Below are 111,949 nucleotides of genomic sequence, written 5' to 3' on the forward strand. Positions count from 1 at the left end.
AGAATTGTGAAGCCTCAACAATGCTTGAAGTTTGTGGGGGAGTACAGGGCAGTCATCACTACTGCGTAAGATATGGATTGTAGAGGGCTCCCCCACTCATAGCATTGTGAGAGTGAAAGGGGGAGGCATAGTGGTTGAGCCAGCTGGCTGCAAGCCTTTTAGCTATACAGTGGTAAGACTGGTTTGATTACGTCTCTGCTGATAGAAATAAGGGGATTTTGAAGTTGGGGGGTCCTTTTAAAAAGGATCCCTGTCTAGATGAGGTGCACAGAAGAAGTGAGAAGTGGCAATTTCAAAGTGCTGTGACTGGTGGCATGCTAATGAGGTGCTGAATATGCATTTCAGCATCTCATTAGTATTCCTCAAAACGTCCATTAGCACAGCTATTTCAATGATGTCTCTTAGCGTAGACACAGCCTGGGTGTGGTATTTCCCAAGCTTATGCCATGCGACTTTTCTGCTTTTTCATTCAAAGTTTCTTTTCTACACGCAGACTCTGCATGCGAGTGGGGAAGCATTGCCTCTTCGAGGTGCCTGGGGTGTGTGCATTTCCCAGGCTGCTGGGTGGGGGCTCGAGCTGATTGTGTGTGAGATGGATAAAAAGGAACCCTAGATGTTGAACCCGGCCCCGGTTGCTGCCAACCCCTTCTGGCAGAAGGGTTATACTTATAGTGGAGGACCCCCCAGTCTGGGGCTGTAAGTGGCCCTGTTTTAATCAATTGGCCCTGCCGTAGCCCTCCCAGCTGTGCTCAGAAAAACCTCCAGGATTACCGCCAGGCCCCCCACTTCCCGCCCTCTCTCTCCCCAGGGCACCCTGCTCCTGAGGGGCTGCCTGCAGAGACTAGTAGTGGTGCTGATACTGGGCTGCAGTGGCCAGGCCCCCCTGCACACCTCACAGCAGCAGGAGCCAACAGGGAGTCAGCCCGAGTGTACCCACCCAGTGGGCGCTGTGTGCCATGGGGAGGGTGACCCCATTGCCTGGCGGCAAAGACAGGACACCAGCCTCGGGGGATGGGGGGCTGCTGACCCATGTCGGCTCCTCAGCGATGGGGGCAGTTGCCCCATAGTGAGGCACCAGGGATGGGGTCCTGCAGCCTCCTGCTGAGGGGGAGTGGAGGATGGGAGCTCCACAACCTCCCAGCAGGGGGCACCAGGGAATGAAGAGGCCGCTCCGTGGCAGAGCTCACCGGCAATGGGGGCTGCATCTGTGGGGTGCCAGGGAATGGGGCAGCTGCCAGTGGAGGCACTCCCTGGCAGTGGGAGCTGCTGCCTCAAGACACTGGGTGCCCGGGACCAGGAGCCCACAAAATACGGGACAATTTGCCCATTTGCTTAAAAAAACATGGGACTGTCCTGGGAAAAACAGGATGGACGGTCAGCCTAGCCCTGGGGCGTGCAGGGGGCCACCCCACACCAGGCCCCACCCCGGTGCCTCGGGGGACGGAGTGCAATGGGGGGGGAGCGGCGCAGTGGCAGGAAGGGGCAGGGTTTTGTTGATGGGTTCGGACACACGCCCCCTGGGCTGCTAAATCTCCTGGGCTGGAGCATTGCTGCCAGTTACTATGGCAACATGGATGGGGACAGCATTGCCTTCCCCAAACTGCCTACACTCCCGGACTGCCTGGGGGAGGTGGGGGCTGTGGCAGGGCTCCCTGATGAAGGCTGGGGCCAAGGGCCACAGAGGGGCTGCCCAGGAAGAGCTAGGACCGGGGCCCACAGCGGGGCAACCAGGATGCCTGGGGAGGCCTGGAACTCTGGCCACAGCTCTCCGGATGTCCAGGAAGGGTGTGGGGCCAGGTCCACGGCTGCAGCTGTCCAGTGATCCAGGAGGAGCTGGGTCTGCAGCGGCCTGGGAAGGACCAGCACTACAGCCCTGGCTGTCCAGACTCCCAGGAGGGCCTGGGCCAGGATCACAGCTGTCTGGCTGCCCAAGGAGGGATGCGGGGAGGGTCTGTCAGCCACGCAGGTGTCGCGGTGTTTGGAGTCCAGTGGTCCCTGTAAGCTGTGTGTGTGGGAAGCCACCAGGAGAGAGTCAAATGCCACCCAGCTGATTAACAGAGTGCCGCGGTGTGCAGCGTGTGTTTCTACTGGCGGTGTACATCCGCACGTCTTGGTGCGCATAAAATTTATTCTGCCCATGATCAGAAAGAATGAGAGAGAGAGAGAGAGAGACCACCCTCTGGGACCCTGAGCGCCTTGGAAACAACAGCAGATGTCTTCAACATGTTCCATCAAACGTCAGCTCCGCAGCCCGCGCCAGCAGCGACCAGCACACTGCAGCCCGCAGCCCAGACGATTAAAGTGGGGTTCAGCGTGAACTATAAAACGAGATGGGCACAGAATGGACGCGGCAAAGCAGGAGGCTGAGGCTGCAAAGGCAGAAAGTGAATCCAGAGGAAGCTTTCCCACGCTTTCGAGTGGTGAACTGTTGACACGACATCGGCAGGCGGCCTTGGGAGGGGAAGGTCGGGCAGTTTAACAAAGTTCCTGCCTATTGAGCCCTGGCTGTTTACCAGTGTACTGGAGCACAACTGGCCTGTACAAGGGACCGGAAAGGAGCCAAGCAAACAGTTCACGTGGTTCTCTGCTTCTGCATTCTGGGACCTACGGCACGCCCAGCCCGAGTGCTCAGGGGCTCAGCTGGCGTGAGCGATGCCTCTGACAGCCAGGCTCAACGGGGCCCTTCTTTCCTGAAACATGAACAGAAGGCCCGTGTGAATTGCAGTCTGACCCAGCCTGCCTAGCCACCTCATTCGGAACCTCCCTGGGTGAGGTCACCCCAGAACAGCAGCTTCCCCGGCCCATGTGCTGGGTTGTATTTGGAGTAAAATGGCCAGGCCCACCAACGAGCGGGGGTAAAGGGAGCAAATACCCCGGTCCCTTTAAGTCACCGGCACCCAGCTCTGCCCCAGGCCACGCCCCTTCTCACAGTGTGGACCCGCCTGCCCCTGCACTTTGCCCAGAGGCTGGGCAAGTCTGTCGGCCCCCTTGAAAATGGGGACTGAAGTTCACATGGAAGGTGAGAGCTAGAACACACTGGACGCTGGAGAGCGATGCACCGAAGCGACTGGGAGCAGCCACGTCTCTGCAGGGGCCTGAGAGTGGGAGTCATCATCTCTGCCCTGATTAGCAACCCACAGTCCCCCCCAGCCCCATGCATCGGGCTGCATCCCAGGGTGCTGCCCTATGGCGCTGACTGCTGGGAAGGAAGGCATGGGAGGAGGCAGGGGGTTGCTAGGGCAGTGTGCGAGAGGATAACGGCCCTGCAGAGGGGCTCTCGGCGAGTGTGCCTGGGGGAGCCGAGCGCCTGGGGGGGGCGACTGCCCAGGAGAGATTCAGGTGCCGCCCAGCTGATTAGCAGAAAGCCCACAGCACCCAGAGTGGGCACCGGGCCTGCCCATGATGGTAGCAAAGGGGGCAGTTGTCCTGGGGCCCAGCGTTTCAGAGAGGCCTGGAGCACTAGTGGTGGCAGCTAGAGCTCTGGCCCTCTTTGCAGTGCCACAGCAGGAAGGAATGAGGCAGGGACCCAGCACCGCAATCTGGGCAGTGCTAAAGGCTGACTGCCCTTGGCCCCGCCCCTTCCTCCTGTGGCCCCACCCCTTTTGGCAACACAGAGCCAGGCCCCCATTCCTGCTTTGCCCCAGAGCTGGCAGTGGCTGTCGGCCCTACTGGCAGGCAACACGTATTTCTACTGGTGGTGCACATCCGTGCATGCCTCGGTGCACATAACAAAATTTATTCCACCCAGAGGGCAGCAAAAGTTAGAGGGATCCCCGCTCTCAGCTAACCCCCATCAGAGAGATGTCAGCATGTGCTGCAGCACCCTCACATGCCAACCGCCCAGTGGTGGCATAGATACCGTCTGGGCCAGCCCATTTCGGCCACAAGCAGAGGAGTGAGAGCGAGGGTTTGTGGCTAAGCCCATGGTTGAGTGGTCAGGAGATGTAAACGCAGTCCCTGATTCTGCACCGGATTGCCTGTGAGCTTGGAGGTAGGTTGCTTCAGCTAGCCTGTGCCTCAGTTTCCCAGTTGTAAAATAGGAGCAAAGCTCCTTCCTTTCTACCACCTGCAAGCGCTTCTGGGCAGGGATGTGTGTTGGTACAGCACCGAGCTCATCCAGGCCCTGATCTCAGCTGGGACCCCTGTGCACTACTAGACAACAGATAATATATTTTTCCTTCTTGCCCATTCAGTAACAAGTCTCTCCCCAGCCTGGCTCCTGGAACTAGAAAGGTTCCTTCCTGAATTGGCCAGTCAATTCTAAAATACTTCCAGCCTCTCTTCCAACCCATCATCTCTCTAATTTTTTTCATTGGGGCAGAATAAATTTTGTTCTGTGCACTGAGGCATGTGCAGAGGTGCACCACCAATAGAAACACAGGCTGTTAGTGGTAGGAGGCTGTGGGTGCTCTGCTAATCAGCTGACAGGGAACACTGCTCCCAGCCGCAGAACAAAGGGAGCTAGCCAAGCAGAACGGGAGGCAGCACAGGGAGGGTTTGGCGGGGGTGGGACATTGAGAAAGTGGTAAGGTTTTCTTTGCCCTGCCTCCTCCCTGCTCTCAGAAACCCCACCCTTCTAGCAGATGTGGGGTCCGAGCAGTTGACACAGGAGTCTCTTATGCTGCCTTTATACCAGCAAGAGAAGTTCTTTGCGGTCACTGCTCCAGCCAGGACCCGGCCCTTTTCTACTACATCAGATTGTCCCGTAACGACCTAACTCCAGGAGCAGGGGTTTTTAAGGTACCCCAAACAGTGATGAAAAGAGCCCAGGGGACAGTACCACTTGCATGACAACCCAATCAGACCCAAAGTCTCCCACTGACCTTCTATGTAGGCACAGTTGTAACAGCTGAAGGTGCAGTTTGAGCTGTGAAGGACAAACTTGTTGCCGGTCTTGTTCGAGGAGAAATTGGACACCCTAAACATCTCATAGGCTGGAATCAGCACTTCTTCCTCATCTGACTTTTTGTTATAAGAGAAGTCTGCAATGGGGACCCCAAAGCACGTCCGGATGGTGAAGAATGTGTCTGTGCCAAAACTCTCAGCTACTTCCTGCTCTAAAGATGAAGAGGCAAATGTTCCAAACCTGACCAGACCACCTCGCTTAACGGGCTTATAGCGGAAAGGACGGATTCCCCTGTACACCTGCGTCTGGTACATCTCGGCACAGTCTCTCTTCAGGAGCTGCAGTGCTCTGGTCAGATAGAAATGAAGGGCTTTGAAGGGGAAATGTTTGAGATAATAGTCCAGGGATTGACCAGCCTCTCTCACCTTTTTGTTGAACTCCTTGTGCAAATTCTCTGGACCTCCGCTGGTGTAGACCAGGAGCGCAATTCCATTTTCATCCTTGAACCCATCAGGCAGGGGGAGTTGTTTCTTCCTATCATTCCATTTTTTGCTTGCAGTTTTCCATTTTCTCTGAAAGCCCTTGTGCGCTGACTTTTCTTCCTCCAGTATATCCCTGCTTTCTCTTTCCATGACTTCCGTGCAGCCTATATACTGGTCATCAAATGCATCGTATGCCATGTCCAGCACCCGCTCTGGCTGGAGACTCACCTGGAAACACCACAGCCTATAAAACACCAGGCACGGGTGGCTGCCAGGTTTCCAATGTGCAAGTGGAAGCGCACTGGGGCCAGCCTTCATGGGACATTTTTCCTGAATTTCTAAGACCACTGGCCAGGGAGAGTGAAGTCTCTGCTCTACAGCCTAGGCTGAACACTAGCTGGCCTCTAGCTCACGTGGTAAAACATGTGGCTTTAGCTCCTAAGCTCCTTTCATTCCCTCCTGCTGATGAGCAAGGTATAGGGGCTTTAGATCTGGTTGTCATGTGACTGGATTTTTAAGCCAATTATGAAAGCTAGATAGGAGCTCTACAGCTGTATTAGCAATATTTGAGTGCTAAGATTCACAATAGGACGTGTGATCGCCTCCCCAGCCAGGATGATGAATAATCAAAGGCTCAGACATCGAATATACATCTCAGGAATTTGGGACTTGTCAATGGACTGCAGCCCAGTGGGTCAGGTGACCTGGGCTGAGCAAAGGAATTGAAACCAGATGGCCAGACACCCATCCCACCTGCCATGTAAATGACTGGGGCAGGCTGGTAAAACCAGTGACCAATGGCATTTTGCCGCAGCAGTTCACCTGGGTCAGATGACCTTGACCCTCAAGGGTCTATGGGAAGAAGAAAGGCCTTTTTCCCTCCAGTGGAAAAACTATAAGAGGGGCCCTGGCAGGGTCCATCTTTGTTCTTTCAGTCCTCCTGAATTAAGCCTCTTTGGACTAGGGGCCCATCCCCTAAAAGGATGCTCGCAAAAGCTTTCAAGAATCACCACATAATGTCGCTGGCCTACATTCATATCTGTAATTGATATATGTAAAGTACCTCTTTTACAATTTTTCTCTCTCACCCTGTTCTCTGTTTGTTAGATTTTAAGGTCCAAAGGCTTGAAGGTCAGTGTAGTGATTTGGGTAAGCTCCAAGTATATATTGACCTGGGACTGTGGCTGGACCCTTTGGGGCCCAGAAGAATGTGTGTGAAGTTGGTGAAAAGAGTTTTATAAACCTCCCACCTTAGTTGGGGGTGCTGGTGTGGGCATTTTGAATTAGCTGGGAAATCTGTGGGTTTGCTTGTATGGCGTCTAGTTGGTCAGTGGGGCTGGCAGAGGTGTTGTTGTGGCTGGCTGGATTTGCCTTAGTGCGAAGGAAATCCCTGCCTGGGGCTGTAAGTGGCCCAGTGTTAAGCAAAGATACCCTGGATTAAGTTCCGTAGCTGTTCCCAGAAGCCTCATCATACTACGCTGGTAGAAATGAGGCTTGTGAGAGCGAGAAGGAATAAATCTCTTGCCAAATAAACTCATAACCCTCGTTTGTACATAGGAAATTCTGGAAAAAAAACAAGGGGTGGGTTGTGCGTTTCTGTCCATCTCCCTTAAAATCATGCCACACAGATCGTACTTCTCTTTCACTTTCACTTTCTCACCTTATGTATCTTTGGACCATGATGATTTCCTTGCAGTACTTCAGAGCGGCATCTTCAGCGGCATATGCCTGACGTGCATATTGTGGTTTTACAGGGTGACAAGCAAGTCCACATTTTTTAACTCTAATTTTTTTTTGCAGGGGGGATGGGTCCAGCTGAACACACTTTAAAGCAGTGTTTCTTAAACTTTTTGAGCCCACAGAACTCCTAACAATAGTATTTTTTCTGCAGAACACCTAGGAAAATTTTCTTCAAAAAGTTATCAGACCCTCCCCGCCTCAAAAAAAAAAAAAAAGAAACCCAAACAGCAACCTATACAGCAAAGAGAAAGATGGCAGAACAAGGAGTAATGGTCTGAAGTTACAGAAGGAGAGGTGTAGGTTAGATATTAGGAAAAACTACTTCACCAAGAGGGTGGTGAAGCACTGGAATGTGTTGCCTAGACAGGTGGTGGATTCTCCATCCCTTGAGGTTTTTAAGTCCCGGCTTGACAAGGTCCTGGCTGGGATGACTTTGTGGGGTTGATCCTGCTTGAAGCAGGAGGCTGGACTAGATGACCTCCTGAGGTCCCTTCCAGCCCTGGGATTCTGGGATTCTGTGAGAAACTAAAGTAGTTTAATCAGGTGCCACAGCAATGAAGAAGTAACATTGTATCTGGTTTTAATAATAGAAAATATATACCTATGCAACATGTGGTTGCTAGTTGCAACGGCGCACCTGGGAGCTGGTCACAGAACACCACTGTTCCATGGAACACAGTTTAAAAAACACTGCTTTAAAGGATCTTAAATTTCAGAGTGCTGAAGCTCAGCCCCGTCTGAGAACAAAGGTCCTACGTGAAGCCTTTAGTTGGACAGCTGAAATCACCTGTTATTTTTGTCGGTGCCGGCATCTTTTTATAGCAGACTAGTTTGCCCCACAGGGGAATCATCAGGGTGGAAGCAGGTAAGATCAGGAAAAATATCCTGCGAGAGCATTCTCCAGATGTGAAGAAGTGGGTGTGCCCCACGAAAGCTCATCACCGATTAAATTATATTGTTAGTCTTTAAAATGCTACAGGACTGCTTTGATTGTTCTGTGACGATACAGACTAACCCAGCGATTTCACTGAGCCTGTTCTGTGAGAGAGATCAGAGTGGAACTGCCAAACCCGTCAGCTATTTATGAACAGATTAGAAAGCACTAATGGCTGATGTTTTGATAGACTCAGAGGGGTGGTTGTGTTCGCCGGTAGCTTCACAAATAACAAGCAGTCCTGTAGCGCTTTAAAGGCTGACACATTTATTTATGAGGCAATGAGCTGTCATGGGTAAGACCCACTGGCTTCTACTTGTCTACTCCGAAGCTGAGGAAGTGGGTCTTACCCACAAAAACTCAAATACATTTGTTAGTCTTTAAGGAGCTACAGCACTGCCTGTTACTTGTGAGGCTTTGTTAGATGGTGAATCAGTTGTGGAAGGGGCGAGGCTTAGGTCATTCGGACCTCAGTGCCACTGGGACCCTGCTCCTGGGCCCCCTCATTCCCTCCCAGCTGTGCACAGCTGGAGCAATGCTGCCATGGCAGTTCAAAGCAGCCTGGAGCTCCCCCCTTGGCAGGCCTGATTAAGACATGGCTGGACCATGCACTGCTGAGGGTCAGGCTCTCCGTGCAAATGGCCAGGCCCCTGTGGGTTTCAAGACATCTGCAAGTAGGGAGGTGATGCGCACTCCCTGCTCCAGGCACTCAGGGCCCCTGACTCCCCCAGCTCCTGAGCAGCTGATGTGGCAGAAGCTTCATTCCCTCTAGGCCCAGGACTTTGCCCAGTAGCTGACCCTGCTGTGGCCTGTACTATTGGAGAGAGTGGTCTCAGCCCAGCACTGTCCATAAGGAACATGTGATGTTCTGGGCTGCCACACGCGCTCAAATCGAGTAAGGGACGTAGCAGTCCCAGCAGAACACAAAGGGCACGAGATCCGGGTAAAAGAGGGCTTGAATTGTCAGACACTATTTCGGGCATCCCCCATGCCCCACACCCATTCCAGTCCTGGGTCTTCAGCTACAGGGTGGGGGTCCTCGGGCATTAGACCCATGAGGATGGGGGTCACCAGAACCTGAAACTTCAGCACGAGGGAGGACAGAGCTCTTGTCTCACCTGGTGTGGAGGAGCCAGGGCCTGGGGCTTGGGTTTGAATTTACCAGCACCCTTCTCTGAACAGCTCTGGCTGAATTGAAGCCCTAGCAAAGAGCATGTCCCAGGTGAGGGCATCTGCTCTGCGGTGAGTTTCCAGAGGAGCTCTGCTTCATCCCAGTCTGACTGTCGTTAGGAAACGCAGCAGAACCTTCCTCTCAGGCAGAGTCCTCAACCAAACCCACACCACCTCTCACAGCTCCAGCAGCCCCTTCTACCACCTCCAGCCCTTCCCCCACAGCTAAACCAATCCAGAACCCAGCTCCCAGCAGAGCTTTCCAGAACCCCAGAACAGGGAGGAGCCAGAGAAGTCCCCTGGGAACCTCACCATTGCCAACGCTTTTTGGATGGAAGCTGGCCAGATACCACGGTGAGGGGCAGCAGCAAAGGACTGAAAGATACATAAGCAGACAGCAGTGTAGCTTCTCAACATTACAGCTTAGCTTGCAATACCTGACGGGCAGCCATCAAAGGGTGAGTGCAAAGGTACATCATGGTAATCAGCAGAAATATCTTCATGCCCTGGAAGAATAAGCCATGAGAATCTCAGCATGACCCAAGAGGAATGCCCGCCCTGGCTCCCTGTTCCAAGGTGACGGGGGTCCTGTAGGGACACCCCTGAGCCACCTCAGGAGAGGAAGAAGAGCAGGAACCCCTCGAAAGAAGCAAAGAGTTTTGTGGTCTGGAGGGAAGAGTTGCCATTGAGAATGTGTAGTGATGGGTGGCAAAACTAGGAGCAATGGTCTCAAGTTTACAGTAGGGAGCATATTAGGAAAAGGTGTTTCCCTAGGAGGGAGGTGAAGCACTGGAATAGGTTTCCTAGAGGTGGTGGAATCTCCAGCCCGAGAGGATTTTAAGTCCAAGCTTAACAAAGCCCTGGCTGGGATGATTTAGTGGGGGTTGATCCTGCTTTGGGCAGGGGGCTGGACTAGATGACCTCCTGAGGTCCCTCCCAGCCCTGAGCTTCTATGATTGTGTCTGGGCAAAAACTTTCCTTTGTTTCTTTTTGAGAACAAAATATAAACGGGTTGTTTTATTTCCTTTGGACTAAATTTTCAGGAGTGGCCAGTAATTTTAGGGGAGCCTACCCTCCACCCCCCTCCGACAAGCTGACCCCCTTTAAGTTCCCATCAGATGGGTCTCCAAAAAACCATGGCCCCCAACTCATGAGCTGCTGCTAAACCCGTAGTTCTGAAGGAGGCAAGTGCCACCTGTCATCATGTGGTAACATCCTCCCTCCAGGGGATTTACCCCAGCCCTGAACTTGACCCAAATGCTTCAAGATGTTACCTGCAGGTCCATAGGCTGGATGTCCATGGTAGGTTCAGAGTGAAACACGGCTCACAGGCGTCACTGGCTTATATCGCACTGTGCCCATTGAGACTTTTCCTATGAGTCCTCCACGCCCTCACCCGCCACAAACCACACAGGAAATCACCCCCAAGCCTTTCAGTCTGCAGACGTGAGTGATCACATCACCTCATTTCCAGCACAACTCAGAGCCCAGCCGGGACCTGGGCTCAAACATCACGGTGCTGGCCAGTTCACCCACTCGGACCCTCCTGGGGGCAATGGGGACTGAACTCTGACCCTCCTGCTCCAAGGGGCGGATGGGCCGCCATGGTGGTGGGGACTGGCTGGAGCTCTACACGCACAGGCTGGGCTGTTTCAGTCCATGGTGGTTCCCCTACCTGCCCCAGCAGACTCACCTTTCGCTGCCAGCTGTGTAGGACACACTGTGGAGGGGTTCTCGTCACACACCAACATGGGAGAGCCTGCAGGAGCACAGCCTTGGCCATTTTGAGCCGAGGAGGAAGAGGAGAGCCCAGTGGCGAGAGCACTGGCCTTGTAACCCCATGGTTGTGAGCTCAGTCTCTGAGGGGCCTTCGAAGGGTCTGGGGCAGGTTAGATTTAAAAGGTCTGTCAGGGATGGTGATAGGTCGTGTGTGAGGACGGGGCTGGACTCAATGACCTCTCAAGGTCCCTTCCAGTGCTATGAGACAGGGATATCCATGTTTCCTGTCACTGTTGGCCCTCCCTGCTTGTCCAGTGCAGAGCAGTTGTCACTCGCAGGCCAGTATTCCCTTGCTGATGGGCTGTATTTACACAGGTTTTCCTAACTCCCATGCCTGCCAACGCAGAACGACTCCAGCAGCAAGAGCCGGTTGCCTTTGCTCACAGCCCCAGGAGCTCCCTGTGGAGCCCGCACTCCTGGCCACACATCCCCTTGCCAGGTTTCTTCCAGACTCTGCTACTCCTGTGCATTCAGCTGCTGCTGCAGACTGCCCCCTCTTTCCAGTCTTCTTGTCTGTTCTCACCTCTCTGCCCAGCACCAGCTCTCCCAGCCCTTGCCTGGGCACACAGAGACCCCTCCATCCCTGCGGCTCCATGCCTTGTGTGTTTCCACAGCTCTCAGCCAGGACCAGATGCCTTAATGCAGATACCTTCATGGCACGAGCTAACACCCCATGTCATTTACCCTCCAGCAGGGGAGGCAGAGGGGGCCGTTGCCACAGGCCCGGCATTTCCAAGAGGCCTGGAGTTCCATCTGCCACCACCGCTATTTTAGCCACAGCAGCCAGAGCGCTGGGCCCCTTTGAAAGGCTGTAGCAGTGCTACTCCAGCGGCGTATGGCTATGAGGAAGTGGGAGAGCTTAGTGCAGGCACCTCTAGAGCTTGAGCTACAGGCCAGCTGCTTTCCTGCTAGGGCTGTAGAGAAAACGCTGAGGAAGTGGTCTAGGTGCCACTACCTGGGATAACAAGAAGTCCTGTGGCACCTTATAGACTAACAGATATATTGGAGCATAAGCTTTCGTGGGCAAAGACCCACTGCATCAGATGCAGAGTTGGAGGGAGGGGTTTCCAGAGGGGTATTTAAAGAGTGGGGTCCCAGTACAAGGGAGGGCCAGAGCTGACAAGGTCTATTCAGCAAGGTGGAAAAGGTCCTTTATCAGTAGTATGTATGAAGAGAGTTAAAAACAGGTTAGAGCAGAAGCGGGGGATGTGGCCCATTGTCAGTCTAACGGAGATATTCACACCCGGGGCAGAGAAGCTGCTTCTGTAAGGGGCCAGCCACTCCCAGTCTTTGTTTTATCCTTGGTTGATGGAGTCACATTTGCAAGTAAACTGCAGCTCAGAGATTTCTCTCTCCATTTGATTTTTGAAATTTCTTTGTTTCAGGACGGTCCCCCTTAAATCTGCCACTGAGTGTCCAGGGAGATGGAAGTGTTCCCCCGCAGGCTTCTGTATATTACCATTTCTGCTGTCTGATTTATGGCCCTAAGGCGCCACAGGACTTCTTGTTGTTCTCAAAGATACAGCCTAACACGGCTACTGCTCTGACACTTGAGTACATGGGACTTTGAACAGCACCTAGGCATGTGGCTTACACAGGCACAGTGAGAACTGATAGCTCTTGGCTCCACCCCTTCTGCTACTGGCCCCACCCCTTGCAGGACACAGAACCAGACCTCCCTCCCAGCTTGCCCCAGGGCCTGGCACCGCTGCTCATGGCTACAGCTGGTGCATCAATCCCTAGCTGGCCCAGCTCCCACTGGGGGGGACAGAGAGCCGCCCCAAGCAGGCACGGGGTATGTGCACCTGTGTTTCCCTTACATGGGTTCTAGTTAAAGGAGGGCCCAGAACCCCAGAAGATGATAGCGGTGGCCTTGTTTCAGTCGGGCAGCGTGGTCGCAGCCTTTCCCCCCCACACCCACTATGGTAAGAGGCAGGTGGACTCACCCACCCCCTCGTTACTTGGGCCATGAGCTCAGCCTCATTTACAACACACGGATTCTGGTTCATTTGTTTCCAGCCCGTCTTTACCAGGCACAATCTTCACCCAGTCCTTGAATGGTGGCAGGAGACCTTCTTGTTGTATTAGAACCATAGAACACTAGAGTTGGAAGGAACCTGGAGAGGTCACGTCCAGCCCCCTGCACCACTCGAGCATGGTTTCCCAAACTGGGGGGGCATGAAGAAATTCCGGGGGGACATGAGGTGACCCAGCCCCCCCATCAGTCCCCCACCTGAAGAAAAAGCCAGCCTTTGCTTGCAGCTCTCAGTCCCTGCCATTTTGCACGGGTGACCCGACACAGCCTCTATAAAAAGCAGGAAGCTGGTAAAGCTAGTTGCCTCCTGCAAAGGTAAGGGAGTGTGGGTTGGAGAGGGGCGGGGGTGAAGGATAGGGTTAGTGCTGGGGGTGCCTGCTTCGGGGAAGTGGGGATGGGGTGAGACTAGGGGGCTGGGGGTGCGGGCAGGGGAGGGGGCTGGGCAGTGGGACTCGGGCGGCTGGCCCCAGGATTGTGGGGCTCGAGCAGCTCAGGCTGGCGGATGAGTGACTGGTCCCAGCAGCATGGGGCTTGGTCAGCTCAGATGGGCGGCTCTGGCAGCGCAGGGCTCAGGTGGGCAGGCAGCTGGCGCGGGCAGCTCTGGGGGTGGCACAGAGCTCAGGCAGTTGGGGCTGCACCAGGCACCCGCAAGGGGCCAGGAAAAATTATTTGCACTTATTTTTAATTTCAAGTAACATTTTCATATCAAGTTTTTGTGCTTATTTGAAATGACAGACTGAACTGTTTGTTAAAGGGGGTTGGCTGATGGTAAAGAAGAGGCAGGGGGCGTGAGGGTTTCTCAAAAAATCGAACGGGGGGACGTGATGCTGAAAAGTTTGGGGACCACTGTCCTAGACCATCCCTGACAGGTAGGGGCAGATCCTCAGCACAGGGGTGGGACAGAGGTTCCCAAACAATAGTAAACCAAACCTGGGGTACCTCTGATTGCTAAATTTTGAGGCCCCCTGTGATGGAGTGGGGGATATGTGTGTGGCTCACAGAGGCTGTGGGGCTCCTGCTGAGGGTAACCTTGGCAACCAGGTGACACCTCTGGACTGCAGACAAAGGAGGAGGTGGAGACAGAGGAGTTTGAACTGGAACTGGGAGTTGGAAAGCAGTAAGTCTGGGCTGGGAGAGAAAGAGGCGAAGGAGGGGGCAAGGCTCCGGGGGCCCCTTTGGGCCTCCTCTCCCCAACATGGATTGGGCTGGCTGTCTCTGATTGCTGTACTGACTCTTCTGCAAGATGCTGGGTCCTGTTGGCTAATACACCCCCTGTTCTCCTGCGGAGTGAGAGTCACTCCTGCCTGCGGGCAGGGTGCAGAGGTTGGGGACGCCGAACCCCATCACACACACGCCCCCATTTCAGATGATTTCAGGCCTCTCAAAGCCAAAGACAAACAATGCACAGTTCAGTCCCCTTTGCACATAACCTTAACCAGAGCCTTGCTGCCTTCCCACCACAACAGCAGACGTGTGCTCAGTTCCTGCCCGCCTCTCTCATCTCCCCAGAGGTGGGAAGCCAGTAGCTAACCCCCACTAGCCACATCCTTCTCAAGAGAGGCCCATCAGAGTAGAGTGACAAGGCAGCATTAGCCACAGGGCTCCGGGGGGGCCTGGGCTCCCAGGATGAAAGTAGACCGTTTTCAGCAGCGGTGCTGAGGTTCCCAAGGCCAGAAAGAGACATGCTCAGCTTGGAGTGTTTACAAAGAGTGAAGTGGTTTTAGCTCTGGCCTTGGGTGGTAACAAAGACCCAGCGACCTCAGCCTTAGCTGGGCTCCTAACCTCCATCAGGCCCAGTGACGGAGAACAGAGAACAGAGCTCTTTGGGGCTCTCAGCACAAGGAACAATAGCAGCAGTTTTTCCAACACAGGAATAGATGCAGGACTTGGCCAGCCACTGAGCAGGCCCGTAGCAGAGCCGAGATTACCCACCTGCATCTCCTGATTCCCAGCCCGGTGCCACTGGCCCTGGCTTGTCCCTTGCATGGCTCCTGCAGCGGCCTGCTCAGAGCCGAGCTCAAAGGTTTGGGAGATGGGCTCCCAGGCCTTCCACACCAAGGCCCTCCCTTGCCCCACAGCCGCCACTCCCCACGGAGATCCCACTTTAGCATGGTAAAAGTCATCCTTGGAAGCTGAGCGCTTGGGCAGCTGCCCAGGAAGGATTCAGGTGCCGCCCAGCTGGTTAGCAGAGCGCCCACAGAAGAACACAGTGTGTGTTTCTACTAGAGGTGTACAGCCGCCCATGCCTTGGTGCGCCAAAAATTTATTCCACCCATGGATGAAAAGAAAATTAGAGGGAATCCTGGACAGCAGAATACACCTCTGCAATGTCAGAAGCTTCCCCAGCAATGAACAACAGCAATGCAAGACAGCTGTGCTGTGTTTACCGGGACGAAACAATAGTTTATTCTACACTGTAAATACAAAGCGTTAAAGAGACACAGCTGGGTTTGATTAACTCCTATTTTAACAGTGAATCAACGATCTTCATCAGCCCCTTTTCCCTTCTGCGTTGCTTGCACGACCCAGACAGAACCTACTACACCCTCTGGGCAGTGTTCCCCATAAGTTGAAGTGCTCAAGCTACCGCCCAGGAGACAGAAAGGTGCTGCCCAGCTGATTAGCAGAGCACCCGCAGTGGGCATCATGAGTTTCTATTGGTGGTGCACATCGGCACATGCCTTGGTGCACAAAACAAAATTTATTCCGCCATGGATGGGAAAAATTAGTGGGAACCCTGTTTCTGGGCGACAAATATGACGTTACCGATTGGTAGCCGGGACAGAACCTGTCTGAACACTGCAGCTTCTGAACAGCCTGACAGCTCGCAGGCTGCAGGACTCAGGCAAGTTGATCTTCTGTCACACACCCAGTTGGGCACTGACTAAGCTGGCTTGAGACTCATGCGGATGGCTTTCATCCTGATCCCACCCACTGACGTCCCTGGAAAGGTTCCCAGGAGCAAGCAGAAGCTGAAGAGAGCCCAGCCTGAAGCTCAGATCCCAGTGAACAGTTGCAGATCTGGCCCTTCGAGGAGGGGATGAAACCCAGTGCAAAATATTTGATCACGACTCAAGCCCTTTGAACTGGAGTCATTTAGCCCCTACGAGCCTGACTCTCCTCCCACATGCAAACCCGCTCAGGGCAGTCACACGTCAGGGCAGACCTCCGCCTTGAAGCTGCAGCCATCTGAGTCAGTTAACTGGCCACATCCTGACCACTGAAGAGCACCTACGCCAGACTGAGCAAGAGCTCAGCGGGCAGGCCAGGAAGGGAGACACGAGGTGGGATGTCTCTAGGAGTCCCCTCCCAGACAGATACACAGGACAGTCTATACAATGGCTGCACGCAGCTCAAGAGGCAGCCGGCGTGTCCCACCCCAGGACAAGTCAAATCCCGCTCTGAGCTTCCTGTGGGACTCCCAGCCCGGCAGTGCCTTGTGCTAGTCCTGTGTCGCTGGGCCAGCAGCCCCCCTGCACAGACACACGGCCGTCAGATCTGTCCCATGCACGCTCTTTCCATGGTGGGCCAAGGGCATGCCCGGGCCCCTGGCAGCCCTCGGCCCAAGCAATCACCATCAGTCAGCTGCCGCGTGGCACCCCAGAGGTGGCTGCAAGCAGGCCCGCCAACCAGAGAGGGGAGGGGGGACAGCCAGGGCAGTTGACTCCAGGCCTGGCAGTTCAGAGGGACCCAGAGCTCCGGGTCCCTTTGCGACACCACAGCTGGGCTGCACGCAGCTACCAGGGAGTGGGGTGCGAGCACTGTGGGGTGACTGCCCATGGCCCCACCCCTCCTGGAGCACAGAGCCAGGGACCCTCCCACCTTGCCCCCAGGCCCACAGTGGCTGCTGGCACCGCTGGCTGCAGATCACTGGTGGGCCCAGTGTGGGGAGGGGCCCAGCCGAGCCACGAGCTCTCGTTCCAGGAGGCGTTTGCTCCGGGGCGTTCAATCTAAGGTGCTGGGCCCCAGTTTGTAACTCGACCCAAGGGAGAGGTGGGGCTGCAGCCCCTCTGCCTAAGGAGGGGGCTGGGCTGCTCCTCGGACCCTGCTCCCTAGCACAGGGCACGACTGGGCCATCAGCCAGGCTTCAAACCCCTCAGCTCGTGTGGGAGAGGCAGCTCACTCCCGGCTCACTGGGGCTGGGGCACGCCCGGTGCTTTGGGACCCTTTGGCTGCACTACAAGCAACGAGCGCTGTGTTGCCGTGGAAGTGCTGGCCTGAGCCACTAGGGGCTGGGGCCGGAGTCGGCGCCTTCCGCTGGACGGGAACTCGGGTGCGCCGGCTCTGCCGCAGGGTTCCCCTCCCTGGCGATGGCTCCGGGTGCCATCGCAGTGGAGGTGCCAAGGGAGAGCTCTTGGAGGCAGGGCAGCGGGTCGTTCCTGGCAGCCTCATCCTGGTGCACCAGGACCTGGGCTGAGGAGGCTGGGCCGGAGCTGCCTGAGGCCTGGCTGAAGTTCTGGAAGCTGTCCTGGACCTGCAGGATGTATCTGTGCAGCACGCTGGCCCCCTCCAGAGGGCTGGGAGGGGCAGCGGGGGCAGGCAGGCCGCGATGCAGCTGCTTCATCTCCGAGTGCAGGCGCAGCACCGACTTGTTCAGCTCCGTGAGCTGGTTCCCCAGGTCTGTGAACGAAGCACAGGCACGGCGAGGGGAGAGCTGTGGGGCGTCGCTCCAGACCCTGGCGCAGGGACTCTGCTTTTACCCCGGGGGAACTGGAGTCGTTCCACTGAGCGGCTCTGGGGGCCGCTGGAGGGACTGGTGGCCTGGTGTGGATTACGGCCATTTGGCAGCACTGGAAACATTTCCTCCCCTGTGGCTCCAGAGCATTCCTGAGTGCAGAGCCCATGTGCAGGCACCACCGTGCTACTGCATGGGCCACCACCCGGGCCCTCCACAGTGTAGCACAGACCACTGCTACCAGAGCTAAAGGAGCAACTCCTCTGAATGGCAGCAGTAGCAGGCTGTTATCCTTCAGGAAAACGGCCTTTAGAAGAGAACGTGGCCCAAGCTTTGCCAGGGTGACACACCTGTTTCCCTCTGACCCTCACCCTCTCTTTCTTCCAGGTGACCCTCCTTCAGCACTATTATGGAGTCCTACCCAGTGCAATGCAACTCAGTTTTGAATTAAATATGAAAATCATTTCCGCAACCACGGTATTGAGTTTGCACCGGATCTCGGACCGCGTGGGGGGTCTAATGAAAACGGGGGTTCCACTGAATCTGTTCATGCGACTAGTGTATCTGTGCCGTGTGTGTCTGCGGAGTTACAGATACTGGCTTTTTACATGTATAAGGATCACAGTGGGAGGCGTGGTCTCCTACCTGCCAGGAAGATGGGCTAAAATAAAGACTCCAACTTCAATCCACACCTCAAGAGTGGGTGTCCTCTGGGAAGCAGCCCACAAGGTGACAGGGATAGCCCAGTGGTTTGAGCATTGGCCTGCTAAACCCAGGGTTGGGAGCTCAATCCTTGAGGAGGCCATTTAAGGATGGGGGCAAATAGATGTCAGGGATAGTGCTTAGCCCCATCAGGAGGACAGGGGACTGAACTAAATGACCTTCCAAGCTCCCTTCCAGCTCCAGGAGAGATGCATCTCCAGTTATACCTTCATAACAGGTAACCAGATCACCATTACCAACAGGAAGAAAAAAGGGTTTTTCCCCCAACAGGGCAAGACTATAAAGCTGTTCTTCAGCCCTCATGAACTAAGCCAGCCTGGACTAGACACCCACCCCTCCGGGGACATGCTTTTACAGACATTCAAGACAGCAGCTTGTACCATCAGCTGCATCCTGCTTCCACAGCTTTAACTGACGTGTGTAAGGTACCGCTAATGATTTTTCTCTCTCACCTGGTTCTCTCTCTTTCTTTTTTAATAAACCTTTAGATTTTAGATTCTAAAGGATCACCCCAGTGCACTGTTTCAGGAAAGATCTAAGTCTATATTGACCTGGGACTGTGGCTGGTCCCTTTGGGGCCTGGAAGAATCTGGGTGGAGTTGGTGAAACAGGGTTTCGTAACCTCTCCCCTGAGCAAGGAGGGTGCTGGTTTGGGCATTAGGAGCAGCTGGAGAAACTATGGCTTTGCTCGTGTAGCTTCTGGCTGGCCAGAGGGACTAGCAGAGGGACAATTGTGGCCGGCCTGGTTTGCTTTACTGAGGAAGAAACCCCAGTCTGGGCTGTGAGGCCCGGTTTCAACCAAAGTGCCCAGGATTGGTTCTCTCAGCTGTGCCCAGAAACCCTCTAGGTATTCTATCCAGTCAGGTCCTCCATGTCTGCCACAGTGGAGGGGGCTCTCCAGAGCCACCCTTCACTGTTGCGGAGTTTAAAGGCACGTGAGCTGCTGTGTATCACAGGCCATGAACCCCTCCCAGCAGCCAGACGCTAAACCCAGCAATCAAAAGAGCCCGGAACCTCACAGCCCGCAACAGACCAGCCCTGACGCGCCCCAAGCAGGAAATAGCAGGGACCCAGGTTCAGCCGGTGCCTGAGGCCCCTGTGCATTGGCAGAGTTACCTTTCCTCCTGCTCTCCTCAAACTCCCGCCTGGCCGTGGCGATGTACCGTTGCACCAGAGCCTTGATCACCTGCAGCCGATAGGAATGGCGACTCTCCCCGCACAGGCCAGCGTCCTCCAGGGTGGCATTTGCCTGAAGATGGGAAACAGGATTAACTGGATGTCAGGTACCGGCAGAGCTCAGCATTTACCTTGCATTTTGCAAGGTGGGGGGGCTTTCTTGAACACCCCTCCTCACACAGCCTTACTGTGCACAGTGAAATGCACCCGGAGGGGATCTAGTCAGGCAGATGGAATTCTGGATTCCCTTGTCCACTAGATATCCAACCGGAGCAGTCGCTGTTTGCAACAGACAACGGGGAGCCCCGGCACTGCAGCCTTGCAGCCAGAGTAACTTTCCCTGGGGCTTGATCTGCAGACAGGGGAGGGACTTACAATGGTGGGAATTGGGGGGTAATCCTGTTGTCTCCTGGATCCGGAGCAGCACACGAACCGGAAGAGGCCCCTGGGGATGCAGGATGACGCGTCATCGGAGGGCTGTCACTGACCTACAGCCAGCCCTGGGGAGGCTACGTCCCAATCCCACTCCAGAGCCAAAGGGCTCTGAAAGCTGGGGTGTCGGCTCCTGAGAGATGAGCCTCCACCAGGATGTCCAGGTCCGAACCGTTCCAGAATTTGGGCTCTGGCCCATCACCCTGCAGGGAGATTTTCTCCTCCACTGTTTAACTTTGAAAGCTACCAAGCCACAGACCAGCGGCCCTGCAGCCCAGGTGCCATGAGAGCTTGTGGGGACAGGTTTCCTCTGCAGTGACTCTCCACAGCCAGTGCTGGGCACTGAGCCACAACCCAGAACCTTTCAGCAGCTGCTTCTGTAATTGGGTCTCTGCCTCTCTAACTGCTAGTGACTGACTCCTCGAGGCCCCGCCCCATCCCGCCTCTTTCCCCAAGGCCCCTCCCCTGCCCTGCACCTGTCCCCCCAGTGCCCATCCCGTCAGCTCTTCACCCGTTTCTCCACCTCTTCCCCGCACCATCACTAACTCCTCTCCTGCCCCTCACTGCGTTGTCTCCAGGAGCTGCCTGTAGGTAGGACGTGGCCCCAGCTGAGTAGGGGCTGGTGCAGTTAATGACCCAGCACCCGCTGCCACCCCACCGTAACCAGACATTTGATTCAGGAGCAATTTGCCAGCTCCCCTTTTTGACCAGACTTTCCACCAAGCGCCTGGCGACCCTCAATGGCCTGCAGACCCAGGAGCCAAACACCAGCCTGTCCGGGTGAACCCCAGAGGGGTGATCCCCCTGCACTGCATCTCTAACGCAGGCAGGAGTCAGTGGGATGCAGATGTGTTTTCCATCTCAGAAGCAGCCAATGTCTTCCCCTCTCCTGGCAGCACAGGGACGTGGGCACTGAAATGGACACCAGAACCGGCACGCTCTGTACAATGCAGGCAGGGAGGTGGCGCCGAGGGCAGCTCCTGGGGACAGCGCCCCCAGCACGGCGCAGTTTGTTTCATCTGTCAGAGCAAATAGCCTATAATGACCTGCATGGGAAGAAACACCAGGTACAAGGGGGTCTTTAATCTAGACAGAGAACAAACCAATGGCTGGGAACCGAAGCCAGGCAAATTCAAATGAGCCATCAGGCCCAAATGTTTAACAGTGCAAGTGGCTAACCAATGGGACAAACTCCCAAGAGGAGGGGAGATTCTTTTGTCTCAGTGTCGCCTGACAGGGCCAAAACTCTTTCTGAAAGCTGCATCAGTGCAACAAGTTATTGGCCTCAGTACGAGGTAAAAGGGTGACCGCCCTGCTCTGTGCCATGCAGCAATGCTAAAGACCGGTCTGTAGACTGGCATCAGTTTCTGTGATTTCCCTGACGCACGTGGTGACGTTATTGGATTTTAAAAAGAACATAAGGACCATTATTATAACCACTGTCCTGAATGTGCACCAAATCTTGTGCTGAGTGGACCAAGAGAGGGGTCTAGTGAAAGCTGGTAACTCCCTGAATCTGTTTACGCCGCGTACATGTCTGTATCGTTTTCATATGTGAAGTTATAAATATTGGCTCTGGCCTTGAAGTTAGTTCTGGAAGGACACCACAGGAGGTGGGGCCGTCTGCCATGAAAGCACTCCTAGCCAGGTGAAGATGTGCTGAACAGAGAGAGGGCCTCATCAATCCACAGCTCAGGAGGTCAGCTGAGAGGTGTTGTCTGGAAGTCTGCCAGCGGCAGAATGCCCCCGGAACAGGACATGGACGGGTGAACTGATCGTGTGATTCTCCATGGCAAACGGGATCTCAGGCAGGCATTTCCGTCCACATGGGCAAGGCCATGAAAGGAACCCTGGCAATCTCCATCTTGCCAACAGTCTGCAATTTGCAAGAACATCTCTGCTGTGGACTGAGCCGGCACGGACTGCCTGCCTGCCCACCATAATAAAGGAGGTATTTCCAGAGACTATTACGTGGCTTCCCAAACAGGGGGGGCATGAAGAAATTCCAGGGGGGGTGCGGGCGACCCAGCCCCCCCATCATTCCCCCACCTGAAGAAAGATCCAGCCTTAGCTTCTGGCTCTCAGCCCTGCCATTGTATGTGGGTGACCCGGTGCAACCGCTATAAAAAGCAGGCAGCTGGCGAAGGCCCATGTGCAGCTAGCAGCCTTCTGCAAAGGTGAGTGAGTGTGGGTTGGGCGGGGAAGGAGGAGGATGGGGTTAGATGGGGGACCTGGAGTGCCTGGCTCAGGTGAGGGGGGTGCAGATGGGGTCAGACTGAGGGGCTGGTGTATGGCTTTGTGTATGGTGGTGTCTGGCTTCGTGGGATGGGAGGGGCTTGGGCAGCCATCCACCTTGTGGGACTCATGGTGCTTGGGCAGCTGGCCCCAGCATCACAGAGTTCAGGAGGCTCGGGCTGGCAGCTGGCTCCAGCAGTGCAGGGCTCGGGCAGCTCAGTCTGGTGGGTGGGCAGCTAGCTCCAGAAGTGTGGGGCTCGGGCGGCTTGGCCTGGCAGGTAGTGGCTGGCCCTGGCAGTGTGGGTCTCGGGCGGCTTGGCCTGGCAGGCAGTGGCTGGCCCTGGCAGTGTGGGGCTCAGGCGGCTTGGCCTGGCAGGCAGTGGCTGACCCTGGCAGTGTGGGGCTCGGGCGCCTTGGCCTGGCAGGTAGTGGCTGGCGCTGGCACTGTGGGGCTCGGGCGGCTTGGCCTGGCAGGTAGTGGCTGGCGCTGGCAGTGTGGGGCTTGCGCAGCTCAGGATAGTAGGTGAGCCACTAGCCCTGGCAGCATGGGGCTTGGGTGGGTGGCTCAGGCAGCTGGTCTGCGGCCAGTGGGCAGGCAACTGGTCCCAACAGGGCGTGGCTCAGGCAGCCAGAGGTCGGGCAGGCAGGCTCGCCCTGGCGGCAGGGAACTCAGGTGGGCGGCTTTGGCAGAGCAGGTCTCAGGCAGGCAGGCGACTGTTGCAGTCAGCTCTGGTGGCCGCGAGGGGCCAGGAAAAAAAGTTTGTGCTTCTTTTTTATATAAAGACGTTATTTAAAAGTAAGCTGGTGTTTATTTTAAATTACCAATTGAATGTTTTGTTAAAGGGGAGGTGGATGATGGGAAAGACGAGCTGGGGGGGGCGTGGGAGTTTCTCAAAAATCAAAAGGGAGGCGTTGTGCCGAAGAGTTTGGGAACCACTGGACTATTAAGATAGCAGCCAACTCCATCTGCTGCAACCTGCATCAAGGGCTTGATATAATTTGACCACTTTAACGATTTTTCTCTCCCACCCTATTCTTTCTTTCTCAATAAACGGTTAGATGCTAAAGGATTGGCACAGCATGCTGATCTAGGTCAATATTCACCTGGGGATGTGGGTGGTCCCTCTGGGGACTGGAAGAACCTGTGAAGATTTGGTGAGATTGGTTTTCATAACCTCTCATCTGTGTAAGGAGGGATACAAGCCGGAGCACCAGGGAAGCAGGAGAGCCTGAGGGATTTGCTTGTGAAACCCCTTGCTGGCCAGGAAGGCAGCAGAGGTCCTCTTTGTGACTGATTTGGTTTGCCTTATAGTGGAGGACCCTAGTCTGGGTCTGTAAGTGGCCTGGTTTTAAGAAATTTGCTCAGGTTGGGATCTCCTAGCAGTGCCTGGGGAACCTCCATATAACACGCACAGCAGTAGAACTCGGGGATCAGAAAGGTCAAGAGACACTGCCATACAGTCTAGATAATCTAATGGTCCCTGCTGGCTTTAAAATGTAGTAAGCGATGAATCATCTCTCTCAACCCCCTGCACCAAGGGAGCCCCGTTCCCTCTGCCAGGACTTTGGCCACATCTGTCCGGGTCTCCTCAGGAGAAGTCCTCGACCAACCGCAGTGCTAGGTCTGTTTGGAGGAACCTTTCCAAAGAAAACAAATATTCACTGGAAATGGTTTGTGAAAGCTTTCTGGGGGTTCCAATTTTTCTGCAGAAAAAGAGTTTTGTCCACTTTTCACCCCCTTTTTGCCAGTGAAATGGAGGGGGAACAGGAGGCAAACGAGTCACCAAGAAGTGAAAACATTGTCACATTTCAGGCGAGGCGGCGGGTAGGTTAAAAAAAGAAGGAAAAAAAGTCTAAAAACTTACCTTACTGTTCTCCTCACACCTTCTCATTGCCAAGAAAAACGGGACTGTGGGTTGAAACTAGATTTGAACAAAACCATTTCTGCCAGTGTGGCTCTGACATGACTCTGTAAAGAAGCTGATCCCCCCAGGCTGTGAAAGGCTTGTGGCTGAATCGCCTGGTGGTCAAGACCTTGGCTGAGGACTCAGAAAATGTGCGATCAATTCCATGCTCTGCCACAGACTCCCCATATGACCTCAGGCAACTCACTTCACCCCTCTGTGCCCCAGTGTCCCACCTACAGAATGGAGATCGGCCTTTCTCTGGCTAACACACACCTAGGAAGGGGTCATGTGCTAGGGGGACTCGTTGCTCAGCATGGACTGTAGTGCTGACAGTACCTGATCATGTAGAAGAGGGACTTGGGTGTGGGAATGATGTTAAATGGCACTGGCAGCGTCAGGCCCTCCCTGAAGTAAGACAGGTAGAGCTTGGAGCGGGCAAACTTCCATTCCACATCTGCATCAGCCTGCAAAGCAAACAGGGGAAGCAGGTTATGATAGCCATAGGGCCACGCCTGCCTCCTTGGTGAGGCAGCCATGGGAGAGTTTAGAGGCTCCATGTGATTTTCCCCCACCAGCCTTCTAGAAGCTCCATGTTCATCCCAGCTCTGCTATCCTCACAGCATGGCCAGCTGTTTTCATGACCTGCCTCCTCCCTAGACATTGGAACCACATAAGGAGTGAAATAGTATTTAGCAGCAGGCAGGGCATTGGTGCACAGGTAGGACAGGGATAATCCCACACCTGGGGAGATCCATGGGGCTGAGGCTCTGGGATGAAGGCTGGCATGGTTCCTGGGCACAGGCTGCCCTTCAGGGCACACCTCATTGGTGGTACCACAAGTGTAGCTCTAGTTGGTGTAACTGCCAGGCATCCCCAGCTGGTGAGGCCTGATCTGCTTAAAGAGCCGCCGCATGCCTCCTTCGCCCTTGTTCTGCAGCCCAGCAGGAGCAGCTCACTCAGTGGTGACGAAAGAAAAGTGCTCTCCAGCCAAAAGACAGGTGCTAGACTGCAGGGGAAGCCTGTGGCACTGGGAGAGCAGAGCGGTGGTCAGGAGAGAGACTTCTGCCAACCTGTTGCACAGAGGGGAATTTCACCCTATTGCAGCACCTTGCACCACGAAGGATCCCCAGCGTGCACCAGAGCGAGAAGTGCAGCCACTTCTGGGGTGGGGCACTCCAGCTCTCAGCTGCACACACCTATACAACACACTCTGGGGAGGCAGGAGGGAGATTTGGGGGAGGCGGAGTGGGATTGCCCAATTGCTGGTCAGTGCTGGGAGAAAAGAGGCTGTGGAAGAGGAGGCCCCGTTCCCTGCAGGGTCATTTGGCTCCAGGATGGGCCCCTCAGGGCAGCCGAGCTCTGGCAGAGCACCCAGCAGCCCTCACCTCGATCTCCTGGAAGGAGTTGGTGATCATGGCGACGAGCATGTTGAGCAGGACGATCACCATGACGATGGTGAAGATCCCGTAGAGTCCCCGCCCCACAAATTCCGCCAGTGGGTACTGGGGCATGTCCACCGTCTGGTGCTCCTCCATCCCAAACATGGTCCAGAACAGGAACAGGAACGTCTCGTTGAAGCTGCCAGATGGGGCGGCAGAGAGCAGGGGCCTGGTCACCTCACGCTGACAAGCACGTGCTACAGCCCCGATCCACAACACCCTGACATCAGCGGCGGCCCCCCCCCGCCCCCCGGGACGCAGGACAAGGCTGGACCTCTGCGAGGTTTTCCTGGGCCTACAGAACCTTTCCGAAGGCCCCTGCCAATAGCCATCCGGGGCCTCAGCACCTTTGCTTGAGGAGCAGCTTATTATTTCACCCCGTTCTTCCTCGTTAAATCCTCCCTCGCCAGCAGCAGCCCACTCCCTCCTGAGGGACCCAGAACGCCCCCTCACACCCCTCACCATTTGCTCCCCACAGGGCTCCGGGAATCCCCTTCTACCCATAAACCAGCTCCTCCCCGTCCACTGTAGGCGTCACCCGCACAGCCCTGCCCTGATGACCCCCCAGCTCGGCTGAGCCGGAGCCCTCTGGCCCGAGAGAGCCCTGGCTTCAGGAGGCCGTACTTCCCCAGCCGCTGGGACTCCTGGGAGTAAACGTAGGTGTTGTTGAGTCCGCACAGGAAGGCGGCAAGAACGATCATGAGGATGAAGATGAACCTGTTGGGGGAAGCCCAGAGAGGAGATCAGGGAGCCCGGGGCCAGAGCGGCAGGACTGTGATGGACTAAGAAGGTCCCTTCATAGCAAGGATGCACCCAGCTTACACATCCACCCGTAGTACTTAGGCAGCCCGTTCCCCTTTCGCATTACGGCGCGTGGAGGCAGAGGGGACTGTGCCAGCCTGGCCGTGTTGCACTGGCTCTGGGAGCATAACCCCATCATGGTAACAAAACAACAGCCGCAGAAGGGGTTGTCCCGTTGCCATAGGAATGCTGCCTCCCCGAGCAACAGCAGCTACGTCGCTGGACACAGCCTTCCTTTGACCTAGCTGAACCTACACCGGGGTACACGGCACAGGAGTGGCAGGGGGTGGTTCTTCACATCCCTGCTCTGATGTCACCATGGTGACCTCCGCATAGCGACTGCGCCAGGTATGCCGGTCCCCAGGGATGGGGCTCCGGGTTTCTGCCAGGGCCACATTGAAGGGCTCCTCTCTGGACCTGGCTTGTCAGAGCTGACAGCAGAGCACCGCACAGGATCAGAGCCCAGCGGGGTCAGGGGCACTCACGCCCCTTGAGCTAGATCTATCATCCAGCCCCAGCTCGGGACAGTCTGAAGGGGCTGAGTGGGGGGTGACCCCAAAGCGGGGGACAGATGACAGAAGGGATTTGGCTCCTACTGGATCATGTCGTCGATCATCTTCCCGATGGAGATCTGCAGGGTGCCCAGGGACTCGTGGGCTGGGAGGATGTAGGCCAGGCGGGTGAAACTCAGCATGCTGGTCACCGCAAACAGCACCTCAGCGACGAACTGGGGGTCTTCGGGGCGCCACTCCGGCCGTCCTGCACACAGGGCCGGAAGGAGGGGAACCCTGTGTCATACGGCCTAGTGGGCGGAGCTCTGGGACTGAGGACTAGTCCAGGCTCCATCACCAGCCTGCTGGGTGAGGCCCTGTCCTGCCCTGTGCCTCAGTTTCCCCATCTGTAAAATGGGGATAGCTCGCGGGGGAGGGATAGCTCAGTGGTTTGAGCACTGGCCAGGGTTGTGAGTTCAATCCTTGAGGGGGCCATTTAGGGATCGGGGCAAATAGACTAAAAAAGGGGATGGTGCTTGGCCCTGCCAAGAGGGCAGGGGCCTGAGCTGCATGACCTGCTGGGGTTCCTTCCAGCTCTGTGTGATGTGCATCTCCATATATGATACTACAAGGACACTGATTTGCTGCAAAAGGCCTCAAAAAAGTGCCTGCGATTGTCATTCCAGAAGCACAGCCAGGCCACTCCTCAATCCGTGCTTCACCGGGGGAACCAATCCCACCCAGCATGGCATTCGCAGCCCCACCTGGCTCTGACGAGGCTACAGGCTGGCTCCCTGCAGAACGGCCGGACGCTGACCCCTGCTGGCAGCCGGGGAGAACTCCCTGCTGCTGTTGAGCGCCAGCATCTTACCGTATTAGAGCTGTCCTGTTGTGAACCATAAGGGGAGCTTCTCTGACAGCACCAGGAAATACGGGTGAGGGGGATGACGTGCTCTCAGAGCACTGCTGTGTCAGGGGCTTGACGTCTTCCTTGCTTGTGAGACCAGAGAGATCCCATCAGAGGGTCTGACCTATGCACTCTGAGCCAGACGCCTGTGGCTGACAGCAAGGGGGCAAAGGGACAAGCCAAAGCCAGTGGCGAAGCCCCTGTCCTGCCACCCCTGACTGGCCGCCTGGCTGGTGGGAGGCCCAGGAGCAAACAGGTCACACACAGCCCTTTACCCCACAAGAGAAGGGCCCCTCAGTGGGGCAGAAGCAGGGCCATGCAGGACACCCTCAGTGTGGTCCCCAACAGGCCAAGCAGGGCTGGGCGAGCGGCTGAGGGTGCCCAGATTCACAGCCGCTCACTGGCTCTGGTGAAGTAGTGGCACTCTGGTGAGGCCGGGGCATCCAGGCAGTGCAGATGGCCCCTCCAGGCGACCAGCACCCGCAGCGTGAAGGAGGCCAGGTACAAGCTCAGGATGACAACATCCAGGCAGTTCCAGCCGTCCAGGAAGTAGCTGCGCAGCCCCTCGATCCACACCTCCTTGCACTCGTACCAGAAGAAGCCTGTCCGGGGAGGAAAAACATGAGCACCGAGTCCCTTCAGGCTGACACCTCCCCAGGGGACAGACTGACTTCAGCCTCTCGGCAGGGCTTCCCCCACTGCAAATCGTAGGGATGCTACCCAGGACAAGTCACGCCTGGCCAATGTCATTAGCTTCTACGATGAGGCAACTGGCCTTGTGGGCACAGGGAAGTGAATGGATGTGATATACCTTGACTTTAAGCAAAGCTTTTGATACAGTCTCCCACAATGTCCTAGCCCATAAGTTAAGGAAGTATGGATTGGATCCATGGACAGTAAGGGGGATAGAAAGCTGGCTAGATGGTCAGGCCCAACGGGTGGTGATCAATGGCTGGTTGGTGGTTGGTTTCAAGCGATGTGCCCTAAGAATCAGTTCTGGGGCCGGTTTTGTTCAGCATCTTTATTAATGATCTGGATGAGGGAATGGACTGCACCCTCAGCAAGTTTGTGAATGACACTGAGCTAGGGGGAGAGGTAGATATGCTAGGGGTAGGGATAGGGTCCAGAGTAGCCTACAGAAATTGGAAGATTGCGCTGAAAGAAATCCAGTGAGGTTCAACAAGGACAAGTGGCTGGGAACCGACTGGCTAAGTAGCAGGCAGCAGAAAAGGACCTGGAGATTACAATGCATGAAAGTCTGGATATGAGTCCACAGTGCGTCCTGGTAGCCAAGAAGGCTAACAACATTTTTGAGTGTATTAAGAGAAGCATTTATGCAGATCTAGAGAAATTATTATTCCCCTTTATTTAGCGCTGGTGAGGCCACATCTAGAATACTGCATCCAGTTCTGGGCCCTCCAGCACAGAAAAGATGTGGATGCACTTGAGAAAGTCCAGTGGAGGGCAAGAAAAGTGATGACAGCGCTGGAGCACATGACCTATGAGGAGAGGCTGAGGGATTTGGGCTCATTTAGTTTGCAGAAGGGAAGCATGAGGGGTGATTTGATAGCAGCCTTCAACTTCCTGATGGGGAGCTCTAAAGAAGGTGGACAGAGGCTGTTCTCCGTAGTGACAAATGGCAGCACAAGGAGTAATGGTCTGAAGTTACAGTGTGGGAGGTCTAAGTTGGATATTAGGAAAAACTATTTCCCCAGGCGGGTGGTGAAGCACTGGAATGCGTTGCCTAGAGAGGTGGTGGAATCTCCAACCCTGGAGGTTTTTAAGTCCCGGCTTGACAAGGTCGTGCCTGGGATGACTTAGTTGGGTTGTTCCTGCTTTGGGCAGGGGGCTGGACTAGATGACCTCCTGAGGTCCCTCCCAGCTCTGGGATTGTATGAGTCTATGAACTGTCTGTGCAAACTCAAAGACCTTCCTTGCCCCTTCTCTGAGGCTACACCTCGTCCCGCCCCTTCTGAGGCCCCACCCTCACTCACTCTCACCAGGCTGGGGTGGCCGGGGGGTGCCTGGGCTTGGACAGGGAATTTACGTGCAGGATGGAGGATCTAGGCAGAGGCAGGGGATTGGATTAGAGGAGGAGGGCAGTAGGTTGACGCCCCAGGTAGTGTAGCTCCAAAGGTACATCCCTCTGGCCACAGGCACTGCCCTCGCAGCTCCCGTTGGCTGCAGTTCCCAGCCAACGGGCGCTGTGGAGTCAGCCCTCAGGATGGAGATATTGTGTGTGAAGACCACCCTGTACCACCAGAGGCCCAGGACCAGTGCTGGCTGTATCCAGGAGCAGCACCCAGTGGAAGCAGGCAAGGGAGCCAGTGTTCGCTCAGCAGCCATGCTGTGTGTTAGTGCCCAAAACCTCCCGGTTCAGCACAGGTGGCAGTGGGAGACTCTTGGCGAAAGCGGGAGGGGTGGCAAGCCCAGCAAATTGGGATGATCCCCCTTCCTCCCCACCACAGGTCTGCCTTGCCCCTCTGTGCTGTCAGCTTCCCAGGTAGCACTGGTTGTGGGGTACGTACAGCATCCAGCACAGCAGGGTCCTGAGCACAGCTAGGGCATCTGGAGGCTTTGACAGTAAAAGTCACCAGGACTCCTCACCACGTCCCCAGCACCCTCTCTTGCCCCCAGGGGTTCTCACACTGTAGAGATCTACAGGCCCTGGGCTGAGCCAACATCCTTGGGGGGCTTTTGCCATTGACGGCAATGGATCCAGCCCTTTGCCCCATGGATCAGGATCTCCAACCCTTTCATCTCCACCCCTGTCCATCAACATCTTTATTAATGATCTGGATGAGGGACTGGATTGTACCCTCAGCAAGTTTGCAGATGACACACACCTAGGGGGAGAGGTAGATACATTGGAGGGTAGAGAGACAATCCAGAGTGACCTGGATAAATTGGAGGACTGGGCCAAAAGAAATCTGATGCGGTTCAACAAGGAGAAGTGTAGAGTCCTGCACTTGGGACAGAAGAAATCCAAGCATTCTTATAGGCTGGGGACTGACAGGCTAAGCAGCAGTACGATGGAAAGGGACCTAGGGGTTATGGTGGATGAAAGGCTGGATATGAGTAAACAGTGTGTCCTTGCACCCTCATATGCTGTTAGCCTTCTTGGCTACATTAGGAGGAGCACTGAGAGCAGATCTAGAGAAGTGGTTGTTCTCCTCTATTCAGCACTGGTGAGGCCACATCTGGAATGTTGTGTCCAGTTTTGGGCACCCCAGTATGAAAAGGATGTGGATGGACTGGAGCAGGTTCTGCGGAGGGCAACGAAACAATTAAGGGGCTGGAGCACATGACCCATGAAGCTGAGGGATTTGGGCTTATTTAGTTTACAGAAGAGAAGACTGAGGGGTGATTTAATAGCAGCTGTCAACTTCCTGAAGGGGAGCTCTAAAGAGGATGGAGAGAGATTGTTCTCAGTGTTGACAGATGGCAGAACAAGGAGCAATGGTCTGAAGTTACAGAAGGAGAGGAGTAGGTTAGATATTAGGAAAAACTACTTCCCCAGGAGGGTGGTGAAGCACTGGAATGTGTTGCCTAGGGAGGTGGTGGATTCTCCATCCCTAGAGGTTTTAAGTCCCATCTTGACAAGGTCCTGGCTGGGATGACTTAGTGGGGGTTGATCCTGCTTGCAGCAGGGGGCTGGACTAGATGACCTCCTGAGGTCCCTGCCAGCCCTAGGATGCTGTGATCCAGAAGTGAAAGCAGCTATTTTACTCAAGTAACTTTTTGGGTACTTTTTCCACCTCTGGCGGAGGGGGACTGGGCACAGAGGGTGGGATTCCCTGGATTGCAGATGGCTGGTGCAGGGCCTAGGCACCCTGCTTAGGCCAACAATGGCCAACGGCTACAGGGACAGCTGGACTCTGGCCAGCAGCTCTTCCCATGACCTACCAGCCACCCAGGTCATGTGCAGGGAGTTCTCCCACACGCTCTGATTGCGGCCCATGAAGATCTCCTGCTGGTGCTGCAGAACCATGGACTCCACCAGCAGGAAGATGAGGAACCAGAGGTACGAGGCCGAGTGGAGGAGAAACTTGATCACTGGGATCTTCAGCATTTTGCCAGCCTGCCAAAGGATGCACCAGCAACACCACATCCCAAGGCTGCAGGAGCCCCACAGCTGCCCACCCCTGCCCTGGAGGGCAGAGACCACCAGCTCCACGCTCATCCCAGCCTAAACAGGGACCCTCTGGGGATTGGCCCAGATGCAGTGACTGCTCCTCCTTGTGTTGTCTGCAGGGCTTGAACCCAGGCATTCAGCACCACCCTACAGAGCTAACGGAGAGACTCCATTTGTCGACAGCAATAGTCGGCTGTTCTCCTACAGCGAAGCAGCTGCTAGCAAAGGCCAACACACAGAGAATTATGCAAGGGTCTCCCCGAAGAGATCAGGGCACAATACGCAACACGCTGTTGGGCGAGGGGGGCTATTTAAGGAGCCACGACTCGGCAGGGGACAAATAATCCAGAGTTCAAATTCATGAGACATGCGTGGGCAGTTCCCACCCACTGGCTCAGCTCTAGGCAGAGCAGTAAGCACAACTGCAACCATGTTTCCACAAGCAGGTAGGGACTGCCAGCGCGGATGAGACCCCACAGCCTGCTGGCCCACTCTCTGGTCTCGGAGGGCCCAGGGCCCTCTGGGGGAGTACCGTGTAAGAACCCTGCGGTAGCCAACGGGAGAGAATCCAACCCCCGGGTTGGCGCCACCAGAGCAAGCCAGGGAAAGCCACTCACCCGTGAGGTGGGGGCTATCCAGTACAGCAGGGACAGGAGGGGCATGGCCAAGAAGATGGAGCAGGAGACGAACACCTTCCAGAGGGCGTTGCTGCCGCGCCAGCCCGACAGTTCCCCGCACCAAATGGACGACAGCACTTGCTGGCAGATGGGATGGGCAACGAACTGATGGGAAGGAAAAGAGTGGGGGGGATGGCAGGAAATGAAATCCTTCCAATCACCAGGAGCTCTCCAGTGCCCCAGCCCACAGGCTCCTGCAGCCATAGACTGTCTTTCTCCAGTGCTTAGGAGCCCTCACTTTGCAGTGCAATGCAGCCACCTCTGGGGTAGAACACAATTAGCTGCTGCGCAAGGGCTGGGGTGAAGGCCAATCCCACATCCACATGATATTTAAGAGAGAAATGTTGATCCAGGACACCTGGGTTCAAACCCCAACTCCAGGGCTCCTTGGTGACATCCCATTGGAGAGATGGTGCCCGCAGGGCTCCCCGAGTGCCATGCTGGGGTAGTGGCTCAGTGCTGACCACCACCTTGGGACACCCAAGCCTCCTTACCCAGACTCACCCTCTTCTGGTTGTAGTTGACAGCCAGCCGGAGCCGGGCTAGGTTAGGGATGCCCTCCTCAAAGGCCTGGTCGTTCAGCTCCTCCTCCTCATCACCCTCCCCCAGGTCATTCAGTACGGCCGTCACCTCACTTTGGTTGCGACACATCCCCAGCAGCTCCACGGCAAACTCTTGGCTCAGCTGCTCCAGGCTAAGGTACTCGGGCTGGGAGGGATGGGACAGGCAGCGGTTCAAGGGGACGGGACCTGAGGTCATGTCCCAGCACCTTTCACAGCAGCTAGGGCTTGCCCAGCACTCATCATCTCCAGCCTGTCACAGCTTTGCCTCCTTTGTTCGTGCCGGGGATGGAACTGGTGACCTCTCGAGGCCCCTTCCTGCCCTACATGTATGACCATATGAAAGGAGTCAAGAGGCACCATTTCTATGGGCCCTTCCCCGAACAACATCACAAGGGGGTGCCCAGAATGAGAAGGTCACACATTTCAAGATGGGGGAACAACCTGTGGAACTCCCTGTTGCAGGCAGGCAGGCAGGCAAATATCTCTGACAGGTTCAAGAGAGGACTCAGCTCCTGTGCAGGAAATTTGCCCCCATGTCATCTGACACTACGCTCCCATATTTTAATAGAAATATGTTTTAATATGAATATGTTTTATGCAAACTGGGGCAAGTGAGCTGTCACTCAGAGCGTGTGATCCCCGGAATGTGTATGTTCTATTTATGCACAGAGAACGGATGAGTCTTTTCTACAGCCTGAGCTGGGAGCCAGCTGGCTTTTACCTCCAACTGCAGAGCTCGCGCACTAAGCTCCAGTGGTCCCAGGTTTGAGTCCACCAGTAGGCAGTAACACTTGCTCTTTGGAGACCCATCACCCTGAGGTGGTAGAACCCAGTACCACCCCTGCCAGCAGAACAAGGGTGAACAGAACGTGGAGCCCAGCCCCAGCATGGAGACCGCGGAGAACCTGACCTTGAACTCTGGCTCCTTGCAGGAGAGGCGCTGCAGCTCCTGGCTGAGCTTGAAGGCATCCAGCATGGCGTCCTCACTGGCAATGGAGAGGTAGGCCCGGCTGGCAATGCCCTTGTAGGTGTTGATGCGGGAGAGGGAGAACCTGAGCAGGTCATATTTGCGGCCATTGCTGCACTCCAGGCAGGCGCAGGAGACTTTGTGGGGCCGGGCAATGGTGTGGCCTTTCCCCATCAGCATGTCCACGATCTCGTAGAGGTCCTTCTCGCAGGCCAGGGTAAGCGGCGTCACGCCAGGGGCAAAGCGGGAGTTGTCGATGGAGCGGTCGAAGAAGGCCAGGGAGAAGGACTTGATGTCCATCTTGATGTTCTTCTCCTGGTCCAACCGCTCCAGCAGCATCTTCACCACCGGGGGCTGGTTAGCATCCACAGCCACCAGCAGAGCCTCATGGATCTGGCGGAAGTCAAACTTGACGTAGTGCAGCAAGGCCCCAGCGATCTCCCCGCCACCCGTGCAGATGGCCAGGTTGAGGGCTTCCCGCCACGCGCGGTCCTCGCCCTCGGCCTGCTGCTGCAGGATCCCCTCGCTGACCTGCAGCAGCTGCTGCACCCACAGCAGGTCCCCCTCCTGGATGGCATCGAGGAGCTCTGGGGGGAACTTCAGCTTCTTGTTGACTATCTCCCTCCAGGTGGGTTGCTGCAAGGGACAGTGTTAGGGCTGATCCCCACTCTGACACTCCGAGTGCAGAAAGTGGGCGCCTGCAAAAGCCTTAAAAATACCTTGCCTCTATAGTTTCTGCTTAACAAAAGCTCCCCAAGATCACAGGTTCCCTGACCCTGGGGGACAATCCCCACCACCACCCAAGTAAGAAAAAAAACCCTTAAAACCCAAGAAGAGACACTTGGATATCTCCTTTTGGGGTAACCCCAAGCTTTCCCCTTTCCTTAGGGGGTTAGCTTAGAAATAAAGAAAAGAAATTAGCTGCCTTTTGCTTTAGGCATGTAAATACACTGGCACTCCTCTAGGACACAGAAATCAACAATTGCTGTAAAAAAAAAAAAAGTAATTTATTCACAACAAAGAGAAGATGGAAAACTACCAAGAAAGTTAATAAGCGCAGTTGGTTACTAGGTGTAATAAAAAAAAATACACAAAATATTCCAGTTGGAACACAGAGAATTACTTCCCTGGAATTCAGCTTAGAAGTTCCAGAGTACAGGGGAGAAAATATCAATCAGAGTGAGAAGTCCCACACCAAATCCAAAGTAAAAATAACCTGATCGCATCTAACTAAACAGTTCCTGTCTACTTATATGTCTATGTGCTGCTTATGAGATGGCCAGGAGATTTTCTGGATTCATCCTGCTTAAAATTTAAGCCCCGCGTCTGTGTGTCTCAGCTCCAGCCCAGAACAAATACACAAGGCTCCCTCTCTCTTAACAGGCCACCGCTTCAATTAAAAACTCCCTCTTTTTTCCCATTGGCTTCCCTGGCTGTCCTCCACAGAAACCCTCCCCGCTCTGGGTTCAGCCCTTTAACAGGCATTTATTTATGACAGGTGGAGAGTCCACACAGCATAGCAGGGTGCACGCCAAGCGGGAGCCGAGGCTCTGTAGCTGTCAGGCTCACATCACCACAGCAGCAGCTCCATAGAAAGACCCTCACAAGCCACTGGCACCTGGCCAGAGCTGGGGCTCCAGCAGCCTGAAGTTGACAGGCTCCTTTGGGCAGAGGGGCGGAGCAACATTAAAGTGCTTGTCAGTTTCATGGGTGCGAGTCAGCGAGTAGCAGCCCCAGAAGGTGACTTACTCTCTCTCTCTCTCTCTCTCTCTCTCTCTCTCTCTCTCTCTCTCTCACACACACACACACATACACAGAGTCAGGCGCTTTAAAAATGGATCTCCAGCTTGCGGGGAAATTTCAATCCATTTCCTTTCAATCCCAAGTGGAGCAAACACCGAAATCCCCAGGGAACTGAAAGCCCTGGAGCGCCACCAGCTGCTCCCTCTAAATGCCAGCTCCTGTTCTAACCACTACAGCCAGAGCCATGACTACCGGGTGGGGCAGAGGACAAGCCAAACCAGCCTGTCTGCTAGTCTTCTCACTGGCCAGCCAGCATGCCCACCCTCCTGCCACTCTCTGCCTCACCTGCCTGTCAGGACAAACGACGTCCCAGTTGTACTTGGACTGGGACATGGGACAAAGGACTAAATATCGGGACAGTACCCGTTTTATCGAAGTGTGGGGCCTGGGCAGGTTCCCTCTCATTCTTATCATCCGAGGGCAGAATAAATTTTATATGCACCGGAGCATGTACGGATGTGCACCACCAATAGAAACACAGGCTGCCGGCTGCAGGCGCTCCGCTAATCAAGGGGGCGGCCCCTGAATCTCTCCTGTGCAGCTGCCCAAGTGCTCGGCTTAGAGGGAACACCGGGCCCAGGGCAGTCACCACAATTCACTGTACGGAAGGGACAGCTCTAGCTAGAGCACATCTTCTCCCAGTGTGCAGGAACCTCAGCCCCCTCTTTTGCCCTCAGAACACCCCTCTCTGGTGAGTAGCTAGTCCCCACCTCTCCCCGGTCTGCGGGGCAGGTAGGTCTGCAGAACTCACATCCTGGTTGGATCAGTGTATCTGGCTCTCAGCTCCACTGCAGCCTTTGGAATTACTCCAGGGATGTACCTGAGAGCCCCTCCCCACAGTTGTCACTTGGCTGGCGCTACCCAGCCATCAAGTTGCCTCACGTATACAGACTGGAGTTGGCACTGAGTGGTCCTGGTCCCATTTAGTGGGCCAGGCTGCTGCCTGGGGGGAGCTGAGCTGGCTTGAACTTTCCTTCCTGTTCCCCAAACCATCAGTCCTGCCACCAGGCAATTGTTACTTTTACAACCAAGAGGCCCCGATGAGACCCTGGCTCTCCTGTGCTAGGTGCTGTCCATACACACAGCAAGGGTCAGTCCTGTCAATGGGTTCACAGCTGAAAGGGACAATACAGAATGAAGATGGGGAGTGCCCAGTGTTCCCTGTAAGCTGAGCACTTGGGCAGCCACCAGGAGAGATTCAGGTACCCTCCAGCTGATTAGCAGAGTGCCACAGCCGGCTCTGTCTGTCTGTCTGTGGGTGTGTGGGTGTCTACAGGTGGTGCACATCTGCACATTCCTCAGCGCACATAACATTTATTCTGCCAGTGGATGGAAAAAACAGCAGGAACCTCATCCAGGCCCAAGGTTCTGCCCCAGGAATCTGTGACTGAGGCAAACCCCAGTGCAGGGCTGTGTGCACACAGCTCAGGACCTAAGCCCGGGCCCTGCCATGCCCCCAGGGAGCCAAGCTGTGTCAGGCTTCTCCCTCGCTGGCTGCACGCTTGCTCAGTATGGACCCACTGGCTTTTTGCAAGGCCAGCATCTCCCTCTCCACTCCGTGCTGCCACTCTCTGCTCTGCAGCAGCACAAGTCTGTTGGATGGGGGTGAGTGAGGCCAGCTGCTGGCTGGGAACCCCACTCCATTAATCCTTCCCTACTAGGCTTGGAGACTGCAGTTCCCTGCTTCACATAACACACTCGCCTCGGGAGAACCAAGCTGGGGCTGACTAACTACCTGCTGCTAATTAGCTCCCCGGGTTTTATTAAGTACACGATTGAATTCACAGCTTGGCTGTTTCACAGCACCTCACCCCCAGGAGAGCCAAAAAGGGCTGGAAACCAGCCAGAGATGATCTTCAAAAAACAAAAACAAGCCAGGGGCTTGGAAACTGAGAGCATCTAGCCAGCATTCACAGTGGTAGAGAGCTGGATACAGCCCCTCTAGAAGCTGTTGCACTTGAAGGATAACAACCTACCACTACTGCCAACCAATAGAGTTACTCCCTTAGCTCAAGGTAGAGGTGACCATCTGTCCCGCATTAGGCAGGACGGTCTCGTATTTGGGATACCAAAAAGGCATCCTGACTTATTTGGAAAAAAAAAAAAAAAAAAGACTAATTGTCCCACATTTGGGCCATCCTCCTCCCCTGACCTTTTCCACCAGCAGCTGCACAGGTGCAGCTGCTGGCAGGAGTCACTTCCCTGAGCCCTGGGGAAGCAAGGAGAGTGTGGGTGGCTGCCTTATCTCTGCTGCTTTCCCGGGGCTCCCAGGCAGGGCCGGCTGCTGTGGCTTCCCCAGAGCTCTGGGGCAGCGCCGGCAGCTGTGGCTTCCCCAGAGCTCTGGGGCAGGGCTGGCGGCTGCCACCTCCTTCCTGACTCCCTGGGGCTTGACATATTTGGGACAGAGAGATGTGGTTGCCCTAGCTCAAGGGGTAGGAGACTGTGCTGTGTCAGGGGTGGTTCTGAGGCTCAAGCCATGCTGGCTGGCTGGGACCTGGCAGCGCCACGTGGTTCAGCTGAGTTCCAGCAGGAATTTCTCAAGAATAATGTACAAGGAATTGATGCGGTGAAGGGGAGTGAATTCCAGACTTGCACATGGGCTTCTGCTCCAGGCACCGGACTGGGAGAGTGATGCTCATCCAATCAGGTGAGAGGAACAATGCCCTGTGACATCAGCACCCAGTTGGAACAAACCAGCTCAGCTTGGTAGTCAAACTTTTGCAGGGAGCTTGTGTAAAGGAGTCCTGGCTTTGAGGATAATTCAACCAGTCACATGGACTAAGTGATCTCTGAGACCAGGACATGAGAAGCAAGAGAACTAGGCTCAGCTCCTGCCTCTTTGATGGGGGGCAAGTCACACCCCCTACTCTGTGCCTCAGCTTCCGCATCAGGAAAAAGGGAAATGAAACACAGCAAACGTTGCTGCTCTCCATGGGCTAGAGTAGCCCAGCATAGACATGTATCCCTCATCTCAGTCCCTGGCACATGTATCCCCCATCTCAGTCCCTGGCCCATGACAGTGGAGCAGGTCTGTGATGACAGAGGGGAAATCTGCCATTACAATTGTGTGGGGCAGCTGCTGAGATGGCTAAACTGTGTTTGTGCTGCAGATGCAATGGAGAGAGAAGCAGCCTTCCTGTTAGCCTGAATTTCTGCAGTCTCTTCTGCTTCTTTTGTGGGTGGCTGGTTAATATTTTCACCTCCAAGGCACAGTTACAGTAATGAAAAAAATACATAGAAGTAACATTCATTGTATGTTCCTATAGATGCTCCTGTCTAGAAAGACACCAAACGCCTGGCCCTAACATGCAGCCACCTCTGGGATGAAGGGAAGCAGCTGAGCAGAACACAGAGGTGTGGACGTTGGAGGTGGGGGAATAGCGTGGTTTAGGGTTCCTGAGCAATTCCCCCCACGCACCCACTTACAAACATTCGTTCAAAACACATTCACAACATCAGATCATTCATGCTCGCCACAGCCCTGGGCAGTTCAGGACAAGTGGCCCCATATTAGAGACGGGGAGACTGAGGTGCGGAGAGGGAAGCAATTTAGCCGAGATGGGATTAGAAAACAGGCATCCCTCATTCACAAGTCAACTGACCGCACCTACTCCCGGGGTTGTTGTACCCAGGGGAAACTGGCAAGATCCAGCTGCGCAGGCTGCGCTGCTGGGAAATCAATACATCTGCAGCCCCTTGAAATGGGGAAGGGCTGAGCCAGCTGTGATACGAGCCAAGCCAGGGCTGTGAGGGGCCAGGCCACACTTGCTACAGCAACACTGATGACTTGGTCTTTTGCCATCTCAGATGTGGTACAGAGACCACCCCTGCATCCTTCAGGCTTATTTCCCCACTTCCTAGAGCACTTATTCCCATGAACCCCAGGGGAAGGTGGAAGCGCAGGGCAGGGGAAGCCAGGGTGGAAGGGGGAGGAGAGGTGCTCCTGGCTGCCCAGCCAGCTCCGTTGCCATCATCCCCCACTCCTTGGTGCTTTACTGACTCTCCTGCTTGCCCCTACCCCCACACCACAAGCAGGCCCGGGGTAGCTCAGAATAACCCATCAGCTTTTACCAACTCCTTGCCCCAGGGTTCTCCTGCTCTCCCTAGGCCTGTTGTGCTGCGCTGCAGCGGCTGTGGGGAGCAGAGGGACCCAGAGGGGGCCTCTTACAAGGTGCTCTGAAGCGAGCAATCTCCTCATGCTGCAGACAGGCAGAGACCTGGGCCAAGGACCCTTTCTGAGGAGCAGCCCCACAGTGGCCAACATCACGCCTTGGATCTTCTGCTGGGGCGACTGATTTGCCTTGCTCCTTCCCACACCACAACCCCATGGAGCCTGGTGTGGCCCCAACAGCCAGTACAGGGCAGGTCTCAGCACGGCACGGCTGGGTCTGTTACTCACCCTGATGCTTTCCATGGCCAGCGCACCACCCAGCTGTGCTGCTCACGCCTTGTCCAGAAGCGGGCGGCTGGGGGATGCTCAGAGCCCTGTTCACCAGTGGAACAAGCTTCACCTCAGAGCTGTTCACTCCACAAGATCCAGGCCCAAACTGCGCTCGTCAGCCCAGGACGTGTCATTTCCAGGCTCCCTCCCACTCCTGGGCAGCAGCTGCGGGCTTAGTCCCGCCCTCCCTTCACCCCCAGCACACTGGGCCCAAACAGAGCCGTGTCTGTCCCTGGCCTAGGCATGACCAGGTAAGAGCAGCAGGACCCACCAGGCTCTTCTCCAGAGACCAGGGCTGTGCCAGGCACGCAGACGGCAACATTAACGAGGCCAGCGGCACCTCAGCAACCCGCCCTCCCACACTGCCGGGAGACTGCAGGTGTTTTTCTCATCTGTCTCTCTCTCTCCTTCCCTTACGCACCCCCTCATCTGTAGTAATTCTCTAAGCAGGAGCAAGTTTTGTCAGCGTTGGCAAGATCCCAGAGGCTAAACTAACCTGACCAACTGCACCTCTCACTGCTGAGTGGCTGCTTTGCACCTGTCAAATGGTCTTTGGCACCAATCAGACCACAGCCAGATTTGCAGGAGATACAAAATGCAGGGGGCAATAATTATCCCAGAAAGACTGCTCCATGAATTTTGGTACTGGTCATGGGCCAGGCCTGAACCCCACAGATGGGGCAGGGCTGGCAGAGAGAGCACACAAGTGTGAAAGAGAAACACAGTGTACTGTGGACACAGCCTGTGGCTCGGAGGGCTCCCCCTCCTTCAGAACAGCTACGTTACGAAACTAGCCTTGGAAAACCACAGCTCGTCTAAACATCGGGGGGGGGCAGCAGCTGGCTCAGCACAGGACAGGGCAAGACACACGTTGCTCTGCTAAAAACCAGCACTAAGCAGCCCTGCTCCTGGCATAGGATAAACCTCTCTCAGCACTTCCTTCTCATCTCTGCCAGGGCCAACAAGCTGTGTCATCTCCCCAGAGGTTCAGGACACAGCTGTGTCTATGTTTGCCTGTAGACTACCTGCCACCTCCCTGTAACTGAGCAATACGCAGTCATAACAGCAGGGAACCATTCTGGATCTACTCCTAACCGAATGGGAGGGCGACCTCTATTTCTAGGAAACAGAGTTCAGCGTCACCCAGGTGGCAGTGCAGCCTTGGAGCTAAACACAGCAAAGAGGAGCTATTACTGCACACAGGGAGGCATCAATGGCTACGTTTACACGTGCCCCAAACTTCGAAATGGCCATGCAAATGGCCATTTCGAAGTTTACTAATGAAGCGCTGAAATGCATATTCAGCGCTTCATTAGCATGCGGGCGGCAGCGGCGCTTTGAAATTGACACGCCTTGCTGCCGCGCGGCGCGTCCAGATGGGGCTCCTTTTCGAAAGGGCCCCGCCTACTTCGAAGTCCCCTTATTCCCATGAGCTCACGGGAATAAGGGGACTTCGAAGTAGGTGGCGTGCTTTCGAAAAGGAGCCCCGTCTGGACGCGCCGCGCGGCGGCAAGGCGCGTCAATTTCGAAGCGCCGCTGCCGCCCGCATGCTAATGAAGCGCTGAATATGCATTTCAGCGCTTCATTAGTAAACTTCAAAATGGCCATTTGCATGGCCATTTCGAAGTTTGGGGCACGTGTAGACGTAGGCAATGAGATCTTTTCCCTCTATGCTGGGCACTCCCAACCCTGAAGGCAGCCCTGATTTACAAGGGAGGAACTGAGGCACACAGAGATGCAGTAAGGCTCGAGATGGCAGCAGTAGGACTAGAACCCAGGAGCTCCAGGCCAGAACCTTACCCAGAAGGCTGTTTGAACTGATATCTATAAAACACTTGCCACTACCTCCCTGGCTAAGGGGTTGAACAGTTTCATTAAGCTGAAATCAGCCTCCCCAGTGAGGATAACTGACCGTTCTGCAAATAACACAGCAGCGCCCAAGCCACCAAAGGGATGCAGGCAACCAGAAACGTTTATTACTCGTGCAGGGAAGAGATGAATAGAGGCAGCACGAGCAGCAGAGCGTTGCTGGCACCTACCCCTCTCTGGTTTATTACACCCGGCAGGATTACAGAGGAGACTTTATTACTCATATTATGCGAGCCAAGTCCTCCCCGGGGGAGTTGAATCAGAGCCAGGAACAAAAAGGTGGGTCAGCTTCCCCTTCAATGTGAGGGCTGCCAGGGCAGACAGAGAAAAAAGTGCCTCTGGCCAGAAGTGAAGTGAGTTTGATGTTCTCTGTGCACTGTGCAGCCAGCACACAGTGGATCTGCCTCCTGATCGGCCAAGCCTTACCCCACAGTGCGTTTTGTGCATGGCATCAGCTCAGGACCCATTGGGCTCAACAGCCATTGGTGCTGGGCACCAGGCTGGTGCCATTGTTCCTTCCCCAGGAGCAACAGACAGCCCCACCTGCAGCTCCCCTCTGGCAGAGGGGTTCCCTTGAGGGGAGGGAGCCTGGCACAGAACAAAAGACCCAGGTCATGGCTCAGCCAGCACGTGAATAGCTGAGCATCTGCCCCTTATCTCCATCCCCAGGACAGCTCCACAGCACTGGCAGGTGCCACTCCAGGGCCTGATACCAAGAGGATCAGCACCAGAGCTCAGAAAAAGCCAAAGCCTGGGGGCGGGGGCACAGGCCAGGCCTGAGCTGCAGGGCACCTAGCTGCCATAGGCCTGCCTGTCACTGGGATATCAGGCTACAGCCCCAGAGAAGCACCAAATACAATGGGCCAATCCGGTCTCTCCTCTGAAGCCCACGGAGATGCCCCCAGGCTGAATGCATCCAGAGAGCCTGTGCCCCAGTGGCTAGGATCATCCAGGGCCCCTTCAATTCAATGGTGGCTCCATACCAGCTGAGCAGAGCAACCCTAACACAGGGCTCATGGGGGATGTGGGCCTGTGCTGTTCCTCTCCAGTCCAACCCAGCCCTACCAGGGCTATTCCACCCACAGCCAGGAGTGGGGGGTCTCTAGGGCTCCTGCCTGCTCCCCACAGGTGCTGGCATGCCGCTCCACCTCTGCTGCACTGAACCGGAACTTGCAGATGGGGCAAAGCACCCCAGCCTCGGGGGGCTCCTCGCCCCACAGATCATCCTGTGGCGGGGATGGCCAGGCTGCGTCCGGAAGGGAGCTGTCTTCCCCACAGGTGGAGGCATGAACGGGAAGGAGATCTGCGCTGAAGCAGCCTGCAGGGAAGAGAGATGAGAGCAGAGCTAACCCAGAGCACCTGGGTTGCCAATACCATACACACCAGCTGCTTGGGCTTCAGGGCAACAGCCGGGATAGTACTCAGAACCCCAAGTCCTGGCTACTCAGACTCCATCACCTTGCACTAGTCTACAGCCTGTCCCATGATCGGGCAGCTCTGGGCTCATCCAGGAGGGGGCAATATCATGCACAGGGTGCAGCTGTCACCTTAGGACACTCAGTGTGCAGTGCTTCTCAGATTCCCAAGGCCAGACTGGACGGCTGGAATGACCGGCTCTGACCTCCTGCACAGCACAGACCAGACAACTCCTAGAGCAGAGCTTTCATTCACTAGGGCTGTGTCTACACTAGCACTGCACTTTCAAAAAAGGCATGCAAATAAGGAAACAATGCAAATGAGGTACAGATTTACATATCTGGCATCTCATTTGCGTATTCTCCTTTCGAAAGAAAAAAAAGCAACGTAGGTGCAGCTCTTTTGAAAGTAAACCCCATCTTTGATAGAACCCTTCTCCCTACTTTGTTTCAGGAAGAAGGGTTCTTTCGCAGATGGGTTTACTTTCAAAAGAGCAGCATATACCCTGCTTTATTCTTTCAAAAAAAACTCTTTTGCAAGAATATGCAAATGACGTGCCACATATGTAAATCTGCACCTCATTTGCATTTTCTATTTCCTCATTTACACGCCTCTTTTGAAAGTGCAATGCTAGTGTGGACACAGCCTAGGAGCCCAAACCACTGTACACATCCACCTGCCACATCTGGGCGGCACATGGTGGCTGCTGAAGAGCAGGGAAGGCTCCTGAAGCCAAAGGAAAGTGCTGCAGGGGGCTGGGTCAGTGGAGCTCAAATCCTGGTTCCCAATGTTCAACAACCTCTGCAAACCAGGTGTGCGCAGGCGGCTGCAGGTGTCGCAGAAGCCAGCTGAGCTGGCGGGGGCATAGCCACTCTGAGAATCAAGTCACTCGGGCCCCAAGCGTGGCTGTAAGGGGTAACTTTTAAATAACCAAGTTTGAACCACAGAGATCCAGGGCAGGAGGGAACCTCAGGAGCTCACCAAGTCCACGCCTGCCTGCAAAGGCAGGAACAGCAGCAGCCAAGTTGCCATCCAGAGCAGGGAGAACACAAGGAAGTGGCTGGTGGCCGTAAAAGGTGATGGAAACTGTGATGCAGCTCTCAGCGTGCTGTGTGGAACGCTGCCTTCTCGGTGCCCTCGGGTGGTCACATGAGTAACAATCTAACCTGGCCAGCCTTCTAATACAGGGGGGCAATAATTATCCCAGAGAGACCGCTTCATGAATTTTGGTACTGGTCACGGGCCAGGCCCGAACCCCACAGATGGGGCAGGGCTGGCGGACAGAGCACACAAGTGTGAAAGAGAAACACGGTATGCGAGACACAATGTGTGCGGCAGTGATTGTGTGTGCAGGGCGCACAGACAGGGTGTTGTGACAGTGACAGTATGTACTGGCTGCTGCTGGGTTTGCAAACCCACCTGATAGGCAGGAACAAGCACAGAGTGGACAGTGGGGCCTGCTGCGCGCCCCCCCCCACCCCCAAAGAGCTGGCTGCATCTCAGGGGTGGGTCCCATGAACCGCAGCCCCACTGTGGGTGCAACAGGCCCGAAGAGTAATTAAGCAGGACACATGCTGTAAGGGACTCGTTACAGGCAGCAGCAGCGCCAGCCCACACCCAGAACACTCACCCGCACAGATGGGGCAAGTGCCCATCTCCCTGGCTAGCTCTCCACCATCAGCCGACCTGTGGGGCCTTCCTCCCCGGCTCCTGGCTCTTCCTCCCCGGCTGCCAGGCCGGTGCGGAGCAGAGGATGCTGGCAGAGGCCTGCAGAGAGACATCGGGAGCAGCTGTTTCGCCAGCGTGCAGTGTCCTTTGCGCTCACAGGCCAAAGGGCTGAAGTGCAGCCCGGGTGTACAGAAGATGCCCTGCCTGCTGAGATGCACCAGAGGCAGTGGCCAAAAGGGCCAGGATCACCCTCATTCCTCCTCACCCCTTCCTACGCCAAGCATGCACCCACCGGCATGATGGGTACAGAGCAGAGCCCCACGAGGGCACCGGGTGGGCTGGCTCAGAGGAGCTGCCAGCAGGGCTCTGAAGAGGTAGCCCCGACATTTGGGGGGTGAAGGGGAACACAGCAGGGCTGCTCTGTTACCTCCCAGTGGCATCCTGCGATCCATGTCTCCTGCTTGGCTTCACCCGGCTGCTCCTCAGGACCGGAGCAGCTCGGACATCCTGCATGGGCCCTGGAAAAGAACCAGCAGCGGCATTGCCCCTAGCTCCCGGATAGTGCTGCACCCAGGAGGGAAGGTCCTTATCCCCATTTCCCAGATAGGCAAACTAAGGCATCAAGCAAGGAAAAAAGACTCACCCAAGCTCACCTTGGAAGCCAATGGTGGTGCTGGCAACAAAACCCAGGCCATACTGCCATGCCAGATTGGCAGGCTGCTTGGTGGGACCAGAGACCGGGAGTGTCCCATGCTCCCAAATTCACAAGAACCGATTCTGAATGGTGCTGCTGAGCCGCCAACACGTATGATTTGCTGGCTGAGATGAGCACCAGGCAAGCCTAGCCCAGACTCTGCGCCTGGGGCCAAGCTACCTCGGGGACAGCCAGCTCGGTGCTAGGAGGGTGGAGACCCCAGGGAGGGGGAACTGGCTGGAGCAACAAGCGCTGGGAGGAAATGGCGCATAAGCTGCTGACAGCAAAGGAAAGCCCATTGCCGAGGACAGGCTCTTGGTGAGAAGGACCAGCTGCGGACACCACCAGAGAGCATGGGGGCCAGTCCTACCTAGCCCCCTAGCACACTGGATGGGGCCAGCAGCACCCACCAACCTCAGGCTCCTCTTACCCGCTGAACAGTGGAGGGACCTCGGCCCTCTTGGCTGGGAGATGACAGAGCAGGCCCGGGGCGGACACGGCCCAGCAGCTGGCTGGGTACAAGACCCAGCTGGACCCTCGCAGGCTGCAGGCAGTGCCTCCAGTGGTAGACCCCTTGGGGCGTCCTTCACCAGGCTGACCGGCCCCGAGTCAGGCCCTCCCCTGATGTCCATCACTCTCTGCCAGAACAGCAGCTCCTGGCCCCACCCAGAGAAGGAGAAGGCTCCCACTCACCTGCTGTCCCCAGGCTCCTGGCTTGATCTTCGCCCTGCTGCACCTGGTGGCTACCCTGGCTCTCGGCTGCTGTAGAACTGGCACTGGGGCCCAGCCACAGCGAGCGGCTGCGGGACTGGGTGGCTGACAGCACCATCCTGGCTGTCCGGCTGAGACAGGCTGGGCTGCGCGGATGGGGCCCAGAACTGGGCTCCAGCAGCTGCAGGCGGCTCTTCAGCTCCTCCTCCTCCTCCCCGCTGCTCCTGGGCCGAGAGAACCAGAGTCCCAGTGACTCCTGCCAACCCGCTGGGGCACCCCCTGGACAGGCCCGACATTCCCTGCTCCAGACCCCAGGAACAGCACAGGGACTGGCCGCAGACACCCTCCTCTGAAGCTGGGCGTGCAGGTCAGTCGATCCCACGGTGACCCAGGTGAGGGTACTATGGCAGCAGGAGGGGCTGCCCTGGGGACGGCTTTGGCTTGCAGGGCGCCCCAAGGGGCTCACTCCCAGGGGAACAAGAAACACACAGAGCCCGAAGCTTCCCTGGGCATTTTGGGCCCTCAGCTCCTGGGCGGCTAGATCCAGCTGGTGGAGAACAGCCCCTGCAGCAGCCTTCAGCAGCAGCTTGGCCACCCAGCTCCACCAATGGGGGCAAAACGCCAAGTAAGGCTGTGCCAGGAGAGGACAGGGTGATTGGAGCAGGGGCGGGAACACTAGAACAAGGGGCTCCTCCCAGGCTGAGCCACCAGCCTAGCCAGCCCCAGCTGGGGTCCATGACAGCCTAGTGGGGAGGAGAGGGGAGACGGCTCCTAGTGCTGCCTGTGGCCCATCCCCCCCATTCCCCATCACTCCCCCGAGGCTACTTACGGCTGCACCTCCGGGAACAAAGTCCTACGAAAGGCAGGGCCGGCGAGCCAGAGCCTGGGCGTGGGTTCGGGCACCCCCTGGGGGAGAGGGAAATGCGGCTCAAAGACTGGCTCCCCTGGGAGATGGCCCTACCCTGCTAGAGCCAGCAGCAGCATAGAGAGGAGACCCAGCCCGTCCCATCCAGCCCCTCACGGCCATGGCTAGGCTGTTCTCGGCTGTGTGCTAGATCCCTGCTCCCCGGCGATGGGCCCACAGGAGATAACTCCACAGCATGGGGGCACGTCTCGCCAGGCACCACGCAGACACATACGATGACACGGCCCTGCCCCATGGAGCTCACGGCCTGCTGGGCCCAGCCAGAGCACGTAAGACAGGGACAGCCCTGCACTGGTCCCCCTCCAAGACAGTGTCTCTTCTATCTCTCCCAGCACTCAACTGAACAGGCCACCCCGCACCCGTGGGCCTGGCAGGGTGGGCTGAACAGGCCACAGGCCTATCCCTACCATGAACAAGCCCACTCTCCACTGTCCTCGAGCACTTCCTGTGTGAAAGGGGCACGAGAATCCCTCGCAGGCACTGACCTGGGGTAGATCCGGAGCTACCTGGCTGGGGTCAGGGTCCCGTGGGGTGCGAATGCGGACGAAGGAGAGGCCGAACTGGACCTGCTTGTTGAAGGGCTGGCTGCAGGTGATCCTGACACGATCCCACTTCTCGCCCAGCGCGGTTGTCAGGAAATCCCCTGCAAAACAGGGCAGGAGCAGACAGGGCGCTTGGCTCCTGAGCATGACGCTGTTTCTTTCTCAGAACCTTGCCATGAACTCAGGAACATGACCCTAACCTCAGGATGCCCTCCGCCCTGCCACCCCACAGCCCCAGCACCCCAGATCCAACCACTGGGACAACCCCGACTGCCCTGCTGCACCAGATCTAACCCCTGGAATCCCAGCAAGATCCAAGCATGAGGACCAGCCGCTCCACCCTAAAACCCCACGTGTATGACAACCCAGAGCAAGCCATTGGGACCACGCTGCTCCACCAGCACCCACCAACGGTCCAGCCAATCCTGCCTTAGTGGCCAACACTTTTTGATTCTGAGGAAGAAAGACTAATGCCCCAGGGCAACACATAGGCCCAGGCATGGTGGGAAGGAGGTCCAGGAGTGATCGGTTCCCATTACCCAGATGCCATCGTGCAGGGCCCGTGTGAGTACCCAGAGAGGGAAGCCCTGGAGATGGGACGAATGCCCAGCATGAAATGGGATCACCAGCCATAACAGGGCTTAGAATGGCAGATGTGACACACCACCAGCCATGAGCCCTGATCAGTGATACCCAGCTGACGACAAACCTTAGAATCATAGAATCCCAGGGCTGGAAGGGACCTCAGGAGGCCATCTAGTCCAGCCCCCTGCCCAAAGCAGGATCAACCCCCATTAAGTCATCCCAGCCAGGACCTTGTCAAGATGGGACTTAAAAACCTCTGGGGATGGAGAATACATCACCTCTCTAGGCAACGCATTCCAATGTTTCACCACCCTCCTGGGGAAGTAGTTTTTCCTAACGTCCAACCTACACCTCTCCCTCTTCAACTTCAGCCCATTGCTCCTTGTTCTGCCATCTGTCACCACTGAGAACAGTTTCTCTTCATCCTCTTTAGAGCTCCCCTTCAGGAAGTTGAAGGCTGCTATTAAATCACCCCTCAGTCTTCTCTTCTGTGAAGCTAAACAAGCCCAAATCCCTCAGCCTCTCCTCTCCTCCTTTACCTTCTTTAAACATCCGGACTCCAGAGCGGTTCCTGCCCAGCTTCGAGTCTGCCGGAGTCATCAGTGTGGTGCTGGGCACCAGGGTAACGTAGGGCTGATCCAGCGGCCAGGAGGAGCGCCCCACATCCACCTCAAGGAAGGCACAGCCGCAGTTTCCTGCGGGCAGAGGGGCCAAGGTCAGGCCCAGAGCAGCTGGACCTCCCTCAGCTCCGAGCTGCAGTGAAATTGACTGTCCATCTGGCCACTGATGTAGGGCACCAACGTGCTGACTGGGAAGCCATGGAGGGACAACGGGAAGGGAGCCGGACTGTTTGTCTCCGTGGCCCATTTGCTCTCTGCTAGGAGCACCCACAAGGGACCCACCCACCAGGTGCCAGCAGCAATGGTCTCATCTGCACCCCAGGGACCAGTATCCCAGCCTGAGACAGACTGACCTGAATTTGCCTGCTGGCATAAGCAGCAGAGTGAACATTTAGCTCTGAGGAAGGGACTTGTCACTTGTGGCTGGCTGGTTAGAAAGGGGACAGGCAGTCTGGCTCTGCCACTGCCTCACTTGAACATGTCAGTTCAGCTCACCATACACCTCAGTTTCTCCCTCAGTAAAACAGGGATGGCTGGGCCAAGAGGCAGGAGCTCAGTGTTATCACTGGAGCATGGAGAGGTAGCAAGACACCTCTGGGCTCTTAAGAACACACATCCTTCCAGCACAAACACAAGTGCTGTGACATTACAGGAGACCCCAGAGAGCTCCGGAGGTGAGACTGCCCTCAATTGGCCGGGGTGTGGGGGGTCCTCCATTTCTCACTCGCATACCTACGTCTATGTAGCCGATAGAACTAGCCCGTTCCAGCTGCAACTCCACTTTCAGCTGCCTGCTCCGATCCTGTGGGCAGCTCAGCCAAGGGCGAATGTCATCCTCGTGCAGCAGATTCTCCACTGGGTACCTGGGGTCCTGCACCACACCCGAGGGGAGGGGAAGGGAAGGGAAAGAAGCCCAGTGCTTAGAGGAGGGGAGAGGACAGAAGTGGGCGTGCTGGCACTTCTGGGATGAAGCTTGCTAGAGGTTTAACAGCCCACAGAAACACGATATAACAGTTTAGTGTAGGAAGAATGCTGTATCCAATTCACAGCACCTTCCAGGCCAGATCCTCAGCTAATGTAAAGTGGGGAAGTGTGGACCTATGTCAATTTATACCATTCCTACAGAGCCTTCCATTCAAGGATCTCACAGTACTGGGGTACGCAGAGTTTTGCAAGAAAACATAGCTGCCTCTTGTGTCAAAGGAAAGAACTGCAGCTGAAGACAAAAAGCCTTCTTACCTGAGACGTGAAGGACACGACATGGTTGATTTTAACTGGAGCCATTTCTCAGTTGTCAGAAAACCCGGCTGCTGGCTTAGAAGCTTCATCTGGGCTCCCTGGCTCCATCTGGTCTGTCAATGTCTGGGGGAAGAGACAGAATCTGGTTCTTTATGGAAATCAGCACCTTTTCTTCTTCACTTTTTCATGGCACCAGCTCAGCGACAAAGTGGTTTGCAAGTCACTGATCCTTATGACCCTCCCTCTGCCTTCGCTGAAGGAGATGTTATTGTATATCACACTCTGTGCTGTGCGTGAACAAAGCCTCAACAACACACATTCAGATGCCTGGTTGACCCCGCTGCATCTCCTTTCTACCAGATCAGAGGCCTTCTGTACAGGAAAGATGCCCCAGTCTAACCTCGGTGTGAATTTCATGGGGATTGGATTTAACAGTACAAACTGCCCCCAGGAGGACATTCTTATTTCAGTGTAACTATCCGATTTCCACGTGACTTAAACCAAACCAAAAAGAAAGTCCGTCCAACTGAAATCAGAGCATCCACATTGGCTCTTTGCACCAGTTTAAATTCCCATCTAAGGTGAAATTGGTCCAACTAGACCAGCTGATAAACTCCTTGGAATGTTATTGTGATGACAAACAAGATTCCATTCAGGATCATGAGTCAATGTACTATACACTGATAGAAAGATGCTGTCCATGCTTAGGAAAGCTTAGCCTGATGTCCAGGACTCTATGCAGCCACAAGGTACCATCTCCATGGATCCAGTTGCAGGATCAGGACTGGCAGCATAAGAAACATGGGAGAGAACGACAGAAGGATGTCAAAAGTCTTGTAATCGGGGGGACATGGACAGACCTCTTACAACTACACAGAGTCCCACTGAAGATTAGAGGACTAGGGCCAAAGCAGGAAGCATTTTTATGTATGTACTTTTTAATTAGAAGAACATAAACCCACCTCACCTTTACCAGACTGCCCCTCCGTTTCTCTCCAGCTAGTTGGCTAGTAAATTTCATGGAAGAAGTGGGTCTGAAGGAGAATTATTTTGCCTTAAGACCCCACCATATCAGATCAGGCCAAATGTCCATCTAACCCAATACCCTGTTTTGCAACAATGGCCAATACCAGGTGCTTCAGAGGGAATGACAGAACTGGAAATCATTGAGTGAGTCTTGTACTGATCAACAAAGCACCAAGTATACCCAAGATCCTGTAGAAATAATATGTAATTATACTTCCTTCCCTCGGCATTCTACGTCCTTCCATAGGTTTCACTCACTTCCTCCACATCTTTCAGTGTCCCTCAACTCCGGACTCTATAGATTCACTTTAGATTATCCCAAGTTGCTCATACTGCAAAGTCTGTGGATAATTTAAAGGAAAAACGACATTTGCTGATTTTTTTAAAACATTTGACTGCCATAGAGCACTTTAAGCTATGCTTTAAATGTCTGTTTTGCTAAACAAATTCATCATTTTGGATACTGTCTCATTACACAAAGGGCCCAGGTAATGATACTGCACTGGCCTGGAATTGTTTCAAGGTATTTTAATATCCTAAAAGCTTTCAGGACTGGCCAGTGAAAATCAGAATAAGCAACCACTTTAAGTAGCATCTAAACTAACAACAATATGTGAAACTGCAGCAAAATAAAAACATCATTTAGGCTTTTCCATTAACATTTACATGTGAAGTTAACCTATTCACAAAGTCAAGAATCACTTAAAAAATGGTGAACACAGTTAAAAAAAATCCAATTTTAATTTATTTTCCAGGGCAAACTCTATACCTATACATTGAGGGAATCAATTGAATGAAACCATAACAAAAAATACATATCTACAGATCCTTCTCCAAGAGAAAAATAAGTTAGGCACAAATTACAGCACCTCGTTTCCACAGTAACCTGGAAAGGACACAAACCTCCCTTTGCTTTCCCATGCACCCGCTACCCGCAACAGCCCTCCTGCATAGATGCTCCTTGCTTCGGCCTCCGCACCCATTCCCCACCCAGTCACCAGCACAAAATCTTACCACCCCTCCCCCATGCAATAAGACCTAGAGCCTCCCAGCGCTTCCCCTCCCAGCACCTCAGAGTCTATTACAGGCTGACCCCATCCCGAAGCCAGATCCGAAACCCCTTCCCCCGACAACCCACCCAGTCACTCCCTACCCCCCGGTTTCACCGAACCCCCCCATATTTCTCCCCAACCCCCAGACCCCGCCCCCACCCCAAACACCCGAACCCCCAGCCATGCCCTGCAGCGCTCTAACCCCCCTCCCCATCCCAGGCCCAGCTTTCCTCCATTCCCCCAGACCCCTCTCACTCCAAACACCCCTAGGACCCCCAGGCCCCTGCCTTCCTCCCCTCACCCAAACCCCCACACCCGGCTCCCTGGCTCCCAGACCCCAAACACCCGAACCCCTGCAGCAGCCGCACCCCCGCCTTCCTCCACCCCTCACACACGGCTTCCCTGCTCCCCCCGCCTCCGCCATGACCCGGCCGCCCCACCCCGCGCTGCTCCGCCACCTCCTGCTGCAGCGCCCGCGCAGCCGCCCGCTGGGCGCGCCTCAAGCTCCCGCCAAAACCCGCCTGACCTTTGACCCCGGCGTGCGCCGGAACCATTTGGACAACGTTCCGTGGATTTCCCTTCCCTCCCCGCTCGGCGGGGAAAAAACACCGCCCTGTTCACCCCCGGAGGGAACGCACATGGGTCAAGGGTCAGGCGGCGCGCGGGGCATGCCGGGCTTTGTAGTCTCTCCCGAGAGCCTCGTCACGTCTCGGGCCCGGCAGGCGCGGAGGCACGAGGGCAGGGAGCGTCTCCCAAGTTGAGCACACAAAATAAAACGTGCAGACACTCTACCGGAAAGACCACGTCTTAATTCCCGCAGTTCCTAAGTGATCCGCGGATTTTAATGCTCCTAGGGGCGTCTGGCCAACGAATCGGTCTTTTTTAACAGGGTTTATGTTTCTTTCTAGTTGTGATAATTTTAGATGATCCCCCTACCCTCAGTGACAGCTCGCCGGCAGTTCGGGAGCCGTCCCGCCCTCCATTTTCTGATTGGTTATTAGCGGAGAGTCTTGCTCCCTGATTGGCGAATGCTTGGTCGGCGTGGCCGGTGATTGGCGGGCGGAGGAAAGTAGCTGGCCGGCTCCGGGGGGAGAGGGTAAGATGGCGGCGGTGCTGGAGGTGGAGATTGGCGGCCCCGTCGAGCGGGACGTGGAGGAGGTGAGGGCAGCCTGAGAGGGCATGGGGGGCTGGGACCCCGGGTCCTTAGGACGGGTTACCTCAGGGTGGGGGGGGTGTAGGGGGCTCTGTGCGGTTGGGGGCAGGGAAGGGTTGCAGGGGATGCTGGGTATGAGGTCGGGGGGGGGGCTGGGGGCGGGGTTGGGGTGGGGGGGGTCCATGATGCAGCTGGGGGCTTAGGGAGAGCTGGGTGCGGCTGGGGGAAGATGGGGGCAGGGAGGGGTTGCAGGGGATGCTGGGTATGGGGCTGGGGGCGGGGTTGGGGTTGGGGTGGGGGGGTCCATGATGCAGCTGGGGGCTTAGGGAGAGCTGGGTGCGGCTGGGGGAAGATGGGGACAGGGAGGGGTTGCAGGGGATGCTGGGTATGGGGCTGGGGGCGGGGTTGGGGTTGGGGTGGGGGGGGTCCATGGTGCAGCTGGGGGCTTAGGGAGAGCTGGGTGCGGCTGGGGGAAGATGGGGGCAGGGAGGGGTTGCAGGGGATGTTGGGTGGGGGGAGCTGGGGATGCTGGGAGAGGTTGAGGGGTGCGGAGGCGGCTGAGGTTTGGTGGGATGGGGAACTGGGTGGGAGTGGGGGGCTAGGGGGCAGCTGGAGGCTGGGTGGGATTGAAGGGGGAATAAATTTTGTTGTGGGAGCTGCTGTTGCACCACCTGTAGACACACGATGGTGGCTGTGGGCCCTCTGCTGATCAGCTGGGCAGTGTCTGGCTCTCTCCTGGGTGGCAGTTCAAGTGTCGAGTTTATACAGGGGTGAGAGGCTGTGGGAGGAGGTGATGCGATGTGGGGGGCTGGGGCTGTGGGAGGAGGGGATGCGATGTGTGGGGCTGGGGCTGTGGGAGGAGGGGATGCGATGTGGGGGGCTGGGGCTGAGGGAGGAGGGAGTGAGCTTGGTGGAACTTGGCAGGGTGATCTTGGGGCAGCTATGGAATGGGGTGGGGAGTCGGTCTCAGGTATTGGGTGTTAGTTGCAGGGCTCTGTGCTAGGAGTGGGGGTGGAGGGAGCTAGTGGCTCCAAGAGATGAGCCAAAGCAGTGGATGTCTGACATATCCCTTGAATGCTGACATGTATAGGATGTGCTGGCGGAAGTGGGTGAGCAGCTCAGACTAGGGACTTGGGATCTGTCAACAGGCAATTTAGAAGTGCTGTGACACCTTATAGACTAACAGATATTTTGGAGCATAAGCTTTCGTGGGCAAAAACCCGCTTCATCAGAGCGGATGCATCTGATGCATCGGGTCTTTGCCTATGAAAGCTGATGCTCCAAAAATGTCTGTTAGTCTATAAGGTGCCACAGGACTTCTTGTTGTTTTTGAAGATACAGACTAACATGGCTACCTCTCTGATAACAGGCAGTTAGGGGTTTCAGAGGAGGAGCAGCTGAGATGTGGTTCTTGCATAGTTTCAAGGTTTCAGCAAGTGCTGTTAAGAGAGACAGTTCTTCACTGCCACCAGCCTCAGACTTTTTAAACCTGGGGCACTGAAGGGAGGCATTACAATATCTTACGCTGATTGAGCCATCGTTTCTAAAGTGTTTTTATTGGCTGTGTGATTCAGTGTTTCTGAGGTCTGTTTCCAAAATAGCTTGGCAAGTCATGAACATCTGTGTGGGACTCATGTATCTCAGCATGCGGCATTAACCAGTGGACTTGGCAGATTTCCCGAGCTGGTAATACTGAACATTGGCAACAATTTTCTGTAGTCTCATATGATACTTAGAAGATATGGGCCCTGTACCTCACAAGTCTAAACAGTCAGGTTGCCATTATTCCCTTGAGGTGGATAGAGAAATTGACACACACAGGTTAGAGGTTTGGCACCAGATCGTACAGTGCTAGTATTAGAACATGGAAATTCCCATCTTCTAATCCCTGGCTTTGTAAATCTTTGGAGCTGCCTGACAGGTGAAGATCTATGTTACCATCAGACTCCTTGATGTACATACGTTATCTGGAGACGAGAAGGCAGTCATGTTCCCACCTTTTTCTGTAAAAGAGTACACAGCCTCAGGAGCTACCATCATTGCATCCGCAGTCAGCTTATAGGGCTATCAAAGGATCAACTGCTCAGACATTTGCTTCTCATCTAGGCTTTTTGCAGCCAACCTCTTACTCTTCAACCCTGTCAGAAAATCCCCCACTGCCTTGTGGTTAGGTTTGGGAGATCCAAAGGCTATGGGAGTAAACCCAGACAGAAAATCTAGAGTAGAGACCCTAAGGCCGTTAGCAGAAAGGATTTGTCAAACCTGCTTTCTGGCATCTCCTTGCAGTCACCTCAGCTCCAAACATACTGACTTCTGTCTTTCCTTTGGATTCAACTGGGGCGACTAAGAGCAGGGACAGTGCTGCTTGGGCAATACACTGACTCCAAACACTAGCCCAGGCAATGTGGTGTGTAAGAGGGTGACTCAAACACTGCCCATTGATCCTCACCACTGCTGCTAACCACCGTCTCTCGAGGTGAAAGTGGCCACATCTGACACGTCCTGTTTTCTTGCCTTTTTTCAGCTTGTGAGGCAGGTAAAACCCTTTAGTCTTGTGTGTCATTACACATGGCCACAAGCTGTAGCACTCAGTACAACTACCTCTTTCCTTAAAATGCGAACGGTTTACATAACTGCAGTTCAGGCTGCCGAGTGCAGCTCACTATGCTGCTAGCACCAAATAAGCAGGATCACAGAGGATCCATGGTCCTAGATGCTGGTACTTGCACACCTCAGAGCTGTGCCTATTTCAGTCTTCTGCCTTGGGACCAATTGGTTTTTTTTAATGCTAGTAAAATTCTTCAGCATATAGGGAGTGATGTTGAAAGTGTCTTAGTACATCCTGGGTTTCCAATTGAATTGTGAGCATAATGGGATGCTGAAGAGTTGATGCACAAACTGCGTACATCCCCTGTGACAAGGATGCACCTTGAAGCTAAGAAGAGAGGCATCTGTTTTGTCAAGATGGCTTGACAAGGCATATGAATGATTTAGGGTAGCAGGGAGATGTCTCAGATGGATAGAATGGGTTGATGTAGTTAAAGCGCATCACATTAGCTCAGCCCATTCTCTTTCCAAGACACACACAATGACTTTACAGCTTTCCGTCTGTGGATTTTTCAAGGGATCCCTCAGATGTGTCTGTGGACAATAAAGGTCCTGAAGCACTTTCCATAAAAGGCCAGTGTCCTTGACCAACACATTCCTTTCTTTCATTCCTGTTGTGCAGCTTGCTATGTGACTGGTTGGCACTTTCTGACCTAGAAGTGTCAGCATTTCAGTAGCGGTGTACATATAGAGAGCTTGTGAGATGCTTTGGAATGGAAATTCTTGTATAAATAAAAATCATACTGTGGGCACACTTTCTGCCAAATTAGAGAGTGTGCATAATGTATCACTGCTGGACTGGCAGAGGCTGAGTGCCTCATCCTGTACTAAAAATGTGGCATTAAAATGGCCTTATTTGCCACATTTTCTAATTGCTTTCATTCAAGATCAAAGAGCTCTTGAAAGATTTCTATCCATCCACTCAACATCCTCGCAGACAGGGGCTACTTTTCCCCATTCTACAAATAAGGAACAGGTTAAGGAACTTCCCAAAGTCACACAAATACCAGAGGAGCCAACTCTGGAAGGCACTAAGTGGATGCTCAGGACTCCTGAAAACCTGGCCCAGTGATATCAGGGTTTCACTGTAGGTAACCAGAAAACAGGCATGTCTGAAAACGTTTGTGGGAAGTCTGTGGAGGAGCTAAGAATATGCAGTTAAAATCTAAGCAATCTGAATCTTATTGTCTTGTTCCAGCTACTAAATGTCCTTCTCTTCGGTCACTGAACAAATCTCATTTTGGTTATGCGTAATATAAGATTATTTTGTTTTTAAAATAGTGGAATATACATAGTAAAACTCCACTAGTCCAGCATCATCCAATTATACGGCACTCCTGATAATCCGACATCAAAATGGCAAGAGCCTAGTGAGGGAGCTTCGGCAAAAAATTGAGTCATGTGGCAGCAGTTGAACCAAGTGAAACCAGATGGGACTGAGTCAGCCCGCCACTAGCATTGTGCAACACTGGACAGTGCTTGTGTTTTCTCCAGCTGTTTTGACTTACATTTCTATGACTAAATTTATGCATTCTAGTATGTACAATAAAAAGGGTAAAAAAAAAGAGTTAAACTAAAACATGACAGTATACTGTATACAGTATGTGCAATGAAAGGGGTTAAAAACACTTTGGCCATGCTTACACTAGCTCAAAACTTCAAAATGACCATGCAAATGGCCATTTCGAAGTTTACTAATGAAGCACCGAAATACATATTCAGTGCCTCATTAGAGTGCTGGCAGCTGTGCACTTTGAAATTGACACGGCTCACTGCCTCACAGCTCCTCCAGACGGGGCTCCTTTTCGAAAGGATCCTGGCAACTTCAAAAAGGAGCCCCGTCTGGAGGAGCCGCGCGGCGGTGAGCCGCATCAATTTTGAAGTGCCACAGCTGCCGACATTCTAATGAGGCGCTGAGTATGTGTATTGGCGCTTCATTAGTTAACTTCGAAATGGCCGTTTCGAAGTTTTGGGCTAGTGTAGACGCAGCCTTTGTGTGTGAAAACAGTTTATAGTGCATCCTGATAGTCCAGCATATCCAATAATCCAGCACCATCTAGATCCCAAAGGTTCCAGATTATAGGAAGTCAGCTGTAGTTGGATATCAAAGCAAGGGCCCCCATCTCCATTCTCAACATGTTTCATTAGATTTTTTTAAAACCTTACAGTGTAAGAAGACCTTTTGGTAAACATGTATCAGGACTTTGGTTTGTCTTTTTTTTTTTAATTTCTGCTTGGGCAGTACTACTGTTGGATTAAAGGAAACAAATATCTTTGTCTTTTTTTACAGCATCAATATATGGACCCTTTGCTGTCTTTGCTCTTCTTACCTGACATTGCTGGTTCTTTTGTATCTTAAAGTCATGGTTATAATTTTGAACTGCTCTGACATTTCACAGGTTAACTTTAAGGAATATTAATAAAACCGTATAACTGTTGAGTTTAGGAACTGACTGAAAATTCTTTTTGTTAATTAAGATATCAGTAAAGTGATCTCTAGCTTGAAGGGAACACTTTGTGTTAAGAAAATGCCTCAATGATATTTGAAAACTCTTCTCCAGTCACTGCCATATTTGCTGCACGTACTATAAAATACAGATGTGAAGGATGAATTGCTGATGTCAAGGATTTGGCTGTGATTTCCCTGAGAGAGAGAAATGTGTAGGATGGTTCCTGTTGATTTAATTTTTTGAAAGTAATGTTTAAAATCTGACTTAATGGTGGCAAGAGATTCAGATGCTGGCGCTGTTAGTAAAATATCTTTTTACAGTGACATGGCTATTAAAAGTGACCTGCAAAATATTTCTGAAATAATGACTTTTTGTTCTGTTTTGCCTTCTAGATACCATGACCAGGCACACATGTTTGATATTGAGCTTGACTTGCATTTACAGTCACTCTAGTTAATTGGCAATGAGTTACTTCAAATTCCTACAAACCTCAAAACTCTAATCTAAAGCTGAGAGGAAAGGTGGCCCAGTTGGACTCGGGCGACCCAGGCTTAATTCCCTGTTCTGTCACAAACTCTTATGTAACCTTGGGCAGGTTGCTTTGCCTCTCTGTGCCTCGGTTGCCCATCTGTACAGTGGTAGCACTTCTATTTTGCAGAGGTGTAAGATGGATAAATGAATCAAAGGTTGTCAAGCGCTTAAATTCTGTGGAACATTAGAAGCTGTAAAAATACCTAAACCAGGTAGTTAATGTAGAGAGGGCTTCAGTAGCTCCACCTTCAACAGTGTGCTGTCAGCAGCTTGCTGGCACTGTATTTTATCTACAGTGACAAACTTGTGGAGGTAGAAAATCCCACAACTGTCCTACACCCTTGCAGCAACAATGGAGGCAGGTGGCTAGCCGCCATAAGCATTCCAGTTGCCATGTTGGCTAGTCCAGCTCTGAGCAGGCATTGTTGATGCAGGATCTGAAGGGCTGGTAGGTGGGCTATGCTAACTCTTCCACTGGTTGAGTTGCAGCAGTTGGAGACCTCTCAAAACTGAAGCTGTAGGATGTCCCGCGGCAGGGACTCTTGCCCTGCTAGGTTTGTAAAACACCTAGCACCGTGGTGGAGTTAGTCCATGGCAGCTACTGCGAGGGACTATAATAATACAAATAGTGGAATGAAGACCTAGCCATGATCTTTAAACCTAGGCAGGATCTGAATTTCTTATGTTTAAAACAAAACAAAAAAGGGGTGGGGAGCAGAGCGGTGGAACCCTGCATCTGAGGTGGCTTTTTTTTTTTTTTTTTTAGTTCTATTCTGAACAGCCTAAAGAAACAAAAAGCCATAATCACGTTTAAAACTTCCTGTGAGCACCTTTGAGCAGATCATCTGGCTACCCAAGAGCTGTCTAAACTAGAGAAACTACACTCTCATCCCTTTTCATTTTGCTTGTCTCAAACAAGTTTAACAAGCTTTTGCTGGCCAGGCAAAGCACCGAATATTTGGACGAAGCTGATCCTCTTTCTGACTCGGACAGCATGTGTTCTTTTCCTCTAGCATGGGTGAAATTTATTAAAGTACAGGGGTGGCTATGTACAGAGAAGAGTTCCCTATCTTGAAGAGATCTCTTTTATTGCCATTTCTTAGTTCAGAGTTCTTCAGTTTAGTGATGCTCACAGTGTGTTCCTAACAGAAACCTTGAGCAAAGTCCTTCCCACTCACCAGTAGCTCGCTGAATATAGCTTAGTCAAACTGCTTTTGTTGAATACCTAGGAGAAAGGCCCCTTTGTTGAAGGACTCACTGCCTCCATCCCTTCTGTTTAGAGAAAGCATGAGTGCGTGATTGTAGTACAGTAGACCTTCGATTTATTGGACCCTGATTTAATGGACATCAGAAGTAACGGACCTCCTCCCAAATAAATAAATAAATGCTGGCGACTCACCAGAGCTGCTGGGACCCTCAGGTCTGGGAAAGCTGCCAGGGCCGTCACAGCGGCCGGGGCCCCTGGAAGACCCGCCAGGGCCTCTGCTGGAGCCACCGTGTGTGCTTCCCACCAGGGGTGGGGTGCGTACACCAGTGTCTCCTGGTGGGAGGGGCACACAGGTGAGTGTCACCTGCCTGTGCATACATGGCCCACCCCCGGTGGGAGGAGCGCATGGTAGCCCGAGGCACTGTGGGGGTCCCGGCAGCTCCTCTGGCCCCAGCAGCTCCAGCGCGTCTAGTGAGTCGCTAGCATTTATTTGGGGATGGGGGGGCGCTGAGGGAGCCTGGCTGGGTATGGGGCACTGTGGCGAATACTCTACTCTACAGTACAGTAAACCATTTGGATTTAACAGACTTTCGGCATTAACGGACACCCTTTCCCCCCATTAGTCCATTTAAATCAAGGATTTAGTGTACCTCTTAAACTGAAAGGGGACTTATTTTGGACATCTTTTTTCTATATCCAACACCAATAGTGACACCAACCCATTTTTCTCCCTTTCCAGTTGCTTTTCAGGTGTGTAATTTTTTTTTCAAAAGTTGCCAAATGCATTTCTCCCCTGCCCCAGAGGCAGCTCTCTTTTGCTCAGGTGGTAGCCCACACAGGCTGTTCAGCATTCTCAGACAGCTGGTATGCTGCTTGTAACATTCCCTTAAAAGCTTCTTTTTTCTAACTGATGTATGACACTCTGAGAAACTGCTAGTCCTCACTCACATCTTGGGCTGTTTGCGGGGAGAAGCCTGAGAAGTTCAGTCTTCTGAGATAACTCTTGCATTACAACAAAGATTAACTTTTCCAGCGATGCTGTGCTTTTAGTCAAATCCTGTTTTCTTACCCCATATTTTTTTTTAATATAGCAGGGCCTTGGTCCTGCTAACTCTTGGTTACCTGAGTAACATTACTCCTGTGCATTCTGAGATTACCCATGTGTAAATGACATAGAATCACTGTGTTGACTCAGATTAAGTTGCCACCATCCTTCTGGTCTCCTCAATGGGTTTGCAAACATTCAGGTTAGATAGTACACTACTGCAGGCAGAGATTGTATATTATTATTTTGAGTGCTGAGATAATTGCAATCACTTAATAGATAAAAAGATGTTAAGATATCATAGGTCACATTCACTCTATGGACTAATGGCACATTTCCATCCTTCCTCATGTCTGCATGAGATTCTTTCTGATTGCTTATTTCCCAGTTCTCTCTTTTAAAATTTCTCAAGCAATGGAGCTTCTACCATCTGGGGGGATTATTCCTCAGCCTGACGACAAGTAAAACCCTGTCACTGGGAAACTGTTCTAAAAGATTTCCCTACATGGACCTTTTCACTGATGGGTTAGGATACACAGCCTGTATGGAAGTCCTGTAAGGATACTATGGTAGAGCAATTGCCTTGTGCTTATTGAAGTACCCATTTTGCCAGTTTTCTGCAGAGAATGACAAATTTCTACACCAGCAAACTAAGCAATTAGAAGCTGAGTCAGGCTAGGAATAGCAGCCGTATTCTTTTGTGCTTCTCCCACTCACAGGGAGTGAGGAACAGGTATGGGACTCTTGACTCTGACTGCTTATCACTTCCTTACTGTTTAAATTCTGCTGCTACCAACCATCCTGTGGCTTCCTCTCAGGGTGTTGTCAGAGGCTGGAAATGGTTGTCAGGAGAGGGATCACTCCCTCTAGGGCCTCTGGCATTGGTCACTGTTGAAGACAGGATACTGGGCTAGATGGACCTCTAGTTGGACCCAGTATAGCTGTTTTATGTGTTAAATCTGTGCACCCTATGTACTTTCTTAAGCAAATTCTAAACCTTGAATAAGTTTTCTTATCTTGTCCCTTGGAATTCCACTGTTCTGGGGTGAAATACAGCAGGGCTTGAACAATGCACAGGCACACTGTACAACAACATAGGACCAGAACGAGGTGAAAACCCTGTCGTCAGAAACTACAGAAGAACCAGAATTTTAACCAAGGTGGTATTTAGTCAAGGCAAATTCGATAGTCAGGGTGCGTCTGCACTTGCGTTCCTTTTTCGAAAGAGGTATGCAAATAAGGCAAATTGAAAATGCAAATAAGGTATAAATTTGTCTATTTGGCACCCAGTTTGCATATTCTGATTTCAAAAAGAGCTTCTTTTGAAAGAAGAAAGCCAGTGTAGATGCTGCTCTTTCAAAAGTAAACCCCCATCTTCGAAAGAATCCTTCCCTTTATTTAATGGGAGGAAGGATTCTTTTGAAGATGGGGGTTTACTTTTGAAAGAGCAGCGTCTACACTGGCTTTCTTCTTTCGAAAGAAGCTCTTGTGAAATTAGAATATGCAAATGAGGTTCCAAATATGCAAACTTATACCTCATTTGCATTTTTATTTACCTCCTTTGCATACCTCTTTCAAAAGAGGAATGCAAGTGTAGATGCACCCTCGGTGAGCTTTCTCACAAGTAGTTGAGCACTCAGTTCTCTATATCTTGAATAGTAACAGAGATAGCTGTGCTAGTCCATATAGTATGAAAACAAAAAAGCAGTCCAGTAGCACTTTAAAGACTAACAAAATAATTTATTTGGCAATGAGCTTTCGTGGGACAGGCCCACTTCTTCAGATTGTAGCCATAGGACAGTGCCTTAAATATTGAGTCTGTTCTGGTCTGGCTATGCTTTTTCGTTTTCATAGTTCTGTATCTTGTTTGAAGATGGTTTTGTTGAGAGAAGTCAGCAGCATGGCCCAGACACAAATCTAAGTGCTGCGTATGAAAAGTTTAAAGGTCAAATCTGAACTTGGAACATTAACATCCTAATGATTTTTGTGGTGAAAGAAAGAGGAGCTGCATGTTTTTTACACTGTTTGGAGTGGGCAAATGCATGCTAACGGAGACCCTGATACATCTTGTCTTCACCCATTTTGTGTGTCTATCACTTGGAACAAACTCAGCTTGCAGACCCTACTATGTGAGGTAAAGGCCCAGGCCAGTACAAATATTGAATTGACTCCCTGACTTTAATAGTGTGCTGTCATGTACTCAAACAGCTGACATGGCTAAACAGCCATGGGGTCAGCTGGTTTGGGCCCCCAGAAACCTGCTTTAGTTGATTTTTCCTCTTTTTAATGTAAATACGGTTAAGGGTGAGCTGAGATGACAACAGATCTGTGGAACATCATTACATTCCAAAGTGACAGTTTGCATGCCACGTCAGTGTTTCTGTTATCATAGGGGGAAAGTATGCTCTCTGACCGAGTGTACCTACGTGGGGAGGAGAGTGTTTTCTGGTTATAGAGACATCTGTAATCTAGCAAAGGCATAAAGGGATTCAGCTGCTGGAAACTAAAACCAGGCAAACTTCAGACTAGAGGTATAGCAGATATAATTGAGGGTAATTAACCACTAGAGAAACTTATTTAGGAATACAGTAGATTCATAATCCCCTGACATGAAACTCAAGATTGTATATTTCCTGAAAAATGGTCAGGAATTATGAGTTTACTTCTGGAATTCCTGGGTTAAAATTCTACATCTTGTGTTATATAGAAGTCCAGACTGGACGATCATATCAGTCCCTTATGACCCATAAGTCTATGAGGCAGAAGACTGAATCGTCTACTCTGAGCATCTATCTGAGCTGTGCCAGTGCAGCCTTTGCTTGTTAACGGTACAGAGTTTGTGATATCACAACATTGGAACAGACACCAAGCTGCTTGATTATCAAGACGCTTTCTCCTAAGATTAGGTTTCAGACCCATACTAGAGACATCATTTGGAAGTCCTTGAGAGTCATCAATGCTGCCTCTGCAAGAAGTTGAAGATCAAATAGGAAGAAGGACACACCAATGTTAGTGCTCCTTAATTGGCAAAGACCACCAGTTTCAAGGCTAATGATCATCCATCAGCAACTCGGTTGGACTGGTCCCGTCCAAATGCTAGACAATTGCCTCCCAAAACACTTTCTGTTCCCTCAACTGAAAGAATGGCACTGTAACATAAGAGGAGGACAGAGTCATTATAAGGACTTGTTGAAGGATCATTTAAGGAGGTGCAGTGTTGACCTTGACACTGAGGAGACGCTTGTCCAAAATCACTCAAAAAGGAGAGAAGTTTTATACAGTGGCCCCCTGCATTTTGAACTTGCCCACCAACAAGTTGAGGAAGACAAGAGGCACAGGAGGAGGGCAAGACTGGCTTTCAGTCATGGTCTGCAGCTTCCTGCCATACCTGGAAATATCTGTTCTTGCTGTAATAGAACTCGTGGTTCAGGAATAGGCCTTATCCGCCACCTGACGATCCACAACTCCCATGGAAGATGATCACCATCATCCTCTCTAGGCTATACCTAACTTAAAAGAGTTTGCAACCTCTGCTCAGAATAAATTAATTTAAATTGCATATTTAGGTTAAATGTCAAGATGCATATTTCACTGCTCAACATGTGGTGGGGGGCGGTCCTTGGCAAATACTTGGGTTATCTAACAGTTGTGGGGAGTGGTGCAGATTCTCAAGAACTTCCAGATGTACTCAGAGTAAAGGGTAGAGGTGGAAGTGTTAGTCTGCTAGCAGCCAAGGTAGGGTGGGTGTTGGGTAAGGTGACTAGTCAAGATGGCAAGAACACAGGTTTCTGGTTTCCTCCTCAGAATCTCTTACTTTGCAATTAACTTAATAGTACTGCATTGCCTTCAGTCCCGGTCAGTGTTCCGACTTTATTGCCATGGGAACACGGTGGTTTTCTTGTCAGCTATAATCTAAATCACTTGTGAAAGCATGAGGCAGGGATGGGTCTTCCTGCATAGCAAAGAGCTCTTTTTTTTTTTTTTTTTTTTTTAATTTACATGTAAAAAGAGTGCTTCAATGATCTCTTCTAGGCTTTAACTGCCACTCTTAGTACTTAAGTAACTTGGTATTTTTACTCCCCTAGGTTGATGTATCACGACTGTCCCCTGAGGAGAGATGGAGGTAAGTGGTGCATTAAAGTGGGTGTGGGAGAAGTGAACCTATGCTTAGATCTTAATTTCACTCCAGTCCTTCTGTTGGTGAGGCTAGACTGCTGTAGCTGCCAAAAGCATCTGGTTACAGGCGGCCTACTTGCCCTGCAGAGCGTTACAGATCGTTTGTCCCACCACTTCTGTTAATCCAGCCAGTTTTAGGTGGATATTTAGGACTGGCTTCTCGGCCTACTTGAATATTAATCCTCAGAACTTCCTAGTGATTCATAAAAGTAACTGCAAATACAAAACAAAGGTGGTGTTCTGCTTGCTCAGTCTCCACTGAGCCATGGGTTAGGAGGATTTTCTCCTGCTCCCAAAGCATCACTCTCAGCCCAGGTGAGAGTAGCCGTGAGCTTCTCCCAACTCAGTGGGGCTCATGTTTAATGTAATGGTGAGGCCCCCATAGCTCACAAGTCCCATAGTTCCATCTTGATATGACCTGGTAGATTCCTTTCGAGGGAGCATTGATAGAGGAGCAGTCCTCTAAAACCACAGAAGTGACAATCTGCTGCACTTCATGTAAATGAGGTGTGAACCAGGGCTCCCTTCATTGGGCAAGAGGGAGAGGGATGTCTCTGGCTAAGCAAAGTCAGGTGAAAGGACATTGAATCTATTCTATTTTGGCTCTTTGTATTTCTGCTGGGCATCAGTTCCTAGGCTCAGATCTCTCCCTTGAGCCATGAGCAGGGAATCTCCTCAGCTGCTAATACTGCATTAGCCAACTGCAATGAAGATGACACTGCAGACTTCATCTTGTCTTGTCTGCACAGAGCTTGGGCCAAAAAATGCCTATGGAAAGCCCCCAGGTTGGTGTGAGCCAAACCAGATTTGTGTTACTCTTCCTCTCCTGTCTTGATTACAGCTGCATCCTTCTCTGCTAGCTTCCCCCACTGTACATCCTCCTCCCATGCATCGCTTTCCATCCACAACCACAGAAGCATTCCCACAACCCTACCATGCTGCCCTGTATACTGGGTTCTCGTTGATCCCAGCCTGTGCTCCAGACTTGCCTTGTCTCATTTCAGGGTCGAGCATGCTCGGATGCACGCCAAGCACCGTGGCCACGAAGCCATGCATGCCGAAATGGTCCTCATCCTCATTGCGACGCTTGTGGTTGCACAGCTCCTCTTGGTACAGTGGAAACAGAGGCATCCCCGCTCCTACAATGTAAGTATTTCCCACCCTCTGGCTGCAGGTGCTGAATGGAGCTGGCAGTTGTATATGGGCAGACAGAGGATGGCATAAAGATGCTGCAATGTCAGTTTCCTTTCCCTGTCCACAGTGCATGTCAGAACAGTACATGAGATGTAAGCCACAGAGCACAAACTCCTTCAGCTATGTCTTAAATTACAGGGACTTGCCAACAGGTTTTATGGGAATATCTCTTCTGACAAAACTTCTGTTGACAGATCGCAGCCAAATTCCCAAGCGAATTGCAAGAGCAATCCACTCTGTCTACAGAGAGTGGCTGAACTGCCCGACTGCTCTCTTGACAAAGTGTCCAACTGGAAGCATAGCAGATAGGGCTGCCCGGTGTCCCAGAAGCCGTGTCTGTCAACAGAGGGCTCCCCTGGAATGTCCAGACTGTCTTTCTGTCAACAGATCTGTCGACAGAGGCGCTGTGCCTCGTGGGGAGTGGGATAAGACTGTCGACAAAAGAGCTGCATTCTGTCGATTTACTGTCAACAGAATGCCTTGGGAATCGTGTTGACAAAACCCACTACTGTAGAGATAGCCTTAGTGTGTAACTCCTGATAAGAAGTGTATACAAAGGAGGCAATGGGGCAAACAGAGCTCACCCTGGGTCTTACTGAAAACAATGTATTTTACTGTTGTCATTTTACCATGATTGCACCATTGTCGTTACTCCCAATAACTCCAATTATCTGAATAGAAGCTGGATGTTATGCTCGCTGTGATTTGAACGTTCTCAGATGCCTGCCTGACTCATTTATCTGACAAAGCTGGTCTTTGCCCACGAAAGCTTATGCTTCAAAATTTCTGTTAGTCTATAAGGTGCCACAGGACTTCTTGTTGTTCCTGATCACTCAGTTTGCTGATTCCTCTCAAACCTCTTGGTCAGTCTGCCATCATTGATTTTACTATCCTTGTGCATTATATTGCGTGCTATTCACTATCGTTGGATACAAGAACAGGGATTCCCCATGCTCTCCATTCTTCCAAGCCTCATGTCAATTCACAGTGCAGCTCAATAGCTTGTTTCCTATGTCTGTCAGTCTTGCAAACAATTTCATTTGTGTGGCAAAGATTTTGTTTCAGAAAAGGGTCTGTGTGGAGTGACCAAAGCTTATTGTGTACACTTGAGGAACGTGTGTGTGAACTTCTAAACACTGAACAGGAGAAAATTTATATGGGCTCCTTACAAAAAGAGCTTATGCAGATATTGAGCAGATACGCCTCTTCTAGCAGAGTTGAGCAAAGCCCAGTAGCTCATTACAATACCAGAGCAAGCATAACTTCACCCTCTGCTTTAAACCTTCTCAGTCTGCCTCATCACTCCCCTTGCTCAATCCACTGAAAAAATGTTGGGTAGTATAATACTTAACTCAGATTTCATAGCCTCCTGGAGAGGACAGCCAAGAATATATCCTAAGAGGGCAGAGGGAACAGACAGGCTGCCAGTATTGCTCTAGGCCAGGGGTGACCAACCTTTTTGCATTAGGGGTCAAATGGCAATTTTTTACACGTTCTGATGGCCAAACACAAAATAGCCCCAAACCCATCCCACCTGGCTCAGATGATAAGCTCCATGCATTGTCCTGCTCCTCCGGGACTGCCATCTCCCCTACCTTCTCAGCGAGGCTGCATGGCTTCAGCAGGAGCAGACTTGGCTGCCGCTCCCCCAGCTCTCCTGCCCACTTCCCCCACCTGCGGCGCGGGCGGCTCTCTGCCCTGCTGCCCCTGAAATAATGGAGCTAAATTCAGTTGGTTTAATGGTCAGGTCCCCCCCTGCTGGCCATTAAACCAATTAAATTTAGTTCCATTATTTCAGCCATAGGAGGGCAGAGAGGCTCTGGAACTGCAGTTTACCGACCACTGCCTCAGCCTGACTACACCCCAACCCCCACACTGACTTCATATGGCTTGGGTAAAACGGCACCACTGCTGTGGGTAAAGACTTCACAGACCAGCTAAAAAGGCTTCACAGGCTGAATTCTGGCCTGTGGACCACGTGTTGACCACCTCTGGTCTAGACCCTTCCAGTGCCATTCAGTGTGTGGTGTTGGCTGAATATGTGGTTTTGTACTTGCAGATGGTGACCCTCTTCCAGATGTGGATTGTTCCCCTTTATTTCACAGCAAAGCTGCACTGGTGGCGATTCCTGGTGATTTGGGTCCTCTTCTCCGCTGTCACGGCCTTTGTCACATTCAGAGCAACCCGTAAACCTCTTGTGCAGACCACGCCCAGGTTAGCATGAGAGTTGCCTTGTGAGTCACGTGAAGCAAAAACTAGGCACATTTTTTGCAGGCTGCTTCTGTGCGGCAGCAGCGATTATCTGGGTTTATTCAATTTCCAAGCAACCGACCACCTGCTCTGCTTCAAACTCTGCAGGTCAGTTTTTGGCTAGAGCAACATTCCCACCTTGTGCTGGTGATTGTGCAGGGACCATATGTTGGGACTGTCAGTTGCACACGTTTTGACAGTCTCAGTTGGATTCTGCACGTTAATCATCTCTGTCAGAAGTACTTCTAACTTGGGTGAACGCTCAACAGCTTCAGACAAAATCAACCTGTTGCTAAAATATTATATTCCCTAAAATTTCTGCTGATCTGATCAGATCAGTAGGCTGGTGAATCCTAGCCCTGCAGGGCTACAAGTGGGACCTTTTGTCCTCCCAACCTTTGTTTGTAGCCCTAGAATGTCCTGAAGTACTGGACTTGGAAGCTGACGTTCTATATATCCTGACATGCCCAGAACCCTGCAGGGAGTAACTGTCGGAGCTGGGATTAGAACGCTGAAAATCTGGCTCCCCAGAGGCAGTGGTTCATCTACTGTCTCCCTTTCATACAAACAGCTGCAATGTTCTTAGTGATAACCTAGCTTTAGTTAGAATCTTAAAGCTCCCTTGTGCGCCCCCTTAGACTTCTTCAAAGTACAATAAACCCTCGAAATGCGTCATTTTCGAGTTGCGCTTAACTCTCTCTCATTAATACGAATTAAGCACAACTCAAGATCCTGCTTCCTCCCAGCCCTGGCTAATCCCCCTCTTCCTTGCAGACACCCCAGTTCAACCCCCCTGTGCACGGCTCCGGTTTGACCCACCCCCGCCCTCCACCCTGGCCCTGGTTCAACCCCTGCTGCATGCAGCTCCGGTTCAACGCCCCCGCCCCAGTTCAAACCCCCCCCACTCCTGCAGCCCTAACCCACCCCAGGCTTAACCTTCCTGCCCCAATCCACCGCCAGGCTCAGTCCTCCCCAGCTGCCCCTCCAACCTCAGGACTTACCTTTCAAAAGGAGCTCTAGGTGCTCCTGCTGCTTACCTGGCTGCAGAACGTGTGTTCCATGGGGAAAAAGGCTGCCCCACAACTTATGTGAAATTCAGGTTACACGAGGGTGCCTAGGAATGCAACCCTCATGTAATGCGAGATACTACTGTACCTGTACAATCACCTCACTTTTGGGTGTGTGTTTTGTTTTACAGGCTGGTCTATAAATGGTTTCTGCTGATATACAAGATCAGCTATGCCACTGGAATAGTTGGGTACATGGCTGTAATGTTCACTCTTTTTGGGCTTAACTTATTATTCAGGTGAGTAAATCTTTGCTGCTTAGCTCCCTTCAAAGAGGTAAAATATCAGTTATGTCAAGCCACCTATGCAGCTCATTAAAACAAGTTAAGAAACAGATGCAGCCTAGTCACGTCATCAGTAATGTCAGAGACCGAAGTCCTGTCTAGTTTCTCTTCCGGCTGTCAGTCATAAGTGATGTGCCAGCACATGTGCCATTCGGATTGGTCCAAGTACCTTTTGCCCAGACCTCTGCTTTCCCCGAGGATGCTCAGGTGTCCTACGCCTCCATTCCTTTTCCTTCCATATCAGTGTCACCTTCTGCCAGTTCCTCCTTGTGCATATGCATACCCAGTGCCAGTAATGTTCATCCTCTGCTGATCTGGCAAACAGGAATCCTGTTGTCTGTTGTAAAACGGTTTCCAAGATACTGTGTCATTGTAAGTGGATCTGAGTCATCACCTTATCCAGAGCTATGTGGTTGATTTTTCTTACCTATGTTGTACTGATCTGACCTGACTTCCTTTCTATCTCCCACCCACTTTCCTACAAGAGACACGTAAAAGTTAGTCTCTGTGATTTGTCTGTGTTTTGTTCTAAAGTTATTTGCCAACATGTCGTAGCTCCAGCCTTGGTGATCAAGGAGATTGGCTACATTTTTCTCTCTTTGATGAGAGATGTTGAGTTACCTGCAGCTGTGACTAAATCACTTGACCCCATAAATCTAGCTATAAAACACTACCCCGAGAATTCACCATTAGAACAAGTGAGGGTGTGATCCGAGTTTAGCAGTGAAGGGCATGGACTGCATGCACACCGGGTAATTTAAGGATTGCAGATTCCAAGGCCGGAAAGGACCACTGATCATCTAGTCTGGCCTTCTAAACCAGACCTATTTACAAGTGCAAAATGTTACATTAATGCATATCACCGCATTTAGAAGATGGAAACTTTTGGATCTTGTATTTACCAGGATTTTGACATGACGGTCATGAATGACACCACTTGGTGTGGCTATTTCAAGCCTACAAACCCTTACTTTGTAGGTGAGGTTCCTAGGACACTATTAAAACATTGCTAATGAGGCCTTTGACCTTGTCATGCTATGTTTGCACAGCAGGCTAACTTTGCACAGGTTTGATGAAGTGACTTTGTTTGACTGAAGAACCTGTCTGATATTCTTCTGCCTCTTTTACTGCAGAATCAAACCTGAAGATGCAATGGATTTTGGTGTTTCCCTCTTGTTCTATGGCCTTTATTATGGAGTACTTGAGAGGGACTTTGCTGAAATGTGCGCAGATTACATGGCATCAACCATAGGGGTGAGTTGACATGGTTACTGCATTTCCCAAAACTGTGATTTTTGTTTTTTTGTTTTTTTTTTTTTTCCTCTCTCACACTCTCTCCCCACCCACCCCAATCCACTGCAGCATTTAATCACCTGAGGCTGTCTTTTGAAGTTTTTCTTCTATAACATGATCTTTTCTTGGGCAAGGGAGGGGAAGGGTGTGTCAGGAATGGTGATGCCAAATGGAGCAGCTTCTTCAGGTTTGTGTAAATGGAGTGCCTAATGGACGTATCACCATTGAATCTAAGCACTAATAATCCATAAGTCTTCTGTTCACCTCTGAAGGCTGCTTCTTGCTTGTCTGGGCATCACACATGCATAAAGATTAGTACTTGATGTTAAGGTAGAGTACACCTTTACCATGGCTTTTAGCAAGTCCTTGGGGTATTTATTATTGGACCATAAGTGGAAAAAACTGCCTTTCCCTTCCATCTGTCACTCCAACCACTTTCCCCCAGTTGCCCATTCCATACAGTGGCCCACACCACCTTCCTTTCTTCTTTGGTACCACCTGAGAGGGTGATTAGTAGAGTTGCTGAGTCAGGATTCTCCATCTCCTATAGTATTGTGTCCCCACCCCTGCCCGGCACGATTTCTAGTCTTCCACAAAGGAGCTGCAGGAGTCTACGCAGTGGGTTATGGGAAAGTTCTCGGCATGAGGATCCTACTGCAAGCGATGGAGTAAGTTGACTTCAAGGGACAATCTGAGATAGGAGGTTGATCATTAATCCTTGTATTCCAATCCACAGGTTTGCGAGCTGCTGTTATAAATGAAGGGGCTGATCTTTCCCTTTAGAGGACTTGATTCTTGGAAGACCACAATTAGAGGTAGTTTCTCTTCTGTGTGAACTGAACAGGCCATTGAAGAAATGGGTAGAACCTGTGAGTTGCCTTCCTGTTTAGATGGAACCTATCCAGGACAAAGAATCCCAGTAGCTCAAGCTCTTCAGTACAACTTCTCTCTTCCAGCTTTGCCATAATCTGTTTAGCAGCTAAAATGATGTGGCATGGAACAGACCACATGCGCACCTAGTCTTGGATGCTCCTGAAGAATAGGGACTAATCTGCTAGTTCTTCTGACGCGCAGCTCTGTAACTAACGGAAATGTCATCAGCAGTTCTGTCCTCTTCTGGAAAACAGATGGTTGTCTTTCGCCTCAGCCTCCCAGCACCAAAGCATCTATGGAGGCTGCTTGAATGACTGTGGTTTCTAAGCTAGAAGGATAATATGTAGTTTTCAGGGAGTAACCTCTTGCCTTCCGATCTGTTGACTCCATCTGAGACTATTCGGTTCCTACAGTTGGTGCCTTTAAATGTTACTGCTCCCAACCCCTCCTTTCAGTCATTGGGGTATTAACCATGCCATTTGCTCAACTGAGGTTGCTGGTAGCTAAAGCAAAATAGGGTGTGGATTCTCGTTAGCGTCTTCATGATAAAGGCTGCACAAGTAAACTTCTGGGGCTTGGCTTTCAAAGTTTTTATGACAGCTTTATGAGGCTGCCGTGCACCTTCATAGTCTTCCACGAGTTGGCACTGCAGCTCTTTCTTAGAGTGACTCAGTGGCTGTGAGACACGGTCCCACTTCTCCTGGTGAAAGATGCAGGCGTGTGAGCTGCTCAGAACTCTTCTTCAGACCTGAAGAATCATAGTTTCAGTTTCAGACTTGTCACTGTTGCTGAGCTTTTAATGCTGCTAGCCCCTTAAAATTGAAGTTGGACTAGACTCATTAGATCTCTAACTATCTCCAGCTTCCCTGGTGACCAGCATAGCCTTTATCCACTAGTGATTTGTTTTCTGAGTGTCTTCTACAGATTCTCCTTCTAGGCTTGTGAGTGACCTTGCCATTGTCTGCTTTGGGAGACCGTTCCACAATCTGTGTGGATTTCAGCAGTGGCTGGTCTGGCTTAAAACTCAGAGTTTATCTTTTAGTCATCAGCCTAAATGATCTCTCTCTCCTCCCTTCTTGTGGAGTTTACTGTGGTTTGACTTCTGTCATCATAAATCAGTCTGTCAAGCTCCTTAATCATGTGTTGCTCTTCGAAAGATGACAGGAAATGAGATGGAATTTAAATACTGAAGTGTCCTGAACTAAACACTTCTGTTGCCATGCCAGTTATTATCCAGTCAGGTCTTAAAAGCTGAACAGGACTGAGCTTCTTCAGTATTTAGATTGGAGCACGGGAACGGTCATTGTGGATCAAGCCAGTAATCCTTCTGGTACAGTATTTTGTCTCTGCCAGTGAGTAAATGATACCACTCCTCTAGTGGATAATATAGAAGAACGTAACCATAGTAGGAAGCATCTTTCTGGCCCCCATGAGTTAGCAGGCAATGTATGCGCTGAAATCTAATGGTTTATGTCCCTTGTGGGGACTAATATACTGTCTGATTATCCATCTGTAACATCTCTTTAAATGGTGGCTTCTGTCTCAGATACCTTGTGGTGGTGAGGTGTATTAGAATCTTTTGGTCGGTTTTTCACTTCTTGCCTTCCAGTTTAACCGCATGGCCTTAGTTGTTAAGTTAGGAGTACAGAGCATTCTGCATACCTTCTGCACACAAGTCACTGTGGTGTGTTCCAGCATATTACTTCTTCATATGCAAGTCTTTCCTTATTTCTAGTCACTCCTGTGGTCTTCCTCTGAACCCCTGATGTCTTTGACACCAGAGAAATGCTTATTTCTGTCTTTGATAAACCACAGCTAGTCCCAGTCCACAGATATTCCAGCACCTTGTTGGATTTTTACCATCACAGTTCATTGGCAGAAGCTTCCCACTGAGTTGTCCACAATGATAGCTGCTTTTGCCTTCATTAACTGGGACCCCAGAAGCTTGTCAGTTGCTCTGCTTGTGAGATCTCCTTAAACAGCACCAGGCTTCTGCAGGGAGCAGTGCTGTGAACCCCTTGGTAACTTCCTTTCCTCTTGAGTTCATAACAAACCGACGTTCAGCCTGGTGCTGACCCATGCTGTGCGGCTGAAGATGTCATCTGCCCGTGTGACCATCCAGAATGTGTGGGGCTACTTAAGGTCCCTGAGCACTCTTGGTGGTAGATGTAGCACTGATGTCATCTTCCTTGTGTTTCATCCTGTGAAACGAGTCCCCTCCCTCGAGTGCGCTATTCAGAGTCATAGCCTCTATTTCACCATATGCTCACGTGATGTCCCGCCACTTCTTCCTGCGCTGGCTTTTCTCCTGCAGTTGTGACCCATCTAACTCTGACCCACAGCATTGTCTGGACTATCCAAACCATTGGAGCCAATGATTTTCCTTTATGGATGTGACTTTGAGACGGTATCAAACATACACAATCTTCCTTGGCTGCGCCACTCCTCTGTCTCAACAGTCATGTGTCTGTGATGCTCCTATTTCTCCTCTGCTGCTCAGCACTTGCCCCTGTACACTGAAACTGGACCAACTCCAGCTTAGATTTTCCCTTTCTAATCATACAAATCTCTTTCTATCACATTCCGCACCACTTCTTTCTCCCTGAGAGCCAGGCAGTTACTTTCCCAATTTCGATCTCTATTTTCCTGACTTCTACAACCCAGAGACTGGAAACTTTTCAATTTTTATTATTGGCTGCTCATCTAGTTTCAAGAACAATTCTTCAGTATTCCCATTGAGATAACGCAACATATGGTGTGTAATCTTCCCATGTCCTTGCCAAATTCCAAGCTAGTCATGTAAGGTTATAAACCCTAACCATGTTGAAGTTGGGGATGTAAAATCCTGTTTAATTCATTAACCGGTTATATGTTTAGTTAACTGGTTAACCAGTTAAACAGGAGGGGCAACTGGGCTGGAGTGCATCCTGCCTGCAGCCTTGCCAAGGCCACCACAAACCAGGGATGCTTTGGCCTGGCTGAGAGAGCCCCTACCCATGGCGCTTTCAGGCCTGCTGCAGAACAGGGCTGCCCCAGCCACACTGGAATTACCCTGCCCACAGCAGGCCCATGGTGCTGGAGCAGCCCGCTGCCCACAGTGGGCAGGGGGCTGCTCCAGCCCCTACAAGTTAATTGTAACCAGTAAGTCTCATCTGTTTTAGCATAAGGGCATAAAAATGGCCGTAGTGGGTTAGACTGATGGTCCATCCAGTCCAGTATCCTGTCTCCTGATGCTGATCTGTGCCAGGCACTTCAGAGGGAATGAACGGAACAGGGCAATTATCCAGTGACCCACTCCCAGCTTCTAGCACTCAGAGGCTTAGAGTCGCCCAGAGCATCTGAGCACTCTCAAATGAAGCCACCTTTTTGCGGTGGCCTCTAACTTCTGAGTTAACTTCATCTGGGCTGTTTTTAATAGGATGCAATCATCTTCCAAAGGACCTGTGGGTGGATCTAGTTGGTACGTTGTGCCAACCCATCCTCCCTTGAGACAGACCATTCCTCCTATCACCACATTAGGTCTGCACACCCGGAGCCCACAGAGCTAGGGAACAAAGGCTCCGTACCTTCATTTTCAAGACAGCCTGGCCAGCCCAACGTTGGCTCTAAGATCACGCTGTCAGTCAAGGGACAGAAGAATACCTGGGCGTTGTTGCAGGTGGCTCAGTAGAAAATGTCTAGTATGGTATGACAGCCACGGCTAAGAAAACATTGCAGCTGGAATAAATACTAAAACTAAAACTACTCCGCGATTATATGACTAGGACTATTTCCATATAGAAGACCGAAAAGGTCAGAGCTGCCTGGTTTGGTCAGGTGATAACTGAGCGCCAGCCAGCTAGAGAGAAGGTAAATTTGATCACTACTTATAACTGACAGGAATAGAACTGAGAAGTGACAGAACTAAAACTGAGACGCTGAGCAGATTTTACATGGTGTCACTCACCTTTGGAACTCCCTGCCACTAAATCAGTAAGACCAAGAGCTTAGCTATGACTAACCCTTTCTTGTGTTCTGCTGATCTGCACTTTGACTAAAAGTTATGGGGCGGGAGGGGGGACGGCTGAAGGTTTACAAATCTGGGTCTCCAGATGCAAACCAGTTCCTTTCTGGTGAGGTTAAAGAAGAATTTCCTCCAAGGAAGACCATTGCAAAACTGTTGGCTGTAGAGTTCCTTTCACTTTCCTTGAAGCAATTTGTGCTGGCTACTCCCGGATGCTAGCAGCTCGTAGATTAGATGGACGCTTGCTTTGATCCAGTCTGGTGCTGCTTGTGTGGTCAGATGTGCTTGAAGCAACAGAAATACTATTAACTTGAGTGTACGTCCTTCATCTGGAGAAGGAAACAGTTCTAAAATAGTGTTCTTGTGCTAGTCTCCCACCTCCTTAAGGCTAAGGGATGCAGTCCCCTCCGACACGGCTAAGGTAATGAATGAAGCGTGGTCTGGGTTAAAAGCCAGCCTGCTGGTTCGGTTTTCTTTCTGCCACCATGAAGCTCAAGCTATGATGTCATCAGCTAGATACAAGCAGGCCTGATGAGCAATCAAAGGGGGAGACTCCCAGGAGAGTCAGCCACTCAGATGCTATATTGATTGACCTGGTATCAACATCTTGCTATAGCTAAATGGGAGGTCACATATGGTTGCTGACTCAGTAGGCTGCCTCTTCCCAGCGCAGCGCTAGTGGAAGCTATGTTGCCAAAGAGGGGTCTGAGGTCTTGCTCAGTGGTCCTACCTGTTGCCATTAAAGCTCCCATACTGCATGAGGAGTGTCTTGCGGTACGTGCTGGGTGGACAGTCACAGCTGCTCACCTTCAAACAGCACATGTCTGTGACTCGTGCACCTTGCATGCAGTTCTAGGGCTGACCATCACTCTAGTGTCAGGGCACCGCTTGTGTGGCCAGCCTGCTCTTTGGGACCTGATTTTTTTTTTTTTCCAGAGGACTGGTGCTTGCTGGTTTCTGAGTATCGTGCTCCTTTAAGCTGTTAGGCTCCAGAAAAAACCACAAGTCACCTAAGAGCTTATTGCCTCTGCTCTGTGTGGAGCCCACCTGTGCTTTAGAGTTGGCCTGGTCAAAATCTTTGTCAGAACTGGTGGATGGCAGCTGGTTCTTTTGAACTGGATGAAACTTTTCCTGAGCACTTGCATGGAAAATTGCCTGTTGTCAAAATAACAAGCAGCTGCGATGTTTTGATTCCAAAATGCCCTAATGTACATCATGCTCCCGTTCACCAAAAAAGCCCACAGGGGACCCTGGCCCAAATCTTCCCCTTCTGCAATGGTTTGCAAGGTCAGGGGACGTCAGGCGCTGGGTGACCAGCTGGAGTGCTATGGCCGCTGTCCTGCCTCTCCTGGCATCGCAGACTGCGCTACTCCCTGGAAGCGTCCAGCATCTGGTTTGACTATGACATGGGGGATGTGGGGGCAGAAGGCTCCACACTCCACCCCACACACCACCTCTGTGCTCCCATTGGCCAGTTCCAGATCAATAAGCACTAGAGGGGTGACTGTGCCTGTGGGTGAGAGCCGACTCTGCTCCTGGCTAGTTCATGATGCAGCACGGTCTGGAGTGCCCGGACAGGCAGGAAGCCTGGCTTAGGACCCCCACTGTACCACTGACCCAGAAATGCCAGAGATAAGCCTGCAACCTCTGTCCCAGCCATGAGTACTGCCAAATCCAGAGCCCCTTCCTGTACCCCCAAATCCCTCATCCAGTCACCCACTTTGGAGCCACCCCTCTAGCCACAAGGTGTAACAAGACGAGTAGTGTGAAAGCCAATGCTCTGAGGCAGTGGTCTTCAGCCAGTGTGCCTTGGCACCCCGATGTGCCCTGAGAACTGTCCAAGTGTGCCATGAAATCTCTTCAATTTCCTCTCGCTGTGGCTCTTTACAGAGCCAGGGTCCAGGGGAGGGGAAATTTGACCAATCCCACGCCAGCTGGGGGCTTCCTGCCTGAGTCCCAAGTGACGCAGGGTAGGTCAGTTTGCCCCCAATGGTGGCTCTTAGCAGAGCCACTGCGAGGAGAAATGCCGACCCTGCAGGATCCTGTTCACGCCAGGAGGCAGCTGAAATACTGTTTCTCAAATAACTGGGCTGGCAGGGAACCTGCTCCCCCTCCCTGCTGTGGCAAGAGGGAAGGGAGGGAAAGCGGGACTGCTGGAGCAGGGATGAGTGGTGGCTTCAGCAGGCTGGCAGGAAGGGGAGTCTCCTCTCTGGGCCCGCCTGCCCACTCCATGAGTAAGTAAACAGTTCAGTGGTTACTCGATTACTTAACATCCCTTTTGGTCCTTGCTTAGCTCCTCGCATGCACTGCTGTGTTGCAAACCTCTCTCAGACTGAAACCATAGTAAATGTAAGTAAATGTGACATTTTATGAGCAATGGATTCCACTGAAAAAGTGGGTGTCCCATGGAACTCTTTGTGTCCTGGAAGTGTGCTGTGTGACTGAAACAGCTGGGAACCACTCCTCTGATGCACTGCAGTCACATAGCAGATGTGTTACACGTCTTTCCTCCCTCCCCCAGGATACAGTGCGTCATAGCAGATGTAACCTGAGCCCTAGAGAGGAGTGGGAGCAGGAAACACCTGAACTAACCCCCGAAGCCCTGCAGTGATGGTTTAGAATTTGGGGGCAAAAAACAAAAAAGAAAAAACAATTATTTCGCCAAAAACTTTCTGCTAGAGGAGAGCAGCCCTTTTCCGACCAGCTCTAATTACAGCCTGGCTTGAGGGGATCCCCCCATGCGCTGCTTCTGGCAGAGAGGGCTGTAACTGAGGTGGGTGTCTGAGTATGTGTGGGCAGTCTCCAGGACAGATTCTCAAAGCACATTTTGGTGGCCGCTCTGACACATTTCCCTAAAGTCGTGAATTAACTTAGGAAAAACTGAGAAATAGGCACATACATTTCCCACTGGTAACTTTGTTTTATAGGGTGTTTTGCGTGCTCAGTAATACAAACGTACAGTTGTACGTCGGTGCCGCTGGTCCCTGTTTGTGTCCCGCAGGCGTGGTGTCATTCTCCAGGTCTCCACTGCTTCCCCTCCTTTACCCCAAGCTCCCTTCTGCAGCCTCGCACCCCAGGCTCACCCCATTCCTTTCCTCTTGAGCACAACGCCTGATGAGGCCAGCTTCCTGGAGGGGATACTGGAGCTTTGCAACTGAAAATATGTGGGGTAAGGTGCTTAAGCCCTGCCCCCGAGCCCTTGGGTGCTGTAGGGAGGGCTGTTATGGCCAGAGGATAAGCCTCTGATGGCCACGTGTAAAACAGTTCTATAGTACAGGGGTGGGCGAAATACAGCCTGCAGGCTGGATCCAGCGCAGCCAGCTGTTTAGCAGAACACAGGTAGTGTCTTTTAGCTGCCCCTTCTCCCACCTTGCCCTGTCCTGCTGCTGAGCTGCTCCCAGGACCTTCCTGCTAGGTGTGCAGAGTGGGAGGCAGGAGGGAAGTGCTGAAGTCAGGGTGTGCCCCTGCTCCTCATCTCTGCAGAGGAGGAGTCAGAGAGAAACACACAGCGGAGATGCTCCTGTCCAGCTAGTGTACGCTTGCCCTCTGCATGTCCATCAGTTCCCCCACCCCCGATAGAGCCCATTTCTACAGAGCAGGGGGGAGCTGGAAAGATTTCCCTCTTTTAAAGAGACAATGCAGGTCGTTTGTGAGAAACTTACCCAGCAGCAGCCTGCACACATACTGTCTCCGCCACATCCTGTTTCTGTGACACACACGTGCTGTGCCATATACACTCTCCCAGTCTCTGCCTCACACATGCTCTGTCTCCCTACTCCCCTGCCCCTTCTGGGTGCCTGGAGCCAGCTTGACAGCTTACAAAAGTTCATGGAGTGGCCCCCTGTGAAAATGTTTGCCCACCCTGGCTCTAGGATATGTCCTCTGGCCTTATAGACTCACTGTAAAGTGGGGCATTTCTCGCACCCTTTGTTCCAGAGATGCTCCATTAAGGGAAATACAAAGCAGACAGCTTCTTGCATTGCTAAATGTTACATACGTATCTCAAGCAGAGCAGGTCCCTGACAGTTATTGACTGCCAACAGGCTCCAGTTATCAAAGGCATTGTGTAGAAATACTAATATGTGGGGCTTTAGTGACCACAGTCTCGCAGCTGTGGGCTAGTTAAGTATTCCCGGAGAGGGGCTGGAATTTGCCAAAGGCATTAGTGGGTCAGTGGTAGAGCTGGGATTAGCAGCCACAAGTTCCTGCTCCCAAGTCCTTGCTGCTACCACTGGATCACTCTGCTGCTTATCTATAATCTTGCGGCAGCCTCCTTTATCTTGCACTGTAGAGAGGTGAGGCTCTGTCAGTGAATACACAGGAATTCTGACTAGTTCTTGGCTTGTGTTCTCTCTTCCCTCCCCGCCCTCCTTCAGTTTTACAGTGCATCAGGAATGCCAACGAAGCACCTCTCTGACAGCGTCTGCGCCGTGTGTGGCCAGCAGATCTTTGTAGATGTCAACGAAGAAGGGATCATAGAGAACACATACAGGCTCTCCTGCAATCACGTGTATCCTTTGCTCTCCCTGGAGCCACCAGAGGGCTTGTACCTGGCGTAGCGTGCGACCGCTGTGGGTCACGATGTGGAATCTGGTCAGAATTGCTGTTTGGGTAACTTTGTACTTTCCCAAATTCCCCTTCAGCGGGAGGCCAAATTCTTCACTTGTCTCTAGGTAAAGAAGCATGAGCCCATTGTACAGCACAGCAACTAGCTGCATTTCAGGAAGGGGTTGTGCTACTGATGATGTTTATATGTCCAGGAACTGCAGCTCCCTCTGCTTTAGGAACAGGCACAGTGTGGGCTTGCCTAGAACCAGAACTGGGCAACTAGAACCAGAACTGGGCGACTACCAGGGTTGTGTTTTGAGTTTTCTTGACAGGCTTGTCCCACTTGCTTTGTGCACCTCCGGTGCAGGTAATATTTGAGGAAATCTTCAGAACATGCAAATCAGACTGAAAATACTGTGGTTTTCTGAATGTAACTTACTTTGCACATAGTTAACCACACGTTGTTCCAGGCTCATTGGGGCTTCCTGACCTCAGGCAGGTGACAGTCTGTGCAGCGCTCTCTTCTGCAGGTCTTCAGGTTTTCTGCTGATGGCACAGCTTAAAAAGATGATAATCTGTTTAGATTAGTGGAGTCGGAGTCTCCAAACTTAGCCCTGAGTAAGGGCCACGTTGAAAACAAGCTTAAAGCTGTGGGCTGCACTTGTCTTTGAGTCTTCGTTTTCAATACGTATTTTGGTCATCAAACATGACTGTCCATGAGCTGAGCAGTTTGTGAAGATCCAGGCCACTCGTAATGAAACAGAGCATTGCCTGATGAGAGAGACAGTCCTCACAGATCACATGTCCGTGTTAAAAGCTGGGGGACTGCCACATGCAGCACTGACAAATTCCATGGGCTGCTCTTTCTTGGCCTATGACCTAAAGCAGGTGTTCGCAGAATGGGAGTCAGAACATTATTATGTGAGGCTTTCAAGTATAGGCATGAAACAAAGCAACTGCTGTAAAATGTATACAGTAAATCTACTGTTTTAGAGAATTACACACCTTTTTCTGGCGAAAGACAGTGTAAAAACAGGGTGGCAGAAAGCCTTCACTGGTTAGAGGGTAGGATCTTGACTCTGGACTCCTTAGAGGAAAGGCATGGGTCTGGGGGCTAGCCTCCCCCACCCAGCCTTTTAGCACCACCGAGGCTCTAGCTACTGCCATTATCACCTTTGTGGCAGCCAGGAGCTCCTGGCCCTATTAAATCACTGGGTCCTGAGGCAGCTGCCCTCTTTACTCCCTCCCATCTGCAGGCCTGAGTAAAAGCTCTGTTTTTTAGCACTCAGTTATCCAGAAAGCTCAGTTAACCAGCATTCCAGTATCTCCCTATACAACTCTTCAGTCTAGTGACCAGGACTAGTCTATTGCCAGATACATGATGCAGTTGCATATTCCACGCTCTAGTTTTATGCAGGTGAGCAAGCTGAAGTCAAGGATTTATTCAAAAAAGCAACTTTCAGGGCATGTTCTAGGGTCATTACTGATTCAGCCCAGTCTCCTACATGGTCTACATGTACAGTAATAATTGATGTTGATGGTAATGACCCTGTGGCACAACAAAATCCTCAAGTGTCTTCTGAATCGTCAAAGAAAAATTTAAATCATGTTGAGAACAGTTTTAATGTTAAGTGTGTTTAACGATCTGGGTGTACTCTGCCCATTGTGCTATGTAGTGTCATAAAATAACCTCCACTGTAGAAAACTTTATCTCTGTGTACCTAAGTACCTCAAGAAGCCAAGCACTCTGCAGTGTAGTACTGCTACTGGATTGGTGAGTACCTGTACATTATTTAATACTTTATTCCTTTTATTATATTCTAAATCTTTGAAAAATTGGTATTTCTTTAGTAAATTATTACACTCAATTTATCAGTCTTTGATTAACCGCCACCTCCCATTCTCCCAACATACCAGATAACAGCTTTTACTGTACTTTAAAAAGTATTGTAAACTTATGATGCAGCAATCACGGTTCCTAAACATAATATGCATTTCTCACTACTTCAGGGAAATTGGACTCAGGATTGTGGTATAATGTATGCAGGTTTCTTGGCTGGAGACTAAACGGGCGTGACAACGTCAGAGGTCTTGATTGTTCAGCATTTGAAGAGCTGCATTAAACCACAAATCAGAGCACTGAGAGTGGTTAAAAAAATAATAATTTATAATTTCATGGTCAGACTCACAGGTGGGGGCAACACTCAGAGGGGCCATAGCCACCCAAATTTTTCCTTAGCATCACCACTCCCAGCTTAAAGATCAAACATGCAGAAGTGAGGGTGGCATGATATGGCCTTGCTGCCTCTACTTCCCCAGTTCTGCACTGCTGATAGTGGCAGTGTTGCCATCAGAGCTGGGTGCCTGGCCAGCAGCTGCTGCTCTCCCACTGCCCAGCTCTGAATTCAGCAGCGACTGCGAGCAGCAGCGCAAAAGTGAGTATGCTAGTAAGCTTGCAGTGAAAAATGCGTGCAGCTCCTCGGCTCAAATCGAACAAGACATTCGAGTTCTAGTGTATGTGTGTTGCCTTGTGTAATGTGAAAACAGAGAAGACTACAAGGGAGTAAGCTGTGCTTGACTTACGTTGGAGCTAGATAAGATATAATTAGTTAAGTGGAGGTAGATGGTTTCAATCATTAATGATATCTGGGGTTTCCGTTGAGGAAAAGAGAGAAGTCGCATAGATGGAAATTTTGGAAGCTTGTGCGTGTGTGTTTGAAAACAATGTTTTCTTACTCAGTCGTCCATACTCTAATTTATTCTTGAACTTCCAGAAATACGGGATGTGAGTCATGGCCAGAATTTCCCCAGGAGGTGGGGCTAGCTAGATTAGGCTCTTTCTGTGCCTTTGCCATTCTAATTTTTTCCCCTACATACATGTACTATTTTTTTATAATAGAACCCCGTCCACCCTCCCGCCCCGAGATACGTGCACTCAAATTGCATGTATCTCAGGTTAACACCATTCAGTGGAGCAGGGAAAACCCCGCTCTTGTCAAGGGTGGCAGCTGCTCCTGTCGGGCTCTCAGCTGCTGCCACTGACAGGAGTGGGGAAGCTGACCAGGGCAGCAGCCCTGGTCACTTTCCTGGCTCCAGCAGTTGCCTGGTTACTGGCTCCCTTCCACTCCCTCCCTGGAGCCCGGAAAGTGACCAGGGCTGCCTGAAATTTGGCTTTTGTGGGGGTTGCAAGAATGCAACCCCCATGTGAGTCAGGTCTACTGTATACTCATCCTTTGCAATCTGATGTAGTTTCAACTTTTTATAGGATGTTTTTATTTTTAATCCATTCAGGATCTCCTGGTTCAGCCAGGGTTGTCTCTTGCTATGCTTTCTATCTGTTCCATGCAGTGGAATGATGTGCTCTTAGGTAAGATCCTATGGGAAGCAAAACTATCAGCTCCCTAAGAGTATATTTAAACTGCAAGCATCTGTCGGGACCCCAGAGGTCTCCTGACAGAAGTCTGCTGCTCCGGGAGCATTCTGCTGACATCCCCATCATCCTTCTTCCATGAGGAAGAAGGGATGTCTCTGCAGAGTGGGGAGTTCCTGACATTTAGTTCCATGTGCCTGGGCCAAATGTCAGGAAAGCCTCTCCTGACAGAATTGGCAGCCAGTTACACAAATGTGTTGTGTTGTACAGTTTGCATATCTCTTGCTGATAGATCTTGGCAATCTAGACGTAGACTAAGTTTGCTAAGTCTACCTTCTTGAAATCAATTGTCTTTATTTTGCTGATCTCCTTTCTATCATTCCAGTTCTACCATACCAGTTAGAATCAGTAACTACCATTTCATAAGGTGCCACAGGACCCTTCGTTGCTGTTACCATTTCATGATCACTTTCACCCAAGCTGCGTTTTGGTTTTAAATTGTCAACCAGCTCCTCCTTATTTGTTACAATCAGATCTCAAACTGCCTTCCCTCTAGTAGTTTTCTCCACCTTTTGAAATAAAAAATTGGCTCCAACACATTCCAAGAAGTTGTTGGACAGTCTGTGCCCTGCTGGGGTATTTTCCCAACAAATCTCTGGATAATTGAAGTCTCCCATGACCAGCAAGTCCTGTGCTTTGGATGGTGTTTGTTTTTGTTTGTTTGGTTTTTTTTTAAAGTCTCATCCACCTCTTCTTTCTCATTAGGTGGTCTGCCATAGACCCCTACCATGACATCTCCCTGGTCTTTTATTCCTTTTAACCTCACCCAGAGACTCTCAACGAGTCTTCCTCCTGTGTGCATCTCAACCTCAGTCCATATGTATACATTTTAATATATAAGGCAACACCTCCTCCCTTTTTTTTTTCCCCTGCTTCGCCTTGTGGTCAAGTTGTACCCTCCTATACCAATATTCCAATCACATGTCTTAGCCCAGCAAGTCTCTGTGATACCAACAAGGTCACAGTTGTGTTTACTTACTAACATTTGAAATTCTTCCTGCATAGTTACAAGCAATTGGAAGCAGTCTTACAAAGAATAGTGTTGGGTAATCTCAACTGGGTCACAGGTGGTGAAAGTGTAGACAGTCAAGTCTTAATGACTGTCCTACTGCCTATGTCACAGTTAAATTTATCCTCCACATCCTATCCTGAGGGCTTAACTGGCCAGGTTTATATTCTTGATTCTGCTAGTGACTTGGCTACTTGGGTGACACAGTTCTGTCCTGTGGAGGATGGAGTGAACTGCAGAGACTGCCTGGCTCATGGGTGGCATCAGTGCACATCAGCAAGTCTAAATTCGTGCAGAATTATTTATGTGGCTCCCAAAATGTTTTTAAGTAGACTTAACAAATACATGGCTACTTAGACAGAGCTGAATGGCTTTCCCTGTGATTAGAGTACCCCTGTGTGCCTGGCTGTGCTGAGTTCTAAGCCCACTGTTCCTGCTCTTTTGCTGTGGTCTCATCCCCAAGAGTGGTTTCCCTTAACCTGTCACCCTTCAGATTCCACGAGTTCTGCATCCGAGGCTGGTGCATCGTTGGGAAGAAGCAGACATGTCCGTACTGCAAAGAGAAGGTGGACCTCAAGCGAATGTTCAGTAACCCGTATCCTTTCCTGGCCTTGTAACCAAATCCTGACAATCCGGTTGGTTTTTTGTTTGCCTTTCACCTTCAAGGTGATCCTCAGAGTTCTTAATCAGCGCTACAGCCCTATACCGGAGCTTGGGTTTTCCAGAACTCCTTGCTGCTTATCCCAGCTCTTCCTGCACACAGTTCTGACTCCTCTTCGAAATCAGTGACAAAACCTTTGATTCAGCGAGGAGCAGGATTGGGTCTTTTAATCACAAAAGTTAGCACAGGTGGAAGAATGAGTACATGGGTCAGTAAGGAAGCTCCATGTTCTAATCCAGGCCTTGCCGTGGCCAAGACGCTTCCATGCCCTTATTTCCACAGCTCTAAATCAGATGCTTTTCTCATTTCGTCACAGAGGGAGTAAGTGGAGAAAGAACTGAGTGAAGCTTGCATAGTGCTGCAAAGGAAAGCCTCGTGTAAAGGGGACTTATATGTTTCTCTGCCTAAATTTTGCTTCCCTTTTGCCTGCTCCCCCAATGTATTAATGTAAATGGAATAAATGGGCTGCAGGTTATAACAAAACCCAGATTTAAACAAAGTCTGGGGTGTAAATATGGAGCTATACCTATCTCAGACCTGGAAGGGACCTTTGGAGCTTATCAAGTCCAGCCCCCTGCACTCACAGCAGACCCTATCACCATCCCTAACAGATTTTTTTTTTTTAAATGTATTTGCCCCAGACCCCTAAAATGGTCCCCTCAAGGATTGAGCTCACAACCCTGGGGTTAGCAGGCCAATGGTCAAAACACTGAGCTATCCCTCCCTGCTAGATCTCAGCCTGTTTAGAACCCTGGCAAGCACATCGTTAGAAAAACTTTTCTTAAAGCTGGAGAAATGGAGGAACAGCTAAAACAAATGGAAATATATGGTACTAAGGAAGGCCTTTGTTTTACCAGCCTCCTGCCTGCCCCCCTTCTGTCCACCGGAGGGAGTTTTGGAAGGAAAAACCTCTTTGTGAGACAGTCTCCACTGTTCTAAAGTCCTTTCAGCCCAGGTGCTGTCTGGGATTCAGGTGGAGCTGGTGGGGTGACAATGTCATTTGGGTGTGTCTCTGGTTTGCTCAGGACCTTTCTCAGGATCAGGATGACAAAGGCCTGGCCTCCCAGGAAATGGTAGAGCTGGCAGCCAGGCTGGGAAGCTCACTCTGCTAGCCCCTACCGTGGTCTGCTCTCTGTCTCTCTGCTCACAAAACTGTTCTCTGACAGACCCAAGCAGGGAGCAGTGGATAGAATAGCTCCTCTACTCACTATTTTGGCCACCAATTAGGCTTACTTAGCCAATACACCAAATCTAGCTCACTAATTTCTGGCCCCATCGCTCCTGTGTTTAACAAGCTTTATTTCCACACCGTTCTTGAATTGTCCCCATGTGGCTTTTCTGTTTTGGATTGTCTCCCATCTGCATCTTTCCCCATCCACATGAGCTATTCAAGGTTATTGTATAGTCTAGTGCACGCTTACTTCTTCCCAGAGAGCTCACTCCCACTCCTAGTCAAGTTGTAGGGCCAGTTGTCACACACCCCTTAAAAGCTCCCCCCTCAGTCAGCCTGCCCCCAGGTACTGCACCCCCCTGCAGGCAGCTCATAGGTATTGGACCAGTACTTCTCTTCTCTTGCCCCTTAGTGCATGTGCTTAGCTTTTTATTACAGCCAATAAGCAGTGGGAAAACTTTGGCTTGACTTGCTCAAGGTGGCCCTATCGTACTCATTAGCTCAGGTGTACATGGACTGTTGGCTGCTTGCTGCGATGCCAGGTTTTGATTGCTTGTTCCTAGTACTGTTGTTGCTACAAAGCTACATTTGAAAGGGGGTGACGTTCTAATCGTACGCTCACCAGAAGTGTGCCCAAGGATACGCTGCGCTGCCCAGTCCATTGCAGCATAGCCATGTAGTAACAGAGTCCCTTACAGGGTGAAGGACGCCCTCGCCTGGCAGTACTTTTCCTTGTTGTCCTCCATTCCAAGGCTCCTGTTCCAGCACTGTGCCGTGGGAGATGCCTCAGTGCATGGATTGAGCTATTGAGGGCCACTGGGAGAAGCTAGTGGTAGGGGACCTCATCAGCAGTGCACAGAGGGTCACTGTCTCGGGCACGCAAGGAGGCGTACCAAGGTGGTGCTAGGCCCCGGCACTGCCCTTGTCCCCCACTGACACGCCCTACACTGCACCTGTAGCTGAAGGAAGTGAAAGCCTAGCTGTAAGGCTTCTGCTTTGGAAGGCCCCCTTTGCATGAGGTAATCTCGGGTTATCATTTGATTGTCACCAGATGGTTGTCATCCACCCCACTTTTCTCTCTGCTTCCCAGTTTTGCTGCTTTAACTTTTTCCACACATAGCTGGGAAAGGCCACATGTCATGTACGGGCAGCTGCTTGACTGGCTACGCTACCTGGTGGCCTGGCAACCTGTTATAATTGGACTGGTACAAGGTATCAACTACATCCTGGGGCTGGAATAACTCCTGAGCATCCAACAAGCCACGGACATCCCAGCAGGACTTCTACAGCAGTGGCGGGGGGCAGCAGCTGGCCAGGAAGAATTGCTTGTAACATTCACCTCTCAGGATCTTATACACCACCACGACACATCTCCGGGGACTAAGGGAAAGACTTTGTCATGGCCAGCATCCAGCAAAGCAGGTTGATGCTGGGGCAGGGGAAGGGTATTCTTTTTTTAAACAATTATTTTAATGAACATATTTAAAACTTTATATTGCAGATTAAAAAGCAAATTAACATTCGTCCCACTTCCCTCCTCCAAGCACTTCTCCACTTAGTTGTCTTATTCCCCGAGAGCAGAGAAGGCCAAGCTGGCTTTGGAAGTTAGCAGAACCTCTCGCAGAACCTGCCAGCAGCTTGCTAGCTAGCTCCCAACTTCCTCTGGCTAGATCAGGTTCCTCGGCACTTGCTAAGGTCTCTTCTTTGTGGCAGTTGCCAGCGACTCTGCAGTCAACTAGCGGCTGAGGGCTTCTATGGTCCTTGATTGCTGTAAGAGCCAGATGGATTCCCCAGCAGTCAGGGCCAGATGGTGAAAGAGTAAACTCAGTTAACCTCAGAAAAGGCGACTGCTGGGAGCAACGCTCGGAACTGTGAAGCTGGAGGCATGAGACCTTAGACTTCTTACACACCCTCTTCCTTCTCTATGTGGATGCACAACACTAGCCATCCACCTGTGGCTAGTGCTGCCCGGGAGAGCAGACACCGAGTGCTGGGCCTGTGTTTTGGGGCTCACTGCAAAGGTGGAATGCAGGCCACTAGTCACTACACCAAAGGGAGGGAACCTTGCAGTCCTGTATCGTGTGCACTGTCCAGGGGTGGGACTGCAGCCACCTCCTGTGCAAAACATGAAGGGAGGAACCAGGCTGTGCTCCCCTCCCACCTTGGTGAGCAAGGTGCAAAACAGGAACCGAACCCATTAGTCAGGACAGTGTTGTGGATACGGTCTCAGGTGGCAAACCTCTTACCTGTTCTGGAATACTCCATCTCCATTAACACTTTCTAGGGCAGCGTCTACATGCTGAGTGACCCTAGCCCTCTTGGGATCACACGCACATGCACACACCCCATCCCAAAAGGGGATGGCAGATCAGACAGCTGTGGCTCTTTGCTTTTGCCAACAGCTCAGGACAGACGCATCTCCTGAAGGGGGCACGTGTCAAATGGCCCCTTTTTCGAGCTTTCCCTGAACAATGGCAGAGGAAGAAACTTGGGTGTGTTGCAAGCCAACCACCCTACCAAAGGGCTAAAGAGATGTGCTCCTCTTAGGAGAACGACAGAATCTTGTTTCACGCTGCCCGGGGCACCCCTTGGAGATGACTGCCTCTCGCTGTTTGGCAAGCTTACTGAAAGGCTTTATCAATATATTCTGGTGACGTAGGGCCAGATTATGATTCATACGCCCTTTGTGGTGCAATGCGCTATTCATCATGAGTCAGGAGTTCTAAACATGGCCCTGGTTGACAAGTGCCCCGTTACCAACATATTTTGACGCATGAGTTAGATTATAAAAGCATCAGTGTCTTAGTGACTGGTGTCCTTACTGCAACAGGTGACTGGGTGTCAGAGGGGGATGAGGAATCCACTCCTGGTGTGGGGTAGGCAGTAAATGAAGTTTCACCGGAGCTTGCCTCATGGCATACGTATGAGCTCATGATGGATCGAGACCTCTTCAGCCAACAGTTCAAGCTTCTTCCGGCCGAGTGGACTTTCTGTGAAAGCCCAGGCATCCTTAGCGCAAAGCCCGAGTCTTGGTTGGTTGGTTTTCCCGTTAACCTCCCCGGCACACGAATGGGCTTGCAAAGTCTGCCAACAAATCTGTCCGCTGGAGATAAAGCTAAATATACCTCTTCTTTGGGGTGGTTGCAATCCTGGTCTCTGTCTCCACAGCCTATAAAGAGATACTGAACATCCTCCACGAGCGTCTGAATAACAAGAGTGGCCTGCAGCAGTCTGGTTGCAGTATGGCTGTGGGAACAGTTTCGACACAGGTGTCTGCTAAGTCTATGGGGCTCAGTCTTTAGAAGCATCTCTGGAGCATAAACTCTGACGCAGGTTGGAGAATAGTGATGTGGGCTTCCAATTCTTTGCCGTATCGCATCCACCTCTGTGCCAGGGCCTTGCAGGTCTCCAGGCACATGGGTGCTTGTTGCAGCAGGAGCTCTTGGCGTGTTTTGGCAGTTTCGGGCTTTTGTGAGTGAATTCTGCCGTTTGAAAAGTGTCAATGACCCTGTGTCCGTCAGTGCCCACAGAGTTAGGAAGTCAGTCACCAAGGCCTGCAGAGGGCTGCTCATCTTTCTGTCTTGGTTCTCTCTCAGTAGATAGCACATGCCCATAAGAGTGGCAGCATCAAGAGAAGCAAAGGACGGTGCTGCAGGCCTTGGGTATGTTGGCTGATCCATGCAGCTGTCCTGGGGTCAGCAGGAGCACGGTGAGCCAGAAGGACAGTTGAGGTGCTTTGGCAGGCCTCTTTGAGAGAATGTCATACTCAAACCACCATTACTCCTTCATGGATGCTCAACTGCAGGGCTGCATATTTACATTACTCTGTGCACATCCTATGTAGATCAACGGTAAGAGCACTTCCCAGCCTGTCTGTTCTCAAACATTTATCGTAGGGGTCTTTAAAACAAAATAGTTTCAAAATCTGCCTGTTGAACATGGATGCATTGTTACTTCTGGAGACAGGAAAACCATGTGAATTCACAGTTGGGTGAAGAAAACCATGTATGTTGGGGAGAGTCAGACCTCACAGGGTGGAAAGAAGGAAATTCAGGAAGAAGTGGAAGTAGATCTTCCCTCTGAACAAAAGCCACGTTTTTTCCCCTACCTCTCGGTGAGCGCTCTAAAGCAACATAGACTGTGTCTTTATTTGCTCTGGAAGGAAACTGGACTTGACTGTGTAACCTTCTCCATTGATTCAAGTTTGTTTGGGTTTTGTGAAGTGAAAACTCAACGCTGTGCCAAAAAACAAAATAGAGTCTTTGATGGTGAGTAGTGCTGTGTGCGTGTGTGTTTCTCTTCCAAGTGTAGGCAGTGAAAGGCAGTTACTGGCATGGTTAGCAGAAAACATCACCTGTGTCTGCCCCATGTGTGGTTAATACTCTCTTGGCAGCCAATCATATGTCTCCCCTGGTAGCGGTGTAGACTGTTGCAGGGCTGGAAGAGTCTTCTTCCAACTCTCTGCTAGACTGTCCGCAAGTCACTCAGGATGAACATACCGTATCCCCAACCCACTAAGGGGTTGCTTACCCTTTTTCCTCTGATTTAAACCCATGTGGACAAGATCATGCAATGTGGAGTCACAAACCCAGGGGATGACACATGGCTGTTCCAAGAATTAGGGGGCTGGCCCTAATTCACCAGGTAGCAATGACACAATCTGATTATTAAACCTGTTTTAGTTGTAGCATAGGTGAGATGGGGAGGTAAAGTAGCAGGGCAGATAATGATGGTCACGGTCATTTTGTCAGTATGACGATATACCTGTCTGGGTATTTACACTCAAATGGGAGAAAATGTGGCCATTAGGTCAGGTCATAAACGTTTCACTTTTCCAAGCCCCTGCTGCTATTAATGAAATGTTTATGACCTAACCTCATGGCCATATTTTTTCCAGTGCTCAACTTCAAATGCTTAAAAGGTGGGGAAGAGGCTCAAAGGGCTGAAGACCCAGCCTGTGAAAACCAGGCACTGTCTAGACACTCCCAGGTGAGCACCCAAAATCACAAGGCCATTTTCAAAACTTTAAACGGGGGGTCACCAACCCCTGGCACAGGTGCCAAGAGTGGCACATGAGCCAGTTTTCATCGGCACGTGAGGAAGGAGCTCAGCCCAGCCCCTCTTCCCCTTATGCCGTGGGGAGCTTGCTCAAAGCCAGGCCACCTGTGGGCTTACAAAAGAGCAGCTAATGCTACCAACCACCCCCTACACGGTAAAGCTCTGCATCTTCATTTATTTATTAATGAAACTGTTGCGAGTAAGACCATGAATGACTTTAAAAAGTATCACTGGCACTGGACCGTACATAGAGGTGAAAAGGTCAAATATCAGCCCTCCGCCTCGGAAAGCTTGCTGACTCCTGCTTTAGACCATTGCTTGGCCTGGGTAGCTAAGTAACGTATTTGGAACTGGAGGTGGAGGAGCTGAGCTCAAGTCTTCTGTGGAAGACAGGAGCACCTAGTGTATTACCTGTGACTACTCAAGAGCAAAGATTAACCTCGCCTTTTTTGATCAAGGAGGATTTAAGACCCTCATATCAGTGTTTGAAAATGTCCGCAGGAAGTAACTTAATTGTAACCAGTTCTGATACAAGCCCCAAGCTTAATTTGTAACTAAAGAGGAGTTGGGGCTCAAGCATTTCTCTTACGTCTGTAACTGATATGCCAAGCCCAGAAGTGCTTGGGGCGATGAACGACCGTGCCCCAAAGTGCCGGGGATCCACCCTGGCACAAATTAAACACTACGTATGTCCTCATGTGATGCTGGTTACATCACACCATGGACTCGTGCAGATGGGGCCACTGCCGTCAAAAGGCTGCACTCCGGTTTGTGCCATAGACATTGTTAGGCTGCACGCATGTGAGGGAGTGCTTCTGTTCCTATCTGTTGTGGCGAGCACAACAGATTGCAATGGTTCCTGGCAGCTGTCTGTGCCTCCACGGGCTTTCGTTCTAGGACACGAAGCAGCCACTTCCAAAAGTTATTCTGGTGCAAGATAGCCCGCAGCTGAGGAACTCGGTGTTGAATCTTTTCCAGATCAGCTGGCCAGCTTTGGGGTCTTAATGTCCCACCTGATCCATGCGCTTCCTGGGGCATCTGCACTAGGAGAAGGACTCGTGGCTCTTGATACCTGTAAGCAGCAAGAGAACTGCAGGTGTAACCATCGTTCCCTGGGGATAATCTCAGGTCTGTTTCGCTGGAGCTAGGTAGGGGGGCATCTTGCTCTCAGCGTCTGGTGCAGAGGGTGCTTGGATGAGCGAGTTTAGGTGTTGCTGGGCAATTGTTAGAGACAGGTTGATATCATCGCATGTGACCGAGGGTGTGGGACTGCCTGTTACTCTGTCCATAGTGAGGGTGGTCACAGTGGCAGCCGTGAATACTTTTTGGCAGTCATTGCTTGACGCAGAGGCTGACTCTTCCTATTGCACATGGACCTACGCACGAAGACAATGGAGGCATGAGCTTGCGCAGAACACAGCTGCCTCCTTTTCTTAGAAAGTTATTCACATGGACCATGTCATATGTGTCTCCGAGATTGCACTGGCTGCTTACTGACCTTCTCCAGCAGCTTAAGGTGAGGAGGCTCTGAAGTGCAAATCCTTTTCAGCCAGATGTATTGCTGGGCTCCACCTCGCCCACCTTCTCGCTTTCTTCCCCTTGTACTCCAGCAGCAGGTATCAGTTGAGATACTTGACCAGACGTGTCTGGACGGATCTCCGTTTTTCAGTTTGCCCAGGCCATTGCAATGCGTGTGCACCCTCTTGCTTCAACAAGAGCCATGGTCAGACCTTTCAATGTATCTGAATATCATCCATTCACTTTCAGCTTTTTCCTGACGCAAGCTTGGGGTGTGGCCGATCATCTCCGCTCCTGCGTTAATGATGGTTCTTCAGCTTTTCATACATGTACCTAGTGGGCATGAGAGGCACTTTTTTTTTTTTTAAATTTACACTGAAAGTGGTGGATGTCCACCCTCAACTCTAGCTAGAAATATTTGACTCTGTCCACGCCAACAACCAACCATCCTCACTGTCGATGGAAGCCCAAGAGGGCCGGTTTCTCAACAAGTCGCTTTTGTAGTGTGGACAAAGACGTATTGTGGAACCAGCTGGACCCAATGTATTGTACTGTTTGGAAGAGAGACACCCAAAATCTGGAACATTCAAGTTGTAGAGCATTGCCCTGTTCTTGGGAAGGAAGAACAGCAGCAGACGACCGTCTAGCTCCAGTTGACCGTTGTGACTGACGCATCCAGTGCTTTAATTCGTGGGAGCAGGGAGATGCCATAACTCAAATGATATGATCTTTCTTGCATTTCTAGAGCTGTGTGTGGTACTGAACACCACCGACAGATGAGGCGCTGGGCCTGACAGTCTCATTGGCGGGACTTGTTCAGCCCTCTAAGGTTAGCTGTCCCAGATGGCACTTGGAAGATGCATTTTGGGCTGGGGCTCTGGTTCTGAAGCTCACCCCTGCTCTGCGTAGAGCAGCGGTTCCCGACCTTTTCCAGAGGGGGACCCATTTTGTTAATTCAGGAAGACTTGGGCTATGTCTACACTAGCCCCTCCTCCTTTCAAAAGGGGGATGCTAACGAGGCGCTGCAGTGAATATTAGCAGAATGGCGGCCGCAGCACTTCGATAGTGCCGCTTACAGTTGTGTCCTGCTTGTCCACATGGGGTCCTTTTTGAAAGGTGCCCCCACACTTCCAAATCCCCTTATTTCTATTGGCAGGATCCTTTCAAAAAGGACCCCCTGTAGACAAGCCGCTCGTGATTGGAAGCGGCACTTTCGAAGTGCCGTGGCTGCTATTATTATTATTAGCATCCCCTTTTTGGAAAGGGGGGGCTAGTGTAGACATTAGCCTTGGACACCTACACCAATTCAAAAATGGGGGGTGGGGGGCAGTGGCAGGGGGGAGAGCAGAGCTGTAACTAACTAATTTTGCGCCTGAGGCAAGAATTGTGCCCCTCGTGTTGATATATTTGTAATAGTCATTTCATAGAAAAGGGGGAATATACTAATAAAATAATAACACTACATTTACTACAGTTAGTCAGCGCTGTGGTGGTGGAAAGACACTCAACCCCCAACTGCTCCCCCCGGTGTAAACCCCACAATCGGGCTACTGGAGTCAGCTAGGTGGCACACTGGGGCTAGGAGTCGCTGTGGAGCCAAAGAGGGCTAGGGAAGGCACACGCTGACTGCAGGGGGCTTAGGGTGTCTCACTCAGGCACTAGGAGAGTCACACTTGGGCTGGGGAGTCACACTCAGGCTGGGAGTCACTTGGGCTGAAGGGGGCTGGGGAGTCGCACTCAGGGGCTAGGAGTCATGACAGGCTGGAGGCAGCTGGGGCGTGTACAGGTACTGGGGCGTGGAGCTCCAGCTGGCAGTGCGAGTCAGCTGGGTGTGGGGGGAACTTTGACCTGCACTCTGGAAGCTGGCTGGGGCAGAGCCAGCCACAGGAACCCTGGCTGGGGCCAGGGAGAAGACCCACACTCCCCATGTCTAGCCGGGGTTGGGTGGGGGGCTTGATTTCCCCCCCCAGCTGGAAGTGCCAGCTGTGGGAACCCTGCTGGGGTCTGGGGGGACCCCATCTCCTGCAGAGGCTGGAAGCCAGGGAGCTGATCAGCTCTGCCCTCCTTCCCAACCTCGGACTCAGGCCCCCACTTTACCTGAGCTGGGCGCTGCTCCTCAGGTATGCAGTTCTCTGCCCTGCAGCTGAAATGGTTCTCAGTGTAATTGATTGGCTTAACTGCCTGACAGCTGTTAATCCAATTAAGAAGTTGAGAATCACTTCAGGGATGTGAATGGCTTCTTAATGGCCACCTGTGGAGCTGCCCAGCCCAGCGCAGCCTAGCCTAGCCGGCAACCCTTGTGAAATGTAATCATGACCCATGTTTGGGTCCTAACCTGTAGGTTGGGAAACCTGGTGTAGAGATACCTGTCGGGATGGAGCTCAGTTCAGTCCAAATGAGAGAATGGAACAGTAAGCACAGGACCTCTTAACTAGGCGCATCTGAGGACAGTGCAATAAGCCAAGCTTGAATTTTGTTTCAGCTCCAGTCTTAAATGTCTAAGCTGAATGGAATATTTTGCCGTGTGTTATGTAGCCCTCTTTTACCAAGCTAAAGGGAGACGTCACCAGACAGACTGACCAAGCCAGGGACCTGACCCAGAGGAAAGCAAAGCAGCTGGCAGGTTTCCAATGACTCAGATTCTGAAACCGCTCTCATTACCCTGGTACCTGAGATCTTTCCAGATGTGTACTATGCAGTATGACTAGTCTTTGTCTGTCTGATTCTCTCCAGTGGGAAAGCGGAGGGTTTTTACTTAACTTGATCTCTTTTGTGTCTGCTGTGGAACATTGGTTCCTTACAGAAGATCTGATCAAAGACGTGCACCTTGTGCTTAGACCAGAAAGCGATGAAACTTGGTGGTGTTCGGCTATCAGGGGAATGTATTTCTCTGCTGTCCCCTTACAGTCAGTCAACAGGCACAGTGGAGCTCTGATGTTGACCATGAGCCTTGTCCCAGAGCTCCAAGGGCTTGTTGAGATAGCTTGGGCAAATGCCATTGAATGCCTTGAACATGAGGACTGAGACCTTGAACTTGAGTCTGTTCTGTGGGAAACCAGTTCTGATGGCCAAGCATGTGGGTGATGCGCTCATGATAGCGGGTATTACTAAAGGAACGCCTTGGAGCATGTTCAGTATTCACTGGAGTTTAAGGACTTACTGCTTCCTGCCCAGATACAAAGGGGTGTTGTGGGGATATGCAACTCTCTGTTGGACCACAACAAAGCATGATCCACTGGGTGGGGATGGAGTCTGCTTCCAATCAGCAATGATAGAAGGCAAGAGCTTAGTGTCCACAGGGCATCTAGAACCACTCCTAAACCATGGGCTGACTTACCCAATGTTGGGTGTGTGCCTTGAGCCACATGAGACGGCAGCAGGCTATGGGCTGTCCAGTGTGTCGTCAGGCACTGCAAGGCACGGCCGTTTGGCACGAGAACTGGGGAGGAAGACTTTTGGCAGCTGCACTTTGTATGAGCCTCCCATGGAAGGCAGGAGAGAGGAGAAGAGGAGGGTGTGCTTTGGGACCTAGGAGAGATGTGAGACCTGGGACATGTCCCTTCCTTTGCCTCTGTTTCTGCTTCCACCAAGGTCTGTCATGTCTGGTTCTTCAGTGCAAGGATTATCTCTTACTGTATCTGTGCAGCACCTAGAACAACAGGGCCTCATTCCCACACATATTACAGCAGCACCTAAAGAACAAAGCTGATGGCACATGAGTACGCAGAAGAAGCTTGCTCTTGGATATCTTCTGGGGGAAGAGCAAGTCAGATTTGAATGCAACCTAGAGGTGCAACACAATTGTAAAGGGTGTACAAAGAGGATATGCCACCTCAGCTTCTCATTCTCTTCCACATCCCGCTGTTGTCTTTAGTGATTTTCTCCAGGACTGCTGTTGTGTTATAAGTGACTGCATTGCTGCGACTAAATTGCTGTGGAAGGATCTTGCAGGCTCTGGAGAAAAGCCAAAGGATTGAGGGAAAAGCAACTGCACTGAGAGTAGAATGATTATCAAAACAAAAAAGCGGTCAAGTAGCACTTTAAAGACTAACAAAATAATTTATTTGGTGATGAGCTTTCGTGGGACAGACCCACTTCTTCAGCCCATCACCATACCAGAACACACTCAATATTAAAGGCACAGAGAACCAAAAACAGAAATCAAGGTTGACAAATCAGAAAAAAATTATCAAGATGAGCAAATCAGAGAGCAGAGGGGTGGGGGGAGGAGTCAAGAATTAGATTAAGCCAAGTATGCAAAAGAGCCCCTATAATGTCCCAGAAAATTTGCATCCTGGTTCAAACCACGTGTTAAAATTCTCTGATTTGCTCATCTTGAGCTAGAGAAGAGGCAGGCGCAATTGGCTTTCAAAGCCTGCAGTCAAGCAATCCACGAGGAAAACAATTATGAATATCGGTAGTGCTTAAGCATGAACTGGGGGCGGGACTGCCCGCTGTGAGTACACAGCATGGAACTGGAAAGGCAAATGAGTAATGGGAAACTTGGAGTTGGCGGTGGAAAGTATCTGAGTAGCAGTTCTGCTTAATAGCTCCCCTAGGAAGCGGCGGAAGCCCTAGCACAGGGATTCCCAACCTGGGCTCCATAGGCCCCTGGGGGTCCACAAGGGCAGTGCAAAATGATCATAGAAAATAAGTTTTAAATAAATTGCAAAGTTACAACCTATTATTATTTTTAAATTAAATATTTTCCAATGTGGTTATGAATTGCTGTCGGAAAAACCGGTGTGGTGGTTTCCTTTTTCATTTAGCGGCTAGAATGGGCTGTGAGGGAGGTCTGCAAGTGGTTTGGGGGTGGGTGATAGGGGGTCTGCACTAGTGAAAAGGTCACTGCCCTAGTACGGCAGGGGTGGGGCGCTCCACTGGAGAACACACTGCAGCGAGTGAGGGGCTGGAGTTCTCGCCGCCAAGGACATCCTTTATCCCTTTATCCTTTATCCCTTGCCCTGTAAACCACCCGTAGAACAGATTTGTGTCAGGCTGCTGTGCCTCTCTTTTGCAATGCAACCAGAAGCTAATCCAAAACACAGTCACGAGTGGGGCTCTTCTCAGCTTCCAGTAGTCAGCGTATGCCTACTGGCCCCCTCTAGGTATTATCCTTCTTGCAGAGAAGAGGAAAGTGGGCTGCAGAAGCCCCAGCTTGCCCCAGCGGGATGCTTGCCAGGGCAGAGCTGAGAAAAGAGGGCAGGAGTCCAGATTCCAAGCACATGCTTTTTATGTCAATGAGATCTCCATGGCTCCTTCCACCACGGCCTGCAGGGCAGCAGCGCGTAAGGACAGAAAGGGGAGAGGGAAGGGCGCAGTGGATTACCTGGTTCCGCTCTCTGTCTTCTAAGTGCTTAGATCGGAGCTTCCCAAACTGTGCCTTGCAAGTCTCTGGGGCAGTGGGAAGACTGTTCGAGGGGGTGCAGCTCTTAGTACCCTCCCATTTCTTAATCCCCACGCCCTGGTCGCCTCATCCCCACTTTTGTCCTGGCTGTGCTCCTGACCGCAGCTTCCCTCCTGGCTTTAGCCCAGCCCCAGTCCCCTTACCCCATCGCCCCATGCTGCAGCCCCACAGCTGGTCCTGAGTCCCAGGGGAAGGAAAGCCTGACCCTCCAATGTTGAGGGACCACTAGTTTAGATATTCAGTTCAAGCAGTAGCACTTCCACCCAGGTCTTTTGGGGATAAGTCCCCAGTCTGCTTGATCTTCCTGGTCTTAATCCTGTATTGCCTATTGCTGAGCTGATTCTCAACCCTTTGAATCACAAAATCTTTCCCCTCCCTCTGTAATACTCATTGTCGGGGCAGTTTCACCAAGACTTACTCATCATTTATCAGAGTAGTAAATGTTTCTGGAAGACAGCACAGCAGCATGATTGGAAGCAAGATTTGCCCTTTCTTGGGTGTTCATGATGTAGAAATCTAGCCCCTGAAGGTTTTCATTTCCCAGGGGCCTTTTCCCACATTCTTTTTATCTGAGCAATACAGACAAATCATCCCGCTAATCCATAAGGTATGTTACATGGAGTGGCCCCCTGCCAGATTTCCTAAAGGTGTTTGTGGGGTGTCCCAGTCAAATAGGGGTTTCTGCAGTGAGTGATGGAGCTCCTGCCCCTATTCATCATTTTCCTTGAGACGCGCTTCCAGATTTCTACATCATGAACAACTTTTGATAAAACTTGCAGCTGGTGTAACATTAAGTAAAGAGTATGGAGCCATCACACAGAGGACTCAAAGAACATCAGCCAGACTGGGTCAGACTAAAGGGCCATATAATCTATCAGGGTCCAGTGAAGGGTAACCAAAATGATCAGGGGGCTGGAGCACAAGACCTATGAGGAGACGCTGAGGGATTTGAGCTTGTTTGGTTTGCAGAAGAGTAAGGGGTGATTTGATAACAGCCTTTTACTTCCTGAAGGGGGTTCTGAAGTGGATGGAGAGAGGCAGCACAAGAAACAATGGGCTTGAGTTACCATGTGAGAGGTTGAGGATGGACATTAGGTAAAACTATTTCACCAGGAGGGTGGTGAAGCAGTGGAGTGCGTTACCTAGAGAGGTGGTGGAATCTCCATCCCTAGAGATTCTTAAGTCCGGGTTTGACAAGGTCCTGGCTGGGATAGTGTAGTGGGGGGTTGGTCCTGCTTTGGGCAGGGGACTGGACTCAATGACCTTCTGTGGTGCCTTCTAGTCATAAGATGCCATGATCATCCTGGCCAGGTGCCCCAGAGGAAATGAACAGAGCGTGGAATCGAGTAATTCTGCCTGTCACCCACTCGTGCCTTCTGGCAGGCAGAGGCTAGGGACAACCAGAGCATGAGTTGCATCCCTAACCCGCTTGTCCAATAGTCCTTGATAGACCTGTTCCCTGTGGGCTAATCTGGTTTATTTTTGAACCCTGCTGCGGTGTTGGCTGTCACAGACATAAAGCCCCACAAGCAACAGCAGAAGACGGTACGGGCCAGAGGGAGGAAAGCTGTGTGCTGGAATGCAGCGAATGAGAAAAGAGATTGGGGTCCCAGTGGACAAGCAACTCAGCAAAAGCTTCCATGCAATGCTGTGGCAAAAAGCTAATGCTGTGCATCACATGAAGAAAAACTTCCTTTAGTTAATTTTAAACCTCCTACCCATCAATTTCATTTGGTGACCCTGAGTTTTGATGGGAACAAGTAAATAACTTTTCCTTGGTCACTTTTTTCCACACCTGTCATGATTTTATAGACCTCCATCATATCCTCCCATCCCCCAAGTCTCTCTTCTAGTCTGAAAAGTCCCAGTCTTTTTAATCTGGCTTCATATGGCACCTGTTCCAAACCCCTATTACATTTTGAGTTTTTGACTAGTTCTTCTTCAAACTCCTTTTTGGCATTTCTTATTACGTTTTTACACTTTATAAAGTTTACGCTCCTTTCTATTTTCATCATTGGGCTTTAACTTCCTTTTTTCAAACAATGCCGCTTTCTCTCTCACTGCTTCTTTTACCTGGTTGTTAAGCTACAATGGCACTTTTTTGTTACTGCAGCACTGAGGGGCTGAGATGGACCACAGCCCCAGGTCTGTATGCAAAAAAATCAGATCTTTTCAGACTAGTAAAAAGACATCAGGATGTTACAGTCAGGATGACTGTGCCTTTGAACGTGCTACTGAGCAAATTGATGTTTTCTGCACCTTCTGTTCAGGACTGGATGCTTTGCTGGGAGATGGGGCATCACACCCGAGCTAGGAACTTCAGTACAGGGGCGATGGGCTGAAAATTAATAGCCTGTGCTGTACGGGATGTCAGATGACGATCTAATAATCCATTCTGGCCTGAAACAGGGCCTGTGAGTCAGCTCCTGGGTGTGGGGGGGTGCAGAGAACAAGTGGTGAAACAAACATCATAGTGAAAGTTTATCTAGCTGTAGTTTGTCCAGCCTTTCAGAGCAAAAGGCGGGGAGTGAAAGTACCTTACATTTCTTACAGGAATTGTTTTGTCACAGCCCCTCCTTCAGGGGGGTGGCTCCTGGTGGGGTGGCTGGCAGAAGGGCTGTAAAATGACAGTGCCTGTCAAAAATGTTGTGCAGGGTGGAGTGCGGGGGGTGGGGGTGAGAATGAGATTATGGCTGGGGGTTAGGATGTGGGCGGGGATGGCCTCAGGGCAGGCGCTTGGAGTACATGGTGATGGGGGTGGTGATGGTCAGAAGCTGTCATTTGACTGGCACTCTCTTGTGTGCAATATGGGTAAAATGTGTATATGTGTGTGGGGGGTGGTTTGGAAAGGAACTTGCGTTAATTACTTTTAATGTCATGTGGTTCCCAAATAGTTTAACTATACTCCAATGTGCCTGTGGGAATAGAGTGTGGGAGAGCACATAAGCTACTCAGATGGCTTGAGAGGTTCAGATGGGGTTTCAGGGTAGAGGAAAGTAGGGATTTTGCAGTCTTCATGCCGGAGAAGTGAGCCGGACACTGAAGCTACTTAGCTACCCACCCAGCTCCCACCCCCCCGTCCAATGTGGCAGCCACGAAGCTGCTGACATGCCCAAGCTGTCTCCCTGCAACCGACAAGAAACGGGCTGTGGCCCCAACCCAGCTCCCTCTCCCTAGCAAAAGGCTCACCTGCCGACCATCAGAGCCAGGCAGGAAACTGCAGCCTTTGCTCTGTTAGAAAACAGAGGAATTCCAACCAAACAGCTGACTCAAGGGTCACACCAAAGAGCCATGTGGGGAGAGCCAATTGGCTGTAGCAGCTGGAAACAGCTGAAGAGGCTGCCCGTGTAATATCTGATTGGCTACTCCCCTACCCCCCACCCCGTGCTGAACACGCTGGCTCACCCCGCTCTCCTTGCACCTCTGGAGGGAATTGACTAAAATCCCTGCTGGAAAAGGGCTGTGGAACTGGATATGAAAGCCCTGCAGGCGTGTGAAGCCATCAGCTGGAATGTCCCAGGGAATTTGTTCCCTGCTGCCAAACGTGGGGGAAGTGGGTAAAAGAGGCCCTAGATAGGCTACTGGCTTCTCATCCCTTTTCAGGGATGCTTCCATGGGGGACTACAGGCCCAGGCTAACGCCCGGTGAACGCTTGCCCTGGAGGCCAGTGGGAAGAGTGGGAGCCTTTTAGCCCATCAATTAATTTTCACTTGGGCCGCAAGCCTGCTGAGGTGAAAGATCCCTGTATTAACCCAAGCCTCATTCAGTAGCTCCTCCTCTTGCCCACCCAGGCTAGGCAGAGCCCCCTTCACGAAAAGGCCAACAGCACAAAAGGAGCAGAGACCTCTTGTGCAGTGTGTGGCTCCTTCATGCTGATACAGCACCTGATTCCCACGCAAAAGAGGGTAGCCCCTCCCCCACCCTTGCACCCATTTTATAGATGTGGAAGCTGAGGTGCTGTGAGTTATCTCTCACCTCACGGTTGCACCAGGAGGACCCAGCCTCTCGGTTCGACTTGTGGGCACCAACCAGTCCATTGCTGCGTCTGGTGCTGAGCACTTGTATTCAAAGCCCTTCACCTGGAGGGGTGTAAATGCCACGCTTCACACCTGACCATTGTGAGAGGCCATTAAGCGCCAGAGGGAGCCAGATAGCTAAAGGCTGGGCTCCAAGCAGGAACGCCAACCAAAGCATAGGCACAGGTGAGCCCTTTTGGGACTTTGCCCTGGGTTGGGCAGAGGGGGCGTCGCAGGGTTGTGTACGTGTATTCAAGGGTGGGCCGGAAGGCGTGTAAACACCAGACCAGGCACGAGTGAAGCTGGGGCACTGCTGGTTTGCCCCTCAGCAAAGCGCGCCTTAGAGCAGAGGGCTGCCAGAAAACGGCTCGGAACTGACACTAGCCCAACAAGTGCCCGTTGTGGGAGGCGGCCGGGGGGCCGGGGGCGGGGGGCACACAGGGCTTTGCCTGTTGTGTGGTCAGTGTCAGTTCCTTGCAGTGAGGCAACAATTGATTCCATCACCCACATCTGGAGCAACCGGCCTGAGAACTTGGCTGGCCCCTACCCGATCAGGTCAAGAAAGGGGAGCACAAGGACACCAATGCCGAGCAGCTTCACGAGCAGAAAGCTCCCCGCGGGAGGACGAGGCACCGCTGCGATGCGCCATTGGGCCAGGTGAAGGGTTATAATTCGGGCAGGCCCCTCCCCTGCCCGCCACTACGATTCCCAAGACCAGACCCTGTTTTCAGTGGCTGAACTTCCCCAGGCCTGGGGCCTGCAGCCAGTGGACTGTTTTAGGCACAGTTCAGGTGTTCCTAAGAACAAGGAGCAAATACATTGGTCTGCCCTTTGTCAAACCCATCCTGAGGCCCTCTGAGTTGCTCCAGCCCTGCCATGCTCTGGGGCCCAGGCTGGGAGTTGGGCAACGTGACAGCCAGGGAGTTACCCCTTGCCGTCCCTGGGGAAACATGCCCAACCACAACCATGTTGCAAATCTTTGCAAAACTGTCTCTGTTAGTGCATGGGCAGCCTGCCAGCAACCCCCAGCCCAGGGGCAAGGCGGGGGCGGCGGGTTTACTTTGCTCCTAGAAGGGGTGCGGACAATGGTGGAAGGGCCACCAGTGCAGGGATGCCAGCTGAGGACGTGGCCTGGGGAAAGAGGTGGTCAGCTCACTCTAAGCGTGACGTCACCTACGTGGGTACACAGTCCTTTGTCTGACCGTTACAACTAGGTCCGCAGCAGCTATTATTGGCCAATTCCTTAGCCAGCTCAGAGAGCAACACATGAATGCCACAGCCCCTTTCCTTCCGCAAAACGTTGCCCAGGAAGTACACACACCTACCCAACAGCCACCCAGCCTGGTGGTAAGCCACTCCTGGGGCGGGGGGAAGGAGCAGGTGAGCCAGCAACGAAAGCACAGGTCAGTTATGCCTCTTGGAAAGGGATTGATAATGGGCACGTGACGCTCATCCATGCTGCTTGGCCCAAGCTCTTGGGTTCTCCAGGGTGAGGCAGCGTACAGCGCCCTGACACACCCTGCCTCCTGGTCCCATGGCAAACCCAACCGCCAGCGGAAGAGAATGGGAGACCCAGGCGGAGAAGGGAGACGTCTGAGCACTAGACAGGAGGGAACTGTTTGGAGCAAGAGGCAGCTCTCACACGGAGCTTGGCTGCACGCGTGTTATGTTTTCTTTCCATGGTATCCTCCACTCACGCAGCGCAGCCACCTCTGGGGTAGAGGACAGCCAGGCAGCACTGTGAGGAGGCACAGCCCATCCAGCTGAACAATGCTGGGAGCTCCTTAATGTCACTGCAGCCAAATCCTCTGTGTTCAAGGGCTCATCGCTAATCGACAGATCAGGAAGCGTAAGAATCTCACCCCTCTCCCCACCGCCATTGACCTCACCTATGAGTGACGGTGTAGTAACGCTGACAGCCCCAGGTCATCGGCAGGAGGGACTGAACCTGTCACCTTGGGCTAAGGCCTCGTGCCCTGCCACATGGGCTAAAGGCCAGCTGGCCCTCAGCCCCGGCTGTACAGCAGAGAATTCACGCTCAGTGCCTGCGGGGTTACATAAGGATACAGGGCCACTGGCTGAAGGCCCTCTAGCAGTGGTAAGCCGAGTTCTGCACGAGCTCATGTATGTGCCCCACGGCCGTCTAGTGGGGAAAAATCAGAACCAGTTGTCATAGACTCTGCACTAGTAACAGGAAGTGGAGATTCTCCGGGACCTTACACAGCAAGGGCCGCGTTTGCATAGCGGGAGGGCAGGGGCTGTGCGTCTCCTCACGCTGCGTTACTAAATTAATTATTAGCTGATCACATGCTCAGTTCTTCCGAGCCGGTTACGCTGCAGCTTGTCTGTGCGGTAAAGAATTCCACTCACTTCCCCATGTGATCAAACAGGTCACTGGTGCCAGCCCCGTGTCCCTCCGTCCCAGCGTGCAGTGACGCCCGTCCCAGCAGGGCGCCTGCAGCTGGCACTGCAGGAACCAGTCACTCCCATGGAGTGAAAGGCTCTGCAGGTGCCCTCTGCTCCCTGCCCAGTGCCACTGAACTCAGACCAGCTGCTGCAATATTTCTCTATCAGCTCATCTATAAGGAGGGGTTTGACTGAGTCCAATAATGCCTAGCGCCCCCACCCACAATCACTGCCCCATAGTGCTCGGTGCTACATGGCCCCCAACCAAAATCAGGGCCCCTGGTCCTGGGCGCCCCAAGGAACAAGGTGCGGTACAGACACAGCGTGAGAGACAGGCCCTGCCCTGGACAGCTTGCAGTGCAGAGGTGGGAAAAGTGCCCAAAAAGGCACTGGAGTAAAAGTCAGGGTGACCATCCACCCCGTTTTTGCTGCGACTCCCGTTTTTAGCTCCCTGGAGAGCGGCCTGACTTTTTTTTAAAAAGAGACTAATTGTCCCATACGTTGCAAGTAGTAACAGAGAGGTCCCATTGGTGGCACGTACCAGAGAGGTCGCCGAGTCAGTCTGTATCTTCAAAAACAACAAGAAGGCCTGTGGCACCTTATAGACAAACAGATATTTTGGAGCAGAAGCTTTAGTGGGCAAAGACCTGCTTCAAAATATCTGTTAGTCTTTCAGGTGCCACAGGACTTCTTGTTTTTAGAGAGGTCCCATTGCTTGTCTACTGATGGTAGGGAGAAAGATTCTGAGACTAGGGTGGATGCAGAAGGTCACCAGTGAGGAATTCTATAGGAAGATACAGCCGAAAGAGAACCTGCTGCAGAAGGTTATAAAACGGAAGCTACAACTATTTGGGCGTATTTGCAGAATGGATGACGAACGAAAAAAATCTACGCCTGGTATTGGGCATAATGGACGGTTCGAATAGGAGAGGCCGATCCCACAGAGAATGGATAGATGATATAGTAGATTGGTGCAGAGCCGGTCTACAGAAACTAAGCCACTCGGCAGGGCAAGATGGAAGGAAATAAAGAGGCATCGGACACCAGCGGGCGCGGAGCCCACGGTTATTGATGTTGCTGGTGCGTGTTGGTCTGTATGCTAAGGACACAAACCAGCAGGCCCGTAGCGCTCTGAAGACTAACAAAAGAATCTTGTTTTGTTCAAGAGCTACAGGACTGCTGGTTTGTTCCGTGTTGCAAAGCAGGGACCTGAATTGTAAAGAGACGGCTCCGTAAGCAGCCGGGGCGTCGGCTGCAGGAGGCATGGAGGCTCGTTAGACAGGTTGCTTAAGCAGGCTGATACCAGCAGCCCCCCCAGTGGTGGTATCTTGTCCTTTGAGATGGGTTCTTTGTTATTCAGATGTGCTTTGTGTGTTTCTTCAAGAGGAGGCCTGAGAATGTCAGTGTTGGTCGTTGAGCCGATCTTTGTTAGAGAATTTCCATGTTCCAAAGGCCAATTTGGCACTTACATATATTGCATCTCTCAGCATGGACCGTGTTTCATCAACACTTTGGCGGGGTGTGTGTGCACTCTGCTCACCCTGCCTGACACAGAGAGAGGAGGCTGTGCCTCAGATTCCCCCCCTCCCACCCACCTACGCTGCTGGCTGGTAACAGGATTGGGATAGGGAGGGCCCTTTGGCAGGGAACGGGGGGCGGGGGGCAGCCGCTTGAGGGGAAGGAGAGACAGCTGCTGGGGGTTGGACTTAGCTTGGTAGTCCACAGGTAGTGGAAATGGGCAAGTCCCTGGAGTAACAGGCAGCTGGGCCCAGGCCAGGGGTTGGATGGGGGATCGAGGGTTTGGAGAAGTCCCATGAAGGATGGGGGACAGGACGCAGGAGGGAGCAGAGGCAGGAAGAAGGGGCGGAGGAAGGTGAAGCATGGAGGAGGGCTGGGTTAAGTCTGCTGGAGGCCAGGGCTGTTAGATTCTGTGGAGCCCCCTAGAATCTGGGGTGAGCACAAAAATGAGGGGTTCAGAATACAGGAGGGTTTGCGCCAGGCTTGGCCAGAAGGCTGGGGTGTGGGACGCAGGGAGGGCGCTCCAGCTAGGAGCGCAGGCTTTGCGTTAGAGCCTGGGATGCAGGGTTTGGGGTGCAGCAGGAGCAAGCTGGAGCCCAGGGGTTTGGAGTGTGGGAGGGGGCTCAGCCTGGCCCCCTGACAGATGGGGCAAAGAGGTAAGTGGTCAGGATCCCTGGCAACTTAAAATGGCCTGGAAGCCTCAGACCCTTTTAAATCGCTCAGGCCCATGGACACCCCCCCGGCCCCGGGGGGCGGTGGGGGGCTAACTCCTTGCTCCCATTCTTGCCTGGGCCTGTCCTCAAAGACCAGAGCCACAGCCCTACTCCCCCGCCAAGAGGAGGTGGGAAAAGGTGAGGTGGTGGCAGAAACAGGGTGCAGGGAGGGAGCCCGGCTGCTCCCCTCTGTGTGGTTGTTCATAGTTTACAAAGGAAAGAATTGATTTTACAACAGACTTCTTAGGGGTTTTGTAGCTCTCTGAAACTGATCCTTTTTTTTTTTCTTCCAATATCCTCTGATACTTTATTGTTTGGTGCCTGGCAAATTAAAAGCTGGAAGAACTTTACCATAGATCCTATTTGACTTTTCAATTAGCGTTGGATTGCCATCGAGTTTTAGCATTTCTTTGGAGAGGGGTATTTGAGCCATCAGGCTGAAGCCCTTACCTTATTCTGGCCCTGCTCTGGGGAACGAGGGAGCAAGCTTGGCCAGGACTGCAGGGCGGGGACTTGCAGAGAGGTGACCATGTTAGTTTGTATCGTCACCAAACAAAAAAGCAGTCCTGTAGCGCTTTGAAGACCAACGATATGATTTCTGAGGTTATGAGCTCCGTCGGACAGACTCACTTCCCGGAAGGGGTGGCCCACAGGCGGCAACTAGGGTACAAAGAGGTACCAGGTGGCCTGGGCATCTCAGGAATGGTGAGAGGCAGCGGGGCCTGGAGGTTAGATGGGTGGTCAAGTCACTATATGGGGGAGAGAAACCCATAACGGGGGCTGGGAGGGTGGATATCAGTGGGAGACAGTAAGAGTCAGCGTCAGGGCAAGGGGCGAGGAGTTCCAGGCCTGTCAGAGCCGCACCGCTCATGGGGACCCATCAGTTACCAGCTCTGAAAATCCAGTTTGCCGAGGGGGTGGTATTAGAGTGTAGGGCTGTTGCATGTAGACGTGGGAGCCGGCGGGAAGGTTTGGCAGCGGGCTTGGCACAGTGTGTTTGGCTAGTAGAAGGTGTGGTGTGCGGTACTGAGTACACTGCGGTATTGAAAGGTATCAGGTATGGAATAACATATTGTTTTGCTTTGCAAGCGAAGGGTTTATCTGATGGAACTCCCCTGACTCCAGTGACTTAAATGGTGAGGGTTCGGGGGAGAACCTGGCTGAATAGGCTTCATTCGCTTTTTATACTGCTGCAAAAATATCACTTCCAGCCTCCTGTCCTGACTCCTGCCCCCCCGCACACACACCCAGCCCTGATTTCCAGCAGCTCATGCACAGAGCCCAGCCTCCTGCACCAATGTCTCACACTACCAGCTCACACTCAGAAAGACAAGATGAGCACAAGGCAGGCACTTCCATAGAGCAACACCTCTCAGTTGTAGGTATCTATTTTAAATTGTTACCTATTGTTGTTATAATAATGCAGCATAGCTTATAAACGGGTGTGAACTTAATGTTATTTTGAATGTTTATCGACTCCTTGCCAACTGGTGAACAACTGTACATCCTTAGCACTTCAATGCAAGAGTTGGATGTGATCATCAGTCCTGGCTCATCTGCCTCAGTCATCACAGTCTTGGGAAAATGAACGAAAATGGTCATCAGATTCAGTGCTCAGAATCAGCTCTGCATCATTAATATTTTCTTTAACTTGAACGAGTGTCACGAAGTTTCATGGTGCTGCCCCAGATCCAGTCACTGGCATCAGCTTGACCTTGGACTGGTGCACAGGAAACAAATCAATGCTGTCAAAGTTACTCACACAAATCACTGTGCAGATTGTGACGCTGATCGCTCCTTGGTCATCAGCAGAGTGAAAATTGCCCCAAAGAAACTCTGAATGACAAAGGAATGCAGACAAGCCAAAGATCAATACCTGAGATGTGTTGAAATGCTCTGTCTTCACAGGTGATTAAAAAAACACAGATACACATCTCCTAGAACTGGAAGGTTGTCTAATCCACTCCCCTGCCCACATGGCCTGACTGAACACCATCCCTGGCATCTATTCGCCCCAATCCCTAAATGGCCTCTTCAAGGATTGAGCTTGCATCCCTGGCTTTACCAGGCCAATGCTCAAACGACTGAGCTAGCCCTCCCTTCCTTTCATTTTGAACACTAACCTGACCAACAAACTGTTGATGAAACACAGTCCATGCTGAGAGATGCAATATACAAATTTGCCAAATCTGCCTTTGGAACATGTAAATTCTCTACCAAAGTCTGGATCAATGAACAATGCTGACATTCTTAGGCCTCCTCTTGAAGAAAAACACAAGGCACATCTGAATAACATAAGGAACCCATCTCAAAGCACAAGAGATCAACTTCAGCATGGAAGATCTGTTCTTCTGAGAGAATCCAGGCAGTGTGCAAACAAGTATTGGGCCAATCTATGTTCTAATATTCAAAAGGCATCTGATTTGGGAGACCTGAAAACCATGTATGACGGACTGAAGAAAGCACTCGGACCAAAATTACCAAAGTCGCCCACTGAAGTATTTAAATGGACAGGTGATCACAGACAAAAAGCTGCAGATGTCCAGACGGGTGGAACACCACTCAAGTCTTTATTCCCATGAGCGTACAACACAACCTGAACTTGACAACCTCATCCCAGCTCTTCCAGAAATGTCTGAGCTAGATGCAGAGCCTACAGAGGAGAAAATTTCTCAAGCTCTTGGTGCTCTCTCCAATGGAAAAGCACCAGGAAATCACAGAATCCCAGCTCAAGTCCTGAAGGCAAACAAAGCTGTGCTCTTCCCTTCCTCTGTGATTGACTCCTAAAATGTTGGAAAGCAGGTGATGACCCACAGGACATGAAGGATGCAAACATCATCACTCGCTATTAAAACAAAGGTGACAAGGGCGACTGCAACAACTACAGAGGCATCTCCTTACTGAGCATCACAGGCAAAGCATTTGCCCGTGTCATTCTCAAACACCTGCCAAAACTCACAGATCGAGTCTATCTAGAAACACAGTGTGGTTTCAGGGCTGGCAGGTGAACAATGGACGTGATTTTCTCACTTCAACAACCACAGGAAAAATGCAGAGAACAAGGAAAGCCGTTATTCACAGCATTTGTGGACTTAACAAAGGCATTTGGCACAGTGAGTAGATCAGGACTATACAGAGTATTAACCAAGATTGGCTGCCCACCGACCCTACTCAAGGTCATAACATCCTTTCATGAAAACATGAAAGCAACAGTGCAATATGACGGATCTACATCGGAACTGTTTGCAACGAACAGCGGAGTCAAACAAGGGCGTGTTCTTGCCCCTACCCTCTTTGGCATGTTCTTCTCAGTTCTACTAAATTGCGCATTTCAAAACTCACACAGCGATGTCTTTCTCCACACAACATTAGAGGGCTCTCTCTACAACCTGGCAAAACTCAAGGCCAAAACTAAGGTCAAGAAAGTCCTCATCAGGGAACTCCTCTTCACAGATGATGTAGCTTTCATTGCTCATAATGAAGACACGCTACAGTCACTGATGGATTCTCTAACCACAGCCTGCAAGTTGTTTTCCCTTGACATAAACATGAAGAAAACAGTTGTATTCACTCAAGGTGTATCTCAGCGACCCAATGTCATTCTGGATAACAGCCCATTAGATGTGGTTAAACAATTCTGTTACCTTGGATCTACT

General features: G+C 51.7%; 3 protein-coding genes and 1 pseudogene across 7 annotated transcripts; 1 reads left to right on the forward strand and 3 right to left on the reverse strand.

The window, feature by feature from the left end:
* Window positions 1–2,628: 2,628 nt before the first annotated feature.
* Window positions 2,629–10,473, reverse strand: LOC142024178 (ecto-ADP-ribosyltransferase 5-like; annotated as a pseudogene).
* Window positions 10,474–17,078: 6,605 nt separating this feature from the next.
* Window positions 17,079–36,250, reverse strand: LOC142024857 (short transient receptor potential channel 2-like). Its single transcript, XM_075017533.1, has 13 exons — window positions 36,203–36,250; window positions 34,058–34,750; window positions 33,089–33,292; window positions 32,525–32,689; window positions 31,679–31,853; window positions 28,174–28,374; window positions 26,971–27,133; window positions 26,198–26,290; window positions 25,520–25,712; window positions 24,471–24,598; window positions 19,936–20,005; window positions 19,501–19,633; window positions 17,079–17,606 (listed from the first exon to the last, which is right to left on the reverse strand). Exons 1-13 carry the CDS (start codon window positions 36,248–36,250, stop codon window positions 17,212–17,214), a joined length of 2,661 nt encoding a protein of 886 aa, XP_074873634.1. The 3' UTR covers window positions 17,079–17,211.
* Window positions 36,251–42,037: 5,787 nt separating this feature from the next.
* XNDC1N (XRCC1 N-terminal domain containing 1, N-terminal like) lies at window positions 42,038–53,317 on the reverse strand. 5 transcript variants are annotated; one of them, XM_075014712.1, is made up of 10 exons: window positions 53,232–53,317; window positions 50,628–50,750; window positions 50,121–50,259; window positions 49,308–49,463; window positions 48,127–48,284; window positions 47,546–47,622; window positions 46,699–46,940; window positions 45,739–45,829; window positions 45,274–45,410; window positions 42,038–43,545 (listed from the first exon to the last, which is right to left on the reverse strand). In XM_075014712.1, the coding sequence occupies exons 2-10, from the start codon at window positions 50,670–50,672 to the stop codon at window positions 43,298–43,300; spliced, it is 1,293 nt and encodes a 430-aa protein (XP_074870813.1). In that variant the 5' UTR covers window positions 50,673–50,750; window positions 53,232–53,317; the 3' UTR covers window positions 42,038–43,297. The 5 variants fall into 5 exon arrangements, with proteins under 5 accessions (XP_074870813.1, XP_074870651.1, XP_074870983.1 ...); XM_075014550.1 differs by lacking the exon at window positions 53,232–53,317 and adding an exon at window positions 53,164–53,225; XM_075014882.1 differs by lacking the exon at window positions 53,232–53,317 and adding an exon at window positions 53,146–53,167.
* Window positions 53,318–53,772: 455 nt separating this feature from the next.
* RNF121 (ring finger protein 121) lies at window positions 53,773–91,929 on the forward strand. The gene is made up of 9 exons (XM_075015006.1): window positions 53,773–53,863; window positions 65,784–65,821; window positions 66,879–67,020; window positions 69,128–69,282; window positions 70,517–70,624; window positions 71,803–71,923; window positions 81,215–81,348; window positions 86,319–86,420; window positions 88,778–91,929. The coding sequence occupies exons 1-9, from the start codon at window positions 53,807–53,809 to the stop codon at window positions 88,896–88,898; spliced, it is 978 nt and encodes a 325-aa protein (XP_074871107.1). The 5' UTR covers window positions 53,773–53,806; the 3' UTR covers window positions 88,899–91,929.
* The last annotated feature ends 20,020 nt before the right edge of the window (window positions 91,930–111,949 follow it).

The sequence above is a fragment of the Carettochelys insculpta genome, chromosome 1 (assembly GCF_033958435.1).
Source record: "Carettochelys insculpta isolate YL-2023 chromosome 1, ASM3395843v1, whole genome shotgun sequence".
NCBI classification, from domain to species: Eukaryota; Metazoa; Chordata; order Testudines; family Carettochelyidae; genus Carettochelys; species Carettochelys insculpta.

Bases quoted from the DNA above. Each gene is read 5' to 3' on its own strand.
- LOC142024857 (XM_075017533.1), bottom strand. From the start codon at position 36,250: ATGTCCCAGTCCAAGTACAACTGGGACGTCGTTTGTCCTGACAGGCAG. The intron at 34,751-36,202 runs GTGAGGCAGAGA...TGTCCCTTGCAG, and splicing joins TCGTTTGTCCTGACAGGCAG to CAACCCACCTGGAGGGAGAT. The intron at 31,854-32,524 runs GTGAGTGGCTTT...ATCCTTTGGCAG, and splicing joins GGATAGCCCCCACCTCACGG to GCTGGCAAAATGCTGAAGAT.
- XNDC1N (XM_075014712.1), bottom strand. From the start codon at position 50,672: ATGGCTCCAGTTAAAATCAACCATGTCGTGTCCTTCACGTCTCAG. The intron at 45,411-45,738 runs GTAACAGAGCAG...GTCTCTCTGCAG, and splicing joins TCGCAGGATGCCACTGGGAG to GCCTCTGCCAGCATCCTCTG. The intron at 43,546-45,273 runs GTGAGTGTTCTG...TCTTCCCTGCAG, and splicing joins CACTTGCCCCATCTGTGCGG to GCTGCTTCAGCGCAGATCTC.
- RNF121 (XM_075015006.1), top strand. From the start codon at position 53,807: ATGGCGGCGGTGCTGGAGGTGGAGATTGGCGGCCCCGTCGAGCGGGAC. The intron at 67,021-69,127 runs GTAAGTATTTCC...TTGTACTTGCAG, and splicing joins GGCATCCCCGCTCCTACAAT to ATGGTGACCCTCTTCCAGAT. The intron at 81,349-86,318 runs GTATCCTTTGCT...GTCACCCTTCAG, and splicing joins AGGCTCTCCTGCAATCACGT to ATTCCACGAGTTCTGCATCC.